The 129060-nt window shown below is 50.9% G+C and overlaps 5 protein-coding genes across 5 annotated transcripts; 1 reads left to right on the forward strand and 4 right to left on the reverse strand.

The window, feature by feature from the left end:
* Window positions 1-16080: 16080 nt before the first annotated feature.
* Window positions 16081-18572, forward strand: CDK5R2 (cyclin dependent kinase 5 regulatory subunit 2). Its single transcript, XM_004262706.4, has one exon. The coding sequence runs from the start codon at window positions 16248-16250 to the stop codon at window positions 17355-17357; it is 1110 nt and encodes a 369-aa protein (XP_004262754.2). The 5' UTR covers window positions 16081-16247; the 3' UTR covers window positions 17358-18572.
* A 16849-nt stretch (window positions 18573-35421) lies between these two features.
* FEV (FEV transcription factor, ETS family member) lies at window positions 35422-38866 on the reverse strand. The gene is made up of 3 exons (XM_004262705.1): window positions 38815-38866; window positions 37998-38072; window positions 35422-36014 (listed from the first exon to the last, which is right to left on the reverse strand). Exons 1-3 carry the CDS (start codon window positions 38864-38866, stop codon window positions 35422-35424), a joined length of 720 nt encoding a protein of 239 aa, XP_004262753.1.
* Window positions 38867-43554: 4688 nt separating this feature from the next.
* Window positions 43555-46641, reverse strand: CRYBA2 (crystallin beta A2). Its single transcript, XM_033423202.2, has 4 exons — window positions 46448-46641; window positions 45546-45687; window positions 44259-44401; window positions 43555-43765 (listed from the first exon to the last, which is right to left on the reverse strand). Exons 1-4 carry the CDS (start codon window positions 46606-46608, stop codon window positions 43618-43620), a joined length of 594 nt encoding a protein of 197 aa, XP_033279093.1. The 5' UTR covers window positions 46609-46641; the 3' UTR covers window positions 43555-43617.
* Window positions 46642-56730: 10089 nt separating this feature from the next.
* Window positions 56731-99771, reverse strand: CFAP65 (cilia and flagella associated protein 65). Its single transcript, XM_049712194.1, has 34 exons — window positions 99763-99771; window positions 97858-97908; window positions 97326-97544; window positions 95253-95437; window positions 83819-83921; window positions 83172-83338; window positions 82783-82982; window positions 82372-82517; window positions 81667-81889; window positions 81049-81314; window positions 80423-80623; window positions 79834-80193; window positions 77527-77664; window positions 75863-76108; window positions 75066-75290; window positions 74014-74172; window positions 73680-73830; window positions 73095-73223; window positions 71797-72010; window positions 71358-71486; window positions 67280-67456; window positions 66923-66989; window positions 66665-66775; window positions 64065-64256; window positions 63799-63957; window positions 62501-62644; window positions 62201-62314; window positions 61901-62008; window positions 59775-59819; window positions 59335-59537; window positions 58752-58880; window positions 57823-58212; window positions 57001-57138; window positions 56731-56885 (listed from the first exon to the last, which is right to left on the reverse strand). The coding sequence occupies exons 1-34, from the start codon at window positions 99769-99771 to the stop codon at window positions 56753-56755; spliced, it is 5631 nt and encodes a 1876-aa protein (XP_049568151.1). The 3' UTR covers window positions 56731-56752.
* An 18328-nt stretch (window positions 99772-118099) lies between these two features.
* Window positions 118100-124794, reverse strand: IHH (Indian hedgehog signaling molecule). Its single transcript, XM_004262703.4, has 3 exons — window positions 123947-124794; window positions 121256-121517; window positions 118100-119522 (listed from the first exon to the last, which is right to left on the reverse strand). The coding sequence occupies exons 1-3, from the start codon at window positions 124256-124258 to the stop codon at window positions 118864-118866; spliced, it is 1233 nt and encodes a 410-aa protein (XP_004262751.3). The 5' UTR covers window positions 124259-124794; the 3' UTR covers window positions 118100-118863.
* Between the last annotated feature and the right edge of the window lie 4266 nt (window positions 124795-129060).

A 129060-nucleotide genomic window follows, 5' to 3' on the forward strand; every position in this document is an offset into this window, starting at 1 on the left:
GATCTAGGAGTAGCCCCACCCTAATAGCAATGAGCATATCTAGCATCCAGATCTTGGTTTCTAAATGCCTTTCTTTGCTAAAAGGAACCAGAGCTCCTTGGAGAAATGGTTGATTCCAGTCCTGAGGCAGGAGAAGTACAAGATAAGCCTAGAATTTCTTGTTGTGCCAGAAAATAAAGAAGTGCTCAAATGATAATATCCATTCTGTCAAGGAATATAGAAACTAGCTTGAAGGGGCTCCCACTGGCCAAATCTGGGACAATTTGGACATGGAAATAAATGACAGTTGTAACACACTGAATGAAATAGGAATCCATGAATCCATTTGATATAAATAAATTAATTCAGAATTTCAGGACGAATGGGATATTTATGTAGTCTCAAAGTACGTTGCCAAGGGAAGAAGAGTAACTTCTGCCAGCAGAGATGCTGGTGGATATACTATCTTAATCAAAGGACCAAGATTAAAATAACAGTAAAGAGACATAACAATTAAAAGCAATATGGGATCCTGGGTTAGTTTCTGAAACTGAGAAAGGACCTTAGTGGGACAGTTGGTTGAGATTTGAGTAAAATGTATAGATTAGATTATTTGGTGGTAATCCATCCATCCTTGTTAATACTGATTTTGATGGTTGCATTGTGGCTAGGAAATGTATATGAAAATATTCGTGGGTGATGAGGCATTGTATTACTCTCAAACAGGAGAAGAAAAAACATTCTTTGCCCTGTATAAAGAAAAAAGGTAACTACAGTTATTCTGGACTTGGTAGAGTGTTTATCTGGAGTCCTGATACATGAAGTAGGGAGGGCAACACCACTTCTAGGAGGAGTCAAATCTCACCCAGAATGAGTGCTTTTATTGTAATTTGTGCAGGTTCCAACTGTGAATTCCTTGAGGGTGGGGCCTATATCTTACTTAAAGGGGCAAGGGTAGATATTGTGGGGCCTGAAGGTTGCATAATCTCAGAGCCCTTCTTAAGAAAAAGATTATAAAATTATGAGTATAACATTAGGCAGAAAAGTGAATATTTATTTAGAATGAGAATTAAATCATAACAAATTATAAATTCTAAAAACTGACAAATACCACTGATATCACAAAATCCAGAAAAATATACTTTTTTTTGTTAGTTAACTGCTTGATAGATCCCTCTATAATACTTTTGTGCCACATTTCTTGGCTGCATACGCTGTGATCACATCTTTATATGACAACAGTTTTATAATATCAGTGTCTAAGAGAGAATGGAAAGATAATTTAGTCTTTCCTCTAGCATGGGTGATCATATAATTTTAAAAAATTATTCATAGGGCTTCCCTGGTGGCGCAGTGGTTGAGAGTCCGCCTGCCGATGCAGGGGACACGGGTTCGTGCCCTAGTCCAGGAAGATCCACATGCCGCGGAGTGGCTGGGCCCGTGAGCCATGGCCGCTGAGTCTGCGCGTCCGGAGCCTGTGCTCCACAACGGGAGAGGCCACAACAGTGAGAGGCCCGCGTACTGCAAAAAAAAAAAAAAATTTTTTTTTCATAGCTTTAAAAAGTTCATTTTGGCTTCAAAACTCATTGATAATGTCATGTCAGTTTTTTGTTTTTTTTTTTAATTTTATATTTATTTATTTATTTGGTTGCGCTGGGTCTTCGTTCCTGCACACAGGCTTTCTCTAGTTGCATTGAGCGGGGGCTACTGTTTGTTGCTGTGCGCAGGCTTCTCATTGCAGTGGTTTCTCTTGTTGTGAAGCTCGGGCTTTAGGCACACCGGTTTCAGTAGTTGTGGCACATGGGCTCAGTAGTTGTGGCTCGCGGGCCCTAGAGCGCAGGCTCAGTAGCTGTGGCGCATGGGCTTAGTTGCTCTGCGGCATGTGGGATCTCCCCGGACCAGGGATCGAACCCATGTCCCCTGCATTGACAGGCAGATTCTTAGCCACTGTGCCACCGGGGAAGTCCCTGCATGTCAGTTTTTAAGATTGTTATCAAATTTGGAAAAACTGCTACTAAGCTTCTTTCATATATGAGTTGTACGATTTCAGGGCATAACCAAATATATTCCTAACAAGAGAGAACTTCCATTTTTGTCTCTGTGAGGACTGAATTCTCCATGTACAATTTTCCACACCTGATAATTGGAAGAATCTTCCACAGATAAGCCTCTGGCTCCCCACATTTCAAACCTTATCTTCCTTACTCATTCACTTCTGGTGCTAGGCGCTGTAGGACATGTCCATTCCGCAATATAACCTCTGACCTCACATTGCATCATGATGCCAGGTCCACTGGCATAGTGAGTGGGCACTAGTCATAGTTCTGGAAGACACTCTTACACCAGGATGTGAGAGAGTTAATAGTTAGCTATACAGAGAAACGCCTGCAGATACACAACTACAGCCCACTATATGGGTTGAATGGCTCTCCCTTCCCCTGCCCTGCCACCCAAAGATAGATCCATACCCTAACCTGTAGAACGTGCAAATGTGACCTTATTTGGTAATAGGGCCTTGTGAATATAGTTAAGTCAAGGATCTCAAGATGAAGTCACCTTGGATTTTGAGTGGGCCCTAAATCCAACGGCAGGTGTCCTTCTAAGAGAAAGGCAGAGGGAGACTTAAGAGACACAGAGGAGAAGGTGATGTGAAGATAGAGGCGGAGATTGGAGTGATGTTTCTACAAGCCAAGGAACGCCAAAGATTGACACAGTCATCAGAAGCTAGGAGAGAGGCATGGAATGGATTCTCCCTCAGAGCCTTTGGAAGGAACCCAACCTGCCAACACCTGGATTCTGGGCTATGAGAGAGAAGTTTCTATTGTTTTAAGCCACCAAGTTTGTGGTGTTTTGTTACAGCAGTCCCAGGAAACTAACACAGCCACTAAACCCAAATTAAGTATTGTCCCAATTTTAGCTTGATCCCAGCAACTTTCATAGCAGTTCAACACCCTCTGCATAAGGGAGCAGGTAACAGAGGGGAAGTTGGAGTGGTAACAGCAGTCTTAACCAATTTTGGTTAAAATATCAGTTTTTCAGATTTTACAAAGATCGTATAACTCTCTGAGTACATTAATAGGGCCCCTCCCAGGACGTTGGAAGGGGTCTGGCCAACTGAGAGTCCCTGAAGCTTAGAAATAATAAATTTCACAGAATGGCTACCTCTGTGTAGGAGGCGGTGTAGTGTTCTAAAGACAAGCACTGGAGCCAGATGGCCTGGGTTCAAATCCCCTTTTCACAACTATCTGGCTGTTGACTTCAGACACGTTACTTAAACTTTCTGAGCCCCAATTTCTTCCTCTGTAAAATATGAATGATAAAAGCAATATCTACTTCATAGGGTTATTGACCGGGTCAAGTGATATAATGCATATAAAGTGCATGGTACATGTAACACACATAGAACAGTACATACTCCTTGGTAAGTACTCAATACACATTAGCCATTTTATGATTTACTAGGCAAGCCATTGTACTAGGCATTGGGGTGTAAAGAAAAATAAGAAATGGTCCTTGGTTTCAAGAAGCTCACCATCTATAGGGGAAATAGGTTATAAAATGGTTATAATACAATGCTTTAAGTGCAATGAAGTGGATGCTATGTCCCAGATGTATGGGAGCACAGAGGGGGATCCTCTGTTCGCAGATCGGGGTCATTCCAGGAAGGTTTCCTGGAGAGGGTGACATCTGAGTTGAATCTGTCCATACGTTTGTATGACAAGATGATTTATTGAGCTATTAATTTTTATATTGTTTTTCCTGAATTCATTCATTGATTCAAATACTTATTGAACACCTACTATTTGCCAGGCACTTTTATAGGCACTGGAAATACTGTAATGAAAAAACATATCAAAAAGCCCTGAACTGGGACTTCCCTGGCAGTCCAGCGGTTAAGACTCCATGCTTCCACTGCAGGGGGCGTAGGTGTGATCACTGTTCGGGGAACTAAGATCCCACATGCCACGCGGTGCAGCCAAAAATTAAAAAAAAAAAAAAAAAAAAAGCCCTGAACTTACTTATTTTGAAATGTATTAAAAAATAAGTTGGGGCTTCCCTGGTGGCGCAGTGGTTGAGAGTCCGCCTGCCGATGCAGGGGACACGGGTTCGTGCCCCGGTCTGGGAAGATCCCAGATGCCACGGAGCGGCTGGGCCCGTGAGCCATGGCCGCTGAGCCTGCGCGTCCGGAGCCTGTGCTCCGCAACGGGAGAGGCCACAACAGTGAGAGGCCCGTGTACCCCCCCCCAAAAAAAGAATTTGGACAGGACACAACTGGCCGATCTTTCCACGCCATGTGGCATTAACTGAGGTCACTCGGTGGTGTTTGGCTGGCAGATGGGTTGGTCTGTAGGGTCCAGATTGGTTTCATTCTCATGTCCAGTGCCTTGGTGGGGATGACTAGACTCATCAAGGCTGGGCTCAGCTGGGACCCTTTTTCTCTCCATACAGTCTCAGGGCTTTTCCATGTAGTCTCTCCAGCAGGGTAGTTGGATTTCTTACATAGTGGCTCAAAGCTCCAAGATCAAATGTTTCAAGAGACAGTACAAAGAAGTTGCCTGTCTTTTTACGCCTGGCTCTGGAAATGGGCACAGTGGCACTTCTGCCATATTCTATTGGTCAAAGCAGTCACGAAACCCACCCAGATTCAAGGGGTCAGGGAGAAGACACCAGTATACCTCTCAATGAGAGGAGTGTTAAAGAATTTGTGGCCATCTTTAATCTACCGCATAGGCCCTTGTAGGTCAGAATAAGGATTTCGGCTTTTACTCTGAATGAGAATGGAGCCGTTGGAGTGTTTTAAACAGAGGAGTGACATGATCTCGCCCCTATTTTAACAAGACCACTCTAGCTGCCATTTAGGGGGAGGGAAGAAGTAGGAAGACCAGTTAGAGTTTATTTTTATTGCTATTGCAATAAACCAAGCAAGGGATGATGGTGGCTTGGGCTAATGTGGTGGTGAAAAGTGGTTGAATTCTGGACATACTTTGAAGGCAGAGTGATCAAGATTTGCTGGTGGATTAGATGTATGTGTGAAATAAAAAGAGGAGTCAAAGATAACTCCAAAGCTTTTGTCCTGAGCAAGTGGTAGACTAGAATTGCTGTTAACAAAGATGGGGATGATAGCAAGAGTTGGTTTTTAACATGTTGAGATGCCTATACATCCAAGTGGAGATCTCAAGCAGGTCTGGTGCTTAAGGGAACAATTTAGACTGGAGATAAATATGTGAATGTCATTAGCGTATGGGTGAATTTCACCTAGAGACTGAATGGAGAGAGAGAAGAGGTCCAAAGACTGAGCCTGGGGCCTCAGACTCCCTCTTTTCCTTCCTTCAATCCCCCTTGGCATCCTTGGCCTCCAAAAAGTTGATGTTTCAGATGCTGCCTCCAGGCCACCTCTCTTCCAGTCTTTTGTGAAAGCCTGAACTCATTGAGAAGATTGTGCTGGGGAAGTGAAAACTGCAGTGGTTTTGAGGAGAGAGAGGCAGGAGCTGGGTGAGGAGAGAGGATGATGTCTTCTTCTGGGGTCCTTATATGGCAGAGAGAGTAGGGAAAGAGAAAAGCTTTCTGTTGTCTCTCCTTATAAGGACACTAACCCCAACATGAAGGCCCCACTCTCATGACCTTATCTACACCTAGTTGTCTCGCAAAGGCCCCATCTCCAAATACCATCACATTGGGGGCTAGGGCTTAACATATGAATTTGGCATGGGAGGGACACAATTCAGTCCATAGCAGGCTAGTTAGGGTAGACCTCATTAAGACAATGGTTTTTGACCAAATACCAAATAAGATGAGGAAGTCAGCCCAGCCTATAACTAGGAGAATGTTCCAAGAAGAGAAAAACAACCAGTGCAGAGCCGAAGGTGGGAGGCCAGTGTGGTGGGGGCACAGTAAAGGGTGAGGTTGAAGAGATAAAGGCAAAGGGAAAATTACATTGGGTCTCAGAAGCCACTTTCATACATTTTCCACTGGATGAAAATTCTATAGGATAAGGACATTGTCAATTTTGTTCACTGCCTGACACGTAGTGCCACTTGATAAATGTGGCACTTGATAACTGTTAAATACATAAAATTCATATGTTATTACAATGAGTTATTTCCCATAATCTGACAAGATCACAAGTTGGTGAGAATGTGAAGCAATAGGAACTTGCATACATTGCTCATGGTGGGTGTAAATTGATACAGGCTCTTAGGAGAGCAGCTCAGCAATATCTAGCAAAGTTGAAAATGTGAATGCTCAGTAATCCAGCAATTCCACTGCTGAGCATATTCCTAGGGAAACGACTGCACATGTGCAGCAGAGAAAATATTTATAACAACGTTGTTTGTAATCACAAACAATTGAAAACAAGGTACATATCAGTCAACAAAAATCAACATCAACAAGGATAAATCTTACTTTTTAATGTAAAGAAAAAATTTTCAGATTAATATAGTATGGTTTCACTTATATAAAGCTAAAGTATCTGAATAGATAGATAGATAGAAAAATAGGCATAGTGATAGGATTCTAAGATGGCCTCCACGTTCCCCCTTCCCCAAGTTACTCCCATGATTGTTACATTATATGACAAAGGGGATTTTTACAGATGTACTTGAAGTTACTACTCAGTTGACCTTAAAACAGGGAGAGGGCTTCCCTGGTGGCACAGTGGTTAAGAATCCGCCTGCCAATGCAGGGGACATGGGTTTGATCCCTCGTCCGGGAAGATCCCACATGCCACGGAGCAACTAAGCCCGTGCGCCACAACTACTGAGCCTGCGCTCTAGAGCCCGCGAGCCACAACTACTGAAGCCCGTGTGCCACAACTACGGAAGCCCGCACACCTAGAGCCTGTGCTCTGCAACAAGAGAAGCCACCACAATGAGAAGCCTGTGCCCCGCCACAAAGAGTAGCCCCCGCTTACTGCAACTAGAGAAAATTTGCATGCAGCAGCAAAGAACCAATGCAGCCACAAATTAAATAAATGAATAAATTAAAAAAACAAAAAAACAGGGAGATTATCTGGGTAAGCCTAACTAACCTAATCATACAAAACCTTTAAAAGCAAGAAGTTTTCTCCAACTGGTCACAGAAATGGGAATAAGAGACATTCCAAGTGTGAGGATTCCATGCATAATTACTGACTTGTGGGTGGCCTCCAAGAGCCAAGAGCAGGGCACAGCTGACAGCCCACAAGGTAACAAGGACCTCAGTTCTACAACCACAAGGAACTTCTGGCAACCTAAATGAGACTGGAAGCAGACTCTTGCCCAGGGCCCCCAGATAGGATCCCTGCCTTTGATTTCAGCCTTGTGAAATTCTAAGCAGAGAACTGAGCCAAGCCCGCCTGACCTACAGAAGCGAGCTAATAATTGGATGTTGTTTCAAGCCTCCAAATGTGTAAGTTTGTGGTTGTTGTTATGTAGCAATAACACACACACACATACGCATTTGCTTAATCAGGATCCGTATATGTTGTAAGAGAATAAAGAAATATTTGGAAAGATAAACACCAAATTTGGAATACTGGTTATTCTGTTGGGCAGTTGGTGATAGGGAAGAGAGGGCTGTTAGGGAGAAGATAAAAAAATTAAACTGTAGACAATATTTTATTATTTAAAGCAGGTATAGTGTTTTACTTTTTATACCTTTTTATGTTTTTCATACATTGCATAACAATTTTAAAGATTCCTGACCCTCATTCACAGCCTGGAAACAGTAGAGATGCTAGACTCTGAGGGGCCCTTAGGGCTTGGACAATGAGTGCCCCCACAGGTATGTGCTAGAGACCTTCTTCTGGTTTCTGAAAATGTCCTGTAACCTTTGGGAGGAGGATGGAGTCTTCATAACAACTGAGATTGAATTTCCCTCCACCCTAGAAGAATCAGGCTAGGAGTCAGATTTAATTTAACACCCCATCCCCACCCCCCGCAAAAAGAAGAAAGAAAAAGAAAAAAAGAAAGAAAATGTCTTGTTCACCAAATTTGTGTTGAGTGAACAAATGAATGAATGGAAAGATGAATTATGAATGGATGCCCAAGGACTCATGAAATCACTATCAAAGTTGTGTATTTGGACCATAGAGTAGGATAGGAAAATATTGTCCTATTGCAGAATAACCCATAACTACTTGAAAGAAAACGGCCTCAGAGTTAAGAGAGAGAGAGAGAGAGAGAGATGTGAGCCATGTTGTAACCGAAAACTGGTTTGGTTGGAGCTCCAGTCACTCTCCTGAGAGAACTCCCAAGGGCAGGCCAGACAGAAGTCCTGCAGCAGAACCCTGGGGCAGCTTAAAGCTCAAACCCACCCCCACCCCAGAGACGCTGTGCTAATGACCCTGATAACAAATGGTTCTGTGTGGCCACAGCTGCCTCGTACACTGGTTGGGGGCAAACTTGATTCAGAAGCATGATGGAGGGTGAAGCATTAAATTTCTTATTTAGCAGAAAGCAGATACCCAAGGAATGCAACCTGGCAGCTGCCCAGAAAGAAGACTTGACAATTATGCAGCCTGTAGGAAAATGGCTTTCTTGTCACAAGGCTTTTACTTTGAGAAAGGGTTACTGGGACTTGATGAAGAACACGTCACCAGCTATAGTTTGGGCAGGGAGGTTTGAGGAATCCAGCAGGAAATAAGTCTTGGGGTCAGAACCCAGGTTGTGGTCAACAGTGTCTCATCCAGATTCAGTCCTTCACTGACAACCAGATGCGAGAGACCACCCTCCTCAGTCATCAAGACCAAACATGTACTTCTCTGAAGTTACCAACAAATTTCCAGAAGGTAAATGTCCAGGCGGGAAGTTCTAGTCATTGGAATTTTTTTCCTTGCAAATGTTAGATTTGCTACTCAAATTACCTTAAGATTAGGAAAAAAGTGGGAAAGAGGGGTGTTTATTGGGTCATAGACCTGCATCAGGTCCAGCTGGATCCAGGGGCTAAAATTACATCAGGAGTCTGTCCCTCCATCTGTTGACTGTTTCCCTGTGTATTAGTTCAGATTTCAGATGACCTCCATCCATGTGGGGGCAAGAGAGTCACTGACATCTCAATGCTTTCATCCCACTAGCTTAGCAACCTCAGAGGAGGGAAAGCATCTCATTCTCAATAGTTCTAGTAAAACTCTGAGAACTGAATCTCATTAAGATTGGCTTTGGTTACCAGCCCATCCCTGATCCATTATGACCGGGAAGGTAGACGGTCAGGTACCTAACTATTAAAGAGGCTGTTGGAAGTATCAGGTGAAATCGTGTCTATGGATGTGCTTTGTAAGCTGTAAAGCACAGTACACAGTACAGGTGGTCCTGAGTCTGGCCCTTAGGTGCATGGAAAAGACATGCCCATTGCCCCATGTAAACCACATGAATTGAGAGTGTGGGAGAAGTGGTTTCCCTAAAGCAAATTAGGGTATTCTTACTACAGGGAGGCTGGTTGCTCCTCCGGCAGCAATAGCAGTGGAGCTCAACAGAAGAAACAAGTAGGACGCAGCCATCTCCCCGAGTTTTCCTCTTTCTCTTAATTTTTTCATACAGTGATGCCACCTTAAGACTACCCCAAGAAATTTTGGTTCCATAGGTCTGAAGTAGGTCCCAGAAATTGTATTTTTACAAAGTTCCTTCAGGTGTTCTGTGAGGCAGAGTGGTCTAGAAGCTCCCAATTAATCTAGCAGACAACCTTCTTACACTTCTCTGCTCCCTCCCCAAAAGTGAGTATATATGGGCCTCCAGGTGATAAAATCAGGACTGCTTTTTTACTTAAAGGAGATAAAAATAAAGGATTCACCTTATATTTTGAGATCATGGAAAGGAAAGCATAAATTAATGAATCCGTTACAAACCCCAGCCCCTAATCCTGGACAAATAGGTAAACAGAAGTGGCTCCTATACGACAAAATGCTGGGCCGTAAGCAGGCCCACCAGAGCTCTTCCCACAAGCAGTTACCCATTAACCCTCATGCTCAGAGGGCAGAATCGGTCACTGTGAGCAGGCGGTGGCTGAGGCCTGGCTCTGCCTTGGGAAAGGCGCTTAGCATCATCACAGCTTGGGGTCGGACAGGAAAGGCCATGGACTGGAAGGGACACAATACCAGACGGAGGAACTGGACCTCAGTTAAAAATTGATTTTAACCCACTACCAGTGGTTGCTTAGCTGTGAGAATTTAGGATAAGCTGGAGTTAGATTAGTTGCAAAGGTAGAAGGTGGAGGGGAGGGGGTAGGATCACTCAAGTTGTCCAATTCCATTCTCTGTAACTGATCATAGGACACTGATCAACTTACTACTGTTTATTATTTTTTTTCGTATGTCTCTAATTTCTGTTGTATGTTCTTTGAAGCCTGGAGACCCACCTCATCCTGTTTCCTATTCCCAGCACCTAGCCCAGTACCTTATAGGTGACGGCTTCTCAAATAGTATTTGCTAATGTGGATTTTATAATTTTGCAGAATATTTTCTCAAACCTTTTGAAAAGAAAAACTGACCCTACATGGAGCCTCTGGAGCTGTGGAGAGACAGCAGTGTGTGGGATGAGTAGCCAGAGAGCGCCCTCTGAAAGGTGCAGTCAGAATATGGGGCCAGCATGGTACCTGGCACACAGCAGGTACACGGAGATTCACCAAATGAATGAGGCCCAGAAGGAAGGACAGCTCTAAATTCAGGTCTCAAAAGCCAAACAAAAAGAAATGATAGTACAACCCTGTCCCTTTAATGAAGAATGTTCTAATGAGAAAAGCGAAAACAAAAACATGCTAATGGTACAGGTCAAATAAACTGTTCCTGCTCTGTAAAAATAATGATGACAGTATAATTCTGTAATAACTCACATTTTTTGAACACCAAGTACCATGCACATGTAATATACAAGCATTGTGGAGCATTGTGAGATTAAATAAAATCTTACAGCAACGCTATGATGGTCCACCTTTATAGACCTCAGGAGAGTCCCTCAGCGCGTAAGTGGAGGGGCTAGACTTGAACCCAGACCTGCAAGACTCTAGAACCCACGTAGGAACGCCCACACTGTGTTTTTTTAAGGTGACAGATACTTTCTGTGCTATCTGTGAATGAGTCAGATCTCTTCCTGGCCCCTCCCTCTGCTAACAAAGGAATCTGGGCCAGCAAGCCCCTTGTTCACTCCCAAAGGAGGACTGTACACCAGGTCTCAGCCTCTATCAGGCGGCAGCTCCCGAAGAACCCCAGGGCCCCTGAGTGATTCCTGTAAGTCAAGATGAGAAAGGCTCTCATGGTCATGGCTAGAGTTTAGGGACCGAGTACCCTGAGGGAGTTGTTGGGGCAGATGAAAGCGGGGCAGAGACAAAGGTTATGGGGATCCAGGGAATATCCGAGCTAGAGTTCTCGAAGGCTCTTCTCTTTCCCCAAGAATCTCCAAGACAGGGCTTTCAAACCTCACTGGGGCCAGCCAGGGCAGAGGGCACCCCTCCCCCATCCCAGGGCACAGAGATGGGAAGGCAGGACTCACAGAGTGGAATTGAGATAGAGGAGGACAGAGACAGGGAAAGAGACTAGTAGATGAAGACCCAGTCGCAGTGGCAGCTTTCCTGCAGCCACCTGCCTGGTTGAGATGGAAACGCTGATTCCAGCTCCAGCCCCCAGACAGGCTAAGAATATCCTAGAAAAGCAACAGCCACCACCCCCGCCCTCCTTGATCTGCTCCCACATCTGGAGTGCTATGCTGGGCTCCAGCAGGGGCAGGGAAGAGACAGAGATGCTTGCGGCTTGGGGTTGGGGGTGAAAGGGAGGAGGCAAAAAAGGGGCATGATGGGAGCAGGAGAAGAAGAACTGAGAAATAAAGCTATTGGAGAGTATATATATATAGAGAGAAATAAAGCTGGAAGGATTGGGCAGAGAGAACTCTTCACAGGGGGCAACAAAGCGGGGTGAAAGCAGGAGCCAGAGATATGGGGAGAAAACATCCAGGTATGAGGATGTGGGAGGGCTGGCATCAGTAACCCAGAAGGGAGACCAAGGCTTTATTAAGGAATCAGAGCCTAGGGCAAGAAAAAGGAGCCCCAGGCTCACCCTTGTCCTCCCCTGACCCTTAATCCCGGGCCCCCCAGCCTCTCAGCATTGCTCCCTTCTCTCCCTGTCCCAGAGCACCACCCCCAACTGTGCTTATCAACCCTATTTTCTGTTCTAAAAAATCTATATTTGGGCTCCTCAATTAAGTCCTCCTAGCAAGGGGCCTGCTGGAAAGGGAAAGGTGTGAGAACATGGGGGTCTCCCTCCTGGCAGCTAGCAGCACCTCCTTTGTCAAGTTCATCTCTTCTCTCTGCTCAGCGCCTTTCTCCACTCCCCACTGTTACCTGGGGAGGGATTCTACTCCCTCCACTGCCTCCCCACCCCAGCTCCCCTGGGGTAAGGTCCTCCAGAGAGGGAGGGAGGGCTGGTGCATATCCTCTCCCTTTGTGGGAGTACTGAATCAGGGAAGGGGGACAGCAGGATCCAGGCATTCAGATGCCCAGGCTGAGTCTCTACTCTGGCTGTTTTAAGAATCTACATTATCATCACCCCCTTTGTAGGGGCCCCTTGGAGACATGGGATGCAATGACCTTGAGTTCTAGGACCTCCGGCCTTGATGTTTACTGGGGGGACCCTGGAACTTAGCCAGCTTGGCATCTTGTCCTTTGTCTCACCACCTTTCAGAGGCCCCCTAAAGCTTGAAGGGACCTAGGAAGGCTTATGTTGCTGAGAGCCTGAGCACCCCTCCCCTTCCTCTCCTGGGTAGAACTGCAGAAGGGCAGTCCTCGCATGGCTGCTGTGCACACAAGACTGAGCCCATCAGGCAGAAACAGATTAGGGAGAACCAGACAGGGCTGGAGCTACAAAGCGAAACAGAATTCTTAGGGCAGATTTTATTTAGAATCAGAATCAGAGAACTGGAAGAGTCTTTAGGAATCATTTTTAAGTTCAATCCCAAGATATTATCTTATTTCTTCAATATTCTTTTTTTTTGTCTGATAATAAAAATATGTAGAATTCCTGCATTTTAGTATGAAGAATGGGAGGCCCAGAGAGCTGAAATGACTTCCCCAAGTCATACAATTTATAAGCTGTGGACTAAAACTCCTGACTCCTAGACTGTGACCTCTCAGAAAAAAAGATAAAAACAGCCAATGGGCAGAAGAGTCTGCGCAGCATTGCCTGGGGATGTTCCCTTAAAGATGGGCCTCAACTGGGGAATTCCCTGGCCGTCCACTGTCCTTCCGTAAAGCCTGCCTTCTCATGACGCCTTTCTGGTTTCACTGTGCTTACCCCTCTTGGCCTCCACCCTGGAGAGATATAACCTCCCTCTCTCCTCCCTCAATTCTGTCAGCATTTTTTTTTTTTAATTTTTATTTATTTATTTATTTATTTATTTATTTATTTATTTATTTATGTCTGTGTTGGGTCTTCGTTTCTGTGCAAGGGCTTTCTCTAGTTGCGGCAAGTGGGGGCCACTCCTCATCGCGGTGCGTGGGCCTCTCATTATCGCGGCCTCTGTTGTTGTGGAGCACGGGCTCCAGACACGCAGGCTCAGTAATTGTGGCTCACGGGGCTAGTTGCTCCGCGGCATGTGGGATCCTCCCAGACCAGGGCTCGAACCCGTGTCCCCTGCATTGGCAGGCAGATTCTCAACCACTGTGCCACCAGGGAAGCCCTGTCAGCATTTTTTGTAAAAGAAACGCCGTCACTCTTTATGGATTTGTTTTTATTATTTTGTCTGCTTGTCCTTTAAAATTCCATCCATATTCATCTTCCACATCTTTGACTAGGAACTCAGAGCTCAGCTCTTAACTAAGTTGTTATGTAGCAGTTGCTGCTGGCGGGGGAAGAGGTTAGAAAGATTGATGTTAGAAGGAGCATCAGTTCCCTCCCAATCAATCCAAAAAAGCTTCTTGGAAGAGATGGAATTTCAAGAGCTTGACGAAGGCAGGTTGGTGGTCTGAGGGAGGGGCCTGGCACAGTGATAGGAGCTCAGAGTTTCAAGAGATAACCAGAGTAGGAGGGTGGTGAGCATGTCAGCCAAAGAGAGAGGGTCTGAGGTACGGCAAGATGAAGAGTGAGAAGAGGCAGTAAGGTCTTTTAAGGTACCTGGTTTGGGGACCCCAAAGCAGAGGAGGGAACTCTCAATTCTAAAAGGACAACAGGAGGTCGCTGCTGGGCCTGGAGTGGGGATACCATGGTGGTGACATCTGTGGGTGCTGCATAGACTCTTGTCCTAAATGACACGAGCAATAGGCCTTATGTCAGTGAGGGACTCCTGGGAGGACCCACGTGCCATTCAGATCCACGTGCCCGGTATCTCTGCCAGTGCACCTCAGTCTCTATGGGGCCTGTCCTTAACTACTGGTGAGCCAACTGTTCCTTGGGTGCCAGATAAAGGCTGACTCAGAAAGCCTTGTAGGAGGAAGTAGGGCCAATTACAGAAGCTGAAAAGAGGGAACATTCTTCTGTAACTATAGGGAGAATGAGAGGTTGGGCAGGTCAGCTTGAGCTGTGAGAGAATAAAGATCAGATCTAAGGGAGCAGGAGAGACCCCACTGAGAAAGTACAGATGGGCGCTGAGTCAGGGAGGTGTACAAGCTGGCCTGTGTATGGTGGTGTACGGTGGTAGAGAGGTGGGGAATCAATACAGCTAGACCACAGGCCCCCACAGGGGCAGGCCTGTGGGACAGCTGAGAAGAGCTGGTGCCTCTGATTCTGGAATCCTCTCTGGAATGAACTAGGTACACACATGCATATGTACCAACCCTGACAGCAGTGGATCCTTGGAGGTGTCTTGGTGGTCTCTGAGGAACATGGAGGTGACTCCAGGGCCAATTCTGAGAATTCTGCTGAATCCATAGGCCAAGGCTTCTCTCCCCCATGAAACCCATACCTACCTCCAAGGCCCACTTAAGAAACCAGAAGACCTCCTGTGTTGGGGAGCCAGAGAGCAGGCCAGACTGCCTTCTACAGTTCTACAAGGCAGATAGAACAGCCCAGAACCAGCTGGGCTCAGGAGGTGCAGGTAAGGCCCAGCGAGTACCAAATCCAGGGCAAAGGCCTTGTGGGTGCCAAGGAGGGAACAGACCCAGAGAGAAATGGGCAGGATCCAGCCTAACAGCGTGCAGCTGGGAACGGGGACAGCTAGGACCTGAATGGCAGGGAGCATGTAACAACGAAAATCCATCTCAGCCTGGACCCAGGCTGGGCTGGAGGTGGGACCAACGCTCCTGGGCCTCCCTTCTCACAGGAGGCCCATCTGCTATCTGAGCCTGGGCAGACCAATTTCCAGACTTTTCCCAGGGACCAACCACCCATCATCCACCCAAGTGTGGAATCAGGGGATCTGGGTTGGGGGAGGGGGCAAAGAGCACAAGAGCGGTGGCCCAGGGACCAGAGCTCATGGCCTCTCATCACAGACTCAGCAGCAGAGAATCAGGTCGGCAAACGGTGGCCTCAGGGACAAATCTGAGCGTCTTGCCACCCCCCAGAGTGAGGACCCTTAAGGAGTCGGTTTGTGACCTTCAGGAAGGCCAGGGCCCAGCCAGCACCCCATCACAGGCAGAACAAGAATGTGCCTTCTGCAGCCCTCCCAGGCGGCCTTGTAGGGGGAATGGAGGGGAGGAGAGCTAAGAGGGAATCAACCGACTGCTAGATTGGACGAGCCGGTGCAGTGCGACCCAGCTGGGGCCAGGGCCCCTTGATGAAGGCATTCACTCCTCACGCTGCCCCCCAACACATAATCAAAAGGGGGGAGAGGCTGTTCCCATGGCATCTCTGCTATCGCGATCCAGTGCATCAAAACAAGTTGACTCGGGGCCCTAGGACCTGGAGGGCTAGGTGGGAGCAGCCCCCCCGTCCACCCCGCCCACCCCACCCACCGGCTCTGACCCTGAGGAGGCCCTCGAACCAGCCACTTCCTCCTCCTTACCCCTTTCCCGTGAAGGGAAAGGACCAGAGACAGAGTTGGGGGATGGGCGGGACTTGAGATTGGCATGCGAGATTCTATTGGGCAGCGGAGCTGCCGGTTAGGAGGGCAGCTCAGGCGAGGATTGGCTGCGTGAGGCGGGGCGCGGCGCGGCGAAGACGGGGCCCAAGGGGTGGGGCTGACGCTGCAGCTGGCGCAGCTGAGACTCTCAGCAGCCGGCGCCGAGCAGCCGAGCAGCCACCTTCTACTGCCCGTTCCCGCGCCCGGGCCGGGGCTGGGCCCCCACCTCCGGGTCCCCGGGGGCTGCAGCAGCGGGCAGCGGCGCCGCCCGCGGTTCCCGCCGGGGCCCGGGCGCCGGCCCCGCTCTGCAGGATGGGCACGGTGCTGTCTCTTTCCCCCGCCTCCTCGGCCAAGGGCCGGAGGCCCGGCGGGCTGCCCGAGGAGAAGAAGAAGGCGCCGCCCTCGGGAGACGAGGCGCTGGGGGGATACGGGGCGCCGCCAGTAGGCAAGGGCGGTAAAGGCGAGAGCCGGCTCAAGCGGCCGTCCGTGCTCATCTCGGCGCTCACCTGGAAGCGGCTGGTGGCCGCGTCTGCCAAGAAGAAGAAAGGCAGCAAGAAGGTGACGCCCAAGCCGGCGTCCACCGGCGCGGACTCCCTGGTCCAGCAACGCAACCGCGAGAACCTTCTCCGCAAGGGTCGGGACCCCCCCGACGGCGGCGGCGCCGCCAAGCCCCTGGCGGTGCCCGTGCCCACCGTGCCCGCGGCCGCCGCCACCTGCGAGCCGCCGTCGGGGGGCAGCGCCGTCGCCCCACCTCCAGGCTCCGGTGGAGGGAAACCGCCGCCGCCGCCGCCCCCAGCCCCGCAGGCGGCGCCGCCGGTACCTGGCGGCTCGCCGCGGCGGGTCATCGTGCAGGCGTCTACGGGAGAGCTGCTGCGCTGCCTGGGCGACTTCGTGTGCCGACGCTGCTACCGTCTCAAGGAGCTAAGCCCAGGCGAGCTGGTGGGCTGGTTCCGCGGAGTGGACCGCTCGCTGCTGCTGCAGGGCTGGCAAGACCAGGCCTTCATTACGCCCGCCAACCTGGTGTTCGTGTACCTGCTGTGCCGCGAGTCGCTGCGCGGGGATGAGCTGGCGTCGGCCGCCGAGCTGCAGGCTGCCTTCCTCACCTGCCTTTACCTCGCCTACTCCTACATGGGCAACGAGATCTCCTACCCGCTCAAACCCTTCCTCGTGGAGCCCGACAAGGAGCGCTTCTGGCAACGCTGCCTGCGCCTCATCCAGCGGCTCAGTCCGCAGATGCTGCGGCTCAACGCCGACCCCCACTTCTTCACGCAGGTCTTCCAAGACCTCAAGAACGAGGGCGAGGCCGCTGCCGGCGCCGGGGGTCCTCCCAGCGGGGGAGCGCCCGCGGCCTCCTCCTCCTCGGCCTCCAGGGACAGCTGCGCGACTGGAGCCAAGCACTGGACTATGAACCTGGACCGCTAGGGATACCCAAGGGCCGCGCCCACCCCCCGCCCCAACCCCTGACACACACTCGGAGCCCCCGGGACCATCAAGACGCCGCCGCTGTTACCGCCGCTCCGCGCCGTGGCCGGAGGAGGAGCCGCCCCTGTCCCGCAGGGGAAGGTGGAGGCCAGGATGCCAGAGGCCGCGGCGTCTGGATTTGCTGGGCGCAGGGTGGGGGTGGGGGATGAGCGCGGGAGGGGAACCCCCAACCTCACCCTTTCTATCTGTCTGCGCCCCCATCTCTCCAATTCTACCCGGGTCTCCCCCTTCCCTTCTCTGTGTCTGTAAGTTCATCTCCCTCGGATTTGTCCATTTCTTCATCTCCTTCCTGTATTTTCACCTTCCCTCCTTCCTTCATCTTCTGCTTTCCCAACTTCCTCCTTGCCTTTCCATTTTCCATTCTTTGGGTGTGTATTTCCGTCTCCATCTTACCCCCTACCTATCTCTCATTGCCCCGTTTATCTTTCTGCACCTGTGTCCCCATCTCCCCTTCTTTTCTTTTTCCTCGCTCCTGGCATGTGTCACCATCTTCCCTCCTGTCTGCCTTCCCCCCTCCGCCTGTGTTAGCTTGCATTTCTTCCCCCAACTGAGCCCCTGTACTCTCTTCCCCAGGCCAAAGGGAATATTAGTTCTTAATTTGGATCGGCTGAGGTACTGCGAGACACTGCAGCCCCAGGAGCCCAGACAACCACCAGGATGGTCCTTCGCCCCACCCCCAACCACCTCTCCCTACCTTTTCCAACGTGTTGCATGCCGGGAGATAGTGGGAGGGGGATGCCAGCTTCAGGAGACTGAGGTTTGGGGAAAAAATGAACCTAGGAGGTCACCCTGGCGGCGGCGGCGGCGGCGCCTCAGCCGAAGGGTGGGAGGAGACAAAAAACTCTTCTTACTCTGAGGGAGGGGCACCCCTCTTCCTTATCCTTAGGTGTTTTTGTTTCCCCCTCCACCCCCACTCCTTTTAATTTATTTGATTGTTTCTGGAGGGAGGGGGGAGGGGCGGGTTGGGCCGGGAGCTGTCTGAGGTGCTGATCTGAGGCCGGACCAGAATTCTCCCGGGAGGGTACCAGGGACTGGGTTGGGCCTGGTGCCGTGTCCAAGGTGCCAATGATGCGGGCCGACGGTGCGGGCCGCATTGTCTGTCTGTCCTTCTGTCCGGGAGAGAACTATAAAGCGCTGGAAGCGCCTGCAGATGTTTTTGCGCCAGCCTTTTTCTGGGCCCTGGGAGGGAGGGAGCGGGAGTGGAACTGTCACAGGCAGGGCAGGAGGGCCCCCATGGGTCTAGTGCGGAAGGTCGAGTCCCTGAGAACTGCTACTCCCCCTCCCCCCAATGGCTTCCATTTTACAGAGAGTAAAGTGAGGGAGCCGCAGAATGGGGCCTGGTGGTGAAGCCGAATTCCTGCTCCCCTGCCCCCCCCACCCCCGCCTTCATCTTTTCCGACCTACCTACTCATTAATACCCAGGCCATTTAGGGAATAAGTGATGAGGACGTCAGAAGTTGTTCCCCTTTTACAGAGTGGCTCATTGAGGCAGCACCAGCTACTTGTTGTTGCTGCTTTTCTCTTCCTTCTCCATCTCTCCCTGCCATTCATCCTGTCAAGAGTCCAGTCAGGCCTAAGTCTGTCTTCACCACTCTCAGGTGGGGCCTGAATGCCACACTTAGCCCCATACGCTTCCGCCCACCCATAGGGCTGCTTCAAGGCTGTTTCAGTCACACGCCCACCCAGGGCAGCTTTGGGAGGTCCAACCCTGTTTGAGATTCAGCCCTGGCCCTTTATCCCCAGGGAGGCTAGTACACAGGCAGCCTGGAAGACAAGAGCCATTCTTTGGGGTTGAAAGAAGAAAAATAAGCTATTTGGCCTGAAATTCCTCTTTGGTCCCCATTGCCTTCTTAACCACATAGCTAAGCGCCCCATTCACTATTTCATTGGCCCAAGGAGGCCTGGCTCCATTGGAGCGCTGGCGTCTCTGACCCTGGTCTCCACGGAGACCTCAGAAGGATTCGGAGAGAGAAGCGGGCGCGACCCGCCAAGAAAAGGTCCTGGTTCGCTGTCCGTGGTACTGACGGGCGTGCTCGGGCTGGGTGAGGGCTTGCAGGGGCAGGAGGATTTGCAGACTCGGCCTCAATTAGGTTTTCCGGATAATTTGGGAGTAGGGTGTGATCCATTTCTGGTGGCAGGTTACGGGAGTCTGGGCCAAGAACCCAGGAATGCCGGCTTCTACTTGCCCTCCTAGGAGGACAGACCTCGACTTTCCCCCGGCCTCGGCCCAGCGCCCTTTCCCCGCCCCCCCACCCCCCCACCCCACCCCCCCCGGGCCTGGAGCCGGAAATCCCCAGTCCAGATTTGTGAATCGAGTTCCCGGGGGGAGGTGGGGAGAGCTGGAGGAAGAGAAGGCGGGAGCAGCCGCCCATTGGCTGGAATTTGGCGCAGTCAGCGCGGTGCCGTCATCTTTCTAGGTTTGGGAGAAGAGAGGGCGGAGCACTCGGGTCACCCCGAGGCTGTCGCCATAGTAACCAGACTGAGCGGGCGGGGCCCCCTTTCGACTCTCTCACCTCTGGCGGGGCGGTTGGGGAGGAGAGCAATCCTGGTCCGCCTTATTTGGAACTAGTTAGCGAGGCTATTTGATTGGGATTTCTGTGTTAGAAGAGCCTAATGGGGATGGGAAAGAGACCCGAGAACCTACAGAGACCCCCAAACATCCTGCCCTTGGAGGGAGGGGCTTCTAGATTCTGCCCCTGAATGCATATACTCAACACTCTTTTGCTACTGCTCTCGCGCACGCGCACACACACACACACACACACACAAACATACGCGCGCGCGCCTCCAAGAACCTGTGCTCTGGCACTTGGAGAGCTAGAATGAGAAAAAAGCCTCAGTGCGTGATGTCAAATTAAATCGCACTTTCCTTGCCATGGCCCAAGGCATGAAACACTGCCGTAATCCGATTAGGGGGTGAGGGACTGGAGGAGGATCAGCATGAATACATGGAAGAATTAGCCTCCTGGGTCAAACTTGGTCAGACTCCTGTTTTATCAGGGAGAAGGCAGTCATAAGGAGGAGGACTCAGAACAGTCTTCTGAGAAGGCAAAGTGCGAAGGGAGTAAATGCAAAAACAGAGTGCAGTGCCTTCTCTTTATTGTCCAGAAGTGAACCTCTGGGAAAGTGAGTCCAGGCCTAGGAGGGAGGTGGTGAAGAGGGCCCAGAGCTTTAGAGACGGTCCAGCAGGGATGAGGGAGGGATGGACGGAGGAAAGAATGGAGATGGAGGTTAGGAGACAGAAACCCAGCTGGGGCCATATGACTCAGCATTTCCCCTCAGCAAAGGGCAGAGGTGACTCTCCCAACACAGGGACAGCAGAGAGGGGAGGGAAGCAGGAAAGCAAATGGGCAGATAAATGGTGATCTGACCATTTGCATGGTACATACATTGATATACAACACATTTTAACACATAAGCACGTACATATGCATTTATACTGATGAAGTTTCATTCAATCATAACATATACACATCTCCACTTTCCTTCCCTCCCCCACTTCCTGGAGCAGAGGACATTCTGTCCTGAGAGCTATGTTTGCCTGTCTCTGGAACCCTGGAATACGTTGGCACTTAATGGGAAAGGAGATATACCAAAAATCGCAGACGTGTGTGTGGGGGGGGAGTGGTTGTCATGGTAACTGCTTTGCCTGCCAGGCACGGTGCCCAGCAACCAGAGAATCTGGCAGTATCCAAGGGGACATCCTGTGGCCTCTACCCACTGGGACTCTGCCTCAGGCACTCAGATGGGCATCTCCAGAAGATTTCTACTACAGGGGCTGCCAAAGCAGTCCCTCCGACCATGCCACCGTGACCAGGGACATCTGACAGCCAGGTTTGGGGGCCTGACCTTCTTAATGTGCCCCACTTTAGGTGCTACTCCTGACCCCTTCATACATCGTAAACAACAATTACCATGAGTGGCCTCAAGACAGCAGGAGTTAACACTTTAAAGACCTTTATTAAGACCATTCCCTTTCCTCTCAGCACCTTGCCAGACATCCAACAAGAAGGTCATCTATAGCCACACACGTTAGGTGTGTAATTGAGGGATAGAAAAATAGTTTTAGTTCAGTGAGATGAAAGATTGCGTATAAGATAGATAAACTGCAGAGCACAGTCTCAGGATTCAAGTTCCTTTGACCTGAGTTTAATACACTGATGAGGTTCTCAGAAGCAGTCTCTCTTTTTCACTCGCAGGCTGGCTGACCCGACGTTTTACTCCAGCACTCAACCTTCCTTTTTTTTCTGGGCATTCAGATTTAACCTCTTAGTTTCTGGCTTAAAATTCTCCCTATCCAGTTTGGGCCTTCAGGGGGTTTCTTTTCCCCTGGGTTCTATTTATTTAGCAATTAGCTGCTCCCAAGTTCTCTTTCTACTTGGCGATACTGCGCACCGTAGTTACTCCCCTTTTACGACTTTCCCCCCCACCCCCATTACTTTATACCCCTTGATCATCGTGTCCTGTGACTGACATTTAGCTTCAAGCCCATAAAATATAAAATTAGTCTCTCTGTGTGCATTTTTATATACGACAACCTAAAAGGATGGAGGGGTGTTGAACAATGTAAACAGGGAAAGACGTATTTCTTTATAACCTTTCTACATTTTACTCCTTTTAAAAAATAATTTACATATTATCCCAGAAAAACACAGAATATGAAGAAAAACATAAGAAAGAAGAGTAATGATGGAAGGCTTGCCCTATAGAGCCAAGGTAGCTAAAACATAAGGCACTGATACAGGAATAGACATACCAGTAGAACAGAATAGATAATCCAAAACTAAACTCCAGCACACGTGGGAATTTAATATATGACAAAGGCACCATTTCAAATCCACTGGGAAAAGATGGATTAGTCAGGAAATGGTTTTGGAACAATTGGATAGTCATTTATATGAAGAAAAAATGTCAATACTTCCTGATTCTTTACCCCCAAATAAGTTCCAAATTGATTAAAAAGACTTAAAGAAAAAAAAACTATAAAAGTGTTAGAAGAGAGAACAATTTGGAAGTGTCTATTAGAAATCTAAGTGCACATACTTTTCTACTCTGGAATTCCAGTTTCTAATATTGACCCTAGAGAAATACTTAAACATATAAAGAGGCATGATAAAGATTTTTTATTGTATTATTGTTTAGAGAAAGATAAATTGAAGTCAACCTAAATATCCACCAATAGGTTAGAAATTTTAAAAACTTTGATACATTCAAATTACTAAATACTACAGTATTCAGTTTAAAAGAGTGGATTGGACTGTATTATGTATTATACTGACATGAAAGATCTCCAAAACATGTAGTATCATTAGAAGTTGCATAACAACACACACAGTACAATATCATTTATGCAAAAGCAAAACAAATCAAACTATAATTTGTGTGTGTGTGTGTGTGTGTGTGTGTGTGTATGAAAAATAGAAGCTCAAGAAAGACACACATTACTCTTAAGTGACTTCTGGGAAGGAACTGGGATTGATGTTGTCTAGGGAACTTTTGCCTTATCTGTGGTGTTTAACTTTTTTACGATAAAAATGTATTAGTAAGTTATCTGCATAACTAGAAAATAGTAATTAGTATGTGACAGTAGTCAAATATTAAATAAAAATACTCGAAGAGTACCTGTATTATTATTAGTAGTAGTAGTAATATTGCATCTTGGGTTGAGTGGAGAACATCTTTTTAGAGATAGAGCTTAAAGAAAAAGATTGATTCATCTGACTCCATTTAAGCTTTTGAATGTTAGAGAAATAGAGAAAAAGAACAACCATAAACAAGATTGAAAAACAAATGACAAGATGAGAGAACATATTTGCAACACAATATATTTTCCATAGAAAATTAGTTAAAACTATGAAGAGTACTTCACACAAAGATGTAAATAATCAATAAACACATAAAAACATACTTGACTTCACTCTTGACCAAAGAAATTCAAGTCAAAACTGTAGTGGGATATTGCATCTCTTATACCAGCAAAGATTATAAAAATGGAAAATACCAACCATGATAAAAACATGGGGAAATGTGCACTTTCTCACACCGTTGTAGACATATATGTTAGTGGAGTCTTTTTGCAGAGCTACTTGGCTGTGGCTCAAACTGTGGAAGGCAGTGAGCTCTTAGTCCCAACCACCACATTTCCAGAAATTTGCCCTGAGGAGGTAATTGGGAAAAGACCTGACGCAAGGATACTTATCATGACATTGTTTATAATAATAAAACTTCGCATGCATTAGTAGGAGATTAAGTAAATTGAGACAAAGCAATATTCTTTGGGCTATTATGGACCACTAAAAATGATACATAGGGCTTCCCTGGTGGCGCAGTGGTTGAGAGTCTGCCTGCCGATGCAGGGGACGCAGGTTCGTGCCCTGGTCCGGGAGGATCCCACATGCCGCGGAGCGGCTGGGCCCGTGAGCCATGGCCGCTGAGTCTGCGCGTCCGGAGCCTGTGCTCCGCAACGGGAGAAGCCACAACAGTGAGAGGCCCGCGTACCGCAAAAAAAAATAATAATAATAAAAATTTTAAAATGATACACTAATCTATATTAAAAATGACCATGACAAAGTGAAAATAGCGGGTTGAAAACAATATAATGTGGTCCCATTTTTGTAAGGAGAGAGAGGCCTTTAAATAACTGTCCTCTTCCTGTCATTCAGATCTCAGTTTAACAGTCACCTCTTCCTGATGAATTCATCTCAGCCTCCCCACAGTCACCCTTCATCACATACCCCTGATGGATTTCTCCACGACATTTGTCCCCACCTGATAATTTTTTGTTATTTATTTTGTATCCTGTCAATAAAAGGCCTATCTTGTTCACAGCTAGATTCCCTGCACCTGGCAGTAAACAGTCACTATAGATATATACTGAATCTGTGTGTATGTTTGTGTGTGTGTGTGTATGCAGAAACACAAACTTTTAGGATGTTTAGTAAAATGTTAATGGTTGTTCTCACTAAGTGGTGGGATTTTATTTTATTTTATTTTTTAATGTTTTTATTGGAGTATAATTGCTTTACAATGGTTAGTTTCTGCTTTATAACAAAGTGAATCAGTTATACTTATACCTATATCCCCATATTTCTTCCCTCTTGCGTCTCCCTCCCTCCCACTTTCCCTATCCCACCCTTCTAGCTGGTCACAAAGCACCGAGCTGATCTCCCTGTGCTATGCGGCTGCTTCCCACTAGCTATCAATTTTACATTTGGTAGTGTATATATGTCTATATATACACTACCACTCTCTCACTTTGTCCCAGCTTACCCTTCCCCCTCCCTGTGTCCTCAAGTCCATTCTCTAGTAGGTCTGCCTCTTTATTCCCATCTTGCCCTTAGGTTCTTCATGACCTTTTTTTTTTTTTTTTTAAGATTCCATATATATGTGTTAGCATACAGTATTTGTTTTTCTCTTTCTGACTTACTTCACTCTGTATGACAGACTCGAGGTCCATCCACCTCAGTGGTGGGATTTTAAATGATCAGCTTTAATGATCTCTTCTTAATTCTTTTCTGAGCTTTTTAGTTAAGTACAATAAATTAAACTATTGTCAGTACCTAAAAAAAAAAAGAAGGAAAATTGTAAAGAAAGAAAAAGAGATAAAAAGAAAGAAGAGAAAAAAAAAATGAAAGGAAGGGGGAATTCCCTGGTGGTCCAGTGGTTAGGACTCGGCTCTTTCATTGCCATGGGCTGGGGTTTGATTCCTGGTTGGGGAACTAAGATTCCGTAATCTTGCAAGCTGCGCGGCACAGCCGAAAAGGAAAAAAGTGAGGCTAGGCAGTGAGTGTCTGGAAAAGCTGGAAAGGGAGAAACACACATCTACAGCCCTGCCCTCCTTTCACATGTCTCCAAAGTCTCTTTATTCCCTTCCCTCTCCTCAAGCTATTTCCAAATCCCTAGGATTTAAGAATGTCCCTTGATGGACAAGGGAAGTGAGACACCTATCTATCCCAGCAGGCGTGTGTATGTGTGTGTGTGTGTACACGCACAGCACACGTATAGTACATGCACATGGGCACACACATGTATACACTCTTACGAGGACCAAGACCATTTAAAGAATACTTCTCTATCTTTTGCATAGCTGTCGAAGAAGACCCATTGTCCCTTATCCAAACAATAAAGCTAGGGGAAATTTTCCTCGTCACACTAACTTATTCATATCTTTTCTTTAAACAATGAGAATTAACACAGTGCCTGACACTTAGTAGATCTCAATAAATGGGAAATGGATAAATGAACTAAAATAGTGACAGTTTCCATGTTTGCCTTTGGTTGTCAATAAGTATACAATTAAATATATATCTTTAGGACACAGCCGTGGTAACCAACTCCTCCCAGATGTTTGCTATTTCTCCTTTCTTTCTGAATGTTCTTGTTTTATGCTGGGTTTGGAGATTAGGATTTGTTTCATTTTTTAATTTTATTCTGGTACTTTTATAGAGTCTTTATTTCATTCTTTAATTTATTTTGGAATTTATTTTTGTATGTGGTGAGAAGTAGAGATATAAGTATTTTCCCAAAATGAGTAACAGGTTGCACCAACTTTTGAACTGTCTTGCTTTTCTTCCAGAGAATGCCATCTCTATCTTTTATGAAATTTCCACATATACATGGGTCTGTTTCAAGGTTCTACTGGATTCCATTGGTCTACTTGACTATAGCTGTGACAAACCACATCTTTAATAACTGTAGCTCTGCAGTATGCTCATTGTTCTTTTGCTAAAACTGCCTTGGTTATTTTTAAATACATAGTCCAGAAGAACTTTAAAGCCAAGTCTGTCAGTTTCCATAAAATTCCTTTGGGACTTGGATTGGGACTGTATCACTTTATAGATCAGTTTGGACAGACCTGACATTTTGCAATATTGAGTCATTCCACCCAGGAACATGCTAAGTGTTCCATTTAGTCTGGTCTTCTTTTATGTTCCTTAGTGAAGATTTATAGTTTTTTTTTCATTTAGATAGTTCCCATGTTTTTCATTAGGATTACCTGGGAGTATATTTTTATTGCTCTTGTGAATCTGTCATTTCCAATTCTTTTCCTTATTTCTACACAGTTATGGAAAAAACATATTTTTTTTGTAGTAACCTTGTGTGTTAACCTTTTGTGTGTTAACATTAGAATCATTAGTTCTAATTGATTTCCTGTTGAATCTCTTGGATTTTCTAGGTAGGCAGTCATATTATCTGCAAACTAAGACATTGTGACTTTTTCCTTTTCAATATTAGTGTAAAACAGATAACTTTTCTTGTCTTATTGTGTCGACTAGGACCTCCAGTAGAATGTTCAGTGGTAGCAATGATGACAAGGTTAGAAAGGATAAAGAAGACATCCTTGCTTTGTCCCTGACTTATGGGAATGCTTCTCATATTTCACCAGTTGCTTTTTCATCTTTTAAAACTGAATATCCTGTTTTGTGTATACTGCTATATAGTAAGTCATCTCAAATCATTTTTTGGAAGTTGATAAAACTTTAATCAAAATAATTATTCAAATTGTCTGTTCTACGTGAAACACCAGCTGAGCCATGTGGCCTACAAGGTCCTGGGCATGTGCAATTTGGGGATAGAGGATAGGGTGGCTGAATGTCCCTCTGGGACTCCTTTGTCCCCCTGACATTTAAAGGCAGTGTGACGTGATGTACAGAACAAAAGACTAGGAGTCAGAGGTTTGAGTCCCTACTCTACATTTACTAGCTGTTGCTGTAAGACAGTTATTCAACCTCTCTGAATTTCAGTTTTCTCATCTTTCAGATGGAAACAAGAATCTCAGATTTGTGAGATATTATAGCCATTTATCAAATTGCTATAATAAGAATGACAATATTATTTTTGTTGGGGTAGCTACCATTGCTATGGTAGTCAGACTATTAATAAATTTTGACAGAGGAATTAAGGGACCAAGACAAAGTCCAGAATGGAGCCCTGAGCTGCTCTGACCAGCTCTGCTGGCCCCTGAGGCAGTAGGGAGTCCTAGAGGTCTGGGCCTCCCATGAGCAATCTGTGACCTGGGTGACATGTGTTTACTCCTTGCTGCCAGGCCTCGGCCCTAGTGGGACCCACGTGCCTCTTTCTGGGATGCCAGCCAGGGGACTTGCTTCAGCTGCTGGTGGTAGATACTTGTGCCAGCCTGGCCCAGCACAGCAGCATTCCTGAGTCTAGGCATTTGGGCCAGGAGACTAGGCTTCTCTTGGGACTCCCCACTCCTGGGATCCCCCTGCCCCAGCAGGGAAGAACAGCTGAACCTGCCTCCTCATCTCACCTGCTTTGTGATGAAGGGTGGAGAAAGGTGCATCTTGAGGGCACCTTAGGACACCAGGCATGAAGAATCTTCAAACTGTGAGGACATGGAATAGCAGGCACGACATTATGCCAAAGCCTGTACTGACATCCATGCTACGATATGTAGTGGAAATATGCTGAGACTTGCAGCAAATCTGGGCCCTGCTCTTTCCTCACGGTGGGACTTTCAGACTTTTTTCCCTCGTCTGTCATACAGGAATTAAAGAGGCTGTTGTATATGGTGGAATCACATATGTGGATGTGCTTTGTAAACTGTACAGCACAGTACACATATAAGGTGGTCCTGAATCTGGCCCTTAGGCACATGGTTACGGACATGGCCAATGGACAGATGTGTGTACAGGATGGACCCTAGAACTTGTCTCTCTGCCTCTGTGTGTCAAAGGTAGAAAACCAAGGGGAAAGAGTTGGAGAATTGGGAAGGTGATCATAGGAAAGGAGAATGAAGCCCAGAGGTTACCATCAGAGCCTCGGACTCTTCCCTACTTTCCCCACTCATCTCCCCGTCTAGTGTATCCCCAGATCTCTCCATGTTGCAGGATGATAAAGGATAGCCCTGCATGGAGCCTCCCTGACAACTTCTGCTGTGTTGCTAAGCAACTTGGTCTCCTCTTCCAGAAAAAGGAACCCAGGGTCTGGCCTTCCAGCCTTCCTCTGCTACTTCCTCCTCCCACAACCTCACAGAATCTCAAGGAAGGAGCTTCTCCGACTCATGGAAGGAGAAGTGGGATGCAGTGTTGGGGGATTAGACTGGGCGAGGTGGTTTGAGTTCCCAGGGCAGGTCTCTGTTCTGGGCTGGTCAGTGCTGGGGGGATGACATTTTTGGAGCAGTCCTCCAAGCTGGAATCTTTAGGCACATACTCTGCCCTTGCAGCAAACCAACAGGGTGGGTATAATCAGCGTTTCCATTTTATAGATGAGGCCACTGAGGCTCAGAGAAAGTAGCCTTCTCATTCCTACAGGGAGTAGACAGAGGTTGGGTTTGAATCCATGTCCATCTGGGCTCCCTCTACTCCATCATGCCATCTGAGATAAATGCAAGGGTCACATTGGCTACAAGACTTCTAAAATGTATTTCTCACTCTGTTATTTGTCTGGAACCCAGGTGAGCACTGGAATTGGGAACCTAGCCTGGGGTTGGGCTGAGATTTGGGGAAATAGTCCTGCCACTTCCTGGGCTTCTCAGAATCTCAAAATCTGCTCATTCCTCCATGAGAGAAGATCAAGGGAATAAGGGATGGGAAAGGGAGTGAAAACTGGGCTGCTGGGGTGGAATCACCTTGCTACCATTTAGCAGCACTGTGATTCCAACCAACTTACTTAATATTTTGTGCCTCAGTTTTCCTCATCTATAGAATGGGAATAATACTAGACCCAACTCCAAAAGGTTGTGAGGATTAAATGAATGTGAAGCTCTTTCAATAGTGCCTGACACACAAGTGTTCAATAAGTATTAGCCTTTGTTATTACTTCTAGGACACTTTAATGTATAAAGCTCTTTCACATCCTTAGTGGTTAAAAGAACTCACTGCCTCTGAAGTCAGACTGGGTTCAGACTCTGCTCTGCCCTTTCTCACCATGTGACTTTAGACTTAACCTCTCGGTGCCTCAGTTCTCTCATCGTAAAATCAGGGAAATCATCATGTCTATATCGGAGGATTGTTGTAAGGATTAAATGTGATTTGAGTATTAGTTATGGTAATGTTTGTTGCTGTTAAAAGGAAACCTCCAAATTAAATGTAGTAGTCCAATGCATGTGGATGAGTGATTTCTCTCTCTATGATGGATCCTTTCATAATGGAGCTCTGCCATCTCTAAGGAACTAGTCGTCCTCTAAATCCAGGTGGCAGAAAGGGAATAAGAGAGTATGGAGAAGGCACATCCATTTCCAAATGTTTTGGCCTAGGAGCAACACATACTATCATTTTCATTCATATTCTGTTGGCAAAAACAAGGCACATGGCTCCCACCAAGATGCAAGCAGGGCTGGAAAATTAGTCCCTGGCTGGGCAATCACTTCCCAATGACAACTCCACTACAGGAAGTGAGGAGCATGCAGCTTGGGGTGGGGAGGGGGGTTGAGCTAGCTGTGTCTGTCGTTTTGAGAAAAATATTAGGATATTATTAAATGTGTTATAGAGTGTGAGAAGTGTGTTAAGCGCTATTGCTAATACTATTTTTATTTAATCCACATACTAACCATAGGAAGTAAGCATTACAATTATCCATATTTTAAAGGAGAAAATGAATTCTCTGAGTGGTGTGGCCATATTCCCAAAGTCACACAGCTGGTAACTAGCTGAGATCCTATCATTTTAAATTCAGTACGTTCTCCAGTTACCCCGTAAAGAAATGGAGGATGCACGGAGTATAGGAGACTGGCCCATGTGATGGTTGTGGCCACATAACCAGTCAAGAGGCTGGTTCTTGGTGAAGCTCACCAGGTGGGTGACTGGCTTAGAAAAGTGGATGTAGCCACTCAAGATCCTTCCCTGGACACGTGGAGGGCGTCTGATTGGGACTGGAGGGGAAGAGGCAGGTGCTTGCTTTGTTTGGGGTTGTTTTGTTTGTTTGTCTAATAATAGAAAACACTGATATGTGTACAAAGGTACTTATATAATCATGTATTCTTTCAACCCTATGAGGTAGGTTCTGTTATTATCATATCCATTTTACGGATGGAGTAATTGAGGCACAAAGAAGTAAGTAAATTGCTCGAGGTCACGCAGCTAGTAAGTAACAGAGCCAGCACTTGAACCTAGGATGTCCAGCCCCAGAGCCCTTGCACTTAACCATCATGCCTTTTGTTTACAAAGAAAGGAAAGGAGGAAATAGCAAAGAAGATCCAGTAGGAGAGAATTCTCAGAAATAGAAAAAGTTACAGTCAATGGGACATTGGGCCACTTGCCTCAAGACCCACCATCCCAGGAAAGGGGAGAGTCAGGGGAAAATCTTGCTGACCAAACTGATGTAGGAATTGGCACCAAAGTCAAGTTGTAGTCAGACCCTCAGCCACGCCCTAGAGTACAGTGATCTACTCAAAGGTTGTAGGAGCACCGTTAGGAAAGTGAAGGCTTGCAAAAGACAGTGGGGCAACAGAACAGTCTGATTTTTTTTTTTAAATCAGACAGAGGCACTAACTAACTAAAGACATGCGTAAGACAAGTCATCAATATGTCCATTATAACCTGTCATTTTCTGCTACAACTAGACAATTAGATGGAGTATGTCTGCGATGGGTAGGCTGCAGGTCACATCCACATGAAGAAGCTTTCCAGGAAGGCCAAGTGAGAGGGGATCTGGTGTGATGGGTGAGGACTTGAGCTCTGGGGTCACAGGCTGAACCAGTCACTTAACTTCTCCAAGCCTCAGTTTCCTCATCTGAAAGTGGAGGTAACCATCCCCACCTGGCAAGGTGTGGCCAAGTCAAAGGAGAGACCACAGGTAAAGCGTTAGCACAGGGCAGAGCCTGGCGCAGAGTCAGGTTCAATGAATGGTAGGGCACATTTTTATTATCAGCAGGTCTACTTGATGTGAATTATAAAAAGAGGTTGAGGAACAAGTTAAGTGCATTTCAAAGACACATTGAAGGGAAAATGAAGGCCGAAAAAGCAGAAGGCTCTGAGAAAAGCACATCACAGTGAGATCTAATGCATTTTGATGTCTGTCTAAGGTCACATGGGCTTATGTATGAGAAAATGTTTTGTAAGCCTCGGTGCCCTAGGTGATATCATTTCTCTGTGGCTGTGCAGGTCTAGGGCAGTGTGTGGGCATGGATGTCCTCACACAGCATGCTAGCTGGACTTCTGATTCCATCTGCAAATGACGGCAAGTGGAGCTTGGTCACAAGGAGCACACGTTACTGGAGGACACACGGGTCTGTGTAACCCCGGGAGGGCGGGGGAGTGATCCTACAAACACAGTGACCAAGGCCACTTGGGACGATGGAGAAACCACTCCGAGCACTGGGAAAAGGCCTGGTGAGGAACCAGAGGCACAGGTCCTAGAACAAGCCCTGAGACTTTGGCCAAGTTTTTTAACATCTTGGGCTTTGGTTTACTCATCCTCCAAGTGGATAAAGCAATCCCTGCCCTATCTTCCTCCGTGACCCTGGAGGGGATCAATAAAACAATGGATGTGAAAGTGTTCTGTAAACTCTGTCGTGCAAGCACGTGGCAAGGGGTAGGGAAGTGAGCCATATTTTCACCAATGACATGAGTGAAGAGATAGAGAAAAGGCTCAGACCTTCAGGGAATGAGAGAGGGGCTGGACCCTGGATTGGGAGAGAGAAGCAATGGTGGGATCAATATCTTGGGGAGCCAAGGACCAAGAGGTTAAGGGTCAATGAGGACAGGCCTGGATCACAGGAAGCTGAGTGTGGTAAGAGTGTGGCTTCATCAGGGTTTGGGTGGAGTAGAGTCAACCCAAGACCACAGTGAATGGAATCCCAGAATTATCTGACGGTTAACTAGCAAGTCAGTTGACAATCTGGGACCAGAACTCGGGTTTTCCAATGCCCAGCTTCCCAAATTGGCTCTTCGTGCAGGGAAGAACAGAGGGGCAAGGTGAGCTTTAAGGATGTGATATCACAGGTAAGAAGACCCCCTAATCTAACAAGACCTCCCCCAGCTTCCCAACGATGTCTAAATCCCTCCTTTACCAACTCACTCACTGGACTTCAAGAGTCTCAAGGTTGAAGTCACCTAGTACACCTCCCCTCTCAACCTCCAAGGAAGGGTCTGCTGAACACTCCAGTGACAAAGCACTCCTCATCATGGTCCATAGCAGAAGGTTCTCCATTAGATCAGGCTGACATATATGTCTCACTGTAGTTTTCTACCGTGTGTCCCAGTACACGCATCCAGGTGCTCTGCCACAGGACATCTCTTTGAATAACTGAGGACAGCTCCCATGCCTCTTTCCCCACTATGATTTTCCAGACCACATCTCCCGTGGCTGGTTTTCCAGCATCGTTCCTCCTCACTTCCTGGGTCCACTATTCTGTCTGTTTGGTCTCCTCCTGAAAGTGTTATCTAACACTGTGTACAATATGCTGGGGGCACAATCATTATAGCAAGTGGATCATTTCCTGCATCCTAGAGTGCCATAGCTGCATCAATGTGTCCTCAGATCACAATGGTTTTTTCTGCATTTACCATACAGGCTCCCGTGTAACATTGTGTTAACTAAGACACCACTAATTTACACATAGGCTCTACAGAGCACCACCCTTGCATGTCTCACACTCTAGCCTTTAGAGATCTAAGTACAGGACCTCACACTTCTTGCCAGGAAATTTCACCTTTTTACATTAACCCACAATTCTTAGCAGCCCAGATCTTTCTGGAACCTGGTTCTGTCTCCCCAGTGCATTCTTTCTCCCTCCCAACTTCTGCCCCCTGCAAAGAGGCCCTTTGCCTCTCCCTCTAAGTCCCTGAGGCCCTCACCAGGCTGGATTCCTCCCCTGGCCATCTGCTCCTTGGAATACATGATCCCACACCTTCTTACCCCATGAAGTCTAGAGAGCATAACAACGGCATGGACCATGCTGATACCAGAATGTTAAGGGACTAAAGCAGGGTACCATTCAATTCCAAAGGGCACAGACAAAAAAGGAGATTAAGACAAAGCATTATAAATAGTGGCCTTTGTGTAATGAGACTGTAGGTGACTTTTCCCCATGTTTCATTACATGCTTAATTCAACTAATATTTCATGGAGCCCTTATTGTGTATTTTCCAAATTTTCTATGCTGAGTGTGTTATTTGGAAAACCAGAAAAAAATAAAGTGAAGATGAAATGAAAAGAAGTAAAGACTCTTTCCCTAGGTGGACCTCGATGATTTCATTCCCTTTGGGAAGGGGCATTCAGACCCTCCCTGCACTTAGTTCTCCTGCCTTCCCCCTGCATTTTCCCTTCCGGCCCATGGGGCACAGGGAAATCTCAACTGCCTTGTGGGAACCCAGGCACTCTCCCACCAACTAGCGAGGAACCTTTGGTCCAGGAAGAGATATGGCTTCTGGGAAAGAAACACTAGGACCATGGAGAAGGGGGAGCAATGAGCTTACCTTGGTGTGCAGCTCAGAGTTCTGGCTATCACTTCAAGTACCTCCCCCGTGTTGTTTCCGCCTAAAGGAACGCGTTCAAGGCAGTTTTCCTGCCAACAGGTTTTGTAAAAGGCACGGAGAAAGCATAAGAGCCGTGGCCCCCGGTGGGCACAGTATTCAAAGGGCCTCAGGTGGTGAGGAAAATGGCCCTGCCAGGAGGATGACCCACTTCCCAGACTTCTCGAGGTCGGACCTGGGGTGCAGGGCTAGGGTTCCCCCTTTTCGCCCTCCTCTCTGAAAGCCAAGTTTGGCCTGAAGTGTCGGGTTCTCAGTTTAGCTGCAAAACCTGGCTCTGGCTTACCCTCCTGAGACCAGCAGAGGGCGCGCGCCGCCCGCGAGAAGGAGGTTGCAGCCGCAAGCCCGGAGGGGAGCGGCAGGCGCAGAAGGGGAGATTCCCTCCTCCTGAAAACGAGGAGGCAGATCCAGAGAAAAGATAGTGCTGGAGATAGGGGGACCGGGGAGGGGAGCGTTTGTGAGTGGGAGTGAGAGAGAAAGTCTGAGTGAAGGTAGGATGGGGAGGAGAGGAGAGGTGGGGAAGGGGATGAAATGGAGGGACTGAGGAAAGATTGAGATGGTGTGAAGATGAGACAAGGTGGGGTGGAGGTTGGGAGGAGGTGAGGAACTTGCGTAAGGATGGGTGAGATGGGGGAAGGTGGCATGCCGCTGCCCGTTGGGAGGGAAGTTGGGATGGGGTAGGGGGAAGGGGCAAGTGGAAGGCCGGATGAGGCAGGCTGGGCTCGACTGCCAGGTAGGAGGGGCGCTGCAGCAGGAGCCCATGCATTAGAGGCTCCGCGCTCCCCTCCAGTAGCACCGAAGCCTGCCTGCCCTCATTCTCTCGAGCTTTTCCTTGGCAGGCCTTTCTGCTCAGGCCTGAGCTGGGCGTCTCACGACCTTTTCCACAACCACACCCACACCCACCCCCAACCCCAGTCAAGGTTTTGGTGCAGCTAAGAACAGAGAGAAGAGGCAGTGGGGAGCTTGGGAGCTTTAATAGGTCTGGAAGGTAATAGAAACACAAGGCAGTCCTGTGGGAAGTTGGGGGCGGGAGGAAGGGGGCCCGGAAGCTACCTAGAAGTGTCAAGGGAGACGCGGCCCTTACCAAGCCCGCTGAGGTGCCAGGGGAGGAGAAGGTGGACTCTGCTGGGCCTCGGTCATACTGGAATCGGGGCAGCTCCGTGGGGGACAAAAAAAAGAGAGAGCGAGAGAGAGAGAAAATTTGGAATAAGAGAGGGATCATAATGGAGGGGCTTCCAGAAGCCAGAGGGAAGTACAGATGGAGGGGAGGAAAAATCAGGGGAGACCCGAGAACCCCTTTCAGGGATCTGAGGTCTAGAAGAAGGTTAGAGGAAATGCAGGCACAGTCACCCTCCCTCGGGCGTTGCGGGATGAGGCGGGGGGGGGGCAAATCCGGTGTTAAAGGAAGATTGAGGCGACTACAGGCCCCTTCCCCCGGGGGGGTGCAGCGGGCGGAGTAAAATCTGAGGTTGAAGGAACGGCGGCGGAGGCGCCGGCCCCTCTCCGGGATGTGGATGGGATTGAGCGAGGCTCTGGGCGTCTGGGAGAGGCCACGGGGCATCCGGCCGCCCCGTCTAGTGGTAATGGCCCCCCAGGTGCGAGGCGGCGGCCACCGCGCCGAAGGGCCCGGACGGGGGCTGCAACCCGGGGCTGGGGTAGAGCGCGGCGGTGGCGGCGGCGGCGGCGGCGGGGCCCGGACCCGGCCAGTAGGAGAAGCCGGCGGGCGCGACGCCGGCCGAGGCGGCCATGAGGTTGAGTTTGGAGAGGCCGGGGAAGGGCAGTGGGGCCAGGCTGGGCTGCAGCTTGTAGAGTGAGCCTTCCTGGGCGGCGGCGGCCGCGGCGGCGGCGGCGGCGGCGGCGGCGGCGTGAGCGTGCGCGGGGGGCGGCTGGCAGGCCTGCGCCAGGCCCTGGAAGTCGAAGCGGTAGGCGTAGCGCTTGCCGTGCACCTTGCTCATGATGTTCTTGTCATAGTAGTAGCGCAGCGCGCGGCTCAGCTTGTCGTAGTTCATGTTGGGCTTGCTCTTGCGCTCGCCCCAGCGCCGCGCCACCTCGTCTGGGTCCGTGAGCTTGAACTCGCCGTGGCCACCCTCCCACGCGATGCAGCCGGCGTTCGCGCGGTCAGCCAGCAGCTCCAGCAGAAACTGCCACAGCTGGATCTGGCCGCTGCCTGTGGGGAAGCGGGGCAGTCAGCCACCGGCGGGATGAGGGAGGCTAGCGGCGGGGGAAGAGGTGAGGTGGGAGACGACCTCCCTCCCCGCCGAGTCGGAGGTGGGGACCGATATCAGGGACGAAAAGGGCACGTCCAGCTGTGTAACTGGGCACAGCTGGGGCGGCTGGCCAGGGAGGCGCTGATCAGCAAAGCCGTCCCTAGCCAGTACCGCGCTTTTGCACAATGGAAACGAGTCTCCCACTAAGGAGGACGCAACCCCGCGGGCGCACAGCTTTATGAGAACTGGGGTGAGAAAGGGAAGCGTCACCTCCTCTGTATAGAGGTAGAGGCGCTCCAACGCACAGGGCTCTCGGAGGTGAGCAAAGGCGGGATATCAGCCCTTCGGCTTAGTGCTCTTACTCGGTGCAGAGCCTGCACAACCGCACAGGGTAGCCTACATAGGTGGTTAGACTGCCACATCCCAGCCGGACCACGTCCAGAGATCCAGAGGGAAGAAGCAGGCCTGCAGCAGGATCACCCCAGCCACCGGACAAGGCATACAGTTGGACCCCCTGCCCGAGGTGGAGACGAGGTGGTGGCTGGCTTCCTCGAGGTACCACATCAGACAAGAATGGGCACAGTGGCTCCCTAAGCGTGAGAGGAACGGCAGCCTCTGAAGTCTCCCCACCCTTGCCAGCGTCTGGTGCTGGGGCTACTCCGGTTTGGCCTCTTTTTTCGAAACAGGCGGGATTCCCAGGGTAACAAGATGTCGTAGTTCCCTGGGGGCGTGATGCGCCGCTCTGAGAAGAGGAGAGGAGACCGGGAAGCCTCTCTGCTTGGCTCCCTGCCTCCTCCCATCTTTGGCTAATCTCCAGACTCTTCTGCCCCGTCTGGATTTGGGGGGGTGCTAAAAACGGCCAGGAGGCTTTCCCGGGTAAGTGGGTAGTGAGAGAGAACTCCTGCTTCTCTGTCTTGGAGCCTCAATCAGACAGTTGGAGAAAAATCTTGATAGCATTACCCGCCCTCCCCCCCACACACACTCTTTCAGAATAAAGGATTTTCCTCGAAACTGTCTGTTTTAAATTGAGCCTGCTGAAACTCTTCTTTTTTCAACAACTCGCTCAGGACCCAGATGCTGCCCTCCAACATCATTTTGATCCAAGTCCCTCCACACCAGCCCGGTGAGGAGCTGCCTGGCTCCAGGTCAGGACTGTTGAATTTTAGGGTCAGAAGCAAGGGAAGATTTGGGTTAAAATGTGCATCTGGTACTGAGGGGCGTAGAGGCTTGGAAGCTCATTCCTGTTGGGTGTTGTGTTCCCTTTTGGATAAAGCAGTTGCCAACCTTGTTTTTCTGGTTACGGTAACTTGGTGAGATCTAGGGTACTGACTGGGTGGGGACCTGTGGGGAGGCTTGGCCTGGAAGGCCGGCCAGGTTCGGCTGCCAACATGGCAAAACCGAGGATAATTTAGCCACCGGCAGAGACTGGGTGGCCAACCTGGGAATCAACTGCAACGGCCCAGAGGGCTTGGCTCACAGAGCCTGGCATGGGCCAGTGGGGCAGGTGGATGCTGGCCCTGGTGCTAATGGTGAGTCGGCCTGGAGTGGCCAGAGAATAATTCTCCGGGTCACCTTGCTGGGCGGTGCCGATGCCTTGGGCTCCCGCTGCCAGTAGGGAAATGACACCAAGCACCTCAGCCCCAGCCCCACAGCAGGAAAAACATTCCCAGCTGAAAGGGGGTGGGGCAGGATCTTCATTTGCCCTGGCCATCGAGTTCAACCCTGGGTCTCAGAAGGTGCAGGAGCCAAAGGCCAAATGAATGTTCCCCCCACCCCGAGCCTCCCCACAACCATGCCCCGACCCTCTGCTTCCCAAAGCCCAGCATCGCGTATCTCTCCCACCCTCTGTTCAGGCGGCAGTGGCGCCTGTCCGTATGCGGTGGGTACCCCGGACCCGATCCACTGTCTTCGCCTCCGCCCGTCCACCCCGTTGGTCAGCTCACCTTTTTGTACCGCGGGGCTCAGCGGCCCCCACCCCGGGCTCTTTCCTTCCTTGAAGAGACCGTCTCCGACGGGATCTGTGGCAGCAGGAGAAAACAATCAGGCGGATCGAGGCGGAGGTTGCCGACTTGCCCGAAAGGGCCCCAGGCCAAGGCTCAAGGGGGAACAGGGGGGTGCCTTGGCTCCCCGGCGCGAGGCTGGGGGCCCGATCCGTCCGGCTCCTCCTCCCGGAGCCTGGCCCGGGCGCGCGCCGCGCGGAGCCCCTCCATAACGCCCAAGTCAGGAAACGCGTCCAGGAAAAAGGAAATCCGCTTTCTGAACGGGCCGGCGGGAGCCTTATAAAGCCGAGCGGGGTTTGCGCCAGCGAGCCGGAGCGCGCAGAGCCCACCGGAGAGGAGAGGGCGCCTGGAAAGCTGGGCTGGTGGGAACGCTCGGAGCACGGAGGTGAGGGGCCACGAGGGTGCACAGGAGACTCCCGGCTGACCACAACCTCCCAACACTGCATGCGCACTGAGTCCCCTGCCACACTGTAGACCTCTGCTCCCCCTGCCAGGCTCTTTCAGCCGCTGAGCTGGCGCTCTTGGCTTCCCAGGCTCCCAGTCGGCTCACTTCAGGTCCTCTAAATCTCACACTAAAACCCCAAAGCGCTCCATCTGCCTTTAAGGTCTCCCAGCGCCCTAGACTGCTCAGTTCTCCCAGAGATCCGATTCTCTGGACCGCGCCCCCTTCCCTTGGACCGCAGTATCCTCTTTCCAAGCCCCAGCCCAGACTTCCCGCCCCGGGTCCTGGTGCCTCCAGCCCCCGGCTGGTCCCTGGTACCTGGCAGGTACATGTTGATCAGCAGGGGTTGGGAGGCGCCGCTCTGTCTCATCGCCGCCAGGGCCTGGGCGGTGGGAGGTGGGGGTGGGGGTGGGAGAGGGGGATCGCGTCAGGCTTTGCGCTCCGGGGCACCGATCCCCGCCCGAGGCGACAGCGGGTGACAGGGAGAAGGCGCTGGGTCCAGCAAGGCCTGGCGGGAGGGGGCTGCCCGGGTGTGGCGGGGGATGGAGGGGTCCTGGAGCGATGCTCCCAGCTACCAGGCTGCTTGGAACCCTCCGGGCCCCCGCGCGGGCAGGGGCCGCAATTTCCGTTTTAATTAAAGAGCTGCAGCCTCGGCCCCCCGGACCCCGCCCCCGCCCCTCTTATCGCCCCATCGCAATAAAGTCTCCGACTTGCCGCGCGGCAGCCAAGCGCACCCGGCAGCCCCCCGCACCTCGCAACCCGGGAGACGCGCGGGGGATGGGCCTGGGCCTCGCGCTCTGGCAGGGGTCAGGAGCCCATTTCTTTTCCGCCTCCCTGACTCTGAGCAAACAGGATTGGGGCGGGGTACCCCAATCCTTCGTACCCCCGGGGCCACAAGGGGGTAGGGGGCTCCCTCCTTCTCACCCATCCCCCCCCACCTCACCACTCCACTCGCCTCCCCTCTCCCCACCCCACCCCCACCCGGGTTCCCGTCTCCAGGCTGCGTTATCTGCATCTTCACTTTTAAATTTCCGCTTCCCTCCCTCTCTCCTGTCGCTGCGCTCCGGGTCGGCAGCCGTTGCTCCCTTTATCTACCCCGCTTCTTCCATCCCCGCTACTCCTCCCTCCTCTCCTCTCCCCCTCTCTGCTCTTCCCTGGAGACCCGATCTCCTTCCCTGTCTCCCTCTTGTTTTCCCCGGTTTCCTGCCTTTCTGGGGCTCCCAGGCCTCCGGGCCAGCGCTGGGGCGTCTCCCGCACAACTTTTAGTGGCTTGTCCTTCCTCCCCCTTTCTAGGTCTCTCCTTCTTCTTCCATGTAGTCCCTCCTCCTCCCATCTCCCTTCTGTCTCCTCTCTACCTCTCCATCCCATCTCTCTCTTTCCCTTCCTTTTCTCATTCGTTTGTTCTCACTAATTTGTGGCAAATGGGTGACTCGTGATCCCCCTTCCATCCCCCCCAACCATTTCTCTTCTATCTTTCCCCATCCCTTGTCATCCCAGCTTACCATCTACCCTCACAACTATTCCCATCCTGATTATCCCAGAACTAGGCTGCAGTTGGCACCTTGCTCTAGCAGGAGTAGAGGAGCTAAAACAGGTGCACCGTACAAGGTCCCCCAACCCAGGGGGAGTGGAAGTAAATACACTCCGAGAAAGGGGCGAAGGGGGGTATTAGCAAAGCTGATGTGGTTCCCAGGTGGCCTGGAGTCTCTGGGTACCTGTGGGGCTTCCTGGCTCTGGAGGGGCACACTAAGGAGGGATGCTGCCTGAAGATGGGTCTCTGAGACAGGAGCCCACCTGCAGCCATGCAGCACCCGGTGACTCTGGTCAGAATCGATAATCTCAAGGCCTTTCTCTCCCACTGCTTGACTTCAGGAGGTGAGGCGGCCTGGGACTTCAGGGCACTTGGATGGAAGTGGGCAGGTTTTCTGCAGGATCCCTGGTCCTGGGTTGCCTGACTGAGGATGGCTGGGAAGTCCAGCTGGGGGAGGGGTTTCTGTGGGGCCTCTTGCATTCTTCACTTGCTGTTAACTCCTGGGGTGTTCCTCCTTGCTGGTGGAGGGTACAAAAATCAGAAGGAACCAAGGAGGAGCGTGGGAGGTGAGTCTAGGGGAAAATGGGGGGGGGGTAATCCCAGGACCCTAGAGGATCCTAAAGGGACAGGGGTGGAGGCTTCAGGATGTGCAGGTGGAACCTGGTGGGGGAAAGATGAGAGGTTGGGATGCTCCCTAGGAACAAAACTCAGGGCTTTGAGGGAGCAGAGGGTCTTGAGGGTCCGGCCGAGGTCTCACTCTCTCTCCTTCATGCTTTCTTGTCACTTCCCCAGATAGAAAATGAGGAACAGGAGGCCAGAGTTGCAAGAATGGGGAGGCAGCAAGTTTCACCCACTAATGCTCTGAGTGGAAGGCAGAGGCAGAAGGGAGAGGCGCTTAGAGTGGGCATCTATCCGGACATCCCAGCTCCGAGCTGATGAAGGATCAACAGCTCAGGCTCTGCCCCCACCCCCATCTCACTGAGGACTCAGGGACTGAGGGGTAGGTGGGCTCTGCGAAGAGTCTGTGAGGGAGTGAGGGGCACACCCTACTGCACCGGGGTCTCGGCTGCACCAATGGAAAGGATATGACCTCCTCCGTCCCCTTTGGCCTTTGGCTGAGCGCAGCCAATGAGCAAATCCAGGCAGCTTCCCTGCCATCATCCTCCCGCCTGGCTGGGTGTGAGCCCCGCCGTGTTCTGCAGACCATCAGCCTGCCCAGAATAGAGGGACGGTGGGAAGGTGAGAACACTCAGGCCCAGCCTGGCCTCTGCGCACCCCCTCCTTATTTGCTAATGTGGGGAGCAGAGTTGGACCCGTGGGTCTAAGAAAACCTAGAAGGTCAATGCTGGCAAAGTTTGCAACAAATATTAGCTCCCCCAACTCCTTCATTGTACAGGTGGGGACACCTGTAGAGACAGGGCTACCCTGGCAGGGTCACACTGCCAGTTCCTGAAAGCATCTTGCTGGGTGGTCCTAGTAACCATGGACCTTCCTGGAGGGAAGGCAGCTCAGCTTATGGTAGATACCAGATCTCCCTTTGCCCACTGCCTGCCCCCAATACAGGCAGTGCAGAGATGGGCTGCTGGGCTCTGAGACCAGTTTGTCTGGGTCTGGGCTCAACTCCAGATCCCCCATTTCCTAGTTGCGTGGCTTTTGGGGAAGTTACATAACCTCTGTACCTTAGTCTATTCATCTGTAAAACGGGGATTATAGTACCAACCATACAGAATTATTAGGCTTATATAACACATGCTGAGTGCTCAAAGCTGCATATATTTAGCTGTTGTTACTATTACCATGCCCACAAGGGGACAGTTAGGAGCCTGTGACCACACAGGAACCCCAGGCTCCTCTGGAGCCCACAAAGGTTTGGGGCTCTGCTGAGGCCTGAGGCTTTTGGCCACAGCTCAGGTCAGCCTCCGGTTAACAGCCTGGATTTGGGGTCTGGAGCCCTGTGTTCAGGTCCTGGCTTTGTCACCAATTAAGTGGATGACCTCATCAAGGCTTCTCCCTCTCAGAGGAGCTGCAGTTTCTTCATTGGTGAAATGGATGAAGAATGGAAGCTATTAGGAGGATCAAATGTGACAGGGGCGATGGACTTCAGAACCCATCTAGGTATGAAGCAGAATTCATACCCCACCTAGAACTCTGTCCTTGGTCCCCTGACCCAACCCTGAGATCCATGGGGAGAGGCAGGGAAGGGAGGTCCTATGGTAAGTGCCCTAGTTCTTTTCTGAACCACAAGCATTTCCAGGCAGTTCTCCTTGAATCCTCACAACAACCCTGTGAGAGAGACAAGGCAGGACTCAATAGCCCCAGTTTATAGGTGAGGGAATTGAGGCTGGGGGATGCTATGTGACTGGGTCCCAGGTGTTCTGACCTCTGGTCCAGGACTCTTCCCAAGGGAGCAGATGCCTGACTGTGCACAGCTGGGCCCGTGGGAAATGCCCAGGTCCAAATCTGACTTTTCTCCAACATCGCTTTGACTCCCCTGGGCTGGGGCAATGATCTGGGCCACCCTCCCCATGGATTGGTCCACCAGGGGCTTGAAAACTCAAGCATCCCTGAGAGACAGGATGAAGGGCCTCCCAAGGACCTTGAAGGCCCTGCCTATGTGGGCGAGATTATCATAAACTGAGTCAAAGAGGGAGCTGGAAAGAAGCCACATTGGTGCCACGGACTCTGATGGCTGCTGCCACATTCAACCCCACCATGGCTGTGGGCTTCTACCACCTGCCCCAGAACCCGGGCTCGCTGTGGTCAGTGGCTCAGGGGTGGCCTCTGCAGCTCACTAGTCCTCTGAAGAGTGGGGAGGAAGAGGAAGAACGAAGAGGGAGTTTTTGAGACAGCTGAGAGGCAAGGTATGCAAATGCTTTGTACAATAAACGCTGGAGCTCAATACCACGAGGGATTGTTATTCAAAGGGCCTAGGGCTTTGCTCAGAGAAAGCACATCTCCTCTAGGAGGCAGTGGGACCTCCCAGCAATTACCCCTCTCACACCCTTGCTCCTCTATAAGGCGGAGATTCTACAAAGCTGGGAAATGGGTGCAAGCTTCCCTTAGGCTGGGTAGGGAGCCAGGGTGAAGATAGAGGCTCGAAAAGGTAGGGGTGGGGGTCAGAGAGGAGCCCAGCAGGGCTGCTGCACAGAGCTAAGGAGGTCCTGCCCCGAATGCTGGAGCCTGGCCCAGGGGGTGTGTGAAGGTTGAAATTCAGCTATGAGCCCTGCCGTGGAGCTATGTGCGCCCAAACCAGAGGATGGCAAAGGAACGATCTGGGCTCGCAGTACACCTGGTCCAAGCTGATAGGCCTTTGCCAAGGAGAGGTGTGGGGCTGGTTGCATTTAACAGGATCCCCAGGATTCTTACCAGCATTTTCATCTCAGACCCATCAGCCACATACATCCTAAGCCAGTGTATGCTCCAGTCAAGGGTCCTGGAGCCAGAGGGGAGGGGAGGGTTGGCAGAGAAGGACCCTCAGAAGGATAAGGATGGAGATTGCAAAGCAAGACACCAAAAAGGAGGCAAGAGGGGCAGGCAGGTTCAGGAGCCTTTATTGAGGGTCCTCATGGGAGGCGCCGGGGCTGTGGAGCCTAGTGCTGGACTCTCCGAATGGACTGCAGCTGCCCAGTGTGGGCCTGCGTGCCGAATTCACTGTAGTTACGGAACTCCCCGCTGTGGCGGTCCTGCTCCAATACATACTGGTAGCCCCGGTAGCCTGGGTACTGGTAGGCCACCCACCTAGGCCAGTGAAGGCACAGGGGTGGTAAGTAGGCTCTGCTCCCCCCCCCATGTCCTCCACGTCTGGTCCTCCTTTCTCAGCTCCGATCCCCAGCTCCAAAACTATGGCTTCTGTTTTCCCTACATGGATCTCTCCCTGCCCTGTCCACTGCTCCAGGTCTTCCTAACACCTTCTTCATCTTGTCTCCTATTCCCACCCTCCATTGCCTCCTCACCCATGTTTTCAATCCCTTCCTCTACCCACATTGCCCCCCTGACTCATTCTCCTATTACCTGCCCCATCCCTCCCAGTCTGTCTCCATCATCTCACTTCCCCTTGCCTCTCAGTCTCCCATGACCTCACTCCCCCGTCCCCTAGCCCCCAATGTCTCTCTTTACTGTGTCTCTTAGCACCCCTGTCACTTTTCCCCACCCTCCTTCCTGGTCCCCACCCTCCTCCCTGGTCCCCACCCTCCTCCCTGCTCTTCTTCCCTGTTCCAATCCCAGGACTCACGCTCCAGAGCTGACTTTGAGGGAACCCACATCCTTGCTGGCCCAGCCCATGGAAGGCAGGGATGGGTAGTCATCATTGAGTTCAAACTTGCAGCCCTGGAAGTTTTCCCCCTCAAAAAGTGTCACACGGCTGTCACTGTGGTTCTGAGGCACAAGAAAGTAGGGGTGGACAGGTCAGGCCCTCCAAAGAGGATACATTCTCAGCCCGACTCCCCCAACACTCTGCCCAGCATAAGCTGTAGAGACACAGGGTCCATAAACACACCCAGAGTTCACTCCATCAGCTCCACATCAGTCTGGGAAGCTGGGATGCTCAGAGGTCCCCAGCCTGGTCCCTTCTATGGCTTTGGATTGAAGTGGTGAGACTGAGGGGGCTGTTCCCAGAGACACTTCCACATCAGGGGTAGAGAGCATCTTTTGACATGGACATGTTTTGCAGGAGGAAAATCAGAGGTCCTGAGGGAAATCTGGTCCACTAAGCAAGACAGTTTCCCTAAGGAAGCATTGACTATCAACCCCCTGCCCAGCACCCTGGGCATAGCCTCTCATAGGTTAGGACCCAGAGAAGGGTGGAGAGAAAAGTCAGAACGTACAGGCCGGGGCATCAGTGTTTGTTGAGTCTGGGCTCCCATTGTGCCAGGGCCTTCCCCCTGCAGGGCTCCTTGGCCTCCTGGGACGGAGAAGCTGGGCTGAGTCAGCACCTGCTTTCTGTCCTCCACCACACAGCCCCAGGCCTCACCAGTAGGGTAGATAAATCGGCAGAAATGGGAAGTGAGATCCTCCCCTCCAGTGTATTTGATTCATTACCAACCCCTTCCCCCCAAACACACACACAGAGACTAACCCCTTCTCAGCCTTGATGCCTGATTGAGTTCTATTCTCATGTTAACCTTTGTGACCAGGGTCAAATCACTTTGCCCTCTGAGCCCCATTTCCACACCTATGTATGAGGTTAAGAGCAGTCACCCCACCTCACAGTGCTGTGTGACAACAGAAGCGCTCGCTGACATGTGCGGACCTGTGGACGACTGGGTGTGAGGAACGGGGCTCAAGACTGCACGGTCTCGGGGCTGTCCATGGTGCTGATTTCCGATGCTTGGCTTAGGCCCACGTTCCACAATTTCTGAGACCCCTCTGGTTCTGGGAAGTAATGCCACTCCTACCCATCTAGGAGTTGTGTTTACACCCCCCGTACAGTGAGGGGACAGTCTTTCCAGGTGCTGTGGTGGGGCCAGGGCCTGGAGCTAGGAGCTAGGACGCAGAGGGGGAGGGGGAGGGCTGTGCTCACCGCGCAGAGCACTGGCCGGAAGGACAGCAGCTGGTCGCTGTGGTGGCCGCCACTGCCGCTCCAGGCACTCCAGCGAGGGTAGTCACCTTTCTCCAGAATGAACTGCTGTCCCTGGAAGTCGGGGTACTCGAAGGCCACCCAACTGGGGAAAAATAATGGAAGCTGCGAGGCATCTGCCCCAGCCTCATTCATTCCTCCCCCTCCCCCTTGCTTTTACAGAACCGATCTTTGCCTCCACCCAAGGCCTTTCCCTTAACACACCCATCACAAGGCAACCCAGCCCCTCTAGAGGCTAAAGACCCTAAGCCGGCTTCTATCTGGGGTTTGAGGGGTCCAGGCTTCCAGCTCAGGGCCCCCAGGCTGGAAGGAATTTTCCAGTCTACGAAGATCACCCGACCAAGCACTCCTATCGCAAGGATTTTGGCCCCTGCAAAGGTAGGTGTAGGAACCTCCCTAACCTGCAGTAGCAAACTGCAATAGCTCAGGGGCCTCAGCTTTCTTGAGGGCCCCAGTCTCTAGGAGACCGGGGTGGGGCGGGCGGGAGGGATTTGGCTTCTTTTGCTAAACGAAGCTTAGAGCCATCTAACTTTGGAAGGGACAGAAATACACTGGGAACCCCTTCAGGGTTCAGACTGGTCCCACGGAGTCCCGCAAAGGGTCGCTTCTCGCCTTTATCCCTTTAGCTCACACGAGGATACAATCTTTCTCATGATTTGTTTTGGGGCAGGTGGGGAGTTTTGAGGAAGCCGAGATATGTTCCACGTGGCTGGGTCTCTCTCAGCCGGGGCTTACATACAGTCTGGGGAATGGAGGACTGGGAGCCGAGGACCCCGTCTCGCAGCTTGCGCCAGGGGAGCCTGGCGCCCCCCAACCCAGCCCAACCGCGCCGGGGCATCACTCACGCGCCATTTTCCACCTTGACCGAGCGCACCCGGCGCAGGCCTACGCGCTCGCCGATGTTGGTGCAGTCGCTCAGCAGCCGGCTGCGGCGGCCCTGGAAGTCCTCCTCATCCCAAAGCGTGAGGCTGGCGGGCGCTGGGCCCTGCGCGGGGGCGCTGCTCATGCCGCTGCAGACAGGGACGGGACCAAGCGCTCAGCGTCTCGAGAGCCCACTCCCCGCCCAGGCCCGCCCAACCCCGCCCAACCTCTCCCAACCCTGATGGGAGGTGAAGGACCGCGGGCCGGACCCTGGCCGCTAGCGGCTTTTCCCCATCTCGCCCTCCCCGGCCCGAAGAGACCGCGCCCCAGCACCGAGTATTCACCCGGTGGGTGAGCGCGGTACTGACGGAAGCGGAGAGGCTGCGCGCGAGCTGGGCGGGCGTGCGGGGCTTTATACCAGGCCTCGCCCGCTCTCCGCACCCTCTCCCGCTGCGGTGGGGGGGGGAGCTGAGTCAGCGGGCAAGCTGCGGTCAGCTCTGGTGTCCCCGGGGCAGCCGCGGCCTCTCCCGCAACCGCTGACCTGGCCGCAGCCCTCGGGGATTACAATAGAAAGTGCTGAGACACATGTCCGGCGCTCGCCACAGCCGAGGCTGACTCCGCTTTTTCTTTTTGGGGGGGGGGCCTGAGCCAGGCCGAGACCTTCAGGGATAGAGGTACCAGGCCACCCGGTGGCCACCCCGCTAAAACCGCGCTTTCCTGGCTCGAGATGTGGAAGTTCTTCCCAGCGTCTAAACTCCTTTTCTTTAGAGGTCGAGGCCTCTCTTTGGGGCGACGCTAGGGAGGAAGTAGACAAGGCTCCCCATAAGAGACTTTCCTCACGACCCTCAGCCCTCTTTTCCCTGGAGGGTGGGCCATCGCGGCCCGTTTCTTCTCAAGATCGAGTCCCCGGACCCGGTGCTGAGCTCCCGAAGTTTTCTTGCGCGGAGGTGCTGAGAAGAGGCGATGACCAGGAGTCGCCGCAAGGCGGCGCTGAGTGCAGGAAACGTAAACCGCCCAAGGGAAGGCACGGATTTGCAAAGCGTTCAGGGAGTGGCTCGCTACCGAACCGCTCAACCTCAGCGCGGCCGGAATCGTGGCGCTCCCAGCCACCCGACAGAGCTCCCAGTTTTGGGGCCTCCGGCCACGACGTCAGCCTGAGATCTAGCAGCTGATTATTGAGCGCCTAGTTCGGGCCAGACCCTCTACTCAGAGGTTTCACGTGCGTGATCTCAGCTAATTGTAGCACCGACCAGTTGAGGCAGGCGGTGTTATTGCCTTGCATTTCACAGATGATCCTGCGGCCCAGAAGGGTACCGGAAGGCAGTCGAGGAGGTGTCACAGCTGAGAAGCGGCCCAGTTGAGGTGTGAACCTGGGTTTCTGTTTTGACTATAAGGCTTACTTAGGCTCTTACCCCCAATCCCACTGCCTTGTACGGTCGGGGGAGGGGGGAAGGTTGGGTGTGGGGAGGGAGAAATTTAGGCGGAAAGGCTTGGGGCCCCAGGGAAGTTCTAGGGAGGAAATTTCCTCACAACTTGCAACAGAATTTCCTAACCCTCATGGCTGTCAAGGAGACACAAAGGCTCCTGGCAGAATTGTGAGTGTTCCTTAATGGAGGGGGTATTCCAGCAGAAGCGGAGGGGTGAGTAAGAAGGAAACGAATATTTTGTTGTTCCCATGAAACAAGTGCTTCTCTTTTAGACTCAACAGTCCAAAGTGGTAAGTTTCGGTGAACAGATGTGGAAATTGAGGCTTGGGAGGTACAGGGCCTTTTCCAAGTCCACATGGCTAGCTAGTGTCAGAGCAAGATTGAAATTTAGACCTTTTGACTCCAAAGCCAGTGCTCTTGCCACCCAACCTCCTGTGACTAAAAGGGCTCACAGGCCAGATGCAGCTGCCCCAAATCCGGAAGTCTAGTTACGCTGGCTTCTATGCTTTCTCCCAACTGCCAAGCTCACTCCAGCCTCAGAGCCTTTGCATTTGTTGCTCCTGTTACCTGGAGCGTCTTAGTCTCAAGATCTTGGCATGCTGGCTCCTTTTTCTACCACCTGGATGATGCTGTTCCTGGTATTTACTGTCCATCACATCACCCTATTTTCTTTATAGCATTTATTACTCTGTAAAGTTGTCTTTTTCATCTTTTGTGTATGGCTGTACTGAGTGTTTCCTTTTGTACTAGACTGTAAGCTCCATTTAAAGGGGCAGGGGCTGTGTCAGTCTTGTTTTCAGTTGTTATCCTCCAACCTAGCACAGTGCTGGACACATAGTAGGTGCTCAATAAAACTTCTCGAATGAGTGAGTGAACAGGGTGGTCAGGTTGGGCCAAATGTCCATGGGGGAAGGCGTGTAGAGGAAATTCTCCAGTGAGAGTGGGGGGTGACGCTTTGCCCATCCCACCGACCTCCCCACCCCTGAACAGGCACTGGGGGAAATTAGAGTCTCCCTTGAGTCTCACTTTTCACTGGTGAGTAATTTCTGTCAAGGATCACAACGTGTGTGAAGGTGAATGCCAAAAGCACAAGGCCCTATAAAATAGAGAGTAAAGCCCAGTTTGGAGGTTTTAAGTCAGAGCAGGGACAGCCACAACCAGGTTTGACTGCAAATGTGGTCAGAGCCATGCGCAGTCCCCTGACTCCCTGTGCTAGAGGGGGTCTGGACAAATAGGGTATAATTTTCCCCAAACCCCAAAAGGGGAAATACAAGCTATAGAGGGAGGCAAGAAACAGTCCTGGGCTGTTCGTGACCCGGCACTTTGTCTCGGTTTCACAAGTTAGGGCTATCGCAGCGGTGAGAAGTGAGGGACCGAATCTCTTCCCTTCCTTCTCTCTTCCTCCCCCATCTCTATCCAGCAATTCTGGATTCGGCCACCAGGGGGGGCGCGGGGGCCGCTCTGGGTAGAACGCCGGAGCGGTGGGGACGGGGGGCGGGGAAAGGAAGGGGGAGTTGATCTGAGGCTGAGGTCGGGAGGGGCGCCCGTGGCGAGTGTGTCAGGCTGTGCGTCTGCGCTGGTCAGTGACGCGGTCACCCAGTCTAGTCCCGAGGGTGCGGGGGTGGCTGTCAGAGGGTGGACGCTGTGTTTTCGGGAGCTAGTGCTGGGAGGGCAGTTTCCGTGTTGGTGGGACCACCGTATTCCACAGGAGGAGTGTGTGTGTGTGTGTGTGTGTGTGTGTGTGTGTGTGTGTGTGTGAATTAGAACAGCCATCGCTCCTCTCCTAGTCCTATATTCTGATCTTGGCTGTGCACTAAGTAGCTGTGTGGCACTAGCTAGCTCCTCCCCTCCTCTGACTCAGTTCCCTCATCGGGAAAATGGTGTGTAGGTCCCACTGCCAATACAGGATAGTCCATGGCTTTCAGTTCTACCTGTCTTCACCAGCTCTCTCAGAAATGGGCACACCCACCGACACTGCCAATAGCCAGTTACCCAGATCTCTAGACTCTCTCAGGCTCCCCACATCCCTCCAGACCCCTCCCTGGCCCTGGGCCTCATAATCATCAAGAAAGGGAAGAATGAGCCACTGGGGGGAAGGGGCTGTCAGGCAGCCCTTACAGGTGTGCTAGAATGGGGCTCCGGGATCCCTGTCCCTTTTCTCTACTATGGACCCCCTTCTGGCCTCCTTTCTCTACCAGGCTGGTCCACCTCCAGCCCCCCTTCCGTCCCCCAGCAGCTGGTCCTGTTTGTTTTCCCAGATCAGTTGTGCTCAGAGCTTCCTGAAGGATGGATGCACAGGTGGCTTTGTTTGCCAGCTCAGCACCCTCACCCCTTCCTTCTCCACATCCACAGCCTCAGCCTCCGGGCATGGGGAAGGGGGAGGAGTTAGACAAAAAAACAAGTGTCCCCAGGTCTACACATCCAAGAGACCTCACTCAAGATCTCGTAGGGAATCTCATTACCCGAAGAGAACTCCCCACCCCCACCCCGTCCAGTGCTTCATCAAATAGAGGGACCTTTGGTCGCACTTAAGAATCCTCAGGACCCACCCCCCCATGATTCTGCCAAAGCACCCATCCCGTAAGGCGCACTGAGATCCCACAGAGAAGCCCTCAGACTCGGTCCTGTGTTCTCAGTGAGGCCCTGTATCCCACTCAGATCTCCATCCCATATGGGGAAATGTAGATCTGACAAAGAAACCCTTAAACCCAATCCCGGACTCTCATCCAGGTCTCCATCGCAGGTAGAATCCCCAGAGAAGTGACGTCTCCCTCGTATAGGACCCCATCCCTCGAGCAGCCCGACTTCACAGTACTGATGGGCAGCTTAGAGGGTCCCGGTGGCCAAAGTCTTCTCCTCAAGTCGGCCTGCTCCCACCCCTTTCCCTCATTTCCCTGGGAAATCAGCCAGGGCTTTGGTGACTGAAGATGCAAATTCTGTGAATGTGGTGCCTTCCCCCACCCTGTACCATCACCAGCCCCTCCTTTGCAGCCCTGCTCCTCCACTCCCCACCCCCACCCCAGCTCCTGGGAGCCAGGAACAGCAGTGAGTACCTTCCCTGGGGCTGTGAGGTCTGGTCTCCTGGGAGACAGAGATAACGCGGGTGAGAGACTAGCTCAGCTCAGGCTGGGTCCGACAGCTGGGCCTGAAAGAGGTGGGTCCTGACGGGGTGAGAGCCCCACCCACACAGACTCATTGTCGTGTCCCTCTATCAACAGAGCCCCTCTTCTCTGCCCCTCAGTGGGAATGGAGAACTGGCCCCCATCCAGGGAGATGGGAGGCAGCTTTCACCACCACCCGCTCACCCAGGCACAAAGCCACAGGGCTTGCACAGGGCGGCAGGGAGAGGGCACACACGTGCGCAGGTTCACATGGGCGGAAGCTACATGCATCACATGTGAACAGTCTCCTTCTAGGATTCAGTAGACACCTCAGTGGTCAAACTCATTTATGGGCAGACATTTGTTCACTCACTTATTCCTTAAATATTTAATAAAATGTACTATGTGCCAGGCACCGTGGTGGGTGCCTTGTGTACTTTCATGAGCATACAACCCACTCCACGGTTGCCTAGAGAAGATCATCTCAGTCACCCACTCAAGACCATACAGACACTGAAGGGTTAAGAGTGTGGGCTCTGGAGTCACACTGCTGCCTGGGTTCAAATCCAAGCTCCACTGCTTATAAATTGGATGAACTTGTACTCCACTACTCAGATTTTCCCCCTGAAAAATGGGAATGATAGTTCTTTTTTTTTTTTTTTTTTTTTGCGGTACGCGGGCCTCTCACTGTTGTGGCCTTTCCCGTTGCGGAGCACAGGCCCGGACGCGCAGGCTCAGCGGCCATGGCTCACGGGCCCAGCCGCTCCGCGGCATGTGGGATCTTCCCGGACCGGGGCATGAACCCGTGTCCCCTGCATCGGCAGGCGGACTCTCAACCACTGTGCCACCAGGGAAGCCCGGAATGATAGTTTTTAAAACTGTTGTAAAGATTTAAATGCCTGTAAAACCCAGAACTAGCCTGCAGTAGGCATCAAATAAATGTTCGCTGTTACAGCTGTGGTTATAACTGGCTTTGCTGCCTAGTTCTTCCTATCCCCCTGGGGCTGGGCTGGGTTGTAGGGAGGAGTCGGGTAGCAGGCATAGCGGCATCCCCTGTCCCGAGAAGCCAGCCTAGCGCTCAGGATGGGGAGCCTTCCTGCTTCACTCCATTAGAGCCGCTTTACTGATGAGCTCAGTTGGGGAGGGTCGGGGGGTATCTCAATTTCCTTTGTTTTTGTTCAAATCTCTGCTGTCTGGGTGGAACCGGAGACCTGACTTCCGGTCCTGGTGCTTTTCCTGGCTCCATATGTGGCCTTGGGCAGGTCATTCCCCATCTTGGGGCCACAGTTTTGTACCTGAAAACTAAGCTAATTGCTGATCCTGGAAGGGCCTCCCAACCCTGACTCCTGTGATCCTGTGATGCCTCGGGAAGGGAAGGCTCCCTTCCCTCCCCACCGAGCCTCTGCCTGCACCCCGACTCCCCACTCCCCACTTTTCTCACACACACCTGGCCTAGCCCGAATGAGGGGGTGAGTTGCCACTGTCGTCATGGGGACTAATCTCCGAGAAGGTCAGTGAGGCTCTGCTTCTGCCTCGGCTGGATTGGGGATTAGCGCCTGTGTGCAAGCCCTCCTGTCCCCCCGGTGCCTCCACTCCCAGGTCTCCACACTGTTACATAGACCCTGGGCCGCCTCCACACCCAGAAGTTCCACGGCTGGGCCAGAATCAGCAGGTGGGTAGTGGGGCCAGGGCAGCTGCCACAGCTGTCTGTCCAGCTGTGGCCAAGAGAGAAAGTGGGAGAGATCAAGTCAGATCCATGCCCCTCACTACTCACATGGCCTGAGCTGTGTCCCTCTTCACCTTCTGCCCTTTAATGGGGAGAGATGGGTCTCCCAAGATAGGGGTATCACCTCTACTTCCAGCCCTGGCTCACGTTTGCAGGTCACATAGGAGCCATCTCTTTCTCCTTTGTTGTGGGTAATTTCCCCATCCCGACGTGGGGTGGGATGGAGGCTGTTTTCACATAGCCTCCCCCTTCCCCCTCACATGCTGTCTCTTCCATCCCTGGTTACCCTGACCTCTGACCCAGCATCTTCAAATCCCATCTCTCTGGAGTGTACATCCCTTGTTATCTCACACTGCCTCCGTGTATCTCTGGTCTCTCTCTAGCTCTCACTTTCACAATCTGGGGTTGGGGGGGGCGGTGTCTGCAGCCTCTCTGGACCCTGAAATCTTCCACACCCTCTGGGCTGCACCCTCTGTCTGTCCCTCTGTGCTTCTGCTGGGATTCTCCACCCTCTTGCTCATCCTTCTCCCCTCTCCATTTCTCATGGGCAGGCCCCTGGTCCCCCTATGGCCAGCCACACTCCAACTGCTCTTTCCCTTTTTCCGCTTCCTCCATTACCTGTCCCCTCCCCCGCTCAGGGTGCTGACAGGGATGACAGGAAGCAGGCTCCGGCTTCGAGCAGGAAGGGGGAGGGGGTGGGGGCCCGCCTCGAACACCAGCTGCTGAGCACCCCCCTCCCCAAGCCCTGCACCTGCAGGGCTGCCTGGCGCCTGGTGACTCCGCCCCTGGCCAGGCAGGGGAGGATGGACCTGGAGGAGAGGCCAGATCCTCGGCCACATCCAGGAAATGCGGGTCTAGGGGATGGGGGGGCGGTGGAAGTCTGGGGAAATTGCCGACCCCCGCAGCGGGGGAAGAGGCAGTGGCTCTCTGTCACAAGGGCAGACCCCAGCCCACTGGTGGCCTCATTCTTCTCACCCCCGCCCCCAGGACTGCTGTGTGTGTGTGTGTGTGTGTGTGTTGGGCGGCAGTCATTCCAAGGGGAGACCTTTTTGTTGTGCAGCCCCAGAATCTGGAATCCTAGCCAGAGGGGGAGTGCTCTAGCCACCTTCCATGTTTGGGGGAGGGGAGAGGAAGCCCTCAAAGACACAGGGAGGATGTACCAGCACCAGGGCCAGGCGAATCAATCAGTGCCAGGCTGGGAGGCCAGGAGAGGGGCTGCACACACCCAGCCTGGGACCCATGGACTTCCCCTCGCCCTCGCGGCCCAGGCTGCTGCACGGAGATCCAGCCTGCAGTCCACCCTCTCCCCAGACCTGCCTGGGATCTGTCAGAGCCATCTCATCCCCTCCCCCTCCCTCTCTCTGTGCCAAGGACTCAGCAGATCCTGTGCAGCCTGCGGGTAGTTGGGTGAGGGGTGGCAGTGGAGTGGGGGGAAAGTGGAGGGGGAAAGCCAGCACCCCCAGGAACATCCAAATTGGAGTCAGAAGGGACCAGTGACTCCTGACCCTCATTCCCATCTCCCTGGGGACTGCCTTGGCCTGGGTGTGTGGGGTACAGTCCCTCCCCATAAAGCTTCCTCACCCTTAGGGGAAACTGGGCTCCTTACTGCTGTCCAAGGAGCCTTCCTTCCACCCCTGACCTACAACTGGCCCTTCCCTCCGGGGCTGGCTCAGCATCACCGTCAGTTTTGGGAGGCGGAATGGAGTACACCTGGAATCACAGGGCAGCGGCTCGACTGGGAGCTCAGACTGACCCCAGGCCTCAGTTCTAGGCTCTCCAAGCAGGAGGCCAGGAGTCTACGGCAATCTTCATCCTCCTCCCCCGTGTCAGATCTTAACACTTTGAGTCACTGAAAACGCGGGTGGTCTGTCCTAGGTTTGGGTTGTGGCTAATGACCCATGGACTCCCACCTAATCTGAGGGCCAGGCAGACCTACCCCACTTCCAGCTGACGGAAACAAGAGGCCTCGGGATTATGAAGTTTGGGAAAGGCAGTGAGCTGCAGTGCCTGGGAACCCCATCAGGCAAGGGCTACCGGACCCCGTGTTTGTCCTTTTCGATCAGTCTGTCTGTCTTGAACATGGGAAGACTGAAGGATGGGTCAAGGAGATGGCAGGGAGTGAACCCTCAGGATGTCAGCACCAAAGATATGTGGAGGAGCTGGACTTGATCCACTGTGATTCTAGCTCCCCCCACCCAGATTTCCCACACCTCATAGCTGCTGTTCCAACCCCTTGAGAGCCTCAAACTCCCCAGGTCAGGGGCCTCAAAAGCATTGCTAAAAGCCCAGAAACTAGGATATGGGGAGTGGTGGGACCCACGCGGGAGGCCAGACCAACCCCCCTCATTGCACAAATGGGGGATGGGGGTTGGAGGAAAGCCCGAGGAGAGGCCATGAAATGACTTGCCCAAGGCCACAGAAGTCGCTGGGACAGAGCCGGACTAGAAGGCGGGTTTTCACCTCCGGAAGGGCTCCTGACCAGGCCCACAGCCCCCCATGCCACCCGGTGGAGCCTGCTCCGCCGGCCCGTATTATCCGGAATCGAGCCGGGCAGCTCAGGAGTTGCGGGCAGGACCAGGCAGTGCGGGCGGGGCCGGATGGGAGCCGGATCTCCCCGGGGAGCGGCGCACAGCCTCTCCGACCCTTATGGCGGCGGCGGCGGCGACAGGTGCTTGCGTGGCGATCGGGCCGGGCCCCCGGGCGGGTGCTGAGAGGCCGCCCCTGCCTCACGCGAGCCGAACGAACAAAACGCTCAGGTCCGGTTTGTGCGAGGGGCTCGTCGCGGGGCGGGAGCGGAGGGCCCGGGGCCAGGCTGTGGCCCTCGGTGGTCTCCTGGTCCTGGTCTTCGGCGAGCGCAGTGCGGCACAGCACTCCGCTAGCTGCCGCCCTCCCCTGCGCGCGTCTGCGGCTGACACGTCGGCGGCCGCAGTGGCCACTACAGGTGCGCACCTGGCCCGCCCCTCCCTTCCTGGCCACCTTCCACCCGGCCGGGCCCTGCCTGGCTTGGTCCCCAGCGCACGCCCCGGAGCTTGTGCCGGAGCCCCGGCTCAGCGCGCTTTATACGGCCTACTGAGTCCCCGCCCCTAGACACACACACACACACACACACACACACACACACACACACACGCTCACGCACACACACACTCACACCTGTCCGGGCGCCCGTTTGCTCGAGGCAAATATTGACTCAGAGGAGGCGGAGCGCCCCTCTCCCCGCCCCCGCCTAGGCTTTGGGGCCGGAGCTCCTCCGAGGCCTTGGCGGTGGCGGTGGAGGGGGGGGGTGTCGGGGACCTGGGCGCCTCTGGAACAACACCAGATGTCACTTTTCCATCCACCTGCCTCGGGGAGGGGGGGGTGGAGCCGAGGACAGAGGCTGCCAGGCGGAGGTTAGGGGGAACCGGAGGTGGGTATCCTAGGGAAAGTGGGACATCCCCTGGTCTGGGGATTCAGATTCACGATGAGAGTCGTTTAGTAGGGTCTGTGGCCCGCTGTCTAGCGATGATCTTCATCCGCACCCCAGCGTCTAGTTCTTGGCCCTCCGCGAAGTGCCTCGATTTCCCAACCTCAGCAGAGTCCCGGGAGTCCGGCAGATGCTGAGAAAAAGCTAAAGGTGGAAGGGCCGAGCCTCAGAGCAAGCGCGGCGGGGAAAGGGTAGGGGTGGCAACCTTGCTCCGCGGCCACCTGCTGCGCAGACCAGGCCTGGCGCTCGGCTCCTGTCCACGCGGCTCTGCTGGGTCAAAGGCCAGCCAGGCCCCGCCCGAAGCGCCCTCCACTGGCCAGACCAGGTCCAGCGCCTGGCAGCGAGCAGCGAGAACTCTTGCCCAGCTGCCGAGCGGAGTGGAGAGGCGCAACCTCCCAGCCCCTAAGTCTCCAATGAGTCGAGGCGGTCCACCTTGGCCGCTTCCACCATCTGTCCCTCTGAGACCGCGCGCGCGAGTTCTTGTCGCGTCGGGGAAATAAAGTTAAGGCAGATATAGAAATAAAGCTATAGATGCTTTACTGGGGGGTGATGGAGAGGGGGGCGGGAGGAACCTAGAGCTGCAAGTCGGAGGGGGTGGGCGCTGGCGTCTGCAAACAGTTGGTGGGGGGCGGCTCAGTCGAGCCGGGCATCTCCGCTTGCTGCGGCCCCGGGGACGCCGCCGGCAGCGAGTCGGGAGTCAGAATCCTGGATGACAGAAAGCTCCAGGTAGGGGGGGTCGGGGAGAGGCTTCCCGCCGAGCCTGCCCGTCCCTGAAGCCCCTCGCGCCCCTCCAGCGGCCGCTGGCCCGGGCCCCCCCCACCTGGGAACGCTGAGCGGCGGCAGGGCGATGACGCGTGGCCGCGAAGTGAGCACCACCTCCCCGCGGCTCGCCTCCACCAGGATGTTCTGGATCATGTTCTCCAGCAGCGCCTCCTGCAGGCTAACGAAAGCCGGGAGCCTACGGGGCGGGAGGCGGGGGCGCCGGGGTCAGCGCCGCCACCGACCGCGTTCTGGTTCTCCGCTGGCCTCCTCTGTGGTGTATCGTTTGCCGCGTGCTCTACGTGGATTCTCATTTTAACTCCCCGCCCTCCCAACACTATGAGGCGTCCTTGTTCCAATTTTACAGACGTTCAAACTACGGCTTAAACAGACCAAGTTGCCAAACGTCACGCTGCTGGTACACGTGGTGGGATTCGAACCCAGGGAATCGGAGTCCCCATCCCAGGGCCAGGGTTGGGGAAAGGCATCGAGCGATGAGACGGTGCAGAAGGGACTCCTGGGGAATCCCACCACAGACAGAAAACCCCAGAGCAGCCCCAGGGAAAGGCGGTGCAAGAAGAGGTGGTACTTTTCTCCTGGCTCTAAAAACTCATTTAAGAGACTTTGACGGCTATAATCACCCTCCTGGAAGTGGTGTGATGGTAAACGTTAATAGTCTGCTCTTGGAGAAGAAAATTAAAGCTTGGATCGCCATTTCGTAAATACTCCGACTGAGGCCTTAAGCGTCCAACAGTGATGTCAATGAACACTGAGTTGGAAAGAGAAGCTCACACAGGTAGAGCCCCAGCACACCATTGCCTCCTAGGAGCCTTCTGCACTTGACCCCGCCCCCGCCAACCCTCACCGTGGTCTGGCTGCTTACCGGCTGATGGCCTCCTTCTCATCTTGCTCTTGCTTCTCCTTCAGTGAGACCTTCAGCTGTTGCTGCCACTGCCATTTCAGGGACTCCTGGGACGTGGGCTGCAGCGTGGGCTTCGTCTCCGTCCAGGGCAACTTCTCTTCCTCCTCCTCCAGCTCCTCCTCTCCCCCCTCTTCCTTCTTCCTCAGCCTCCGTTTGTCTTCCGCCTCCTCTTTGTCTTTGCTGACCTCAGAGCTGCTGGAGGACTGAGACGTTGCTGGAGCTAAGTGCAGGCTGCCGTTCTGGGCCGTGAACCTTGCCGACTGCTCATTCCAGAACTGGCAGAAGTAAGGCATTTGCTCCACCAGGTTTCGGTCCACAGCCTCATGGAAGATCTTGTCCTCCAGCAGACCCCTGGGTGGCAGGGAGGAGGAGAAGGTCCTCACTGAGAGGCCTTGCAGCCCCCTGTAGGGGGCTCTGGCTTCAGGGGTTCCCCAAGGGGTGGTTCTTGGCTACTGTGTCCACAAACGGGTGCTAGGTGGGGGGAGGGGAGCCCCTGATCAGTTGCTCCCTCCCATTCCTTCTTTAGATAAAGGCATCTCTGGGCCCCGTGGATTCTTAAAGGTGAACATTATATGGTAGAGGAAGAGCCAGGATGTCAGAGTTACACAGATGAGGCCCGGAGCCCTGGAGAGACAGTGAACTGGCTCCAGACCGCGTCTACCAGCCACGACAAGGCAGAACAAGGGACCCAGCCCTGAGGATCCCTCCAGCCAGCTCCGTTAGAGCTGTACCATCCTCAAGGGCCTGGGACCACCAGTGGAAGGATCTTGTGAGGAAGTTCTATCTTTCAGGAAAGGAAGGGCTGGGATTTCAGGGGCTTTGGGTGGACCCAGAATTGACGAATGAACTAGGGAGATGGAGGGGTGAGCATTTAGGGGGTGGGTGGTCACCTGATGATGGTGGTGAGACAGTCAGTCAGGAGCTGCTTCTCCTGCTTGGAGACAGGGGCCCACTTGTGCGTGGATACTTCCTCACCAGCCTCCGACTCCTCCCTGGGGTACTTCCTCTTTGGCAGCTCCCTGGGGCAGGCCGTGGCATTCTGAGTGGCCTGGGCAAGCCACCACGCTGGGGTTGGGGGCATGAGCAGTGATGGTGGCTGCCCAGTCATGAGGACATAGGTGAGTTTGGGGCAGCCCCCAGCCTTAACCCAACATAGTGCTGCTGCATTTGGGGAACCAAGCCCGACTCTCAGAGTGGGCACAGGACCTGGAGAGGCTCCAAGTTGGAAAGGGAAGGAAGGAGGGGAGGCAGGGTGGCCTAAGTGGGTTCCCCAGGGGCTCTGGCTCTTTGCCCCCTCCTCATAAGGGCCTAACAGTAATGGGGGCATTCTGGGCCCAGCAGTGCCCCAGAAGTCCCAGTGATACTGCACGTGCTTCAAGCCCTCAGCAAGGGTTAGGTCTGGGCAGTCCTGTTCTAGAGCGGGAGGGTGGCAGAGAGCAGAGCAAGCAGACCCCTCCCTCCCTGAGAGTTCACCGGTGCAAGAAGTGGCGGGGAAAGTCAGAGAAGAAGTTGGCCAGGAAGTAGTCGGTGGCATGGGCGCGGGCAGTGAGGCCTAAGCTGAGCGTCCCTGGCGAGGGCGGCTGGGGGCATGGCCAGCGTGTCTCCTCCTTTGCGATCTTAAGGCTCCAGCTGGTTGGGCAGTTGAGACACCACTGGTTCTTGATGGGGGGCAGCGTCTTTGGGAAAGGGGAGGCATGGATGACAGGGGCTTAGGGACTGCACTCCCATCACTGATGGGTCCCTAGCCCCCCAACCAGGTCTTTTGTGACACCCCTGGCATTTCATCCGCACCCATTGGCACTTTCATCCCTCCCTTCCAGGAGACTAGACCAGAGGTTGGACATCTCTCTGGAGAGGAAGCAAGGATCCTCTCAAGTTATCCCAAGGAGACAGGCCTGGGCTTACGTCCTCACCCTGTACTTGCTCACAGGTTCACAAGCTGTACAACACGCCCTTCTCTGTGGAAGCAAAGAGACCCCCTGCTTAGGACGCAAGAGGCCTAGAGGGACTCCCCTCTTCCTCCCCTTCCTGCTGACCCACGTAGGGCCTGAAATCAATGTCAGCACCTGCTGCCCCCTTGGTTCTGCCCAACTCCCAGCCACACCCTCTTCCAGAACCTTCCCTAGGGAAGTGCTGCCTGCAGACTTGGAAAATCTTGTTACCTAACTAAAGGAAAGAAATGGAGATGTCACCAAACAATGCAGGCTGCCCCAAGGGTACTTCTCTGGTGCCCTGGAGCTTTGTGGTTTGGCTTGATAAGGAAACAGCCTTCCTTATTAAGCCTTAATTCAGAAATCCCTTCTCCCATAGCCCTCAAGACATGATTTGCCTTCACAGTTGGGCCAGAGGTTCAGAGGGGAGTAGTGTCTCCCTGGGGGTTCAGTGTGGAGTACACAGGGGTGATCGAGGTGCAAGAATGCAACCGTGGGGACTTCCCTGCTGGCGCAGTGGTCAAGAATACGCCTGCCAATACAAGGGTCACGGGTTTGAGCTCTGGTCGGGGAAGATGCCACGTGCCGGAGAGCAACTAAGCCCGTGCACCACAACTACTGAGCCTGTGCGCCACAGCTACTGAGGCCCGCGTGCCTAGAGCCCGTGCTCCGCAACAAAAGAAGCCACTGCAATAAGAAGCAACACAACGAAGAGTAGACCCTGCTCACTGCAACTAGAGAAAGCCCGCGTGTAGCAATGAAGACCCAACGCAGACCAAAAAAAAAAAAAAAAAAAAAAATAGAATGCAACCGTGGGGAGGAGGATCCAAGGTGGATACTCTGTATCATTTATTATCAGTCTCCCCTGCATAAAGAGTAATAGCCCATGTTTAGTGAGTGCTTACTGGGTGCCAGGCACTGTTGTAGGCACTTTACATGCATTAACTCATTTAATCCTCACAGCAGTGCCACAAAGCAGATAACAATTTATTCACATTTTAAAATATTTTGGGGCTTCCACGGTGGTGCAGTGGTTAAGAATCTGTCTGCCAATGAAGGGGACACGGGTTTGAGCCCTGGTCTGGGAAGATCCCACATGCCACATAGCAACTAAGCCCGTGTGCCACAGCTACTGAGCTTGCGCTCTAGAGCCTGTGAACCACAACTACTGAGCCCGCGTGCCACAACTACTGAAGCCCTCGCGCCTAAAGCCGGTACTCCGCAACAAGAGAAGACACCGCAATGAGAAGCCCGCGCACCGTAATGAAGAGTAGCCCCCGCTCGCTCCAACTAGAGAAAGTCCGCACGCAGCAATGAAAACCCAATGCAGCCAAAAATAAAAGAATAAAATAAAATATTTTAACAACTTTTCTTTTTAACCTTTTTTTTTTTTTTTTTTGGCCATGCTGCACAGCTTGTGGGATCTCAGTTCCCTGACCAGGGATTGAACCCGGGCCATGGCAGTGGAAGCCCAGAATCCTAACCACTAGGCCACCAGGGAACTCGCTTTTTAACCTTCTTAATATGGAAAATTTCAAAAGTATTCAAAAGTGGAGAGAGTGCTACAAAGAATCTTCCATTACCCCCACCCAGCTTGAACAATTAGCAGTTCATGGCCAATTTTGTCTCATCTATACCCCATCTCTGGATTATCTTGAAGCCAGTCTCAGATGTCATATTACCCCCCATTATACAGTTGAGGGAACTAAGAGGTTAAATAACTTGACTAAGATCACAGAGCTAGAAATCATCAAAGTTAGGAAACAAACCCGGGCAATTTGTTTCCAGAGCCTGTACCTGAAACCACTACGCCACACTCTCTTCCATCAGAAGGTGAGCTCTGCCTGGTTTCCCCTGGGTCCCCAGTGCCCAGCACCGGGTGGGTATTCATTAAATACAGGCTACAGGAAGCAGGGAATGGTCAGCCAGCTTTCAGTATCCAGAGAGTCTCTGGGGGATGAGCTATGCTTAGCCTAATGAAAGAAATCTAATCTCTTAAGTCAGGCTGACCAGTTTTTTAGGACCGCCTCGGATCACCACCTCTGTCCCCTCTGGCAAGGCCAATCGGAAAGCTCTGTGGTGTTCAAAGCCCACCCTGCCCTCATCACCTTTGCTTTCCTATCTGTGATGGTGAACTCCACTTCCTGCCGCACCTTCTCGTCCTCCCACTCCTGCAGTTCCTTACGGTACTGCGTCAGGAGTTTCTGCCGGTACACCTGTGGCTCAGGACAAGGAGAGAGAAGACCAAGGTCTGGAGGGCCTTGGCCTGGGCCTGTTCTGTGGGCCCCCCACTCTTCCAGAGGTTGGCCTTTGCCTCTCTCTGGGGGTCTGGGGATCTCACAGACCACCCCACACCTCAAGACTGGGAGCTGTGCACCATCCCAGCTTCTCGCTAAGGCTGATCCTACCTTGCACACCAGGTCCATGCTATAGAAGCTGGCGTGCACTGAGGCCTTCAGGGTCACCACAAACGGGATCGTCTCTTCAGGAGCCACCTCTCCTCTCATAGGACTCACGGACACCTGTTTATTTTGGGAAGGAGTCTCTGGACCTTCACAGGGATTGTATGGGACAAGACGGGATAGGGGGTGGGATGGGGTGGGGTGGGATGGGGTGGGATGGGATGGAGTGGAACGGGGTGGGATGGGATGGGATGAGTCTAGAGCCCCTCTGGAGGTTCTCATTCTGCAAACACAGGGAACTCTCACCTCCCCAAAGTCTAGAGCCTTCCGCTGCCAGACAAAGACAATTGTCTCATCCTTGGAGATGTTGTTGAGGAACAGCAGGCGGCTGCACTTGCTCTGCACAGGAATGTTTCCCAGGGAGATATGCGATTGGGACAGGAAGACGTTCTGTTGGTGGAGACAACACAACAGCAACTTTGGGAGGTGAAGAAGTACTCAGCATAGCAACCACTACCAGTCACTGAGTGCTTTCAACAGGCCAGGTACCACTGTAGGCAACTGACATGCATTTGATCCTCACAGTGGCCCAATATATAGGCCACTACTATATATAGGTACTACTAATCATCTTCACTTTATAGATGTGCTGCTGAGGTTCAGAGAGCATAAATAATTTTCCAAAGGTCTCTCACAGGCACAGCTGGGATAAACCCTGACAGTCTCACTCTAAAACCTATGATTTTGACCATTAAAATAGGCTTGGAAGGGCTGAGAAATCAGAATTCGCTTAGAGAAGGCAGAAGTAAAGCCGACAAAATTCGTCTCTGAAGGATGGTTGTAAATTAGTAGGTGATCAGCCGTTGGCACCTTCACTGCGCACACAGCAGGCGCTGTGTTGTAGGGGTGTCTGGAAAGATTGAGGCCATGGAAGGGGCACTTTCTCTCTGTCTAGACCCTGAGGGCCTCCAGAGCTGAGACTTTGTCTGGCTCTTCTCTGTGACCCCACAGTACTCATCCTTCAGTAAGAGTCCAAAGAAGGTAGGAGTGGAAGAGTGGACAGGCAGATGCATTGGTGGATAGTAACTGGATGAGTGCATGGATGGAGAGATACGTGGATGAATAAACAGGCATGTGGATCAGTGGGGAAATGGATGGATGTGTCATACCTCCCAACAGTGAGGAGTGTGTGAACTAAAGGTAGTGTTACTGACCCTAGATATTTCAGCAAAATCCATCTACATCCAGGGGAGAGACTGTTCTATATGAAGATAATATCTCAGTGCCCTAGACTGGCAGAGCTTCTTTTTTCTCCTTTCAATACCTCCATCCCAATGCCCAGAGGCAAGGGCGGGTGGAGGGCCCTGCAGCAGGTGGAGTGCTGGAGCAGGAACACCTGTGGGCACTAGGTGGCAGGGTAAGCCTCTCATGGAGCTGGTGCTGCCTCCTAAACCTGGAGGAGGGCTGGGTCCAGGTTCACCTCTGTATCGCTCCCTTCTCAACTCCGTCTCTTCTTTCGCAGCCTCCCCACCCCTCCGCAGTGGACACCCTGGACCCTCAGTCTCCTCCTAGGCCTCAGGCCTTCCCAGATCCCTTCCCCCTACCTGTCCAGGAACCATCAGCCTCGAGTGGATGGAGCTATTGTCCCATGAGGAGATGTTGTGGAATGGGGCTGTGTCGCCCATGATGTTAGGGTCATAGCCCACTCCCTGGAAACGGATGATGGCTGAGTTCCATCCCAGGATGTGTATGGGCACATCCACCTGGGAAGTTAGGAAGGTGGGGGAAGGCACTGGTCAGAGCAAGGCCTGATGGGGAGGCCACCTCCAACCCCCGCCCCAAGCCCGTGTTAGCCCAGGCTGCTGCTCACCATGTAGGTCTTGGCCTCAATAGGTGAGAAGATCCAGAAGACGAGAGCAGTTGTACCTGGCTGGATCTCCCCTTTGGGGTTGAGGCAGCAGAAGATGGGGTGATCAAAATTTTTTTCCTGAACCTGCGACAGGATGCTGGTCTGGATCTCATATGTCACGGGCACTGAGCCACCATTATACAGCTCATAAATCTGCAGGGGGAAGGAACAGGGAAATCTCCACACCAGCTCTGGGCTGCAATGCAGAGAGCCTGGGATTCTGTGTCCACTGTAGGAGGGCAGGCTGATCCCTGTGACGTCACCCTTACAGTCCCAGAGCTCCCTTAAATACCTCTGATTTCCCATATGGCTTGATCACCCAAGAAGTATATAACTGTATTTTCAACCTGTGACATTTTAGTATAATCTGTAATTCTTATTTTATTTGCTCTCAACTTACCTTATTTTATTTTATTTACCTCAACTTATTTTATTTACCTTACCTTATTTTATTTACCTCAACTTAAGGGGACACTAACGCTTGTGTCCCTAGTGTTGGAATTTAGGGGAATGTCCATGCGTACACCATCCAGACCCTTCATCGTTTTCTAAGCTCTCATTCTAATTACCTGTGAGGCAGCCACTCCATGTCTGCCATTAGAGGTCATTGTGCTTACAGGCAGATAAGGGAGCAGAAGGAAGATATGAGGTCCCCCAAGACTAACTCCACAGTTGGGGAATCACAGAACGGCCTGCCTGAAACCAGAGATCTTCTGGTCCAAGCCTCCATGTTAGAGATGAGAAAACGGAAGACAGTGAGAATAAAGAGTTTGTCTGGATTTAGGTCCAGCCCCTCATCTTTCTCAGCACCCACCCCTGAACGTGCTGATGCTCTTTCTCTAGCTTGGACCACCCTCTGAGCTTCAGACCTGGTATCCAACTACCACTAAACAACTCCTCCTGGTTGTCTCATAGGCCTCTTAAATTCAGCCAAAACCCAACTCTTCACTCTAAAACCTATTCCTCCCCCCGGTGTATCTTGTTTCAGCAAATGGCACTACATACTTCCAGTGGCTCAAACTAGGAATCCAATACATTTTTCATCCATCCCTTTCTCTTACTTCCCAGATCCAATCCCCAGCAAGTCCCAGGGATTCTGTCTTCAAAATGTAAATTAAATCTGTTCACTTCTCTCTGTTTCCTCTGCCCTCTTGCAGGTCCAGGCCACCATCTGTCATCATCTTATGAACGAAAAAGGCAGCTTGGCTGCAGTTGTGGAGTTTGGCTGGAGGTACAACTGCGTCTTCTCCAGACCTGGGGGCCTTTTCCATTGTCTATGTTCAGGGCCATGGGGGAGTGGTCTGATCTCTCTGGAAAGCTTTCCAGGAGGCATGTGAGTCTTTGCCTTCTCTTTTGAGGGTCTGGGTTTCTGGGTGGGGCTTCTGGGAAGCCAGTGGCGTAAAGGGTGGTGTAAGGCAGTGGGCAGAGCTCGGGACTATGAGATCCCCTCTCAGGTCTAGGAAGCCCATTCCTGTGCCTCTCGGCTAAGGGGCTAGAGGCCCCTGCCCAGAAACACAAAGGCTTCTCAATTGTTAGAAATTTCAGAGTGATGAAGTGTTTGTGAAAATACTATATCCTCTCTTGGAGATTTCCAATGTACATTTTCAGAACAAAGGAAACTGATTCCCTCCGATTAATAAATAAAATTCTATAGCTTTGAGGATTTACATTCTAGCTTTTCATGCTCCGGACAGATGCCCTTTTTGGGGGCAGTGATTTTCAAACTGTGACTGAGACCCATTAGTAAGCAGGTCAGGAAACCAATTTATCAGGTCATGTCCAGCATTTAAAAAATGGAACAGGGCTTCCCTGGTGGTGCAGTGGTTAAGAACACACCTGCCAATGCAGGGGACACGGGTTCGAGCCCTGGTCCGGGAAGATCCCACGTGCCACGGAGCAACTAAGCCCGTGCGCCACAACTACGGAGCCTGCGCTCTGGAGCCCGTGAGCCACAACTAATGAGCCCGCACACCACAACTACTGAAGCCCGTGCGCCTAGAGACCGTGCTCCGCAACAAGAGAAGCCACCGCAATGAGAAGCCCGCGCACCGCAACGAAGAGCAGCCCCCGCTCGCCGCAACTAGAAGGAAGCCCGCGCGCAGCAACGAAGACCCAACACAGCCAAAACTAAAAATAAGTAAAATAAAATAAATAAAACATTTAAAAAAATGGAACAGAATAAAATAAAAAAGAAAACATCAGAGTACTTAGCATGTAGTGGTGACGTATTGATTTGTTTTGTTTCAGTTGTATGTATGTATTGGGTTTTCCAAAATATATTAGTGTGGCTCATGGTCAAAGAAGTTTGAAAAACCCTGTGTTAGAGGAAGGAACTCCCTGCTTTTGCATGGGAATGAGGCCTGGCAAAAGGTTTAGAACCAGTGCCAAGAAGCTGAAGCCTCTCGCCTTGGGTCTCTCCCAGTTGCCCAGTCTTGGGGTTCAACCTGTCACCCCACCTCTTAGAGTGAGGGCAAGGTCCTTGTCATCCTGTCAAGGGCTGATACAGATACACAGAGATCAATACTGAAGCCTCCTGGTGACCAGGACAATGTACCACTGACCTGCCTTGGGGGCAGTGTGTCGCCGATGGGGACGGGGATGAACTGATGGCTGGTGGAGGTGAAGTGCACGTACTTCTGCTCCAGCTTCACTGTCACACCTATGAAATTTAGCTGGAAATAGAAAGCCTGTGAGTAGCATCCTTCCCTGGGAGGAACTGAAGTACCCAGCAGAGAGATCTGGACCCCATCTCTCCGGGGAGCACGGCTCCCTGTGCCTCTCTCTTGGTTTTCCAGGACAGGACCAGGGCTGGGCCTCACCAGGATCTCCCGGCCATGGGACACCTTGAAGAGCACCGGGAGGCGATCAGTGCCAATGAACAGGTGGCTGGAAGGGAGGAGAGAGTCTGGGATGAGTTACTGAGCCCTGGTACGAGTGGAAGAACAAGCGGTCATGGCACACCTATGGCTTTGGGGCAGCTACGTGGAAACCCTTGAGCTGGGATGGGGCAAGAGGAAAATTAAACTTCCCCTGCAGGTGGGAAGGTGGGGCCTTCTCAGGGTGGTGGCCACTCAGGATACCCTGGAGTCACACAGTGCAAGGCCAGCGTCCTCCAGGAGTCGGGGGGAAGGGGGTCTCCAGGACTGGAAGTGCAGGGCGGGCGGTGGGGGCAGCACCTGTATCTGAACTCCACCATCTGCTCTTGCCCAGGACCCAGGCTCCCAGCCTTGGGGCTGACGGAGAATATGCAATTGTCCTGCACGCGCATTTGGTGCAGCTCAGTGCAGTCGAAGTCCACCTGCTCTGCCCACAGCTCCAGGTCGATCTGCTGGTCACTTGGGAAGAGGAAGGCCCTGGGAAAGGGGTGCAAAGCAGAAGGGGTGGAGCCTCTCAGTCAGAGCAGAGGCAGGAGCTCTGAGCCCCAGGCAGGATGGATGGAGGCCTTTTCTTCATCCCCCAGTAGGCAAGCTCTCCCATGCATGGCCGGGCAAATGCGGCAGTTGTGGATTCTCGTTTCATAATGGCCCCCAAACCCAGGAACAGAAGCAGGGTCCTGGTGACTAAATGGAAAGCGGAGATTGGGGCTCGCATTGTGGGTGCCAGGGGTCAGGGTGCTGCTTGTATATGTGGGCCACTTTGAGCTGGGCACTGACCCTGGAGGGGTTTGTGTGACAAGCTGTTAGGAAGGGCCATTTGAGCCACCTAGAAATGCCAGCAGCACCAACCAAGGGTCCCCAAGAGGGCTGGTAGTCTTGAATCCAAAGCAAGGCTGGGCATAGAATGAGTGCCCCTGTAATGCCTGGTGCTGTACTAAAGCAGATACTGCACTCTAAATGGTGACCAAATAAGTGACCAAGGGGTCCCAAGGTCACGATCTGAAAAGAAGATCCCTGCGCTCTCAGAGGGATGGCACGGAACTGTCCTCAAAACGGGCAGAGGTTATGAAGAGGCAACGGCCAGGAGGGGGAAGGAAAACAGCCAACACATCTGAAAAGGCTCAAGGGGAGTCGGGAGATGCAAATCAAAACTCCCTTGAATCAATCTTAAATATTTTCACATCTGAATCGTGACAAATAGTTACATCCAATGCTGGTAAGTTTAGAAACAATGACATCTTCGAACATAGGCAGGGAGAGAAGAAATTGCTACCACCTTTTGTTGTAGGAATTATGACAGCATCTTTTAGAATAAAAAGTGCATAGAATAAAAAATGCCCTTTGACTCAGAAATTCTATTCGGGGGAACGTAAGTATGCAGGCAGGCAGGCAGGCACGCACGCGCACACACACACAGACACACGTACTCACACAAGGATGTTGATTACAACTTTGTTAGTGATGGCAACAAATATTAAAAAGCACCGGGAACAACTAATGTCATCTAATAAAGGAGTGGTTTTAAAACATAAGGGCCATTCATATTACAGAATACTATGCAACTATTAAAAAGAATGAGTTAGATCTATACGTCTTGATCTTTATTGATCTATAGGGAATGTTATTGACATAATGCTGAGTGAAAAGGTTATTGCTATAACGCTGAGCAGAGAGTAATACGTGTAACATCATGCCATTATGGTAAAAGAAATGAAAGGGTAGCTGCGTCCCTGTGTCTGTGCCTTGTACCAGTGCTGAGAGTGGAAGCTCATGCCAAACCCTCCAGGGCAGACTAGAGAGGGAGCTGGGGTGTTCCTTCCATCTCTTCCATCACCCTTGTATTGTTTGACTTGCTACAGGCGAATAAACTGTTTGGTCATTTTATTTGCGGGATATTGATCAGCGGCAAAACTGGTGATCTTGATACTTCGGGGATGTCTGGATGGTTTCCCTCTTGGCCCTCACCCAGTCTCCCTCCAAATGATCGCAGTCCCCTTTTCCCTGCCAGTCCTCTGGTGTGGGCCCCCATCTTGGGACTGTGGAAGCCTGCCAACCTGTCCCCCTGCCTCAAGCCACGAATCCTTCTCAGAAGGAGAAGGAGTCCAAGGCCCTGCCCGTCCCCCTATCAACGTTGCAGCCACTCTGTGGCCTCTTCTCTGACCCATGTCCGCGCTACACCCTCCGTCTAGGAGGCTCTTCGCAGCCTCTCTTGCCTCCGCTCCCTGGGTTGCAGGTCTAGCTTGGCTGTAGCTTTCTCCAGGAAGCCTTTCTCATGTGCCCACCCCCACCTACCACTTCCAAAACAGAGGCAAGTGGCTGCACAAGCCTCTGTCACAGCACTTGTCACCCTGCACCGAAAGGCCGGTCCGCCCCACCTGGAGGGCAGGGCCTGGGCTCATCTGCATTGCTATTCTGAGCTCTGGGCCTGGAGCCTACACCTGGGAAGCCCCAGTCAACATTTAGCCAATGACTTAATGAATGAGTGAGGGAACAGATGATGTTAACCCGTATATCTGATGCCTGTGAGGGATCACCCCTTAAATGCACGGCAGCTTTTCTGTCCTGCCTGCTGCTGCCCGCAGGCCAAGTCCACACTCCCCATTTCTTACTGGTCTTGGCAGGAATAAAACCTTCAGTCTGTTCCTTACGAGTTTAGCAGAGACCCGGCTAGAATTTTCAAAAATAGCCTTCTAAGAAATTGAAAGGAAACACAACAACACAGAAAGCCTAGGAGAGTCAAGCCTTCCAAGGAAGGTTCCCTGCGTTTGGAATCCGGGAACGAGCACGGACTGCCTTCCTGAACCTCCAATGATGTCCCAATGGACGGCCCAGCTCGGTGGGCACTCTGCCCGGCTTTCCTCCCGCCCCAGTTTCCAACAACCTGGACCCTCTCCATAGAGAGTGTGAGCTGGCTTGCTCCTACACAAATACACACGCACGCACAGTCCACCAAAGTACCCTGCTCCACACCAGGACACAGGCCAGCGCCGCTTTTCCTGCCCCCACTCCTGAGCCCTGCAGGGCCCTGGCTCCCAGCCACTCAAACAACCCCGGGAATGGCAGATCCAGAGCTCCAGGCGGGCCCTGGGCCTCCCCCACCAGCCTGCCAAGCTTCCCAGTCACTCAGGGCCAGGAGCCCTGAGTTACGCACAGTCCCGGCCCTTCTCAGACAGAAGCCGCGTAATAAATCAGCTCCCCCGGCATCCTCCACCACCGGGAGGGGCAGGACGACCCGGAGAGTACAGGGTGGCCACTGCACCCCGGATGATGCAGCCCCCCACCAGCCTCACCCACACGCACCCCATGCCTCGGCTCAGGCAGGAAGGTTCCTGAGATCACAGATGGCCACCCCCTGCATATGTTCACCCTTATCCACTCACTGCCATGCCCAGGCTGGGCCCCTGGCTCTCTCCCCCAAGCCTGACCCAGACGGGGACACTTCTTTCTCACCTCCATCTAGCCAAGCAAAGTTGGAAGTCATCAGAAGGAAGTTTATTAGGAAATCGAGGCGCGTGGCAGAGGAAGGGAGGGAAAAAAAGAAATGGCGATGGCATGGAAACAGGATGCTTACTGGGCACCAGTTTGGGGCCCCAGTGGGAGGAAAGCCAAGCACAGGAAGGGCCCAGCTTGGCGGGCTCAGGTCTCCAGGCCTGGGCCCCCTGTGATTGGGGAAGTGCAGCCTGCCCCATGGCCAGCCTCGACCCTTCCTGCAGCTCACCTGGCTTTGCTTAGCCCTGTCATCTCCCTGACAACGGCGCTGCGGCAGCAGAGCACTGTCCTTCCCTGCCAGAGACCCTCAACTCGCCCGCGTGCAGGCCCGGCCCCCATTGGCCTGGGGCTCTGTCGGGGCTGCCCCAGCGCCTAGCACAATGCCTGGGACGCAGGAGCACCTCGCAGCTTCTTGCTGACTAACCAGTGTAGGTGGGGATTCTGGAGTTGGACAAATCTGGGCTTGAACTTGTCTCTGCCTCTAATGGCTGAATGCTCTTGGTTGAGTCCTTAGCCTCCCATCTGTGAAAGAGTCAGCAGAGGGGGATTTTATTCACAGGGTCGGTGTGAGGCTCAGAGGAGAAGAGGCCATAAAGGCCAGCGGCTAGCATGCAGCAGATGCGTGACGGTTACTTCTCATTTCTTAAGCTCTGAAGATGACCCTGCCAGTCTCCATAGGGTGATTCGACCATTTCTGAGCCTGTGGACCCGACTCAGCCAGTGACAGGTCTGGTGTCCTGCTGGGCGACCCTAGTCCCACCCTGGCCTCTACATCCTTCAGTGGGGGCGGGGGGCACACTTCACAGACACCAGGCATCCAGGGCTACCACCAGCAAGAGAAGGCCTCCAAGGCCCTGTCCCCCGGGCCCCCCGGGCCCCCACACTGTACCAGTCCAGGGGCACCACTCCACCGTTCTTCAGGGCCAGGAACACCACAGAGGGTGGGGCATCTATTGGTGCTGCCCCAAAATTGAAGTTGAGCTTCAGAGGGGTGAAGACAGAGGGGATCTGGCTGGTGCTGTGTGGAGCAGAGAAATGGTCTCAGAAACAGGGCTGCGGACAGGATGGGGCCCTTCCAGGGGTGGCTGGCTTGGCACCCATCTCCCCATAGGTGGGAATTGGAGAATCTGGGACTCAGGGGCAGGGGTGGGTCAGCACTTTAGACCTCAAGCCCATCCCTGCCTTCTCCATGCTCCTCCGGGGATGGGCAGGAATTGGGGAGGAGATAGGGACCCCCTTCTTGGACAGGGCCTGGGGCTGAGGGCATGGACGGAAAGCTCCAAGAACATCCCCAGACAGGCCCTGCCTCTCCCCCAGGCCCACCTCACCTGTGCCGGGTGGGCGCTTGGTAGGTGAGTTCCCAGGGGGTGGGGTCGCGCTCCAAGTAACTGTTGAGCAGGTCTAGGGAGAAGAGGCGCCACAGGTGCTTCCGGGTGATGCCCTCGGCGCTGCCCATGGAGCAGATATCCAGGATGGAGAGTAGGGGGTACACGGCCATCAGGGACACGCGACACAGCTCCTGCTTCTCCCCAACCTTGTTATCTGGGGGAAAGCGGTGCGAGAGAGAGGGGTGGGCTCACCTCCCAGCTCCCCTGGGGCGGGGCGTACAGGCTGAGGATGCAGGGGTCCCGGGAAACCTGTCCTAGGACCCTTGCCAGGAGCAGACTCTGGGATGCTTCCAACAACAGCCAAACTTTATCTGATACTTTCTATGGACCAGGCACTGTCCTAAGAGCTGTGCAAACACCACTGTGCACTGTTTTCAAACTATTGATTACACTTACTAATGGCTTTATTGAGATATAATCTATATGCCATAAAATTAACCCTTTTAACACATACAATTCAGTGATGTTTTTTGTATATTCAGAGTTGGGCAACCATCACCACAAATTTTAGAACGTTCTCAGTCTTTCCCAAAGAAACCCAGTACCAAGTAGCTGTCACTCTCCGTTCACCCCTGGCAACCACTAATCTACTTTCTGTCTCTGTAGATTTGCCTATTCTGGGTGTTTCACATAAATGGAATCATACAATGTGTAGCTTTTTGTGACTGGCTCCTTTCACTTGGCGTAATGTTTTCAAGGTTTGCCCGTGTGGTAACATGTACTTTATTTTTTTGCCTGTGCACCATTATTATCCCCATTTTAGAGATGTGGAAACTGAGGTATAGGGAGGTTAAACAAGTCGCTAAGATTACATGGCTAATAAGTGCTGAGGCCAGGATCCAATTCCAGGGAGTCCACACTCTTAGCCACTCTCCTGTGCTGGACTCTTATTAGGCAGCCCCGGGGCAGGATGGTAACAACCTCATTTTATGAAGGAGGAAACTGAGGCCCAGGGCAGCTGAGGATTTGCTTACGATCCCACAGTAAATCAGCACAGCGCCCAGCCCTTCACGTTGAGTCCTCCACAGCTCAGGCACACACAAACGGACACCCACACATACAGATGTGGTTGGTATGAGGCATATACACCAGACACCCAAAGGCACACCCTGGCACACTCACACCCACTCTGCCAGCTCTGTCTGAACCCTCGGCATCCTCCCACCCCAAGTCCTGCTCACACAGTCCTCCCCCTTTCCTCCCTGGTCCTGACTCTCCGTGCCAGATGGCCCAGGTACCTCTGTGGGAGAGGAGAGAGTAGTTGATGGTCCAGGAGTACTGGGAACGGTGTTTGGGACAGGCGGTCAGGCAGATGGTGTCCTGGGACCGGGGCGGCATGCTCCCCTCTGTGCGGTCCAGCTGCAGAGCTGTTCAGGAATGACCGGGTGGGGTCAAGGGCAGAGGAGGCCCTCAGTGCAACACAAGGAGGTCCAGCCTTTCCTCTTGCTCCACCCCAGATACTCTCCCCTGGACCAGCATTGCTCTGGTTAGAGAGCAGGCCCTGAGCCAGGAAATGGGGAGCAGAGTGCTTCCTCCAGATCAAGATAGTGTGAGGACGTGTCTTGGTGTCACTGGCATCTGCTAAGCACTTTGCGCCACCTAGCTGCCCGGTGAGGCAGGCTCCACCAGCAGCCCCATTTTACAGATGAGGGAGTTGAGGCTCAGAGAGGACAATCACCCGGCAACGCCACACATCTAGGAAGTGGAAGCACCACGTTTTAAGCCCTGCTCTGCCTGCTCCTGAGCCATGGTCTGGTTAACCAGTCTTAACCAGCGCCCCTCATTGCCTGCCTCCCAGCCCAGTCCCGCCCAGGCCTGAGTACCGAGGGGGCCATTGCCGACAGCCTCAGGGCTGCACTGCTCCAGGAACAGGCGGTAATAGAGGGTGCAGTTGCCGTCATTCAGGAGCACCAGCATCCTGGTCTGCTCGCTGTTCACCAGCACGTTCCCAAAGTCCAGCTCCTTTTCCTTTGCCTGAGGGCCAGAGTCAGCCAGGCCGGGGTGGGGGGCTCCCCCAGGTCCACGGCCCCATCTTTCCCAACCCTGGCCTCAGAGAATCCCCAAGGAAGGACAGGTTCAGGCACCCTGGGGCCTTCCCTCCCGCAGGTGCCCTGGTCCCCTGCCCCCTCCCCTCCCCGCCGGGGTCCTCCCACTCACGGAGAGGCTGCTGCGGAGGCCCATGCCCACCAGCCGGAGCAGGTAGTGGGTGGTGGCGGAGGGCTTGGTGTTTGGGGGCAGGCCAGCTTCCCAGACCCACATCCCCTCTCGGAACAGGTACTTGCTCTCCTCCAGAGGGCTGAAGGTCCACGTCAGCGTCTGGGGTCACAAAGATTAGCCCTGCATGGGGGTCTCTGGGAACCCCTGCCCAGGCTCTTGGACGTCTAAGGTCCCGCTGCAGGATATCAGGCTATGGTGACCCATCCTGAGTGTCTCCCCGTGCCAGGCACTTACACACATCTTGTGCTATGTTATCTCCCTTAGCCCCTCGATCCCTTAGCCCCACGAGGTAAGCGGTATTCTTCTAGTGCCTCATTGTCTGATGAGAAACTAGAGACTCAGAGAACTGGGGTAACTTGCCCAAGGTCACACAGCTGATGAGGGCGCTTGGCAGGAGCTGGGGTGTGAACTCTTGAGGCGGACTCCCAAGTCTGTGTGGTCTCTCGCCTTGCAGGTTGCTACCCCCGGCTTCTAACAGACACCGTGTGTTGGTGGTTCTTGCCTCAAGTTGGGCCTCCCCAACTAAGAGGCCCTAGACCAGGGATGGGAGGCTGCTAGTTTGGGCCCCACCCATGCCCCCCCCCAGGGACCCGCCACTTTGACGTCCCCGAGCCCTCTTCCTCACTCCTTAATGGTAGCCACCCACTTGTCTCCACACCGTCTTCCAGTGATCTCTCCACGGTGGGGACCAGGGATGGAGAATGGACTCGTTTCTGGGCACTGACATCAGAAACCCTGCTTCAAGTCCCAGCTTTGCACCTCCTAACTCACAGTCTCAGTAAATGGCTATTGTTCCCCTCTAAGTCTCAATTCTTCTTTGTAAAATGGGGGTGTGGTAACAATCATACCGACCCATAAGGCTGGAAGAAGTGACTGTGGATTGAATGGGAGGGTAAGCCTGCCCCCTGATAGGCATGAGTAAGAGACGCTGGTGCAGGTGAGGATGACAGGCCCCTTCCCTCTGGCCCTCGGCAGTGTGGCAGGGCACTCACCAGGCTCTCATTGGGCTGGATAATCCCCCTGGCGGGCTGCACGGCCAGCATCTTCCGGTGCTGCTGGGAGACCCTCCACTCAAACTCCAGAGGTAGACGCGACGGGTTTTGGAAGGTGAAGAGGCTGGTGGAGGAGCAGCCCACCCAGGTGGGCTTGAAGAAGACGCTTTTACAGGCGTCCAGCTTCAGCTGCAGCGGCTCCTCCCGGCTCTGCATGCATACCTCCTGGGGCCAGTGAAGGGAGGACAGTGCCCTGACGTCACCCTGCAGCCCTGGCTCCCCCAAAAGTCACGGGCGGGCAGCTTTTCCCCCCTCGGAAAGGGCAGCAAAAGGCCCTCCCCCAGCCTGCGCACGGGCAGCTTCTGTCAAAGGCAGAGTATGTAGTGACTGACCCAGGAGATAAGGAAAAGAACTCAGGGACTGAAAGAAGATGTACAGACCATTTCATGGGCCAGACATGGGTCCAACACCCTGGACCCTTTCCCTGCCCTGGTCCCAAACACCCCTCTACCACCTGCAGATATGAGTCTTTGGGTTGCCCCCAGTCCTTCCTTGGGGACCTCTGTACCCCTTTTCTTGTCCCGACCCCATAAGGTGGACAGGCAAGGTCCTGAGGATAGCTGTTCCCAGATGTGGCCGAGGGGTCCTCTCCCTGCCGTGCCACTTCCTGGAGGAGGAACAGCCCCTGGGCCACTTTAGGGGAGCTTTAGGGGCCAGGCCCAGAATGTGGCTTTGAAAAGGGAAGCCCCAGACTATGGTCCCCTCCCGAGGACCCAGTCCTTACCCCTGCCTCCTACCTTGAGATACTGGGGGCAGAAATTGAACTGCAAGTAGAAAACATGCTGCTTCCAGGAGGTGCCCTTGGGGTAGGTAGAGATGAGGAAGATCTGGTGGGCCCCGGGGGGCACGAGGCCCGAGCTGGGCCGTAGGGAGACGTCCGAGCTGCTTCTGGGGGCCAGGTTGAAGGTCAGCAGCATGGAGCCTGTGTTGGTCAGGAGCAGGCTGCGGTAGGAGGGTTCACTGGGGGACACTGCCGGAAATAGCTGGGGTGCGAGAGAAGAGGGACCCACGCTCAGATCTACACGCCCTGCCCATCCCCACCTCACACACACACACTCAGGGAAGTCTGTGTGGGCTTGGGTGGCGCCATGTCTCAGGAGATCCAAGATGCCTCTACACAACCCAGTCAGTGCCCTGGGGGCGGGGAATGGAGGAACACAGCTTGGCACCAAAAAATGCTTCTGTCCTCCAGAGACCTCCAGGCAGAGAGATGGGGTGGCCACAGGAACAGGCTCCGGGAAACTCAGGCCCCTGAGACCCCCCACCCCAAGTTTCTTCCACCTTAGGGCGCCCTCAAATCATCCTTTGGAGAACCCAGTTTCCAAGATCTTGGTCGAGAAGCTCTGGGGGTGAGCAGCCCCTTCTAGAAGATTCTCATGCTGGTAGCTGAGGGGAACCCCACTCTGGGAAAGGGAAAGCCCCAGCAATCCCAGGTTCCAGACATTCCTTAAGCATTTAGGGTGTGGCCAGCACCAGGCAAAGAGCTGGGCCGGGTACCAAACACAAGGCTGGAATCGCTGCCCTGGGCGCCCCATGCAGCTGGGGCGATGAGCACCGTGCGTGAGGCAGTGGGGGTAGGGGGGCAACACGGGCCCAGAATCTGCTGGATTTTAGTAAAGGCCACAAACTGCTACGAGGAACTGGCCGAGGGAAAGGGGTGGGGGTCAGGGTCAGCGAGGGCGCCCCTGTGCCGTCAGGAGGGCTTTGGGAAGCCCTAACTAGTGGGGGGGCAAGACCACTCCAAGCACATTGTCCAAAAGTGGCACCTTTCTAGCAACATGAGGCGTGGGGGAAGTGCAGACGGATGAAAAGACTGACGATGGAAATGGAAGCTGGGAAGAGGCACCGAAGGAGAAACCAGGATTAGAACTTGGCCCCCTGGCTCTAGAATCTATCTTTCTCAGCCTTGTGGCATCTGGGGCTCAGGTCAGACGGGGCCTCCAAGGGCCCTTCTGAGAGACCTGGGAATGATGACTCCCTGAGGATGGGGTTACACCGAGGGGCAGGCTCTGCGACCCCTCCAGAGCTGGATGATCCCCACGGGCAGGGGCTCATGACGTGGGTGGTCATATCCCTAGCAGGCACTCAGTAAACACAGCGAACGGAGGAGCTGGAGACTTTTAAACCTGAGTGAGAGGACCGGGGAGTATTTCAGATGGGGCAGGCCGGAGCCATAGGTCTAAGCCCCAGCCTCTTCCCGGTCCCAGTGTTGCGGTCCAGGAGAGAGTCCTTGATGGGCACAGAGCCCCAGGGGCTGGCAGTGCAGTGGGGAGGTTGGGATGGCCAGGGAGGGTGCTCGACATGTTTCTGAGGCCATCAGAGACAGGAGAGGGATCTGCAGGCCACGGCAGAAGCCAGGCTCCCCTGTTCCACCTCCCACTGCTGCTGGGGCCACGCTCACCTTGGGGGCATCCAGGGTATACTGAGGGATGTGGTGCTCCAAGTCAGCACAATAACTGTGGCCTCGTGCCCGGAGCCTCAGGCACCAGGACGGGCACACAGTGCAGTCCTCTTCGATATTGTTGTAGCTCCGCAGGACCTGCAGGAGGGCCGGACCCATGGATAGGCTGAGTCCTGTGTCTGACCCTGTGGGGCACCCCCGCTTGCCTGCCCTGTACTGCAGGAGCCCTACATGGGGCCCAGCGGGAGGGACCCTCTGGGAAGACAGCTCGTAGAACAGCAGTCATAGCAGCCCCTCCCGCTGTGCGCCAGGCCCTGCCCTGAGCACTCAGCAAACGTGCTCTTTGATCCCCCCAGTCAGACGAGGGTGGGGCTGGGATGTGAAAGCAGCATTCATCCTGCAGGAATGTGCCCAGAGAGCACTGGCCAACAGAAATATAATGCAAGCCACAAGTGTGAGCCGCAAACGGCATTTTAAATGTTCTGGTCCCAGCAATCTCACTACTGGGCATATACCCTGAGAAAACCAGAATTCAAAAAGAGTCATGTACCACAATGTTCATTGCAGCTCTATTTACAATAGCCAGGACACGGAAGCAACCTAAGTGTCCATCAACAGATGACTGTGGCACATATATGCAATGGAATATTACTCAGCCATAAAAGGAAACGCAATTGAGTTATTTGTAGTGAGGTGGATGGACCTAGAGTCTGTCATACAGAGTGAACTATGTCAGAAAGAGAAAAACAAATACCGCATGCTAACACATATATATGGAATATTAAAAAAAAATGGTTCTGAAGAACCTAGGGGCAGGACAGGAATAAAGACGCAGATATAGAGAATGGACTTGAGGACACGGGGAGGGGGAAGGGTAAGCTGGGACGAAGTGAGAGAGTGGCATGGACATATATACACACCAAACGTAAAATAGATAGCTAGTGGGAAGCAGACGCATAGCACAGGGAGATCAGCTCGGTGTTTTGTGACCACCTAGAGGGATGGGATAGGGAGGGTGGGAGGGAGAGGCAAGAGGGAGGAGATATGGGGATATATGTATACGTATAGCTGACTCACTTTGTTATACAGCAGAAACACACCATTGTAAAGCAATTATACTCCAATAAAGATGTTAAAAGATAAATAAATAAAAAGTAAATGTTCTAGTAGCCACATCAACAAGGTGAAACGCATAAAATTTATTCAACAATACATTTTATTTAACCCAGCTGATCCAAAATCTTTTCATTTCAACGTATAATCGATATATAAGTGATGCAGGAGGCATTTTGCATTCTTTTGTGCTAAGTCTTAGAAATCAGTGTGTCTCCTCCCTTTACAGCATATCTGTTTGGACCTGACACAGTACAAGTACTCAGCAGCCACATGTGGCTGGTGACTGGCATATCGGACAGCACAGGGTTATAGCCTGTAGCCTAAAAGTCTGACAGGCTCAGCAAAGCCAGGTGTCCACAGCCTTATTCCTACGAACTTCCGAGTCCCGCCACTGCCAAGATACTAGAACAGAGACAACTAAAGACTCAGCTTTGGAAAAACTTCTCAGAAGTTTGGATATGCTCCCAAGTTCATAGATGAAAAGACCAGGGCTCAGAGGCATTAAGGGACGTGCCCAAGGTCACAGAGCTGGTAAGGGACTCTGACCTTGACTGCACAGCTCTCCTCTTCCCTGAGCCCCAGCACCCAGCCACTGGGAGAGAACTGCAGGGTGGGTAGAGCAGAGAAAGGAGGGAAAGGGCAGGATGGACTGGAGATGAGGAGGGAGCGACACGTCTGGGGCTAAGAGACATGGCTGGGACAGCCTGGTCAAGGGAAGTTGGACTAGAAGCCGCTCCCTACACTCACCTAATCACCAGGTGCCCCTGACTCCGCCCCCCAGGCCCTAGTTCCTGCCCACAGCTCTTTTAGAGGGACCACTTCCTACTTCAAGGACTAGAGGGAGGCCAGGAGCCACCCCGCCACACCAGCCAGGAGCCCCAGGAAACTATGTGCACCAAAATTTTCCAAAGGGCTTGAGCCCCACTGAGTTCTCCCTCTGGAGGGGTGGGAGGCACATATGAGTGAGACATAATCAGCTGGGTCAAGAAGCCCCTCGGCCAAGGCAGGCCATGAGCCTGGGAAACACAGACCGCGAAGGCTGCAGTCCAGCGAGGAGACAAGAGGAGGGAGCAGAGCCTGGCACAGAGAGGACAGATCCTACGTCACCCCGTCACCCCCTCCGACCCCATACCCTGCCGTTCAGCCTCCAGGGCAGAGAACCCACCTTCCCCCTCTCATCTGCCCACACACCTTATAGACAGCAAAGGCTTCAAGCTCCACGGCGTACAGGCAGTTGGGGTGAGGCGGCTGGAAGTGCAAGCGCATGGCTGTGGACTTGAGAGGGGGCACATCGCAGGGGTTTGGAGTCACCCAGAAGGGGCAATCAGCCCTGCGTGTCCAGGCCACAGTGATTTTGCCTTTGGTGTAGTTCATCAGGCACAGGGGGACAGGGTTGGGGTCCTTGGGCCTGGGGCAGGCACCAAAATCCACCTCGACAGGCTCAATGCTGACGGGCGGGGGAAAGATGGCCATGTCGCTGGTGCCGTCGAAGAAGTACTCGGTCATGGGGGGGATGAGGGGATACTGCGGGGCTGGTATGTCCTCCAGGTCCTGTGTGGGGAGAGCCGGTTGCCGGGGGCCCAGCTGCCATTCCTCCTGCCGCTGCCCCTCATCTGCACGCTCCTTTCTGGAAAAGGCTACAAGAGCTCCACACACGTCACCCCCGACTACTAAGGGTGCCCACAGGGCTATGGAGCACAGGACTGCCCAAGAATTGAGAAGGGGGCATGAACCTGGGGAGGGTAGGTGGCCCCCGGGGCCTCAGAGGGGTCCATCGAACCTCAGTGGGAATCATCAGGGCACCATTCTTATCCTGCTCCAGCTTCCTCTCCCTCAGCATGATGTCCAGGATGTCAGGCGGGTAGAGCGTCAGGCCCCGCACCAGGTGTGTGCGGTACCAAGCGAGGTGCTGAGGCCTGAGGATGGCTGGCTTTGTGCTGTCCGAGTGACACGTCCCAATCAGGTCGAGGAACAGTGGGTCCTGCGACATTTGTCTGTGTGAGGCTAGATTTGAGCCTCCACTTGCCACCTTGGCCAGAGACCAGCTGGTCAGGGCACAGTTTGTACCACCTTGTCCAGGGGCCTGGGTTGGGGTCGTCACTTCAAGGCTCTCTGCGCTGCACATGCTGCATGGGGCGAGGTCCAGTCCCCCCTACACCAGCCCATTAGCAGCATCAGAGCAAAGTCTGGCCTACCCACCCGCTCGGAGCGAGCGTTCACATGCCCCTGGCCAAACTCTGGCTCCAAAAGCCAGACTGGGGCTCTGGAGGTGATGATCCAGGCAGACAGCCCTGGAAGTTCCAGAATACAGGGGACTGAGTACCAAGCACTGTCTTCATTGCTAGGACTCGGATCGGCCCCTCCAGCTTCCCGGGGAGCCCCTCCTCACCTCCCCCCATAGCTCACCTGGTGGTGGATGAAACAGGCCACCCTCCGAAAGTAGATGATGGGGTGAGTGGGCTGGAAGGCACAGTGCAGGGTCATGCGGGCCTTGCCCACCAGGGTCCCAAAGGCAGGTCTGATGCTGAAGACGCTCTCCTGACAGTCGATGTCAAACTGGAAGTGGGCCGTGCAGTCCGACTTGTTCTCAATCCACAGGGACTGCTCCGAGCGCTTCCCGAGGTTGACCCAGCTGAAGTCGACACAGTAGTACTGCAGGGACACGTCAGGACCTGGGCGGAAGAGATGGGGGCTCTGTGAGTGGGCCCTGCCACCTGAGTGGGGCTGGGGTATCAGCCTCCCTGAGGCTATGTCAAAGGGTACCACTGATGGGAGGTGGTGCTGCCTGGAGACAGAAGGTTGGGTTGGAAAGGCCTGAGCAGACCACCAGGTCACCAGGGGCGAGCATGGGAACAACATCTCCAGGCGTCTTCAACTGGTTCCTCACTGATTCCACCAGGGGGCAGCAGACACCCAGGTTGAGGGCAAGGAGGCCCTGGGCGACTAGGAGTGGGCACTTGCCAATCCTAAGCATGGGTTGCTCCTGTCTCCAGAGGGAGTGCAGTGACCTGGGACTGCCAGTACCTCTACAGAAACCAACGACTTTGAGCAGGGTTTGGGAGGCACAGCCAGAGGGCATGACGGACAAGTAGTCCATAGTCCTGACGTCCAAGGTCTTGGGGTGGAAGAACACTGACACGCATTTCTTCTGTCCCGGGGGCACGATGCCATGGGCCGTGGGGCATGAGAAGGCCTCGTCTTTGGCCAGCATGTCTGGGGCCACTTCAATCCTGAAGGGGGCGCTCACCTACGGGGCCAGGTGGGGACAGGAGGTGGTCAGGTCACAGGTGGCTCGTCTGTTATTACCAAGGTGCCCAGCCGAGGGGGTGAGGGCAGCTGAAGCCCCACCGGTGCCTCAATCATCAGCTTTGACGGTGGAGCAAGGCTGCCTCTGCCGGGAGGAAGGAAGGGGCCGAGCCGTGTGCCCTACACTGGGACCACCCAGAGGGGGCACCTTTTCCTTTTCTCAAAGGTACCACAAAGGCTGGCTGTGGTCCTGGCATCAGGACACCTTAGGACTTCTCTTGGAGTTGCTCTGGGGCGGGTCAAGGGATACCCCAGCCCAGCCCCCAGCTGAGAGGAGAGTGGGACCCCTTTTGACATGAGTGTATCAGCAGACATGGGTACGTGAGGTTGCAACATTCTGTACAGGGGCTGAGTGTTAGTTGCACCTGGCCCTGTGGTCCCTGAGTCCTGCCCCCACTCCCGCTATGTGCACAGGACGCATACCACCGATGGGTTATACAGCTTGATCTGCCTCTCAGCGGTGCAGCCCACGGCAACAGAGCCAAAGTGCAACACTTTCTGGATGCCCTCGGCATCCTGGTCCTCCGGGCGCTTCTGCTTTATGCTCACCAGCAGCTGGGCGCATTTGGCTGGGCAGAGAGGGGGGAGTCTTGGGGAGAAATCCACCAGGGCCTCTGTGGCCCCAGCTGAACAGCCCTTCAGAGAAGACGGGAGTCCCCAGGGAAACACTGGCCTGCGACAACAAGGAAGACAGAGAAAAGGCAAAGCCTGCAGGGCTCAGGGGAGGGCAGGAGGCTGGAGGAGGTCCCGTGGAGGCCAGGCCAGGGCGGGGGCGGTGGGGGGCACACTGCGGCTTCGATCCCTGCAGAGGATGGGTGAGAGGTCGGGCCTCACCCACAGCCTGCAGCTGGATGCTGCTCTTCTGCTTGCTCCCCTCCCCGTACCAGCACGTGGCCTGAACGTCATAGATGACAGCCATAAGGGGCTGAAAGGTCACCGTGATCCGGCAGGCCTGGCCTGGCTCCAGCAGCCCCGTGGTCGGCAACATCTGGAATGGGCTGGGGGACTCCCAGGTGAAGAAGGTGGGCAGGTCCCTGGAGGGGGGTGGGCAGGTTAGAGCCACTGGGCTCACTGACCACTGCCCCTGCTTTAGAAAGGTCGGGATGCCCCCTTTACTCCCCCTATCTCCTTCCACCATCACACAGGCCAGTCTCTCCTGCTCCCAGGAACCCTCCTCACAGTTCTCACTCTTCCCACCTCTGAGCCTCAGCCACGGCCCTCACCCCGCATTGTCCAGACAGAACCAGGCCTCGGCCATGTCCCCCATGGCACACACGGGCAACTGCAGGGACGGTGGGCAGATCAGATTGTGGCAGGGCAGGGTGGCTCTCAGGTCCACACAGAACATCCCCTCTGCTTTCTCAAACCACAGCTGGTCCACGTACTCCTTCTGCAGTGTGGGGGCAGGGAGGCAGAGGCCCTGGTTGATCAGTGGTAGCTGGGTGGTACTCAAGGACCACTCACCTGACCCCAGCCCTTGGCCATCCCCTCAACACAACTGCTGAGGGCTGGGTTGGGCTATGGCCCTCCATCTCAGTCTCTGAAGAGAGGGTCAGTTACTTGTGTTCCAGCACCATCTTGGTCTCAGAGATGTGGGGCTTCTTTTGTGAGGAACAAAGTATTTGGGGAAACATTTTGAGAGCAGGAAGAGCCCAAGGAATATAGGGCTTTCTGATGGCCAACACAGTAGCACAGCCTTTTCCCCCAACAACATCCAACTGGGAAGCCCCCTCTATCTAATGAGTTTTGGCTCCAGCTGGTGGGATGTGGGTGTGGTGGGAGAGCTCCTCGCTGCTCTGCCCTACATCCTGCTCTGAGGTCACTGTGCCTGTGTCCCTCCCTGCCCTCCGCTCACCATGGCAGACCTTACCTCCTCCAGGGGCCGGAAGATGATTGGGAGTGAGAGGGTTATGCCTGGGCTCAGGAAGATGGGCTGGGGGATGACCGTGAAGAAGAATTTGGTCTTGGGGGGCCTGTGGGAAGGAGCCAGAGGATAAGCACTTCAGGATCAGAAAATTAGGAGAGGCAGAAAGATTAGGGAAGATTCTGGAAAGCCAAGCAGACTTGAGTCTGTGGGACCATGGAAGGAGAAACACAGGTGTTCTGTCATAGGAGGAACTGTCTCCCTCATCCTACCACTTCTCTTGCAGACCTTCAGTCTCGGATGTCAGAGCACTGAATGAAAAGATACAGGGCCAAGGGAGCAGCACTTGTACCTCAGATGCACATGGTGGTCAGTGGGGTCTGGGATGGGGAAGGCTGCCCTGATTTAACCAAATCCCTGAGCACTTAGCTGGGGGAAACCAAAGCTGAGAACAGAGGTGCCAGGGATGCATTTCCAAGCAGAGATCTCGGCACAGCTGTAGAGTTCCAGAGTGGGTCAAAACTATAGATTCTGCAGACTTCAAAAATACTAATAGGGGACTTCCCTGGTGGCGCAGTGGTTAAGAATCTGCCTGCCAATGCAGGGGACACAGGTTCGAGGCTGGTCTGGGAAGATCCCACATGCCGTGGAGCAGCTAAGCCCGTGTGCCACAACTACGCGCCTGCACTCTAGAGCCCGTAAGCCACAACTATTGAGCCCGTGTGCCACAACTACTGAGCCCATGTGCCACAACTACTGAAGCCCGCGTGCCTACAGCCTGTGCTCTGCAACAAGAGAAGCCATGAGAAGCGTAGCCCCCGCTTGCCCCAACTAGAGAAAGCCCACACACAGCAACGAAGACCCAATGCAGCCATAAATAAATAAATTTATTTTAAAAAATATATTAATAAGAGGGCAATATTATCAAAAAATCTATAGCAATAAGTTCAGATAAAATATACATATTCCTAGGAATGTATAATTGACCAAAACTGACTCAAGAATTATACATTTTATGGCCACCCTTTCTAAAAGTATCCAAAAAATTGAATAAATAGTCAAAAATCTTCCCACAAAGAAAACACCAGGCCAAATGGCTTCCCAGCAAGTAGTACCAAGCATCTGATAATCCTTGTCTTCTCTTCCCAACAGCAGAAAACAAGGAAACCCTCCCCACCATATTCTATGAATCCATCATAACGTTGTTATCAAAACCTGACAGTTATGAGAAGAAAGGAAAATTACAGGCTAATATCACCCATAAACAAAATACTGTCAACAAGAATTTAGCAATCTGTATAAAAAGAATACTCAATCATGACCAAGTTGGGCTTATTCTAGGAATACACAGTTGGTGTAACATTAAAAAAATCAGTTAATGTAATTCACCATACTAACAAATTAAGAGAGAAAAAGTCAAATGATCGTCTCAATAAAGAAAAATATTAAACTTCAACATATGTTTATGACAAAAACTCTCAGCAACCTAGAAATAGAAGGGAACTTCCTTAACCTGATAAAGTCTAAAAAAAAAAGAAAGAAAAAACTACAGGAACTATCCAAATTAATGGTGAAACACTGGAATCGTTCATGCTGAGATCATGAACAAAACAATGATGCCTTCTATAAAGCTTCTGTTCAACACTTTCCTTTTCAACAGTGCAGTAAAGAAAGACAAAGAAAGAAAGGAGATAGGGTTGGAAAGGAAGGAAAAATGCCATTTTCATATAAGATATGAATGTGTATGTGGAAAAAAAGAATTAACAAATACATTATTAGAGTTAATGAGAGAACTTACCAAGGTTTCTGGGCACAAGATTATGGACAAAACATCCATATTTTTAAAAAATGACTTTCTATAAAGCCAGCAACAAGCAGAAAATGAAACAACTTTAAAAGAGATCATACTCAGCATCATCAAAAATATAAAACACTTAGGGATAAATCTAACTAAAGATGTGTAAGACACCTACAGAGAAAAATCTATATTTTATTGAGAGACATGAAAGAAGACCTAAAGAAATATAAAGATAAACCATGAGTCATGAAAGATAAAAACTGTCCTGAAAGACTCAGTTTGTAATGACATCAAGTCTCCCCAAATTAACCTATAGTTTCAAATAAATCCCAATCAAAATCTCAAACAGTAGTTTATGTGTGTGTGATAAGCTGATTTGGAGACATATATGAAAGTTCAACGGCCCAAGGATAGCCAAGACAATCCTGAATAAGAATGAAGTTGGAAGACTTATACTACAAGATATTCAAGATTTATTATAAGCTCTAATAATTAATTCAGGATGATATTTATTGGCCCAGGGAAAGACAAATAGAGCAAGGGAACAAAACAGAGTTCAGAAATGGATCCATACATATATGGACACTTGATATACATCAGTGGTGGGGGAGATCATCAGGGAAGGTATGAACTTTTCAATAAATGGTGTTGGGACAATTGGACATTTGGTTGAGGAAAAAAAATGTCATTGGATCCCTACTTGAAACATTCACAAAAATCAATTCCATATAGATAAAAGACAAATATTAAAGGCAAAATTATAAAGTCTATAGAAGACACTATAAGAGAATATCTTCATGACCTAGGTAAGGGTAGAGAAGAACTTCTTAAACAAGAAACAAAAAAGCCTCAACCATAAAAGAAAAATATGGGTACATTTGATTCCTTTGAAATTAAGAACTTCTTTTCTTCAAAAGACATGATAGAGTAAAAGACAAGTCACAAAGTGGGGGAAGATATTCACAACACAGAACTGACAAAGGATTAGTATCCTCAATAAGAATTTCTATTTAAAAAAGACATTATAAGGGCAGACAGCAGAAGCAAGAAGAACTACAATCCTGCAACCTGTGGAACAAAAACCATATTCACAGAAAGATAGACAAGATGAAAAGGCAGAGGGCTATGTACCAGATGAAGCAACAAAATAAAACCCCAGAAAAACAACTAAATGAAGTGGAGATAGGCAATCTTCCAGAAAAAGAATTCAGAATAATGATAGTGAAGATGATCCGGGACCTCGGAAAAAGAATGGAGGCAAAGATCAAGAAGATGCAAGAAATGTTTAACAAAGACCTACAAGAATTAAAGAACAAACAAACAGAGATGAACAATACAATAACTGAAATGAAAACTACACTAGAAGGAATCAATAGCAGAATAACTGAGGCAGAAGAACGGATAAGTGACCTGGAAGACAGAATGGTGGAATTCACTACTGCGGAATGGAATAAAGAAAAAAGAATGAAAAGAAATGAAGACAGCCTGAGACCTCTGGGACAACATTAAAAGCAACAACATTTGCATTATAGGAGTTCCAGAAGGAGAAGAGAGAGAGAAAGGACCCAAGAAAATATTTGAAGAGATTATAGTCGAAAACTTTCCTAACATGGGAAAGGAAATAGCCACCCAAGTCCAGGAAGCGCAGAGAGTCCCATACGGGATAAACCCAAGGAGAAACACTCTGAGACACATAGTAATCAAACTGGCAAAAATTAAAGACAAAGAAGAAGTATTGAAAGTATCAAGGGAAAAACGACAAATATCATATAAGGGAACTCCCATAAGGTTAACAGCTGACTTCTCAGCAGAAACTCTGCAAGCCAGAAGGGAGTGGCATGATATACTTAAAGTGATGAAAGGGAAGAACCTACAACCAAGATTACTCTAGCCGGCAAGGATCTCATCCAGGTTCGACGGAGAAATCAAAAGCTTTACAGACAAGCAAAAGCTAAGAGAATTCAGCACCACCAAACCAGCTCTACAACAAATGCTAAAGGAACGTCTCTAAGTGGGAAACACAAGAGAAGAAAAGAACCTAAAAAAAAAAAAAAAACCCAAAACAATTAAGAAAATGGTCATAGGAACATACATATTGATAATTACCTTAAATGTGAATGGATTAAATGCTCCAACCAAAAGACACAGACTTGCTGAATGGATACAAAAACAAGACCCATATATATGCTGTCTACAAGAGACCCACTTCAGACCTAGGGACACATACAGACTGAAAGTGAGGGGATGGAAAAAGATATTCCATGCAAATGGAAATCAAAAGAAAGCTGGGTAGCAATACTCATATTAGATAAAATAGACTTTAAAATAAAGTATGTTTCAAGAGACAAGGAAGGACACTACATAATGATCAAGGGATCAATCCAAGAAGAAGATATAACAATTATAAATATATATGCACCCAACACAGGAGCATCTCAATACATAAGGCAACTGCTAACAGCTATAAAAGAGAAAATCGACGGTAACACAATAATAGTGGGGGACTTTAACACCTCACTTACACCAATGGACAGATCATCCAAAATGAAAATAAATAAGGAAACAGAAGCTTTAAATGACACAATAGACCAGATAGATTTAACTGATATTTATAGGACATTCCATCCAAAAACAGCAGATTACACTTTCTTCTCAAGTGTGCATGGAACATTCTCCAGGATAAATCACATCTTGGGTCACAAATCAAGCCTCAGTAAATTTAAGAAAATTGAAATCATATCAAGTATCTTTTCTGACCACAATGTTATGAGATTAGAAATCAATTACAGGGGGAAAAAATGTAAAAAACACAAACACATGGAGGCTAAACAATATGTTACTAAATAACCAAGAGATCACTGAGGAAATCAAAAAATACCTAGAGACAAATGACAATGAAAACACGATGATCCAAAACCTATGGGATGCAGCAAAAGCAGTTCTAAGAGGGAAGTTTATAGCAATACAAGCCTACCTCAAGAAACAAGAAAAATCTCAAATAAACAATCTAATCTTACACCTAAAGGAACCAGAGAAAGAAGAACAAACAAAACCCAAAGTTAGCAGAAGGAAAGAAATCATAAAGATCAGAGCAGAAATAAATGAAATAGAAACAAAGAAAACAATAGCCAAGATCAATAAAACTAAAAGCTGGTTCTTTGAGAAGATAAACAAAGTTGATAAAACATTAGCCAGACTCATCAAGAAAAAGAGGGAGAGGACTCAAATCAATAAAATTAGAAATGAAAAAGGAGAAGTTACAACAGACACCGCAGAAATATAAAGCATCCTAAGAGACTACAACAGCAACTCTATGCCAATAAAATGGACAACCTGGAAGAAATGGACAAATTCTTAGAAAGGTATAACCTTCCAAGACTGAACCAGGAAGAAATAGAAAATATGAACAGACCAATCACAAGTAATGAAATTGAAACTGTGATTAAAAATCTTCCAAAAAACAAAAGTCCAGGACCAGATGCCTTCACAGGTGAATTCTATCAAACATTTAGAGAAGAGCTAACACCCATCCTTCTCAAACTCTTCCAAAAAATTGCAGAGGAAGGAACACTCCCAAACACATTCTATGAGGTCACCATCACCCTGATACCAAAACCAGACAAAGATACTACCAAAAAAGAAAATTACAGACCAATATCACTGATGAATATAGATGCAAAAATCCTCAATAAAATACTAGCAAACAGAATCCAACAACACTTTAAAAGGATCGTACACCATGATCAAGTGGGATTTATTCCAGGGATGCAAGGATTCTTCAATATATGCAAATCAATCAATGTGATACACCATATTAACAAATTGAAGAAGAAAAAACATATGATCATCTCAATAGATGCAGAAAAAGCTTTTGACAAAATTCAACACCCATTTATGATAAAAAAACTCTCCAGAAAGTGGGCATAGAGGGAACCTACCTCAACATAATAAAGGTCATATATGACAAACCCACAGCAAACATCATTCTCAATGGTGAAAAACTGAAAGCATTTCCTCTAAGATCAGGAACAAGACAAGGATGTCCACTCTCACCACTATTACTCAACATAGTCTTGGAAGTCCTAGCCACAGAAATCAGAGAAGAAAAAGAAATAAAATGAATACAAAATGGAAAAGAAGAAGTAAAACTGTCACTGTTTGCAGTGACACTGTTTGCACTGTTTGACATGATACTATACATAAAGAATCCTAAAGATGCCACCAGAAAACTACTAGAGCTAATCAATGAATTTGGTAAAGTTGTAGGATACAAAATTAATGCACAGAAATATCTTGCATTCCTATATACTAATGATGAAAAGTCTGAAAGAGAAATTAAGGAAACACTCCCATTTATCACTGCAAAAAAAAGAATAAAATACCTAGGAATAAACCTACCTAGGGAGACAAAAGACCTGTATGAAGAAAAGTATAAGACACTGATGAAAGAAATTAAAGACAATACCAACAGATGGAGAGATATACCATGTTCTTGGATTGGAAGAATCAATATTGTGAAAATGACTATACTACCCAAAGCAATCTACAGATTCAATGCAATCCCTATCAAATTACCAATGGCATTTTTTTACGGAGCTAGAACAAAAAATCGTAAAATTTGTATGGAGACACAAAAGACCCCCAATAGCCAAAGCAGTCTTGAGGGAAAAAACCGGAGCTGGAGGAATTAGACTCCCTGACTTCAGACTATACTACAAAGCTACAGTAATCAAGACAATATGGTACTGGCACAAAAACAAAAACATAGATCAAAGGAACAAGATAGAAAGCCCAGAGATAAACCCACGCACCTATGGTCAACTAATCTATGACAAAGGAGGTAAGGATATACAATGGAGAAAAGGCAGCCTCTTCAATAAGTGGTGCTGGGAAAACTGTAAAAGAATGAAATTAGAATACTCCCTAACACCATACACAAAAGTAAACTCAAAATGGATTAGAGACCTAAATGTAAGACTGGACACTATAAAACTCTTAGAGGAAAACATAGGAAGAACACTCTTTGACATAAATCACAGCAACATCTTTTTTGATCCACCTCCTAGAGTAATGGAAATAAAAACAAAAATAAACAAATGGGAGCTAATGAAACTTCAAAGCTTTTGCACAGCAAAGGAAACCATAAACAAGACCAAAAGACAACCCTCAGAATGGGAGAAAATATTTGCAAACGAATCAACAGACAAACGATTAATCTGCAAAATATATAAACAGCTCATGCAGCTCAATATTAAAAAAACAAACAACCCAATCCAAAAATGGGCAGGAGACCTAAATAGACATTTCTCCAAAGAAGACATACAGATGGCCAAGAAGCACATGAAAAGCTGCTCAACATCACTAATTATTAGAGAAATGCAAATCAAAAGTACAATGAGGTATCACCTCACACCAGTTAGAATGGGCATCATCAGAAAATCTACAAACAACAAATGCTAGAGAGGGTGTGGAGAAAAGGGAACCCTCTTGCACTGTTGGTCGGAATGTAAATTGATACAGCCACTATGGAGAACAGTATGGAGGTTCCTTAAAAAACTACAAATAGAACTACCATACGACCCAGCAATCCCACTACTGGGCATATACCCTGAGAAAACCATAATTCAAAAAGAGTCATGTACCACAATGTTCACTGCAGCTCTATTTACAATAGCCAGGACATGGAAGCAACCTAAGTGTCCATCAACAGATGAATGGATAAAGAAGATGTGGCACATATATACAATGGAATATTACTCAGCCATAAAAAGGAACGAAATTGGGTCCTTTGTTGAGACGTGGATGGATCTAGAGACTGTCATACAGAGTGAAGTAAGTCAGAAAGAGAAAAACAAATATCGTATATTAACGCATGTATGTGGAACCTAGAAAAATGGTACAGATGAACCGGTATGCAGGGCAGAAGTTGAGACACAGATGTAGAGAACAAACGTATGGACACCAAGGGGGGAAAGCCGCGGGGGGTGGGGTGGGGATGGTGGTGTGCTGAATTGGGCGATTGGGATTGACATGTATACACTGATGTGTATAAAATTGATGACTAATAAGAACCTGCTGTATAAAAAAATAAATTAAATTAAATTTAAAAAAAAAAGGAAAAGACAATCTAGCACAGCAAAGGAAACCATAAACAAAATGAAAAAAACAACACACAGAATGGGAGAAAATATTTGCAAATGAACTGACCGACAGGGATTAATCTCCCAAATATACAAAAGGCTCATGCAGCTCAATATTGAAAAAGCAAACACCCAATCAAAAAATGGGCAGAAGATCTAAAAAGACATTTCTCGGACTTCCCTGGTGGCGCAGTGGTTGAGAGTCCGCCTGCCGATGCAGGGGACGCGGGTTTGTGCCCCAATCCGGGAGGATCACACATGCCGCAGAGTGGCTGGGCCCGTGGGCCATGGCCACTGGGCCTGCGCGTCCAGAGCCTGTGCTCTGCAACGGGAGAGGCCGCAAAAGTGAGAGGCCCACGTACCACCAAAAAATTTTTTAAATATAAATAAATAAAATAAATAAAAAGACATTTCTCCAAAGAAGACATACAGATGGACAAGAGGCACATGAAAAGATGCTCAACATCACTAATTATTAGAGAAATGCAAATCAAAACTACAATGAGGTATCACCTCACACCAGTCAGAATGGCCATTATCAAAAAATCTGCAAACAATAAATGCTGGGAAGGGTGTGGAGAAAAGGGAACCTTCCTATACTGTTGGTGGGAATGTAAATTGGTACAACCATTATGGAGAACAGTATGGAGTTTCCTTAAAAAACTAAAAATAGAGCTGCCGTATGATCCAGCAATCCCACTCCTGGGCATATATCTGGAGAAAACCATAATGCAAAAAGATACATACACCCCAATGTTCATTGCAGCACTATTTACAATAGCCAGGACATGGAAGCAACCTAAATGTCCACTGACAGAGAAATGGATAAAGAAGATGTGGTACACATATATACAATGGAATATTACTCAGCCATAAAAAAGAATGAAATAACACCATTTGCAGCAACATGAATGGACCTAGAAATTGTCATACGAGTGAAGTCAGTCAGACAGAAAAAGACAAATATCATATGATAGCGCTTATATGTGGAATCTAAAAAAATGGTACAAATGAACTTACTTACAAAATAGAAATAGAGTCACAGGTGCAAAAAACAAACATGGAGGGAAGGGGTAGGGATAAACTGGGAGATTGGGATTGACATATACACACTACTATATATAAAATAGTTACCTAAGCAGGACCTACTGGGAACTTAAATTTAAAACAAAGTTATTACAAGATAATGCCTATAATTCCCTGTACTCTGCAATATATCTTTGTTGCTTATCTACTTTAAACTTAGTAGTTTGTTTTTCTTAATCCCATGTCCCTATCTTGCCCCTCCCCACTTCCCTCTCCCCACTGGTAACCACTGGTTTGTTTTCTATATCTGTGAGTTTGTTTCTCTTTTGCTATATACATTCATTTGTTTTATTTTTTAGATTGTACATATAAGTGATATCATACAGTATTTGTCTTTCTCTGTCTGACTTATTTTGCTAAGCATTATATTCTCTAGGTCCGTCCATGTTGCTGCAAATGGCAGAATTTCATTCTTTTTATCTGGCTGAGTAATATCCCATTGTGGTATATATTGATATATACTCATTTGTCTGTTGATGGATGCTTGGGTTGGCTATTGCTATGAACATTGGGATGCATTTATCTTTTCCAATTAGTGTTTTTGTTTTTTTCTGGACATATACCCAGGAGTGGAATTGCTGAATCATATGGTCGTTTTTTTTAGTTTTTTGAGGAACCTCTGCACTGTTTTCCATGACGACTGACCAATTTTCATTCCCACCAACAGTGTACAAGGGTTCCCTTTTCTCCACGTCCTCACCAACATTTGTTATTTGTAGACTTTCTGATGATAGCCATTCTGACAGGTGCGCGGTGTTATCTCATTGTCGTTTTGATTTGCATTTCTCTAATAATTAGTGATCTTCAGCATCTTTTCATGTGCTGTTAGCTATCTGTATGTCTTCTTTGTTGATTGTCTTTTGTCTTTTTTTCTTTTAATTTTTATTGGATTATAGCTGATTTACAATGTTGTGTTAGTTTCTGCTGTACAGCAAAGTGAATCGGTTGTACATACACATATATCTGCTCTTTTTTAGATTCTTTTCCTATATAGGTCATTACAGAGAATTGAGTAGAGTTCCCTGTGCTATACAGTAGGTCCTGCTTAGGTATCTATTTTATATATAATAGTGTGTATATGTCAATACCAATATCCCAATTTATCCCTCCCCCCACCTTATCCCCTGGCAACCATATATCTTATAATAGCTTTTAAGGGAGTATAATCTAAAAAAATACTGGATCACCATGCTACACGTCTGAAACTAATATAATATTATAAATCAGCTATATTTCAATATTTTTAAAAAATGAAAAAAGATAATCTATTAGAGAAATGGGCACAGGCTTAAACATGTATTTCACAAATGAAATGGCCAATAACATTTGAAAAGACACTCAGCTGTATTAGTAATCAGAGAAATGCAAATTGAACCCACAACAAATTACCATTATTGGCAAAAATTTTAAATCTTGACATTATCAATTGTTGATAAAGACACAGAGGAATGGGAACGCTCATATGTGGCTTATGGGAATATAAATGGATTACAAGTCCTTTGGGAAAGAGTTTGGCAAACATGTACAGAAATCTACAAAAAGCAAACATGTACATGTTCTAAGTCACAGCAACTGTACTCCTATGTATCTACCCTAGAAAAACTCTTGAACTTGTGCAATAGGAGATGTATACAGACCCAAACTGGAAACAACCCAAACGTCCCTTAACAGAAGAATGGGTGAATAGGTAGAAGCATACATTGGACTATTATACTGCAATGAAAAAGGATGAACTATATCTGCATGTGGATGAGTCTTACGAACATAACTGAGCAAAATAAAAGTGTAACGGGGCCTTCCCTGGTGGCGCAGTGGTTGAGAGTCTGCCTGCTGATGCAGGGCACACGGGTTCGTGCCCCGGTCCGGGAAGATCCCACATGCCGCGGAGCGGCTAGGCCCGTGAGCCACGGCCGCTGAGCCTGTGCGTCCGGAGCCTGTGCTCCGCAACGGGAGAGGCCACAACAGTGAGAGGCCCGCGTACCGCAAAAAAAAAAAAAAAAAAGTGTAACAAAATATACCATGTTATCCCGCTTATATAAAGTTCATAAGAAGGAAAAATTAAACTATAACATTTAGGGATACAAACATAAGTGGTAAAACCTTTTGAGAAAAACAAGAAAATCATTATCAGGAAAGACAAGGTATTGGTTACCTTTATGGGTAGGGAAGGTGTTCCAGTGCGGGGGACACATAGTGGGAGAAGGTGAGCTTCAGACACTGTTAGTATTCCATTATTTAATCTGGTCACAATTATTCAACAATTATTCAAATTATACTCTCAACAATTATTCAAGCTGTACATGTTTTATATCCTCTTCTGGTTTTATATGACATTTTAAAAGTGTGTTTTTTAAGAGTGGCTGCTTTGGGGGCTTGAAGGCTCAGGGGCTTAGTCTCTGATCGCTCATACTGGTACCTGTACTTTATCTTCTGGATTTTCAAGGATAGATTTTTCAGAACCAGGTTCTTGGTGATCTCCTTCCCCAACTCCCAGCCTTTCCACTGAAGCTCCTCAGCCACCTCAATGCCCCAGATGACCCTCTTCTTCACTTTGTCCTGCTTCTTTGGGAAGCACTTCTGAGTATCCATGGAACTGGCAGGCTGTCTGGTCGGCAGGGAGAAAGGGGAGAAGCAAGTGGGATAGGATTCAAAGACCCAGAGAATGGGCAAAGATCTCCCCACCTCCAGAAAGTAATGAATCACACCACTCTTCACTCCTGGGGGATGGTCTGGAGAGAGAAGGTGAGGGGCGGGTAGGCGAGTCAGATATTACCTCTTCTGAGGTCACGGGAATGGTTTTCCAACTAGATTCCCAGAGACCCTGCCCATGAAGCCTTCCCTGGCCACCGCACGGGCCATTCCACCTGGCACACTCAGCAGCCTTAGCTTGCCTGTTGTGCTCCTCAGTGTGCCCTCAGATCCCGGCCTGTTCAGATGCTGCCTCCTCCTCCTCTGCCTGCCATCCTACCCCTTCACTACAGGAGCCTCTCCTAGTTGGAGTGGTCTATCCCCGGCACTTCTCCAGAGCACAGGGATACACCACCATTCCCTCTTCCACCCCTCACCTAGCTGGTAGAGCAGAAGAAAGAGCCAATTTGCCTGCGACCAACCCGCACCCCGTGCCTCGACTTCGAGACCACCCCAAGCACTTCTCCTAATGATGCTAGAGGTTCGCTATGCCAACGCTTCTCGTCTGTAATGGAAAATCCTGTCATAGGTGAATCCCTAGCCCCTATCTATCTGAGGGGGGAGGGAGATGGAAAAATCCCTGGGGTGGCAAGATGGCAGAAGGATGAAACAGGTGCCTCTTCCTACCAGTCATCGCTCTGAAAGTAAATTCACTGCCATTTAACTTTATCTTTGACCAAGTATTGTTTTTATGTCATTACATAACATAAGGATATATTTATCTATTCGACAGATATTTGTTGACTACCTATGATGCAATGGACATTGTATTAGGTGCCAGGACTATAAAAGTGAACAGGACTGGCAAATCCCTTCTTTCTTGGAACTATATCTCAGTTTATAGAGAGTGTCAGATGGCCTGATCTGCCCGTGGAGGAAAGGTGAGTTGGGTGAGCAAGGATCATTTATTATAAATATCAACTGGTGCATCAGTTAGGGTCCAACCAGGAAAACAGAAGCCACTCCGGGTGTTTAAAATAAGGAATTTAATGCACAACCAGGGGATAGTGAAGTAACCCCAAAGTTAACAACATCAAGAAGCTGCCACCACACATAGGTTAGGGGAAGTGGTGGTGTTCTCAGAGCCCAGAGGCCTGTCTGGTGGGGACTGGAGTCACAGGGAGATGCAGCTGCTGCTGGAGACACTGTCAAAAGCAGAGAGGGAAGAAGATAAATAGCCTGGCTTCTCCCTTCTTCCCAACTTCCAATTTCCTGACAGCTCAGAGCAGAGCGGGGAAGGGCAGTGAGTGAATCTGTGAGCAAACTGGGCCAGAATGGCACAGATGGAGGGGTGAGATGACCCCGGTCCACAGAGAGGCAAATGCAACCACCATCACATCTAAGGAGACACGAGAATTCACAAATGATACAGACACATGCTGCACAAATGCAGTGAGACCCCATAGTTACATCCCTAGACAAGCACCCCCTGCCCTGGTCCTGCGCTATCACAGAGAGAGACCCCCGAGAGCTGTGAGAAGTAAACAACATCCATCCACTGACAAACACAAAGCCCTAGGGCTCGAGACCAGAAGAGCTTTGTGAAGGAAGAGAGAACTACTGGCTACTCTATCAGCCCCCAACTCGCATCTCCCCAGCGTTCTCCCCGCTCCACCATCACGCTCACAGCTGCCACCACTCCAGTTAGCATAGGGCTCAGTGTATGCAGGGCCTAGTACTGGAGTTTAGACAGGAGAGTGGGGTCGTCTCAGATTCCTACCCCCGCTGCCCTGCTGCCCATCTACCCTGCTTGGCCCTGCTCCACCCACTCCACCTGCCCCGCACGTGTCCTCACACAGGCACTAGCATTGCTGCTGCTGTAGGCACTCATGGCCACGCTGCTGCCAGTGATGGTGGGAAAGGCCACTGTGCTGGCACTCAGGCATGATCCAGCGTTCATGGTGTAGTCCCCGCTGTCCTCGTGAGGAGGCTTAGGGCTGCCCTGATGAGCATCCGGTGCCTGGAACACAAGTCCAAGGGAAGCTCTCTGGCTAAGACAGGAGTTCCTGCCAGTTGGGAGCTGGGAAGAGACCAGAGGGGAGGCAGGAGGGGCATGAAAAAGAGGGGTCAATGAAGAAGGCTCACCACGGCCATCATTTTCATGCAGGGGTGTCTGCTTCCTAGCTCTGGCAACAGGTGTGAAGTAGCACCATGAGGAACAAGACTGAATGCAAGATCCAAGGCTTTGCCTGGGAGCCTAGGGACTCACCGTTCAGGAAAGGCCATTTGGAAAAGGGAACTGGGGATGAGGCCCAGGCAGCCCTGCTCTCCAAGGCCACACTTGGCATTTCTCAGCAAGCCCCCAGTGAGTGTTACTGAAGCATATGCATTACCTTTACTTGGCTTTTACTCTCTACTTGTTTCCTCTGAACGTGGCTTGCCTCCTGTGGGAAAAGGAATAAGAGTCAAAGAAGAAGCAAATGAGACTGGAGGATTCTTGGGCTTCTGGGTTTCCTCTATCAGTACACGACATGTAGTCCAGGTTTAAAGGAAGCATTCACTAAAATAATGACTCAGTCCAAAGATTAATGAATCAACCTCTAAAACAGAGGGATCCACTGATAGACTGCGGCTGGAAGTTATATGCAAATACATGCAAACGTTATAGACAAATTATATGCAAAATGTCATGGGTTTGCGCATGTGCTCTTTTCCAGGGAGAGTGTCCACAGCTTTCACCAAATGCTCAAAAGGGTGCTTGGCCCTGCTCTAGGGGACACAGAAGTGTCCCAAACTGGCTCTGGCTCCCTCTCAAATCCCCCTTCCTTTAGCAGGCTTCCTTCAGCACATATACCCAGGTATGGCTACTACATTGGACAGCATCAATGTAATCCTTTTTTGAACATGTATACATTTTTAAGACTACTCAGTATCCTAGCCCATCTCTTTGAATAGCAATCTCAAAAATAATAACAACTTCTAAGAACATTTACTAAGAACTTACCATGTGCCAAGCAGTGTTGTAAGTCCTTCACATATATTTTAGTTCTTACAACAATTTATGATTAGATGGAATTGTCTTTTATTTGGCCTAAAATTATCTCTTTTCAAGTCTGGGTTTCAGCTCCCTTTTACAACATATTATGCTTTAGTAAACAATTTCATGGTCGCCCTTTAGAAAGTTCCACGTTTCCATCAGACACTCTCCCGTCCCCTCCCCACCACCCATTCAGAACAAAAGATTCTGTTGATGCACTTTTTCCTAATTGGCAATATGTCCAAACCCTCTGGAGGGGATTATCTTACATTCATTCATTCACAAGGCATTTACTGAGTGCCTGCTATGTACCAGTGCTAGGCACAGGACAGGACAGGCAAGGCTCCTACCTTTGGTTGTGAAGTGAACTGTTCAGATGGAATCAAAGAAATGCAAGCTGGGGAGATAGGGAGGAAGGTCCCATTACTTCTCTGCTATTGGATGGCTTTGTAGTACTTCCCCGGCTCATTAATGACTGTTACCTTAGGGGATTCTACAGACAGTCCCTGCCTCAAGGCTCTGAAAAAATTTCCAATCAACACTTGTAGGAAAAATGAGAGACAGTGGGATAGAAAGCTGGTCCAGACCAGGTCTTAGGGCTTAGAAGTGAGCACTGGTCCTGGAGCAAGAAAAGCTGGGTTGAAGCATCTGCTCAGATTCGTTTAAGATGGGCAAGTTTCTCCATCTCCTCAAGCCTCAGCCTCCTTACCTGTAAAATGAGGGTTATTGTATTTCACAAAATTGATGTGAAGCTTGAAAGAAATAGAGAAGTGAAAAAGCCCTAGAAAAACCTATGTTACTATAATGAACAATTACAACTTCCACACTAACACGTGCTACTCTTCCAAAAGATTCACACATCTGCAATCATTGTGAGGACACTGGGCAAGGGAGATGTTGTTTTAAATCTTTTTCTAATCTTGAGGATCTTAAAAAAATATCATCAGCTTCCTTTATTTGCCTAATTTCCAACCTAAAAATTCCTAAGATGACCAGTGTAAAAAGTGGCGGGTCGCCGAGTAGAGGGAGGAAGAAAGAGGTGAAAAGAAGGAATAAAATATACTTAGAGCTGTTCCACCATCGTCTAAGAGATCCCCAGGCTGATCTCGCCCAAGTCTCAGTCCCTCCGGGCTCTCTGAAGGACACCGAGGGGACCCCTGGTTACGACTTCCCAAAGGAGACCGTCTCCCAAGACAGATACCTTCCCTGGCCACTTGCGCAGCTCCCCCTGGTCACTTGGACCGACGCTCAGAACTCACACCGCCGCCATGTTGTCGTCTCTATAGATACAGGACGCGCAGGACACGGCGTCTCCTGGTATCCCAGGGCAACGACGGCTACCCGAAGGAGTCAAGGATCACAGAAGGCGAAAGCTCCGCGCAACTTTAACGCTCACCACCATTTTTTATTCTCCGACTTTCCCTGCCAGCAGTAACTGTCTTCTACCAGTCGCAGCACAGTTGTCGTGACGTCCCCGCAATCCTGGCTTTAGTTGAAGACCAAATTCAGAGGAGGCTACTACAAGGACTTGTCACACCAGTGAGAGTTGTTTCTGTTCTTTTCTGATACCCCTCGGTGACATAGGGTCAGAATTTCAACTGGAACTTTATTCTGTGATTGCAATTGTTAACTTAAAAGCAGCCGGTAGTTATTTCTTATTTGCATATTGCTTTTCAAATTAATTCCTTTTGCAGGTGGAAGAGAATGTGTTCTAGGCATTTTCTCCTAGCATTTCCTTCTGCCCAGCACAAAGCTAACTCTTGAAGGGATCTGAAGGTGAATGTATGAAGAAGGCATTATTACACATAATATGGATTTTTGGAAGCCCATTAGTTCATTTGTTTGTATGTCCTTTGGGAGGAAGAGTCTCATTTGGTGAAGACTTCTTAGGTGGGTGAAGCTGAAAATCTCAGAGATCATTCATGGGCAATTAAAGATGTTTCACTACTCAGGACAGTGATGGAGGTGGGTGTTGGGGGAGAGAACTTAGACACTCTAGGGGTAAACCCAGAAAACAAACTCTCATTTTGGGAAAGTTGGAGTATATCTGTGAAAGGTGAAAGACTCAGATGACAGTGTTGCCTGAGTTGGCCTGGGAGATCACATGGCCAGAGGCTGGCTGTATTAGAGGGAAGGGTCAGACCAGGGGGCCCATTAAGTTATGCCAGCACAGTTAGGTCTGGAGTTTTCTTGGGATCGAGGAATGTGGAACTCAGTAAGCTTTTCACTGGTTTTAATGTTATTCTCAGTATAGGAAACCTGTACTTTGGACGTTACCACTTTTATGTTGTTTGTGGTTTCTATAATGATTTCTTTTTTGTTTTCCTCTAAGCTCTTTTTGAAATAGTCATCCTGACTCAGCTGGATCTTAGGAACAGGGAAAGGGACCTGTTTGTCCATTCTTAGGCCAAATAGGGAGCAGTGACTCTGGGGGCAAGGCTTGGTGGTGGCCTCAGGAATCCCAGCAAGAAAACCCTAAGGGGATTAGGGTTAGAAAAGCTTATTCTAGGGATTTCCCTGGTGGTCCAGTAGTTAAGACTCCATGCTCCCAATGCAGGGGGCCCAGGTTCGATCCCCAGTCAAGGAACTAGATCCCACATGCTGTAACTAAGAGCCTGCATGCCGCAACTAAAGATTCTGCATGCCACAACGAAGATCCTGAGTGGCACAAATAGGACCTGGTGCAGCCAAATAAATAAATAAAGATTTTAAAGAAAAAAGCTTATTCTAGGAGCCACACATCCTTGTGCCTCTTCACTGAAGGAGTGTCCCTCCAGAGCTGGCCTGCTCAAACCTTGGTGGATTCTGGGCTTGAGACGGTGAGAAGGGATTCGTAGTTGGTCCTCTGTGGGCTCTACTTCTGCAAGTTTCTAGCTGCCTCCTGGGAGTTCTGCTGGTGAGTGACCTTGACTGGCATGGTGGACTCCCAGGGAGAGGCCCAAGCTGGACTTAGCCCCAGGAAGCAAACAGCATGGAAAGGGGTGTGGCAAGGCGTTGAACCCGAGGAAGGGAGAGAAAGTTGGGTTTGCCACTCATTTCAGGATCCCGGAATGTGTGGGAAATAATGGGTGCTGGGTCCTGGTGACCATCTCCTCCATGGACCCAAGAAAGACAACAGGGTGGTGCTATTTTGTTCAAGGCTATGAACAAGTGTGGGTGATGATTCAGTATACTGATGAAGACCAGGATGTGGAAGAAAGGGAGGGAAGAGGATGAGTAGGAGGACTCTGATGCTCCTGGCTGGAAGCAGAGGAGTGGGGGTAATAAAGATAAAGCACACTCCATGATCTGGGCTTCAGCACACACAAAATTTATCTTTTCTAAGCCTTTTTCCCATAGCCATCCCCCCGCCACCCATGAAATACAGAAGACTCTGGGCTGGGAAATCAGGCAGACCTGAGATTGATCCTGATTGCCACTTACTGGCTGTATGACCTTGGGCAAGTCCCATGACCTCTCTGAGCCTCATCTTTTACCTGGGGATAATTATCAAAAGGCCTATGTAGGGACTGAGTGATCAGTTATGTAAAGTATTTGACACATGGTAGACAATCAACAAAGTTACACACAGACACACACACACATACACACAGAGGAGGGTCACTCACTATGTGGGAGGCCCTAGAATTTTGCCTCTCAGCTCTCTGTCCACCCTCGCCTCCTACCACGTCCCAGCCTCTCTGCTGCACACTGGAGAAGTGGAAAGTTTTTCTCCTCTCCACAGCCTCCTCTTTTGTTTCTCCAAGAAGGAGGCTGCCTTCCTGCTCCAGCGTGGAGAAAGACAAGAAGAGATGCCGGGGTGATCTGCTGTCCAGTTGGCAAGTCACCCAGCTCCAGGACTGGCAAAGCCCTCTCCCACTTTCCTTCCCCTGCAACTCTGACTCAGTTTCCAGTGTTGCTTCTGAAATCAGGTCAGCATCGAAGACGTACTTAAGCTAGGGGAGGGAAATGAGGAGGTGGGTACTCCCACAGAAGCTCCTGACCTCCGAAATAAGTAGGGTAAATCTTCTAAGCCCAACCTGATAGATGAAGAGGAGACTATAGCTAAGAGGGCCACTGGGGTTGTTCAAGGCTGGATCTAGGAGCAGGCATAGAGCACTCTCTGCATTAGACTGCCGCGGTCCCCTGGGTTGCTTGGTGTGGAGAGGGTGTGTCAGGAGATTGATAGCACCTCCAGCCTGAAAGGGCTGCCAGGGCACAAATTTGGCAGGGGCTGGGGGAAGACTGCCATATGGCAAGGTAATTCAAAAGAAAGAGTTCCATTCTGCCTGAGACCCCTATAGGTTTTTCTAACTCTCTTGTGTCAATCCAAAGCCCCTCTTCAAATTGCTTCCTGTACTCGTTGTCCCCATCAAATGGTGAATAGGCACACAGGCCGACAGTAGGGGGGTGGATGGAAAATGACATGAGGCTCAATCCCAGAAGACTGAGTTCAAGTCCTGATTCTACCATTTAAGAGCTGAGCTGGGACTTCCCTGGTGGTCCAGTGGTTAAGACTCTGTGCTTCCACTGCAGGGGCATGGGTTTGATCCCTGGTCAGGGATCCTGCATGCTGCGTAGTGCGGCCAAAAAAAAAAAAAAAAGAGGTTAAAAAAGAAAAAGCTGAGCAATTTGAGGCAAATCATTAAACATTCCAGAGCCTCACTTTCCCCACCTGTAAAATGGGGGCAAACAGGGGTAGCATTCAAAATACTTAAAAATTGGTAAGTTATGAGTACTGACCTATGAGAATGGACACCAGGGGGCCTTAGAGCCAGAACTGGGTCCTGGGAGGCCACATTGTGCCAGGCCTTAACCTTTTAGTTGCTGGGTTGTGGGGAAGCCTGCAGGTGTGGAGAGAGGACTGGGAGAGCAGCCGCAGCAGTGGAGAACTCAGCCAGTGACTACTCACCAACTAGTACCAAAGTATTTCCAGATTTTAACAACCAGTACAGCTACCCTGGATAGTGATGGCATATTGGTTGCAAGTGAGACCTGAGGAAAAATCCTATCTCACCAGCTACTGTATACATGGTTATTTATTTTAAGCCCAAACTTGAAGTTCTAATTCCTTCTAATTCTTCCTGATCGGTAGAGGACCTGCGACCGCGTCTAACTGCTCTGTCCCTGTAGTCTAGTGCAGGCTTCTTCTCTGTGTTAGCTCTCCCAGCTGTCTTCCCCTACACCATCTCCTACAGGCTCTCCAGCTCCATGCCCCTCTGACCAGCACCATGGACAGCTCCAGCTGACCAGCCCATCCTAGGCCATCCCCTTCCTCCTGCCTTATCTCTCCTCTTACCCCACCCATGCCAGCACAGAAACCCTGAGGTATGAACTGAATGTAGGTCACCCCTGAGAAAACAGTACAGAGGAGTGGTTCAGAACAAGCTCTGGAGTAAAGCCGACTGGATTTGAATCCCAACCCACCAGCTCTCAGCTGTTTGATCGTATTCCTCCATTTCTATAACACCCAGATTGCTCTCTTGTCAACAGTGAAAACTTTACAGCTACCTCAAAGGTCGTAAGGTTTAAGTGCGATAAAAGGTTTAAAGAACTTAGCACAGTGCCTGGCTCATTATATGTTCTGAATAAATAAAGAGCACCATTATTCTGTGACTTTCTATCCTATTTAATTCCTCAAACCCTTTTCCAATCCATCTCTGATGAGGGCCCTCTCTCAGATAAAGGTATTATAACATGACCACCAGCTTAGTGTAGCTGGCCTCCTTTGGTGTGAAAGTTGGCTTGGACTTCAAAGATGGTAAGGAAGCCAACCTTTGGTCCATGAGATTCTCTTTTTATTAGTTTTTTTTTTTTTTTTTGCATTTAAAAAATTTTGAGTTAATCTTAGACATACACCAAAATAGTACAAGTGGTTCTCATAAACCCTTCATCCAGTTTCCCCTTAGGTTAACTTCTTACATGACCATCGGACGCTTATCAAAAAGAAGAAATTAATGTTGGTACAATGATACTATTAACAAAATTATAGAATTTATTTAGATTTCACAAGTTTGTCCACAAATCTCCTTTTCCTGTTTCAGTATCCAATCCAGGATCCCCCCTGGGGCATTTCCTGAAACTTTCCTTGTTTTTCATGACCTTGATTCTTTTGAAGAGTACTGTCAATTGTTTTGTAGAATATTCCTCAATCTGGGTTTGTTTCTCATGATTAGAGTAAAATGTGCATTATTGGGAAGCATAACATAGAGTTATAGGCCCTTCTCAGTGCATGATATCAGAGGGTACATCGTGTCAATATGTATTTTTGGTGATGTTAACTTTGATCACTTGGCTAGAGTGGTGTCTGCCAGGATTCTCCACTGCAAACTTGCTCTCTTCCCCTCTTTATTAGATTTTGAACATGCCCATCTTTTACTTCTCTAGAATTAAGTGTTCAGAACCAAGAAAACTGTCCTCGCTGTAACCCATCCATCTGTACACTCCCAACCACTCCTGAGCCATACCCATTCCCTATGACCTGCCTGGTCACTTTCCTGTGAGTTTTCTTTTTTCCTTTATATATATATACACACACACACATTCCTTTCCTATTTTTCTTTTTTTTTAACATCTTTATTGGAGTATAATTGCTTTACGATGATGTGTTAGTTTCTGCTGTATAACAAAGTGAGTCAGCTATACGTATACATATATCCCCATATCTCCTCCCTCTTGCATCTCCCTCCCACCCTCCCTATCCCGCCCCTCTAGGTGGTCACAAAGCACTGAGTTGATCTCCCTGTGTTATACGGCTACTTCCCACTAGCTATCTATTTTACATTTGGTAGTATATATAAGTCAGTGCTAGTCTCTCACTTCATCCCAGCTTACCCTTCCCCCTCCCCGTGTCCTCAAGTCCATTCTCTACATCTGCGTCTTTATTCCTGTCCTGCCCCTAGGTTCTTCATAACCTTTTTTTTTTTTTAGATTCCATATATATGTGTTAGCATATGGTATTTGTTGTTCTCTTTCTGCCTTACTTCACTCTGTATGACAGACTTTAGGTTCATCCACCTCACTGCAAATAACTCAATTTCGTTTCCTTTTATGGCTGAGTAATATTCCATTGTATATATGTGCCACGTCTTCTTTACCCATTCATCTGTCAATGGACACTTAGGTTGCTTCCAAGTCCTGGCTATTGTAAATAGAGCTGCAATGAACATTATGGTACATGACTCTTTTTGAATTATGGTTTTCTCAGGGTATATGCCCAGTAGTGGGATTGCTGGGTTTTTTAAGGAACCTCCATACTGTTCTCCATAGTGGCTGTATCAATTTACATTCCCACCAACAGTGCAAGAGGGTTCCCTTTTCTCCACACCCTCTCCAGCATTTATTGTTTGTAGTTTTTTTGATGATGGCCATTCTGACTGGTGTGAGGTGATACCTCATTGTAGTTTTGATTTGCATTTCTCTAATGATTAGTGATGTTGAGCATTCTTTCATGTGTTTGTTGGCAATCTGTATATCTTCTTTGGAGAAATGTCTATTTAGGTCTTCTGCCCATTTTTGGATTGGGTTGTTTGTTTTTTGATATTGAGCTGTATGAGCTGCTTGTAAATTTTGGAGATTAATCCTTTGTCAGTTGCTTCATTTGCAAATATTTTCTCCCATTCTGAGGGTTGTCTTTTGGTCTTGTTTATGGTTTCCTTTGCTTTGCAAAAGCTTTGAAGTTTCATTAGCTCCCATTTGTTTACTTTTGTTTCTATTTCCTTTTCTCTAGGAGGTGGGTCAAAAAGGATCTTGCTGTGATTTATGTCATAGAGTGTTCTGCCTGTTTTCCTCTAAGAGTTTTATAGTGTCTGGCCTTACATTTAGGTCTCTAATCCATTTTGAGTTTATTTTTGTGTATGGTGTTAGGGAGCGTTCTAATTTCATTCTTTTACATGTAGCTCTCCTGTTTTCCCAGTACCACTTATTGAAGAGGCTGTCTTTTCTCCATTGTATATTCTTGCCTCCTTTATCAAAAATAAGGTGACCATAAGTGCATGGGTTTATCTCTGGGCTTTCTATCCTGTTCTATTGATCTATATTTCTGTTTTTGTGCCAGTACCACACTGTCTTGATTACTGTAGCTTTGTAATATAGTCTGAAGTCAGGGAGCCTGATTCATCCAGCTCTGCTTTTCTTTCTCAAGATTGCTTTGGCTATTCGGGGTCTTTTGTGTTTCCATACAAATTGTGAAATTTTTTGTTCTACTTCTTTGAAAAATGCTGTTAGTAGTTTGATAGGGATTGCATTGACTCTGTAGATTGCTCTGGGTAGTATAGTCATTTTCACAATGTTGATTCTTCCAATCCAAGAACATGGTATATCTCTCCATCTATTTGTATCATCTTTAATTTCTTTCTTCAGTGTCTTATAGTTTTCTGCATACAGCACTTTTGTCTTCTTAGGTAGGTTTTTTCCTAGGTATTGTATTCTTTTTGTTGCAATGGTAAATGGGAGTGTTTCTTTAATTTCTCTTTCAGATTTTTCATCATTAGTATATAGGAATGCAAGATATTTCTGTGCATTAATTTTGTATCCTGATACTTTACCAAATTCATTGTTTAGCTCTAGTAGTTTTCTGGTAGAGTCTTTAGGATTCTCTATGGATAGTATCATGTCATCTGCAAACAGTGACAGCTTTACTTCTTCTTTTCTGATTTGGATTCCTTTTGTTTCTTTTTCTTCTCTGATTGCCATGGCTGAAACTTCCAAAACTATGTTGAATAATAGTGGTGAGAGTGGGCAACCTTGTCTTGTTCTTGATCTTAGTGGAAATGGTTTCAGCTTTTCACCACTGAGAATGATGTTGGCTGTGGGTTTGTTAGTATGGCCTTTATTATGTTGAGGTAAGTTCCCTCTATGCCTACTTTCTGGAGGGTTTTTATCATAAATGGGTGTTGAATTTTGTCAAAAGCTTTTTCTGCATCTATTGAGATGATCATATAGTTTTTCTCCTTCAATTGGTTAATATGGTGTATCACATTGATTGATTTGTGTATATTGAAGAATTCTTGCATTCCTGGGATATACCCCACTTGATCATGGTGTATGATCCTTTTAATGTGCTGTTGGATTCTGTTTGCTAGTATTTTGTTGAGGATTTTTGCATCTATGTTCATCAGTGATATTAGCCTATAGTTTTCTTTATTTGTGACACCTTTGTCTGGTTTTGGTATCAGGGTGATGGTGGTCTCATAGAATGAGCTTGGGAGTGTTCCTCCCTCTGCTATATTTTGGAAGAGTTTGAGAAGGATAGGTGTTAACTCTTCTCTAAATGTTTGATAGAATTCACCTGTGAAGCCATCTGGTCCTGGGCTTTTGTTTGTTGGAAGATTTTTAATCACGGTCTCAATTTCAGTGCTTGTGATTGGTCTGTTTATATTTTCTATTTCTTCCTGGTTCAGTCTTGGAAGGTGGTGCTTTTCTAAGAATTTGTCCATTTCTTCCAGATTGTCCATTTTATTGCCATATAGTTGCTTGTAGTAATCTCTCATGATCCTTTGTATTTCTGCAATGTCAGTTGTTACTTCTTTTTCATTTCTAATTCTATTGATTTGAGTCTTCTCCCATTTTTTCTTGATGAGCCTGGCTAATGGTTTATCAATTTTTTTTTATCTTCTTAAAGAACCAGCTTTTAGTTTTATTGATCTTTGCTACTGTTTCCTTGATATTTTTTTCATTTATTTGTGATCTGATCTTTATGATTTCTTTCCTTCTGCTAACTTTGGGGGTTTTTTGTTCTTCTTTCTCTAATTGCTTTAGGTGTAAGGTTAGGTTGTTTATTTGAGATGTTTCTTGTTTCTTGAGGTAGGATTGTATAGCTATAAACTTCACTCTTAGAACTGCTTTTGCTGCATCCCATAGGTTTTGGGTCGTTGTGTTTTCATTGTCAATTTTTTCTAGGTATTTTTTGATTTCCTCTTTGATTTCTTTGGTGATCTCTTGGTTATTGAGTAGTGTATTGTTTAGCCTCCATGTGTTTGTATTTTTTACAGATTTTTTCCTGTAATTGATATCTAGTCTCGTAGCGTTGTGGTCGGAAAAGATACTTGGTACGATTTCAATTTTCTTAAATTAACCATGGCTTGATTTGTGACCCAAGATATGATGACTCCTGGAGAATGTTCCATGAGCACTTGGGAAGAAAGTGTATTCTGTTGTTTTTGGATGGAATGTCTTATAAATATCAATTAAGTCCATCTTGTTTAATGTATCATTTAAAGCTTGTGTTTCCTTATTTATTTTCATTTTGGATGATCTGTCCATTGGTGGAAATGGGGTGTTAAAGTCCCCTACTATGATTGTGTTACTGTCGTTTTCCCCTTTTATGGCTGTTAGCATTTGCCTTATGTATTGAGGTGCTCCTATGTTGGGTGCATAAATATTTACAATTGTTATATCTTCTTCTTGGATTGATCCCTTGATCATTATATACTGTCCTCGGCTCTTGTAATAGTCTTTATTTTAAAGTCTGTTTTGTCTGACATGAGAATTGCTACTCCAGCTTTCTTTTGATTTCCATTTGCATGGAATATCTTTTTCTATCCCCTCACTTTCAGTCTGTATGTGTCCCTAGGTCTGAAGTGGGTCTCTTGTAGACAACATATATATGGGTTTTGTTTTTGTATCCATTCAGAAAGTCTATGTCTTTTGGTTGGAGCATTTAATCCATTTACATTTAAGGTAATTATCAATATGTATGTTCCTATTACCATTTTCTTTATTGTTTTGGGTTTGTTATTGTAGGTCTTTTCCTTCTCTTGTGTTTCTTGCCTAGAGAAGTTCCTTTAGCATTTGTTGTAAAGGTGGTTTGGTGGTGCTGAATTCTCTTAGCTTTTGCTTGTCTGTAAAGGTTTTAATTTCTCCATCAAACCTGAAAGAGATCCTTGCTGGGTAGAGTGATCTTGGTTGTAGGTGTTTCCCTTTCATCATTTTTTAAAAATTTTATTTATTTTAGGCTGCGTTGGGTCTTCATTGCTGTGCTGTGCTTCCTCTAGTCGCGGTGAGCGGGGGCCACTCTTTGTTGTGGTGCGTGGGTTTCTCATTGCGGTGGCTCCTCTTGTTGCGGAGCATGGGCTCTAGGTGTGTGGGCTTCAGTAGTTGTGGCTCACAGGCTCTATAGCACAGGCTCAGTAGTTGTGTCACACGGGCTTAGTTGCTCGGCCTCATGTGGGATCTTCCTGGACCAGAGCTCGAACCCGTGTCCCCTGCATTTGCAGGCGGATACTTAACCACTGTGCCACCAGGGAAGCCCTCCCTTTCATCACTTTAATTATGTTCTGCCACTTCCTTCTGGCTTGCAGAATTTCTGCTGAAAGATCAGCTGTTAACCTTATGGGGATTCCCTTGTATGTTATCTGTTGTTTTTCCCTTGCTGCTTTTAATATTTTTTCTTTGTGTTTAATTTTTGATAGTTTGATTAATATGTGTCTTGGCATGTTTCTCCTTGGATTTATCCTGTATGGGACTCTCTGCGCTTCCTGGACTTGATTAACTATTTCCTTTCCTATATTAGGGAAATTTTCAACTATGATCTCCTCAAATATTTTCTCAGTCCCTTTCTTTTTCTCTTCTTCTTCTGGGACCCCTATAATTCAAATGTTGGTGCATTTAATGTTGTCTCAGAGGTCTCTGAGACAGTCCTCAATTCTTTTCATTCTGTTTTCTTTATTCTGCTCTGAAGTAATTATTTCCACTATTTTATCTTCCAGGTCACTTATCCGTTCTTCTGCCTCAGTTATACTGCTATTGATTCCTTCTAGAGAATTTTAAATTTCATTTATTGTGTTTTTCATCCTTGTTTGTTTGCTCTTTAGTTCTTCTAAGTCCTTGTTAAACATTTCTTATATTTTCTCCATTCTATTTCCAAGATTTGGGGTCATCTTTATTATCATTACTCTGAATTCTTTTTCAGGTAGACTGCCTATTTCCTCTTCATTTGTTTGGTCTGGTGGGTTTTTACCTTGCTCCTTCACCTGCTGTGTGTTTCTCTGTCTTCTAATTTTGCTTAACTTACTGTGTTTGGGGTCTCCTTTTCGCAGGCTGTAGGTTCATAGTTCCTGTTGTTTTTGGTGTCTGCCCCCCAGTGGGTAAGGTTGGTTCAGTGGGCTGTGTAGGCTTCCTGGTGGAGGGGACTGGTGCCTGTTTTCTGGTGGATGAGGCTGGATCTTGTCTTTCTGGTGGGGAAGACCACATCCGGTGGTGTGTTTTGGGGTGTCTGTGACTGTATTATGATTTTAGGCAGCCTCTCTGCTAATGGGTGGGCTTGTATTCCTGTCTTGCTAGTTGTTTGGCATAGGGTATCCAGCACTGTAGCTTGCTGGTCATTGAGTGGAGCTTGGTCTTAGCATTGAGATGGAGATCTCTGGGAGAGCTTTCGCCGTTTGATATTACATGGAGCCGGGAGGTCTCTGGTGGACCAATGTCCTGAACTTGGCTCTCCCACCTCAGAGGCACAGGCCTGACACCCAGCTGGAGCATCAAGACACTTTTGGAAAGTCTGAGGTCTTCTGCCAGCGTTCAGTAGGTGTTCTGTAGGAGTTGTTCCACACATAGATGTATTTCTGATATATTTGTGAGGAGGAAGGTGATCTCCACGTCTTACTCTTCCTCCATCTTGAAGGTCTCCTCTTTCTTTCTTTCTTTTTCTTTCTTTCTTTTTGGCCGCACCATGTGGCTTGTGAGATCTTAGTTCCCTGACCAGGGATCAAACCTGGGTCCTCAGCAGTGAAAGCGCAGAGTTCTAACCACTGGACTGCCAGGGAATTCCCCTGAGTTTTCTTAAGTTGGGCATTCAGAGGTGTGCGCAGAAGCCAGATGCAGACACACCTGGAGTTTATGAGGGTAACAGGGTACTTCTCAGTTCATTTTCATGGACCTTTTGTCAAGGCCCGGCAGCTTTCGGCTTACAGGGGCACTCTGAGAAAACGTGGCCAGCAACTGTCTATGGGAATGTCCAGCCCCTTTCTCAGGTCTGGCCCCAAACTTTGAGCACTTTCTTCAACATATAACACTTGGGTTTTTTAAATCTCTAGTAGCATTCGTTTCTTGGCAATGTACAACTCCTTGCTACCCACTAGCCCAGATCCAGGAACTTCCTTCCTTCCAGAAGGCTCTTCACTACTCCAAGAGTTTGCTATCACCAGATATCCTGCTACCAGAGTAGATACATAGCATTCTTTCAATCGAGTGTGGAGAGATGTGCTTTTCCAGCCCTCCCCTTTGTCTCTCTCTGCCCCGAGTCTATTCCAAGTCAGTGTGTCTTCTACACACTGCCCCTTTAGAAGATGAAGAAGCACCACACCTCCTCCAGCCTCATGCAAACTCCATTTTAAAACAGCTTTTGTGTAAAAGTATATTAAAGGCTTCTGGAGAGCCTCAGGAGATGTCTTCATCAAATCCCATTCCCTCTTTGCCCTTTGTTCTGGTTACCATGGCAGTGTAAGAAATAACATCGAGATTTCAAACAACCATTTTATTTTACTTATGATTTTGTGGGTCAGGAATCAAGAAGGGCTTGACCAGGCAGTTCTTACTTGGACTGTGTCATACAGTTACAGTCAGATGTTGGCCAGGGCTGCAGCCTCCTGAAGGCTCCACTGGACTGGACCTCCAAGATGGTGCACTCACACAGCTGATGGTTGATGCTGGCTGTTGGCTGGAAGCTCAGTTAGGCTATGGCTAGGGACACCTATCTGTAAGGCCAACTGGCCCGAGGCAGGGGAACACAATCAGATTCACAGGTTGCATCAGACCGAAATTCTCTGGACCACCCAGTTCCAGAAACTGCCCTGGAGACATTCCGGACCACCCAGTTCCAGGAACTGACCTGGGGACTTTGAACCCAGCCCAGCCTTCCCGCCTTTCGAGGGGCGGGACTAATGGTCCCCCAGGATACGAGAAAAGACCACCAAATAAGGAATACCCTGCGCCCTCCCAGATTCACCACACCCCTTTCCCTTCTTCCCCTATAAAATCCTGCCCAACCCTCGCCCGGGTGCGAATTCTCTGGCCCCTTTCTCTCAGACCAGTGAACCTCACCCGGGAGCGCTCCCTAATAAAGCTCACTTGAAGCTTTCCTCTGTTTCCCGGTGCCGTTTGTTAAGATCCGACCTTACACTATCCATAACCTTTTCAGCTTAGCAAGCTCAGGGTAGAACCAGGCAGAAGCTACATGGCTTTTTCTGACTTAGTCTCAGGCCAGATTCAAGGGGAGAGCAGTGTCAAATAATTTACAGACATATTTTAACCATCGCCACTCCCATCAAAATGAGATCCTCTCACAGCATCGAGAACATCGTTTTTCCAGGACCACCTTCCTGGAAGGTTCTTAGCCACCCCAGCCCTATCAGATCTTTAGGTGGAGGCTGGGAGTGCATTCGTCCCATTCCTCATGAGTTCCCACCTTCCTCAGTTTGCCGCTGCAGGGGACCTGAGTTCTGGTCTGGACTCTGCTACTGTGTGACGTTGGGAAAGTGACTTCACCTCTCTGGGCCTCAGTTTCTTCTCTGCAAAGTAGGAATTGAAAATAATCTCACTTCACAGGATGTTAGGATTTTAAAAGGATTTTATGTAAATAGCAGACCCAGCAGTTGATGCTCCTGATTGTGGAAGAAATATCTGTGGACAAGTCATTTTCCCTCTTGGAGACTTAGTTTATTTACCTCTGAAATGGGGGGGGGGTAATTGCCTTATCCTGCTTCCCCATGCACATGAGAGGGGTCTTACACGGACTTCAGGGAGTGCCAGCCCAGAGATTGAGGCTCCCCAACCCCTACCTGGGTGGGAAGCCCCCTACGTCTATCCCTGTGCGTGCAAAGCAGCCTGGGTGTGGCTTGAGGCAGCACAGGCTTGCAAGGTGGGGCTGCTATCTGCCCTACCTGGTCTTATCAGATCCGGGCTGGCCACAGCTCGGCCAGTGGAACAAAGAGGCTTTGAGAACAAGGCTGGGGTGTGGGATGTGGGCCCGAGCTCCGGAAGGCGCGCTCCACCCAGGGGACAGAGGGCATGGGTTGGGAGAGCGGCCACCGCCAACACCTGCCAGAAGTTTTCCTGCAGCAGGGACACCATCTGAGGTGGGGAGCAGGGCCTGTGCTCCCCACTGAGGGCCTCCGTTCCTTCTTTGGGGTGTTTCCTGCTCCAGCACTTCCCACCAGGCCCTCACCTCTGCCCCTTTTATGGAGTGAAGCGTTTCTCCTCCCCTACTTCCATTTCCCCTCCTGGCACCTTCGAGCCCCGGTTGCACTGGCTCCCAGTCGCACTGGCTCCCGGTCCTTGAGCATGGCCTACGTTCTCCTCCACGTATCCGCTCCCAAACATCCATCCACCTACCCTTGCCCAAGTCACGCATACCCAGCCCCAAACCACTTCCAGGCAGTGCCCAGACACTGTACATCCCATCCCCATCCCTCGTCATCTCTCCCCACTTCCTCCCGTGTGACACTGTAGGGAAATTCTCTCCAAATTTTCACCACCTGCAAAATCTGCCTGAGCCTGGCAGAGGCCCAGGCCCATCGGGGCCAGAGTTTAAGGTTGTACGAGTTATATACTGCACAAGGGCTCTAGGCTGGGCAGTCAAGGTTGGGGGGCCTGAAATCCAGACGTTTTGCATGCCCCACACGACCTCAGTGTGAGGCTTTCTCCTAAACAGACTTCCTGGCGCCAAGCCAGGAGAGTTGTCTTTTCTAGTTGCATCTCCTGAAGGGGCGTTTTACTAAGATTTTTAATGGAGGGTCACCTGTTTCCGGTTCCCATCCTGGGGCTGCAGGTGCTAACAGCAGGCCTGGCTGCCTAAAGGATTGTTGCGTTGGTTCAGCCCTTCCCCTTCCCTTCCCTTCTCACTGTCAGAAGCCACTCCACAGGCAGCCCCTTTGGGCGGGAGCTGGGGGAGAGGGGTGAGTACGAGTCACAGGGCTTCGGTAGAGCCATGCCCAGCGGTGATGGGGTCTTTCCAAACGAGAGGGGAGGCTGCAAGGACAGCTTGGGGACGGGTACCTGAGGAGAGGCCTCGCACAGACTAGTTGGGAAGGCAGGTGCAGCGGTCCCCGTGCTGTGGGCAGTCTGCCCAGGCAGCTTTAGAGCCAGGAGGCTCCCCTACTTTGTCTCCTGGACTCCCACAAGCCAGGTCTCCCCAGGCACCTGACACTTCAGCATGGTCTTCTATTTTTTTTTTTAGTGTTTCTTTGGCTGCACTGGGTCTTAGTTGCGGCATGCGGGATCTTTTAGTTGTGGTATAGGGGATCTTTAGTTGTGGAGTGCGAACTCTTAGTTGGGCATGAGGGATCTATTTCCCTGACCAGGGATCAAACCCGGAACCCCTGCATTGGGAGCGTGGAGTCTTAGCCATTGGGCCACCAGGGAAGTCCCTCAGCATGGTCTTGCACCTTGCCTGGACTGAGATATCAGGGGCTACTCTGAATCTCCTCCCCGTGCCCTTCTGGGATGGGGGTAGGGGTGCAGGCAGAGAGAGCAGAGCCTGGAGGGTCCCTTGAACCCAGGTAGACCAGCCTTGGACAATGAAAAGAGAGGATATTTATATGGGCAAGAAATCCCTGGACATCTCCCTTGAAGGTGTGGACACTAAGGCCAGAGAAGGACCAAGGTCAAGGGCGTGGGGCAGCTGGATCTCATGTTTAAAAACCCAAAGTTGATGTGCGCCCCTTCCTTGCCCTCATTGCTCACCTGAACTGGCTTCAAGTCCTGGTCATTCTGCTGCCTAAATGTCACCTTCTTTCTGACCCCACAGTCACCTCTTCAGTCCAGGTCACCAACCTCTGCCCAGCAAATGAACTCCCTGCTTCCACAGCTGCCTCTCTGGTCTGTGCTCCACAGTGCAGCTGGGGGAGCTTTCTGAAACAATCTAGTTGCAAGCTTTTCCAGACTTCAAACCTCCTGGGTGCTCCCCAAGCCCCCGAGATAAAGTCCAAATTTGGGGAACACAAGGATCTGTGTTGTCTAACTCCAGCCAGCTCTCTACATCAGCTTCGCCATGCCCACCTGCGCCAGATGGCTTTGAGATGCAGACCTGATGCTGATTCTTCCACGCCTTTTTTTTTTTTTTGCGGTACGCGGGCCTCTCACTGTTGTGGCCTCTCCCTTTGCGGAGCACAGGCTCCGGACGCGCAGGCTCAGCGGCCATGGCCCACGGGCCCAGCCGCTCCGCGGCATGTGGGATCTTCCCAGACCGGGGCACGAACCCGTGTCCCCTGCATCGGCAGGCGGACTCTCAACCACTGCGCCTCCAGGGAAGCCCTTTCCAAGCCTTTGCATTTACCATGTCTTCAGCCTGGATCCCTTCCTTTACTTAGCTGCCATGCAAACTTCTCCTTGCTCTACTGCAGCATCCTCACCTCCAGGAAGTCTTCCTAGTTCCCAGGATCTCCATGGCACTCTCATAGCCCCTGTGAGGATGTCAGCCACAACACTTAACATATGGTGTGGACATTTGTCTCCCCATGTTGCTCCCTGCTACCCGGGAGTTCACTGAGTACAGGGACTGCCTCTTTCCCTCATTCTGACACAGTGCCTGGCACAAGGGTGTCCAGCAAACGATGACCAAACAATGACCATTGTGGATGCAGCTGCCTTGGGGGCTGAGCTTAGGCCTGAGAGGAAAGGCAGGCATGGGGCCAGTAGCTACCCGGGCCTGGGCAGTATGGTTGACCTTCCTCTGGGCCTCGGCATTGTACAAAGGATAAGCAAGCAGGGTTCTGGTGGGAGGGATTGAGGCCATCGCACTGCAGAGGTGGAGGATGACTTTCCAGGCTGTCTCTCTTGTCCAGCTGGCACTGTCACTGCAGTTCTGGGCCACTATTCCCAGAAAAACTGCAGGGCCTCACCTCTACCCCAAGGTTGGTCTTTTGAGGGTCTGAATTCAAAGTGTTTTTCTGAATCTTTGCAGCCACCTCTGTCTGAAGAATAAATGTGTTTCGTGAGGAGACTCTTACAGAACAGAAAGGTCTACGGACACCAAATGGCTCTGTGTCTGCAAGACAAAGTATCCCCAGGCCCTGTAGGAGAGGCAGGTAGGCCCCCCATAGGGGAGAGTCTCGATCTCTCTACCCCACACCACCCTCTCGCCCAACCATGCAAAATTTCTATAAAAGAACGAATGTGCAAATGAATGGACAAGAGCCTCCTGACCTCGACCTTTTGTTTCTCACTGCAAATGAGTTCATAGATGTTCTGGTCCCTATGAACCTGGTCCATGAGAGTCTGCCACAAGGTGATGAGTAGTACACTCTAGGTGGTCTGACGAAACAGATTTCCGGTCCTGAAATGCTAAGAGTGCCTTCTGGAAAGGACCCAAGTTCACCAAGGGAAAAGCCTTGTGGTAAGAACAGTGGACCTGCGGGCAAGATGCATGAGTTCAAATCCTGCTTCTGTCACTTGCTGCATAATCTTGGGCAAGTTACTTAACCTCCCCATACTTCTGTGTTCTCATCTGGAAAATGGTAAGATTACAGAATATACCACATAGGGTTGCTATGAAAATGAAGTGGGTGCTACATGTAAAGCACTTAGAACAATGCCTGGCAATGGTTAGTCTTCATTAGATGATAGCAGTTGTCATTCTAGTCTGTGGGGGCCTATTCCTCCCAGATGACACAGTCTCCAGGGCAATGAAGTTTTCTCTGGAGTTTTCCTTCATGGGGGGGGTGGATGGTAAGGTAAGAGTCTGGGCAGTCATGCTCCCCCACTTCCAACACAGGAGTCTCTGTCAGAGGATAGAACCTGGGCAGGGGTGTCCTTTAACAATTGGCCCTCCATGGTCAGGGGAGCTCTAATTTGTAGCATATGCCAATTTCTATGGTGTAAATATGCCCACTATGCCCTATTTCAACTGGCTCACAATATTCCTGCAAATTTAACAACTGTATCAAAGGACCAGGGAGTCTCAGACGGTCTATAATGAGTACAGAAAAACCTGCCATGGGATACAGAAACCAAGAGAAAAGGAAGAAGGGGGTCATCTTGTCTTGGCAATAAACTGGCGTCCTTTAGACTAAGCAATGTTCCTCAAAGTGTGGTCCATGGACTATCTGCCGTGTTTGGGGTATTTGTAAAAATAAGTTCCTGGGCCTCAATCTGGATCTATTAAAGCAGAATCCTGGAAGTGGGACCAGGAATCATTTTTAAACAAGCTGCTCAGATGATTCTGAGGTTTGAGAACTGCTGGGTTAGGGACCCCTGACTTACCCAAGAAGTCAGGATGGGCCACAAGGCAGGTGTGAATTCTACAGAATATTTTCATACCACGGTTCATTATCCACTGTGAAAAATCAGAAACCCAGGCCCTGAGAAAGACCAGAATAAGCAGGGAAAGCACCTTAAATCAGGTTCTAGATGAGGGAAATGACCATGGACTAGTTACATCAGTTCTTTGACTGGTCTAACTGTTTAGGGTAAGCTTTCGAGTCAGCATGGAAAGGCCTTGCCTGGCACAGAGCACAGCTCTCTGTTGAGACTTTGCAGACCTACTGGGTGAGAAAAGGGCCCACAGAGGGGGTGGGAGCTCTGGAAGTTTTGACCTTGGAGGAAGGTGAGCACAGCCCTGGACAGCCCCACCCATGGCTCCGGGATCTCTGTGTATCGGCCCTACTCGGCATCCTGGACACTAGGGCTCTAACAACTTAAATAATTTTTATTACAAAAGGAAGAAAAGACCAAAACATCCCCAAAATTTTCCCATGGGCTTCCCCCTCGGTGCCAATAAATAAGGTGGGGGAGACTGACCGGAGGAGGGGTGGGGGGTCATGGTTCAGCAGAAGTGGGAATGCAGAGCCTGGGCAGGGGTGGGAAGGACATCCAGCCCCTCACCCAGTCCTGGCACTACGATCACATTGGCCGGAACACGGAACTCTGTACACTGATAGCGACAGTCTCTGGTTGTGTCCCGAGGAGCGTGGCCAGAGAGGAAGGTCATGCCTCAGGATGGCCAGGCTGGCTGCCCCACCCTGCAGCCTTCTGAGTTCTGGGCAGCATTGAGTCCAGCCGGCTCCCTGCTGGCTCCCAGGGAATCTAGCAGCATCAACTGAGGTGCAAGCCCACTTAAGAGGGGCCTAAGATGGATGGAATGAGCCTTCCGCATTGGGGGAGGCAAGTATGAAAAATCATAGTGAGAGCTGGCTGGGTTGGGACCCACTGGTCTCTAGGATAGAAAGAGAGGCCACCCCCCACTGCCAGCTCAGCTTGCAGCTTTGTCACTACACCAGGATGGGGGTGGAGGACGCTGGCATTGCCCAAGTCTCAGTGATGTACACCTGTGGTGGAGGAGATGGTAGAAACCAGTGTCCCCGCTCAGGCCCCTTCCAGGGCCAGCGCCCTCCTGGCAGGTAGGCCTTTGGACCCATTTGGGCAGTTCTGGGAGGGCAGTAGAGGGATCCTTTCAGCTCCCTGCCCCAGCCATGCCCAGTGAGTGGAAGCTGCCCTCTTCCAGCAAGAGACGTCCCAGGCGGTAGAGCAGCTGGGGGTACCAGTGCACACCCTCCCCTGGGGTCCAGCTGCCCCACGCCAAGCTGTGAAACAGTCGCAGGGGCCAAAAGGCCAACTGAGCCAGCTGGTGGTCAGCCACGGCCGCGAAGCAAGAGGCCACCACATCCTCCACCACCAGTGTCCCATGCCTCGTTAATGGGGCGTAGGCCCCAAGGGCCACGTGTGTGGAGACGGCTGCCACTCGGGCAGGCTGCAGGCCTGGGACCCCCGCCACCAGCACATACTGGCCGGGCTGCACTTGGCTGGCAAACGTGGCCCGGAAGTGGGTGGCTGGCTCTGTGTGATTGTTGGCCGTGAAGAGCAGGTGGGCGGGTGTGAGTGCCAGTCGGCGCGGGGGGTCCTGGGTCTCGATGACCTGGAAGGCCCTCAGCCTGTCTGGTTCGCGATCGAGGAAAATGAGTACGTCGCTGAAGGTGGGGCTCCCATCCTCCCCCATGGCCAGCACTCGGTCTCCTGGCCTCACGGCTGACAAGGCCACACGTGCCCCACTCTCTAGGCGCACCTGGGCTCCAGCAGGGAAGCAGCCGCCTGTCTTGGCCGCGGCCGAGTGCTCTGTGGGAAGAAGGGACATGAAGGCATTACTGCTGTGGAGCTTGGATTCCCGGTCACAGCATCCCTCCCCAGTCCAGCCAGAGTTCCTCTTGATCCCAGGCTGCCCCCCATCGCCATATCCTGTCCCCTGCCCCCCACTTTCCATGCAGCCTTGAATCCACCCCAGCCCACAGTGTGACCTCCTGCCCTCCTCCCCAGCCTAATGCTTTGCCAATGAGAGGAGCACACTGAGGCTTCAAGACCCAGTGGGTGTGAGGGAAAGGGCCCTCCTGAAGCCCATGTGAAGCCCCCCCATCTGCTCCCAATCCTGACAAGGCTGTGAAGTAGTCAGAGAGGCCAGAGGTCAGCTGAGCCAAGCAGTGGTCAGCTGTGACTTGACACCCAGAAGCTGCAGCTTCGTCGAGAAGGCAAGTTGCTTAGCACCTCTGGCATCTGGATGTCCCATTATTTCTCACCCATTGCTCAGATGCTTCCCAAAATTGCCCTCTCAGACTGACACCCCAAGTTCTGTGCCAGAACCGGCCCTTGGAGTCTATACTCCAAGGGAGAGGAGGACCAGTCAGTGGTGAGAATACAGACTCCTGGGGAAGCTCAGAGTGAATGGCCAGGCCAGGGTGTGGCTCAGTGGCAAGGGTGAAATCACCATCTTCAGTTCATGTGCTGGGTCCTTGTGCGGGGACGGGACACCATGGCATCAGTGGGTGGGATGCAGAATAGTGTTTGGGGGTTAGGAGTTATGAAGGCAAGTGGCCACCCTAGGAGCTGGCACCTGGCCGACGTTAGCAGGTGAAGGGTTGATGTGACTTGAAGCAGACACAGTTGGCAGGGAAGTGCTGAGGGGAAAGGTCAGGGTGGGGTCACCACTGTGAGCCCAGGTGGGATCAGGAATAGTAAAAGCCTGCCTGGTCTCAGTGTGCCAGGTCTGTGAGTGTGACAGCTGCATGGGGCCGGCATGGAGGGCTGAGCCTGCAGCGAGGGGGGACCACGCTGGCAGTCACACAGGAACCATTTGAAGCATCCATGACTGGGTTCAATGCAGGTGACAGGGACGCTGACAAGATTTGAGGGGGGGGACGAGGCCCCAGTGCCTGCCAATTCTGATCAACAAGGCGGCCGATCTGGGAAAATCCACTTTATTAAGTCCACTCTGTTTATTCTTGCCCTCATGGCTGGCTTTGCCCCCAAATGTCCAGCTTCAGGGCCCTGGAGGAGAGGCTGGGGACGCCTGCGCCCCCTGAGAGGGGCGTACACAGTGCCTTAAAGGGCCTGACCTGCAGCTGGGCCGTGGGTTCTGAACCTCTGGGCTCCTGGCTCCCGCTCAGGCACGCTGGTGTCTGGGCACACTCTGGCCCCTGGTCCCACCCCACCCCCTAGCGTTCTGCACCACACTGGGTGGGGAGGCCGTCTCTGTCAGCCTGGCTTCCTCCATCTGGCCAGCTTGCTCTGTCTTGCACCTCCTGCGGCAGGCTCTGGACTGTGGACCGCCAAGTCAGCACCCAGCGTCGCTGGGACAGGGCCCTGTCTCCCTAGGCTCCTGCCATGACACTATCAGGCACGGGTCGAGCAGGTGGTCAGGAGCAGCAGCGGGGAGCGCCGCAGACGTCCTCTTCCCCGGGGTCCCCGCCTCCATCCCTGGGAGGGTCTCTTCACCTTCTTGGCCCTGGCGGGCCCAGCGCCGCCTGTCCATGCCCTGCGGCCCCGGCCCCGGGCCCAGCCCCCCGGCAGCGGCTCACCGGACTTGACGGAGCAATGCACGTGCGCCTTGGACTCGTAATACACCCAGTCGAAGCCAGCCTCCACTGCCAAGCGCGCCAGCAGTCCGTACTTATTGCGGTCGCGGTCCGACGTGGTGATGTCCACCGCGCGGCCTTCATAATGCAGCGACTCCTCCGAGTGGTGACCATCTTCATCCCAGCCCTCGGTCACCCGCAGCTTCACCCCGGGCCACTGGTTCATCACCGAGATGGCCAGCGAGTTCAGGCGGTCCTTGCAGCGCTGCGAGAGGAAAGGAAGCCGAGTTAGGGGGAGGAGCTGGCCCGCAGGCAGGTTACGGCGCAGCCTCGTCCCTCACTCTCCCACTGCACTCGCTGGAGTCGGGAAACCGGGGAGGGTGCTCTATCCCTCTCTCCTAGGAACAGAGAGTCCTAAAGTGCTCCTTCCCGTCTAGCATCAGCTGCCCCAGGGACCTGGCCCGCGCGGTGTTGCCACAAATCTGGAGGGCGCGTCGATTCGCTCACCCTTGGGGGCTTTTCTCTAAGCTCTCTCTCTCCTGCTGGGATTACTGATCCCTCCACAGACAGGGCTCCACCTTTTAAGCGCCGGGTCCCTCGGTCTCACCGCGGGACCAGGGACCAGGGACCGCCTGCTGCCTGGAGAATAAAGGTGGTAGCAGAGCTGACTGCCAGCCGCCGGCCTGCTAGGCGTGCAAGCCTCGAGGAGCCCAGTAGGTGTCACCGTAGCCCCAGGGCTGAGGCCCCCGAAGCGGCCAGGGCGCAGCAGGCGCGGCAGGTGCGAAGCGCCTCAGCAGCCTGGGGGTATGTTGGAGGGGAATCCCAAGCCTGCCTGGATCCCTCGGCGCCACAGAGCATTCCTGCTGGGACCCTCACGATCCAAAACCGGCCCGCACCCGCTCAGGGGAGGCGGCAGCCCGGGAGCCAGAAGCTGGTGTAAAGGCCAGCGCCTGGCCTGCCCAGATGGAGGACCATGCGGATGGTCTCCCGCTGCAAGGGGTGCGCTCCGGGTTGATAAACCCAGGCAACGTTCTCCCTGAGTCGAGAGCCCTCAGCACCTCTGCGCCGCCCCTGTCTGGGAAGGGACCCGAGAAACTGAGCGTGTGATCTCAGGGAGCCGGCTTCATGCTCCGCCTCCCATGGAGTGGGAGTCGAGCTGTGCCCTGGGGGAAGGACCGCAGAGATCATCGTCTGTGCTGGCTCCTTTCGTGCCTGGAGCCCAAGGGACCCCGCAGTTGACTGGGGGGTGGGGCCTGGGGGAGAGGGGCCTTTCCACAGTCCTTCACTTTGAGGTGCCAGGCACTCCCAAGTGTAGGCAGCCCATGTTTCGAACTACCCCCGCCCCTCAGAGCCCGGGCCCCACAGACCCTTGGACTCGGTCTCCCAGGAGCCAACAGCGGCTAAAACCCAAGGCCCTGTCGGTCCTCCCAAGATGCGTCCCAGGATGCAATCTAGCTGGGGGTGCTCACGGCCCGGGGAGGGAGCTCCGTGTGTTCCTTGCCGCCAGGCTTCTAGCCACCCACCTATGTCCGCTCCGCGGCCCCTGCTCCCCGCCCCTCTATCCCCCACCACCCCTCCCCTCCTCGGGTCCAGAGCCCGGGCACGCGCTGTCAATGATTGCCCAGCCCGTGGCCCGGATCCTTATCTGCATTCCTCGGCGCCCGGCCCGGCCCGGCCACCAGCCAACCTTCGCCCCGACACCCGCCGGCCAGACCCGGCGCCAGAGCGCATGCTGAGGGCCGTGGTCTAGCTGCCGTTCCCAGAGCACCTAGAAAGCAGGCCGCCTGCCTGCGGTGGAAGCCCCGGGAGACCACTAAGGAAGGGGACGGAGATGTCTTCCCTTGCGAACCCGGCAGCAGGGAAGAAAGTTTGCTCTCCACCCCCCCACCCCCACCCCTTCCCGAGGCGCTTGGGTTGAGTGCTGGTCCTGTTCCGAGCACGCAGAGACTAAAGTTAGCCCTGCTGTGGGGCTGTCCGGCATCCCAGCCCCTCTCTTTCAATCCATCCCCGCCATAAAATCCAGGGACCCCCCGCTCCCCCCCCCGAAGTTAGGTCTCAGAGCCCGGAGGCCTGGCACCTCACCCTTCAACTGCAGCTGCGCCGCTCAGCTCTCGGGACAGACACGTGGGCTTGCCCTTCAAGTTCCCTTCCCCACCTCCACCTCCTGGCTCTAATATTCCCCGCTGTTCCTTAAACCCAGACCCCGCCGGGGCGCTGCTCCAGGAGGGGGCAGCGCTGAGAACCGAGAGCGCACGGGAAGGAAAGGCCAGTGGGGCCCTCCGCGCCCGGAGCTTCTTCGCCTCAGGGGTGCCAAATCGCCTCGAAATGAAAGGGGCGCAGCCGTGCGGAAGATTAGGCCGGGAGGGACTGGTGCATCCCGGAGGCGCAGGAGGCAGTCAGGTAGAGGTACCTCCAGGTGCCGCATCTGACCTGAGCTGCCAGCACTCCAGGGCAGAGGGGCCACGGCCAACCGGCTGGGCTGTGGCTCTTGGCAGCGGGGAGCTCTTCTCACAGCCTCCGGCGGGCTCGGGGAATGCTAACACTCCGCCGGGACCCCGGCCGGCCCATCTCGGCGAGAAGGGCAGGTGCCAGGGGGCGTGCCAGCCAGTCAAGGAAAGGTGCCAGGGGGCGGGTAGGGCCGGGCAGGTGGCGGTGCTTCGGCGGCGGCGCCCAGCGAGGGCGTTTCGCGCTCACCTGGGTCATGAGGCGGTCGGCGCCTGTGTTCTCCTCGTCCTTGAAGATGATGTCGGGATTGTAGTTGGGGGTGAGCTCCTTGAAGCGCTCCGAGCTGCGCGCGATCTTGCCTTCGTAACGCCCGCTGGCGCCCAGGGTCTTCTCGGGCACGTTGGGGCTGAACTGCTTATACGCGAGCGGCACGAGCTTGCGCGGCGGCCGACGGCGGCTGCCCACCACCCGGCCCGGCCCGCAGCCCCGCGCCGCCGGCACCAGCAGCAGCAGCAGGAGCAGGCAGAACCGCAGTCGGGGCCGGAGCCGGGCAGGAGACATGGCCGGGGAGCCCGGGAGACCGGCGGGAGAGGACGCCTGGTGGGCTGATGGGTGGGCGAGTCGACGGGAGCGCTGCGGGGGCTCAGGCGTCCGGGTGGCTCCGGGGGGCTCCAGGTGGGGGCGCCATGGGCTGCGCGGCGCAGGGCCGGCGGGACTCAGGTGCAGGGCGGGGGCCCGGGGCCCTGGCTGGTGGCGGCGCTCTGTCCCCCTCGGCGCCTCGACTCTGAGCTGCCCGGCTCGCCGGCCGCCAATAAATAGGCCGGCCCGTTTGTTTTGGCAACGCGGCGACGGCGGGGGGCGGCGGGCGGCGGGGCTGCGGGCCGCCGGTCTGGGCTGGGCTGTCCGGGACGGCGGGCTGGCGGGCCCCGCGGTTAGCACCCCGGCCCGGCGGTCAGGCGGCTGGGGCGGAGCGGGAGCTGCTGCCGTCTGCGGCGCAGCCCGGGGCCGAGTGAGAGGGGAAATGGAAGAGATCCGGGCTCGGGCCCCGCGCAGACCGCACCCTACCCATGTCCCTGCCTCCTGTGCGCTCGACAGCAAACCTGCGGCAAGGGCAGCACAGCCTCCTCCCCCTCGGGCGGGCGGCCGCGGCACTAGCCAGCCCTCGTCCCGCTTGCTCCTCCGCCGTGCGTCCGCCCGCCCGCTGCCCTTGGCGCCCCCTGCACTGCCTGAGTCTGCCCTCCCCGCCCGGACGCGCCCCACCCCGCCTTGGCCTCGCCTCTGGGCTCCCCGCGGCTCCGGGGTGCCCCGCCAGGAGCTGCCACCCCCACAGAGACCGCAACCCACGGCGCGGCCGGACGCGAGGGGCGGGGGGCAGTGGCCGGACCGCATAGCCGCCTACGGTGTCCCTTGCGGGGAAGTAAACCCAAAAGGCAGGAGGCCGCTCATAACCTGGTGCCCCACCCTGGCCCAGGAGGCGCGCCCTCTCAGCTTGCTGGAGCTGAAATTCTGTATCAACCCGGTGCACATCCCACGGCCGTCCGGTCTGAAGCTGGGAGTGGGGCATTCAGCCTCATGAAGAGTAAAGGGGCGGGGGGGGGGTTGAATTGGAAACACTGTTAAAAGGAGCAAGATGAAGTTGCGAAGGAATAGGCCAAGGTGTAGAGAAGAGAGGCTAAATGGTGACATCAACAGAATACGGGAGAACCCCGACTGACCACGTTGAAGACGGGCAGGCACAGATCGCAGGGGCCGGGGCTTGCTGAGGATGCAAAAAATGATTCAAAGCCGCAGGACACAGGAGCTGCTAAATAACTCTCTTAATTCTACTTCACAAATGAACAAGAGCAGAGAATGCGTGGTGGCAGTCAGAGATGTAAACATGGGTTGTGTGTGTATTTTAATATGACATTCAGGAAAGCTGAATGAATTAGGATTCATTCTGTTAAAACAAGAAAAGACAAGTGTGTTAAAAACAAACACCACCACCACAAATTATGTAATATGTTTGCAGTATTTTCTACAAATTCAATAGAGATAGAAATAAAAGGGTGAGAAATAAAACGGTTTAAAAATTCTCATTGCAAGAATATTAATACAATAGGTACTGCTTATGTGCCTGATATATGGAAGCTATTAGATATTATTATACTAAGCATTCTACTTGCATTATCTAATTTAAACTTACAACTCCAAATGAGCTGTTATCATCCGCATTTTGAAATTTTGAAGATTGTGCAGTTCAGAGAAGAAAAGCAACTTGCTCCTGGCTGAGGGATTCACCCCATCCCCCACACCAACTGACCCCAGAGCCCGGGCCCTCACTGGGCAGCACTCAGCCATCCAGTACAGCCTGGGGTTTGGACACTGGTAGATTTTCACAGATGTACTCACATTTTCTCTGGATCGATTTTATGAACACAAATTCAGAATTGGAAGGGACTCAAAAGTGAGTGCTTAATCCAAGCACTTCATATTGCAGAAAAGGAAACTGAGGCCCACAGAAGGGAATTTAGGACGGCTCCACCAGGGTGGACGGATGTCTGTCACTTGGAAACAAAATGGCTCGTTTCCTTTACTTCTCTTTGCCTGTACTTCCTCCCCACACCGCATGTCCGTTCTTATATTTGCATTCAGATTCTGTGTCTCCCAGTCACAGATTACTGTAACATTGCTTCTTTTCCTTGAAAGCTTCCAAAGTGCCTTAATGTATGTTTCTCGGGGTTCAAGAACGATCCCTGCAATATTCCCCACCCCCTCCCTCTCTCCTGCTCAGATTTCTGGGGCACACTACTCAGCCAGGTCAGTACCTCTCCCAATCCAGACAAATAAGGCTCTGTTTTTCAGAGGTCCGAAAAAGAAAATCCCATAGGCTCCCATGGTCACCTATCCCGGTGTTTCATAATAACTTTTTAGAGAAGTTTTGCTTTAAATTCAATCTTTCTTTCTTCCTCGTCTCAAATGCTAATTCAACTCCTTTCCTCTTTTTCTGGCCATAGAGATTAGGGCCATTATCCTGCTTATTATCCAGTATGCATGGTCTTGAAGAGTTGTTAAATCCACTTTCAATCTTCTTTTCTCCAATGAAAGACATTTCTTCCAGCTTCCCTCAGAGGTTCTACCTTATAACCATTTATTAACTTTACCATTCTTCCTCTCATTTCTTCTCTTAAGCTGTGATCCTGTCGAATACAAATCTCTGGTAAAGATCTGATCAGTGTCAAATAGGAATTACGTATACAGTGCAGATATAGCTCGGCATCAGGGCTGCTTCCACAGCAGGGCAACCTTGTTGGTTTAGATTGTGCTCCATCAGGTCTAGACCCTCCTCGGCCTAGCAACTTAGCAGCAGTGACCAGGGTGTGTCCTGGGAGAAGCAGATGGGGGGCTGACATTTATTTAGTCCTTTGTCTATGACAGGTGCTTTAAGCACCTAGTGAAAACCTTCAGAATAACCCTCTGTGCACAGCAATTATCCTCATCTTGCCAGTATACAACTCTACAGCTCTAGAAGTAAAGTAATCTGCCTGTGGCCCCACAGTCAAGACTTGAACCCAGAGCGTTTTTGCTCCAAACCTATAATCTTTTCTCAGGACACAATGGCCATTCAAGATCTGAACCTCAAATTTAGGTCGGCTTCAGTCCGATCTCCTTCAGTGGAGGAGCGGGGAGAGGACGACAGAGATTGGAAGCATCATAATTTCTACAGCAATGACCTTGGAGCACTTTTAATCCAATTTGGGGCCTAAGGACCTTGGTCATTTCTTAGCTGCCTATGTTCTTAGCTGTTCAGCTGATGTAGGATGGCTTCTGAGTTGGCGCAATCCATTAGACCTCTCAGACAAAGCCTGGCTCTTTTTCTGGTCACTGCCAGGCTTTTGCCTGCAGTAAAATTGGAGAACCGAGGTGTCCCATTCTGGACGCACCAATGGCCTGGGGTCTGAGCAGCAGCAATAGAGCCTTATCAGGGCACCTCACATCTGAGTCCTGGGCCTGTTGGTAAAATCACTTTTCTTCTCTCAACTTTGGATCTCTTCTACCCCTCAACCATCTCTATTTTGAAGAAAACAAAGTAAAATCTATTTCTTTGGATAATATGATTTTTTGCTTACAAGAGTAAAAGCTGGGAAAATAGTTTGGAAGGAAAGGGAGGGAGGAAAATACACCATTAGAACCTGATAATTTAAACATCTGTTTAGTAGATTACCATGTTGGCATTTTTAGTCAGTCTTGAATTTAACACCATAGTACAAATACACTGTACTAATAGCGATACACACACACACACACACACACACACACACAGAGTGTAGGTCCACACTTCTATAATCAACTAGTCTTTTTTCTCCTGATCCTGCTTCTTGACCAGATCTATCCTGCTCTAAATCCACAAGTGCTAAGCCACAACCAGACAAGTTTCAGGAATGCAGTTAGTCAAATATCCTCCACTGATTCAGTGCGCAGCAGCCCTGGCTCAGTAGAAAGAGCACTAAGGCCTGGAGTTGGCAGATCTGTGTCTGAAAACTCTCTTTGATATCTTTTACCTGTGTGGCCTTGAGCAAGTCACTTGACTTTTCTGAATTTTAGTTCTCTCATCTATAAAGTGAAAATTAATATCACCTACCTCGTAGGGTTGTTAAGAGGGTTAAAAATACAAGCCGTAAAATACAAATCTTATGTATAATTCATTTTCATCCTCTGGACAGTTCACTGGCGGTAGCAGTTCTGTGATTCTTATTACTCGTCCACAGGAAATACATCAGGATGCTCATCTATGTGCACCCAAGACAGTGGTGGGGATTAAGAGGCCCTACTTCTTTCTATTAGGGAAGTATCTACATTGTGCATGCTAGTGTAATAGGCACAAAAGGATGAAAAATGCAAACAGAAAAGTAGAAGACATAGTTGTCTTCAAGGTATTTACTATCTAACCTCAAATCATGAAAATAAAAGGCAGTTACAAAGCCACGAATGCCATTCATAAATGAGTACAGAATAATGCATTCTAAACTAGATAGGTTAATAGATAAGATGAACTTGATCTAGAAGAATATGGAATTAAGGAACAATTAGCATGGGGTTAGACCTCTTGGAAGAGATGTTTTGAAGGAGGGAAAGGAATGACTGGAAGAAATGAAGAGGATACTCAGGAAAGGACAGTGGCCCAAGCAAAGATGCTGGCATCGTAATCATGAAGCGCCAAGTTGGACGATCTAGTAGAGGGGAGAAGCCCTAATATTATCTGATGTAACCTTCACAAAAACCTTATGAAGTTTACACAACCATCTTCATTTTATGAATGAGGAACTGAGGTTCAGAGCTTCTAAGTGAGGAGGCTGGAGGAGTTGGAGTTGGAATCCAGGCCT

Source organism: Orcinus orca, chromosome 7, assembly GCF_937001465.1.
Source record: "Orcinus orca chromosome 7, mOrcOrc1.1, whole genome shotgun sequence".
Lineage (NCBI taxonomy): Eukaryota > Metazoa > Chordata > Mammalia > Artiodactyla > Delphinidae > Orcinus > Orcinus orca.

Excerpts from the sequence above, each read along its gene's own strand:
- CFAP65 (XM_049712194.1), bottom strand. Across the intron at positions 59,538-59,774 it reads AACCTGTGAGCAAGTACAGG|ACGCTGCCCCCCATCAAGAA; the intron begins GTGAGGACGTAA and ends CCTTTCCCAAAG. Across the intron at positions 58,881-59,334 it reads CCCCGCCACTTCTTGCACCG|GGAGCTGCCAAAGAGGAAGT; the intron begins GTGAACTCTCAG and ends GGCCTGCCCCAG.
- FEV (XM_004262705.1), bottom strand. The coding sequence starts at position 38,866 with ATGAGACAGAGCGGCGCCTCCCAACCCCTGCTGATCAACATGTACCTG. Across the intron at positions 38,073-38,814 it reads GATCAACATGTACCTGCCAG|ATCCCGTCGGAGACGGTCTC; the intron begins GTACCAGGGACC and ends CTGCTGCCACAG. Across the intron at positions 36,015-37,997 it reads GAGCCCCGCGGTACAAAAAG|GCAGCGGCCAGATCCAGCTG; the intron begins GTGAGCTGACCA and ends GCTTCCCCACAG.
- CRYBA2 (XM_033423202.2), bottom strand. The coding sequence starts at position 46,608 with ATGAGCAGCGCCCCCGCGCAGGGCCCAGCGCCCGCCAGCCTCACGCTT. Across the intron at positions 44,402-45,545 it reads TCCGGCCAGTGCTCTGCGCG|AACCACAGTGACAGCCGTGT; the intron begins GTGAGCACAGCC and ends CTTGTGCCTCAG. Across the intron at positions 43,766-44,258 it reads CTCAAAGTCAGCTCTGGAGC|GTGGGTGGCCTACCAGTACC; the intron begins GTGAGTCCTGGG and ends TCACTGGCCTAG.
- CDK5R2 (XM_004262706.4), top strand. The coding sequence starts at position 16,248 with ATGGGCACGGTGCTGTCTCTTTCCCCCGCCTCCTCGGCCAAGGGCCGG.
- IHH (XM_004262703.4), bottom strand. The coding sequence starts at position 124,258 with ATGTCTCCTGCCCGGCTCCGGCCCCGACTGCGGTTCTGCCTGCTCCTG. Across the intron at positions 121,518-123,946 it reads CCGACCGCCTCATGACCCAG|CGCTGCAAGGACCGCCTGAA; the intron begins GTGAGCGCGAAA and ends TTCCTCTCGCAG. Across the intron at positions 119,523-121,255 it reads GCATTGCTCCGTCAAGTCCG|AGCACTCGGCCGCGGCCAAG; the intron begins GTGAGCCGCTGC and ends TTCTTCCCACAG.